The sequence below is a fragment of the Heloderma suspectum genome, chromosome 4 (assembly GCF_057233095.1).
Source record: "Heloderma suspectum isolate Gila_16-S chromosome 4, 16-S_ref, whole genome shotgun sequence".
In the NCBI taxonomy this organism is placed as follows: Eukaryota; Metazoa; Chordata; class Lepidosauria; order Squamata; family Helodermatidae; genus Heloderma; species Heloderma suspectum.
The window spans coordinates 278,570,897-278,715,075 of NC_139461.1; positions in this window are offsets into that span (position 1 = coordinate 278,570,897).

The window sequence follows — 144,179 nt, forward strand, 5'->3', positions numbered from 1 at the left end:
GCCGCGGAGCACAGCCGGCCATCGAGGATTTCGTGGGGGGAGGAACGGATCACCTCCCCCCCACCGAGGATTCCGGGGGGAGGGACGGAATGCCTCCCCCCCACCATCAACATTATCCGCAAAAGGTAAGTCACTTTCGTACATCCCTAGTCTACCTACCTACCATCTATCTATGTATAATGAAAGTATCCAATTGATTTCTTTCCTTATTTGCTCTTTATTCGAAAGGAATTATTTTGGCTAGTCTGGGTAAGGTTTCATCTAAAAGAGTGGTTTATGGAAAAATCCCTCATCTCTCACAGTGCAAACTTTACATGAGAGGAAGCATCTTTTCTTGACTGGTTTTTTTATGTTGAATTGTCGCTCTTGGCCTGCCTGCAGCAACACTTGTATCCCTAGAGCTCTATAGCCTGTTTAGTTTCCATCCATTGCCTGCCCTCTGGCACTGTTGCTAATGTGCCCCAGAAGGATTTGCTCCTGTCATTCCTAGCATGTAGAGTTGTGCAAGCAGAGCTGCAGGATAGCAAAATATGGGAAGCAGATGACATTGGGAGTTTTATAGACAGAATACTGAATGGAATGAATGGAAGGGACATCATCAGTATCCCCAGGCAGTACCCTGACTCTCAATAGGTAGGGTAGGGATATATGAGAAATTTGTTTCACTTCATTTTTGACCAGAATTTGCCCAGTTTGCACCTTCCAGATCAAACATTGACTCATACATAACCTGCTGTCGAAGTCCATACATTTCCAAGCTTGCAATGTGATTTGCACATCCCAAATATTGCATTCGGCAGCATGTGTACATTTGAAAAATGTGCATGAAATAAGGTGTCCTTTTGAAAAATGCACACAAATACACTTTAATCAATGGGAGGAGAATGAGCACATCTCAAAGATGCACACAATTGATGTGCACATTTGGAAAAATATGCACCAAAATATGTATAGATTTTCATGCAAAAAGAAAAAAAAAGAATGCTCTCAATCTGACATGGACTTCCGTTGGACTGAGCTTCAAAATGGAATTTGGAGAACTCTTGCAAGCTTGAGATTTGATGATGCACACATCCCTAGTTAGGGAACATACAAGTAATAATTTTGTGGGGAAAATGTAATGTGAACTGGACCATACCTATGGTGAGCCAGCAGCCTTCACTCCACTTATTCTATTGGCTTAAAGTTAAAACAGACTGGTAACATGTTCTAGCAAATAATTTCACAGAACATGTCACATATTGATTACTGCAATAAATATCTGCATGTAAGCCATTATATGCCATTAAATTCCATAGGGATGGATGAGGAATTCATTCAGTCTGAATTTGTATATGAACTTACCCAATTTGCACCTCCCGATTCTATAAATGAACTGGAATACACCTGAATGCAGAAATCCACATTTTTCAGAATGTTTGTGATAAAATTTGTAACTCAAAAATGCATCGATTCAAGTAAAGTGCACACAAAAATTCATATATTAGGGGAAAGTACACACGAATATATATTATATTAGGGAACAGTCAATTGAAAAAAAGTATTCACAATAGGAAAAGTGCATACAAAAAATGTGCATATTAGTAATACATACTGATTGTCATGCATTCTTCTTCCTCACCCAAACTGATGCAGAAATGGGCCCAAAACTAGGGATATATGATCATTTTATTTTTGCTTGCAAAATATGTGAGCATTCCCCATTCAAAGGTCTGAATGCAAGTGTGAGCATATGTCAGCCAGATATATTTGTAAATTGCTGAACATGTGCTCATGTTCATCTCATTCCTGATTCCCAGTTTGATTTGCACCAATGTCCTAATTTGAGCAACTTTCCTCCATAGACTGGATCAGCTCAGCTTGAGCCTATGGGGAAAAGTTGCACATAGGAAATCTGTGCAAATTTGGGGAAACTTGCACACATCACCTAATTGATCTCTGTTGCACAAGTTTCCCATTTGTGCAGAGCAAGCACCGATCTCAATTGCGAATGAGAATCGGGCACTAGATGAGCAGCGAGACAATGTTCAGACAAACCTGGCAATCTTGAACATCGCTTGTTGGCCTATCCCTAGCCCAAACAAACTTACAGCGGGGAAACTGAGAAATTGAATGAAGCCAACATTGACAGATTTGTCCATCCCTGCCTTCAAATCAGTGATGAAAAAGGTCCTCAGCAGCATGTTGAACTGCATTCAACAAATGCAGACAGGGCTTCCTTAAAGTCATGAGAATTGGCTTCCTGATAGGTCATATGAGACCAAGGTCTGTTTAACTGAGCCTTCTTTGTCCAGCCAAGTGGAAACGATGGCCTTCCTAAGTTGTTTGCCTCTAGGCACAGCTCCAGATTTTAGGACCTCAGTGGCCCCCAGCAGCTCCTCGGGCCTGCTGCCTCTTGATCCACCTAGTAGTGGCAGTGCCAACACATGCCAAGTTTGTCCTTCCCCTCCCTCTTATGTGGGATTACGGAATGCTGCTGCCAGGTAAAGCTGCTTGGACATGGAAGGGGAGGGGCAGCTACCAGTAGGTATGTACGGACTGTGTAAAATCCACTCCATCTGTGTTTCACATATTGTCAGGTGCCTTTTGTTCCATCATCCACCCACAGACAGGTGCAAATAATTTTCTCTGTCATGTGGAAAAACATTCAAATAATTACATATAGAAACAAAATTCAAAGTGATCTTGATAGACTGGAGCGCTGAGGAGAAAACAACAGAATGACATTTAATAGGGATAAATGCCACGTTCTGCACCAAGGAAAAAGAAACCAAATGCACAGTTACAAGATGGGGGATACGTGGCTCAACAACACTACAAGCGAGAAGGATCTTGGAATTGTTGTTGATCACAAGCCCAATATGAGCCAACAATGTGATGCGGCTGCAAAAAGGGCCAATGCTATTTTGGGCTGCATTAATAGAAGCATAGCTTCCAAATCCCGGGAAGTACTAGTTCCCCTCTACTCAGCACTTGTTAGGCCTCATCTGGAGTACTCTGTCCAGTTCTGGGCACCACACTTTAAGAAGGATGCAGACAAACTGGAGAGGGTTCAGAGGAAGGCAACAAAGACGATCAGGGGACTGGAAACAAAGCCCTATGAAGAAGAGAGACTGAAAGAACTGGGCATGTTTAGCCTTGAGAAGAGAAGACTGAGGGGAGATATGATAATGCTCTTCAAGTACTTGAAAGGTTGTCACAGAGGGGAAGGCCAGGATCTCTTCTTGATCATCCCAGAGTGCAGGACACATGGGCTCAAGTTACAGGAAGCCAGATTCCAGCTGAACAGCAGGAAAAACTTCCTGACTGTTAGAGCAATACGACAATGGAACCAATGACCTAGGGAGGTGGTGGGCTCTCCCACACTGGAAGCATTCAAGACGAGGCTGGACAGCCATCTGTCAGGGATGCTCTGACTTGGATTCCTGCACTGAGCAGGGGGTTGGACTCGATGGCCTTGTAGGCCCCTTCCAACCCTACTATTCTATGATTCTATGATTCATATATATTTACATAAGAATTTACATAATTCTTATGTTTTTATTGATTTTTATTGCACCCACTTCATAGGGTTTTTAATCTTCTATGGACTCTGAGAAGGCTCCACCCTTAAAGATGGCCTAACAATAGCTTTAAATTAAATAGATAAGAGAGCCCGATTGCACCATGGCCTGGCTTGCAGTGCATAGTGTTGTCAATAAATTGTCATTTACTGGCCTTTCCACCATCCCCTAAAAAGCTTGATTGACATATGCATGTCCAGCCTCTATGCAGTTTATCACCCAAGGCCAAATCCCTATTCCTCTTCTGTGCCTTCTGTTTTGTCACCAGGCAATTCCTCTGAAAGTAAGGGGAATGCTTCCAAAGGAATGTGTAAGCTGAAATAGAAACAGCTAGATTCCACCTCAATTAACTGATAATAAATTTACATTAGAAATGATGACTTACAAATTTACAGCTTGAGCATCCAATAAAAAAAGGTCATGCCAACCTCTGATGTTCCACTTTTCCTTGAAATACCTGGGTCTCCCATTCAAGCTAAGGTCAATCTTTTGCTTCTTAAAAATGAGAGTATGGATGTATCCTTCACAATCCACTCCCCTTAGTAAATCTTCTTCTTGCTAAACCCTATGGTAAGCAGTTTCCTCCAATTAATCAAAGACTATTCTCTTTTATTAACCAATCCTCATGCCACTGAATGCTGTGAACAAGCCTGGAAGCCTTCTGAGGTAGGTAGGTAGGCCCCAATAAGGAGAACAGCAAGACTACCAAAGACCTTACCGTCTTCACAATATTGATTGCCTAGCTTTGCAGAGGGAATGTTTCCAATTTTTTTCCCCCTGCCAAATAATTAAAGTATAATATTTTACAGCCTGATAAAATTTACAGGGACCCTTGGCATGTAATTATAGTGCTTCTTTAAAAGAGACCCCATAAAAGATACATGATTAGAAAGTTAAGGATCTGGATAGAATTACAACAATGTGACAAATAATTTACAAGTGATAAACCATCCATGGGTACAGGGAGAAAGCAGGACCACTTAAAATAACTGGTAACAAAGCCCTTTAGTTAAGAGAGCAATCATATGTCCCCTAGACAGTGTCTGGGGGAGATAGAATTTTTCAGTTTCCCAGCCCCGAGCTCATGGATAGTGCTACAAGCTCGCAGCTGGGAAACTGTGCTCCCCCACTCCCTCTCATAGCTGGGGCGGAGAAAACCACAATGGCTACCCCTCCATGCCTGTCCGTGCTCATAACATGGAGCATGGACAGGGTGAAAAGGGGGTGTTCCTGGGGTGGAGAGGGGAGGAGAATGTGGAAGCTGTTTTAGACAGCTTCCTATGCAGCTTCCAGCCCCATTCCTGCATCCTTCCTGAAGCCATGCTTAGACGCCCGAAATTGAGCATCTAAGGCAAACTGCAGGAAATCCTCTCCTCTGTACTTCAGCCACCCTGCATTGTATAGGTAGTCGCCTCCGATTTCAGAGGAGGTTGGAGGTGACCGTCTGTCTCGATAGGATTGCACCCTAAATAAATTATCCCTCCTGGTGTTGGTACAAGACACAGTGCTTTTGCAACTTTCTACCTCCAAGGGATACTTTCAGCTAGGGATGTCAGAGAATTCCATGACGGATCTCAGTGAGGCCGAATGCCAGTGCATTCAGCCCCCCGAAATCCATCGCAGAATGAAGCCCCCACCCCCCAACCCATGAAAGGCACGTGAAACAGAGCACTTACCTGCTTCCGTCTGCGCTGCTTTGCGAATGGCGGCCATCCTGCGGCCGCCATTCACTTCCTCCTCTTCAAGCCGTGATAGGCTACGTAAATACTTACATAGCCTATCATGGCTAACGCAGGGACGCCATTTGCATCCCTGCAGAGGCCGTGATAGGCTACCTAAGTATTTACATAGCCTATCATGGCGGGGGGGGGGGAACCCCAGCATACGCAAATGGTGGCAGCTACCGCCATTTGCGTACGCTGGGTTTTATTTCCCCCTGCCATGATCGGCTACATAAGTATTTACGTACTTACTTACATACTTACTTACTTACTTACGTACTTACGGTAGCTGCCGCCATTTGCGTACGCTGGGTTTCCCCCCCTCCCGCCATGATAGGCTACGTAAATACTTAGGTAGCCTATCACGGCCTCTGCAGGGATGCAAATGGCGTCCCTGCGTTAGCCATGATAGGCTATGTAAGTATTTACATAGCCTATCATGGCTTGAAGAGGAGGAAACGAATGGTGGCCGCAGGATGGCCATCATTCGCAAAGCAGCGTGGACAGGAGCAGCTAAGCAGCGCGGACAGGAGCAGATTAAAAAAACTGAGCATATGCAAATGGCAGTAGCCGCCGCCATTTGCGTACGCTGGGGTTTTTCCCCCTGCCATGATAGGCTACGTAAATATTTACGTAGCCTATCATGGCTCAATACAGGGACACAAATGGCAGCAGCTATGACAGCCGCCATTTGCATCCCTGCAGGGCTGCCCAGCGGCCAGATGTCTGGCTGCAGGCAGCCGAAGCCTGCCGGTGGCTCCGCGGCTTGGCCGTGGAGTGGAGCCGGCCAGGCAGAATTCCAGGGGGAGAGATGGAGCACCTCCCCCCCACCATGGATGCCCCTCAGCGGAGCAAGGTAAGGGATTCGTACGTGCATCCCTACTTTCACAGAACAGCTGGCTATTGCAGAAGATTTAGGCATATTCTACAACCAACAGTCGGTTTGAGTACTGGCTGGACATGAACTGAGAGAACAGTTTCCTGTGACTGCATAAATGATTGCAGATGAAGACCAGTAGTGGTGAGCAAGCTGCCTTTTGGGGAATTTTGACTGCCCTTCTGAACTTCTCACTGAGGAGAAGCTTCCAAGAACCTCCAGGATTCCCCTGGAACACAATTTAAAAAACACCACTGTAAGCTGTTGTTGCTAAATGACCTTCCAAGTGATTATGAAGAAACTCATTTTTATTAGGAAACCCTTTTGATTGGTACAGCTGCTTAGTACATAGTGTTTAAAAAAAATAAAGGGGCCATCCTAAAAAAAGAAGAAGCAAAAACATTGTTTCTCCTTTTCTTTTAATGCATGCCTAGTCTAGATGTTTGATATCACCAATTTGATGTACAAATGACAGCTGATGTTAAAACAATTTAATATGTCCCAAAATGTTATCACGCACTGTCTTTATTGAGCGCATTGACTGGGACATCAATAGGGATGGGCAAACTCACTGCAGTCCAGGTCACGCACCGCTCACCGGACCCCCACCAGTCACTGGCCCTGCTCGCAGCACCCAGCGAGTCTCTGGCTGGTCTGTGAACACCCAGCACTCTGTACTCCCTGTCCAAGCCCATGTTTATTTGACAAAGTCACAGAACCATTTCACCATCAGGTAAGTCACTCCTGGTTGTGTGATACTCTGACAGCTGACCTGCACATTATGTTAATTGTGTAGCATGTAGCTGAGCCTCATCTTTTCTTTCTTTCTTTTCTACTTTAGAGTAACTGTGCACAGCTGTGATTCAGATCAGGACCATCATGTACCATTAGGGGAGGATTAAACCTCCCACCTGCCTGTTTGCTTCATAAAGTTACACACACACATCAATTTTTTTTAAAGGTCTCAACTGGAGTCAGCACACAACAGTGCATTCACCACATTCTTACAAAACCTTCTTTTGTAGCTTTCTTGAGGCTGTGTATAGTAGACATTTTGTAAAAAATGTGTGATGTCCCCATGCTAGGAAGAGCTGATAATCATATCAGTTGGTCTTAATGAGGGTTTTAATAAGGGAGGAATACCAAGAATTTCTATCTATCACAATGGATAGTGGTTCATTTAGTCCAGTACAGTCTACTTTGGAAGAGCTGCACAGAAATCATGTCTGTCACTATTCCAGAAAGAGGATAAAGATATGTACATGTGGTCTTTAGGATCCAAAGCATACATTACCATCAAAAGAAAAATGACACCGAACACACACACACACACACACACACACAACACCTGCTATGTGCGCTCCATATAAACAATAAGATGAACCACATAGATTGTCCAGATTATGATGTTAGTGGGGATGGAGGGACTCACCTGTACCTGCTGAGCACAGGCACTGACCAAGTCGCTGCTCCTGCCCTCCCTGCTCGCTGGGCTGTGCGAGCCCTGGAGGACTCAGCAGGAGGTCTGGGAGCATCCCATAGCCTCCCACTCCTCACTGCAAGCCACTACTTTTATGCAGGATGGGGCCTCCATCATTTCCATATATTTAAAGTTGTGCACAATGGCAGCCATACAGAGGTGCTTTCAGACTGCATGGTGCTTGATGAGCATGCATGTGAGTGCCCTGTGGTGCAGCGAGCAGGGGCCAGGGACTGGGCATAGGGGAGTCCACCAGATTCCCAGACCCAGTAGGGTGCTCACAACATCCCTAGTTGTTAGTTCCTGCATCAGCCTGGCACCTCCATCTGGGACTGTCAACTCTGACACAGGAAACAACCCCACAAGCCACACAATTGCTATATGTGTATGTTAGCATTGTAACATAAACCCTCAGTTACATGGAATTGGATTTTTGGTGGCATCTGATCCACCTTGCAATGGTGATGTCAGGATCAGGCTAAACTCAGAAGAGTCATGCTGGACCAGACCAAGGGTCTATCTAGTCCAGCATTCTGTTTACACAGTGGCCAAACAGCTGCTCACAGGAAACCCACAAGTAGGACATGAGCGCAACAGCACCCTCCCACCCATGTTCCCCAGCAACTGTTGTGCAAAGGCATACTGCCTCTGATACTGGAGGTAGCATAGAGCCATCAGGAGTAGTAGCCACTGATAGCCTTATCTTCCATTAATGTATCTGATCTCTTTTTAAAGGCATCCAAATTGTTGGCCATCACTATATCTTATAGTAGTGAATTCCAAAGTTTGATTAGGTGTCATGTGGAGAAGCACTTCCTTTTTTCTGTCCTGAGTCTCTCACCAATCAGCTTCATGGGATGGCTGCAGGTTCTAGTCTTATGAGAGAGGGAGAAAAATGTCTCCCTATCCATTTTCTCTATACCACGCATAATTCTGTTGACCTTCTATCATGTCTCTCCCTCCTTGACTTGTTTCTAAGCTAAATGGTCCCAGACACTGTAAACTTCCCTCATAGGGGAGTTGCTTCAGTCTCTTGATATATGTGCATTTCCCAGACCTGATATCCAGGGCGGGCGGGGGGGGGGGAGGAAACAAAGGGAAACTATGCTTCTCCATTTGTATTTTAATACAGGGCTAACTATTAAAACTCTGTACTGATTTCTAAAATTATCATAAGAAAGAAAAGTAGCAAAGGCTAAAATTTATAGCCCCTCGACATTTCATCATTAAATCTGAATCTACTAGTCCTGTACCATTTGTAGCAGTCAAAGTTTTTTGGCCCATTATATTTATTAACTTTTAGTTATTATTTATTTATTTGCAATATCTGTATACTGCTCCATATCTAAAATTTCAGATTTCAGATTTCAGAGCAGTGAACATAAAAGGTAAAATAGTAAAAGGATAAAAAGATTATAACTCCATATTAGAATTATACTTTTAAAGAACAGAATGCCAATAAAACTGTGGCTGGTCAGTTAAATCATAACTGTGGCTGGTCAGCTGTTTTCAGGAGGCACCGGAAGCAACACAGTGTTGGTGTCTGCCTGACCTCCGGGACAGGGAGTTCCAAAGAAAGGGGGCCACCACACTAAAGGCTCTTCTCCTGGTGGACTCCAATCAGGCCAAGAGTCCATGTGGAACCACCAGGAACATGCTCACTGATGACCTTAGTGACTGGGTAAGTTAGTAAGGGAGAAGGCACTCTCTCAGGTATCCTGGTTCCACGTTGTTTAGGGCTTTGTACGCTAGTACTAAAATCTTAAACCTGGCCCGGTAGCAAATAGGCAGCCAGTGCAGTTCCCTCAGCAAAGGAGCTGCATGCTGAAAAGTGGCAGTTCCCAACAACAGCCAAGCTGCTGTGTTCTGCACTATCCCCAGCTTCCAGAGCAGGCACATTGCACATAGAGCACATTGCAGTAATCCAGACTTGAGGTTACCAGCACTTGTACCGCTGCGGCCAAGGTATCCCTGTCCAGGAGAGGCTGTAGTTGGCGAACCAGCCAAAGCTGGTAAAAGGCACTCTGAGCCATCATGGCCACTTAAGCCTCCAGCAACAGTGATGGATCTAGAAGCTCCCCCAAACCACAGACCTGATCTTTCAGAGGGAGTGCAACCCCATCCAGAACAGGCATTTTATTTTCAATAAAATGACAGTGCTTATCAATGAGTTGGACACTTTCCTCTTCAGTTCACAAACACTCCCTCCATACGTACTTAAAAATAATACTAATAATAACATAAGATTGGTATTACTCTTCCTGCCTTTCTTCCACCCATATCTTGATACTTCCAAATAAGACTACTGTGGGCAGAGTACCTTGTGAAGATGAAATGTAAGAATGAGTCAAAGGATTTAGTTGTCACTTATAATATTAATCAGAACTACCTTCCCTGTTGCCTGTGTATAGTGGGGGATACCATTCAGAGTATCTAGACAGATCCTACTGGAAAGAGCAAAGATGTCCCACAGAAACAATTCTCCTGCTTCCCACACTGTAGCCCTAGGATTCTGATGCTGTAACCTTCTGCTGTATTCTTATGGTTTGTTAAGTGGAAAATGCACATGTGTTGAAACAGCTGTATTGTTCAGAACTCAGTCCTAAATACAGTGCAGCATCTGCAGGGCATAACACACAGGTGTCAACTGAAGTGCATAAACTTATGACAGTGATATGGTGTTGTGTGCTGCCAAAGACGTCTGTTAGAATAAAAGTGACTTGCTGCAGATCTGTGGTGTACACAGTTTGACATTCTGCAGCTGTATACTTAGATATGCTTCCAATCTCATTTTCATTCAAATCCCTCAGCTGACAAAAACAGCATTGCCACAGTCTGGAACATTCTGTTTTTGTTTTGTTGTTGTTCGGTCTTTGTATATGAGAAGTCAAGCCATAAAAACAACTTGTATTTACAGTCATTATTCTGAGGTGTCTAATGATCAGCCTGTTTCCTGCTCTGATGACATCACAGGTGAGAGAGTTGGACCAGAGATTGACCACTGAGTTTCTTCAAGCAACATCATTTTAGGTTTAAATTAGGGGAACTCAGTTTGTGGAGGGTCCACAACCTGATAGAAGGATTGTAAGATAGCTCACTCTTCTGTTCTGCCCTTCAAAAGTTGCAAGCTTGGATTAGGGATATTCCAGTTTGCAAATCATCAGAACTTGCCTTGTTTGCAACCCCAAATGGGAGCTTGAGATTGCATTCAAATATGCATCTAGAAAAGCTGCAGACATTAAAATGTGATTTTTAGAAAGTATTTTCCTGCATTAGTCAATGGATGTAAAGTGTGCATTAAAAAAAAAGCACATCGAAATGCACACTTTTCCTGTTTGAATTTCACACTTTGAAATGCACGCTTTTCCCATTTGAACAACAACAGCAGCAACAACAAAAAACAGGTTGCAAACAAAAATGGCAGTGAGGTGAAGTGTAGTTCAGAGAATCTCAGCAAGCTCTAGCCTCCCCAGCTCTACCATACCTAGCTTGGATAAGAGTCTGGAGAGCAGATAAGGGAGTACAATGGACTACACAAACCCAAATTTCTCTGGTTGGTGTACAATTAAGAAACATAATATACAAAATAGCAATAAAACAATAATAATAAGTCAGATAAAAAGATAAGATAAAATGAGCAACAGTACATAAGAAAATGAAGAGTTAAACCAGTGGCAGGAATAAAACAGTATGAAGACCTAAAAGCACAAAAAAAAATCTTAAAATGCCTGGGAAAATAAGATGATCTTCACTTGGTGCACAAATAGCATAATGTAGGTGCCAGGTGAGTCTCTCTGGAGAAGGAATTCCACAGAAGGGGTGCTATTCCTGTAAAAGCAATTTCTTAGAGTGAATTCAGCAAATCTGAAAACTTTATAGTAGACAACAGCATGGGATTAGCTTCCTAGGATCACCTCTTTTGGCACACCCAAGAGGATTCTGGGCTTTGGTGTCAGTGTCCCAGCTTGGACCTCCCACACTTCCTTCTTCCAATCATTGGTGCAGAGAGCAGGAGTAGGGATGGACAGACACCCCCCAAGGGGCCATTTACACCTGTAGTATTGCATAGATGTGGCCTGTACGGCCGCTATGTACCCAGTATTAGACTTACAGAAGTCCCAGAGGAGCCATTTTTTTCCCACAGAATGGTGACCATGGGAATGACGGGAGCTCGAGAACAGCTCAGGGTAGGCCACTGCAGTGGGGGGGGGTGCAAGTGGGGGCAGTAGCTGGGTGGGCACAGCCCAGGGGTGCAAGCATGTGGGGGGGGAGTCCTTCAGACTCCCAGACTGAGTGGGGCACCCACACCATCTGTAAGTAGGAAAGGAGTGTTAGATCCATAGGACTCCTTCTTCAAGTCCTGCAGTATCTGAGACAGGGGATCAGTTAGAACAATGATGTTTTAATGTTTGTTTACTACCATATGTTCACACAACATGGCATGTGCAGGGAATGTACGGGGGGGGGCAGGACTGTACCCACTGGTTCCCTCATTTGCCTGTGCACATCCAATACAGTTTAAGAACAGAGTATATGAACAGAATATGTTAATGTACAAATGGCACTCAGACAGTTTTGCCTGAACAATTTGGATTTTGGCTTTTGGCAAGGCCCTAGAGCTCACATAGAATGTCTGTGGGCATACAAGTGGTACACATGTATGGACTGTTCACAAGCTGTGTTGAATATGTGTAGAGGAGAGGCATAGGGCGTGCTCCCAATCCCCTCTCCAAATGCTTCCTGTTCAGATAATGTCATATGAACATAGCTTCAGTTTTGAAGTAGTTGCAGGCACCAGAAACAAAGATCAGCTGTTCCATGAGGACTTAGTTCCAAGAGCATATTTCACACTGTTCAAAAAATATAATAAACATGAACTAAGTTGAAACTTGCATTTTAGCATTTCTAAGAAAGTTAAGATCCAGGATTTGCCTTAATCCCATCTCTAATTCAGATTAAACCCTTATTTAGACTTCAAGGGGAAGTTAAACAAAAGGTATTGTCATGGAATGTGGTGAGATAATATTCCCAACAGTAGAACCATTACATAGTAGAGGTATGCACTGACCCTTGCTTCAAATCAGACCATGATTTGGCACTTTGGAAAACAGCCCACTTCTGCTTGGAATAATTCCAAGTCGGTCTGCTTCAACTTGGTAGGAAACCCCAGTTAAGCTTGGAAAAACTAAGGCTTTGTGCTTCCCATTCATGGGTATTATTTGGAGACATATGTGGCCACGTGTTGTATCTGAAACACAAGTCAGTAACAGCCTTGTTCTGGAGCAGCTTCAATTCTGTTGACTTTGGAGGGACACCCACTTTGCCTCGGGACCCAACAGGGACTCAGGACTGCTTGGGCTTCGTACTTTGTCCAAAATCTATGAAAATCCCTATTACATATGTACCATTTTTTAGTATAGTCCACCCCTCACCAACCTGATGCTCTCCAGATGTGTTTGACTACAAATCCCTTCATCCCCAGCCAGTATGGCTATAATTGCTGGTGATGATGGGCTATGATGACTAGAGGGTGATGCAAGTTGTAGTCTAACACATCTGGAGGGCACCAGTTTGGGGAAAGATGGTAAGCCAGGAGCATAATGGAATGGGGAGAAGCAAGTTGCAAATTCTGGTATGATTTGCAAGTACTGATATGAACTGACCTGATTCTCACCTCCCCAATCTAATGTGCAGACTGGAACTTAGTTTTCTGCCACACTTCCCAAACATTAAAACAAAGTTCTTGGCACAAGACACATAACAAAATACATTCAGAAATGTGTATTTTGAAATAATATACATTTTTAAATATTTATATATATATATGTATTTAAATGCAATTTTTCATGCACATTTTGTTTTTGTTTTTAAAAAGGGTTTGCAGATTGCTGTGGGATGAACCTAAAGGTGACTTGGGCCAGAAATTGACTGATTCACACCCATCACTAAAGTTTGGTGATAAAAGAGATTTATGGTATTTGTTCTAGTCTGTGATCCCAGTTTATGTCAAGCATTTCCCTTGACCTATTCCATGTGGATCTCATTGTGAAAGTTAAACTAAAGGAGGATAAGAGTTTTACTAAAACCCTTAGCTGAACTTGTTTAGGTGAGTACATTCATATAGAGGTTCTACCCTTAAAGGCGGCCTAGAAATAATTCTAGATAGATAGGCTATTATTAATGTAGCAACATTACATTATTAATGTAATTAATAATTACATTATAGTTGTAATTAATAATTACTACAATATTAATGTAGCAACATGTAGCAACATAGTGCACACATAATGCTACAAAATGACATAAACAAAAAGAAGAGGTCCCTAACCTGATGAACTTTTAACATGCTTGTTGTTGTTCAGTCATGTCCAACTCTTCATGACCCCATGGACCATAGCATGCCAGGCCAGGCCTTCCTGTCCTGTGCTCGCTCCTGGAGTGTGCTGAAGTCCATATTCATTGCATCCGTGATGCTATCTAGCATCTCATCCTCTGCTGTCCCCTTCTCCTTTTGCTTTCAATCTTTCCCAGCATCAGGGTCTTTTCCAGGGAGTTTTCTCTTCGCATTAGGTGGCCAAAATATTTGAGCTTCAGCTTCAGTATCAGTCGTTCCAATGAGCAGAGCAGTCAGGATTGATTTCCTTTAGGACTGACTGATTTGACCTCCTTGCAGTCCAGGGGACTCGTAAGAGTCCTCTCCAGCACCACAGTTAGAAAGCATCAATTCTTCAGCACTCAGCCTTCCTTATAGTCCAGCTCTCACAGCCATATTGCTACTGGGAAAACCATAGCTTTGATTATACAAACCTTTGTCGGCAAGGTGATGTCTCTGCTTCTTACTATGCTGTCTAGGTTTGCCATAGCTTTCCTCCCAAGGAGCAAGCGTCTTTTAATTCCATGGCTACAGTCACTGTCTGCAGTGACCTTGGAGCCCAAGAAAATAAAATCTGTCACTGCTTCCATTTCTTTCCCTTCTATATGCCAGGAAGTGATGGGGCCAGATGCCAAGATTTTAGTTTTTTGAATGTTGCGTTTCAAACCAGCTTTTGCACTCTCCACTTTCACCCTCAACAAGAGGCTCTTTAGATCCTCTTCGCTTTCTGCCATTAGGGTGGTATCGTCTGCGTATCTGAGGTTGTTGATAATTCTCCCGGCAATCTTAATTCCGACCTGTGATTCATCCAACCCGGCGTTTCTCATGATGTACTCTGCATATAAATTAAATAAGCAGGGCGACAATATACAGCCTTGTCATACTCCTTTCCCAATTTTGAACCAATCGGTTGTTCCATGTCTGGTTCTTACTGTTGCTTCTTGACCCTCGTACAGGTTTCTCAGGAGACAGGTAAGGTGGTCTGGTACTCCCATCTCTTTCAGAATTTGCCACAGTTTGTTGTGATCCACACAATCAAAGGCTTTAGCATAGTCAATGAAGCAGAAATAGACTTTTTTTCTGGAATTCTCTTGCTTTCTCCATGATCCAGCAAATGTTGGCGAATTGATCTATAGTTCCTCTGCCTCTTCCAAACTGAGCTTGTACTTCTGGTAGTTCTCGGTTCATATACTGCTGAAGCCTAGCTTGTAGGATTTTGAGCATCACCTTGCTGCCATGTGAAATGAGCGCAACTGTACGGTAGTATGAACACTCTTTGGCATTGCCCTTCTTGGGAATTGGAATGTAAACTGACCTTTTCCAGTCTTGTGGCCATTGTTGAGTGTTCCAAATTTGTTGGCATATTGAGTGCAGCACTTTAACAGCATCATCTTTGAGGATCTTAAATAGCTCAGCTGGAATACTGTCATCTCCGCTACCTTTGTTGTTACTAATGCTTCCTAAGGCCAACTTGATTTCACTCTCGAGGATGTCCAGCTCAAGTTCAGTGACCACACTATCATGGCTATCAGGGACATTCAGATCTTTCCTGTATAGTTCTTCTGTGTATTCTTTCCACCTCTTCTTGAGTGTCCTTTCGGCTTTGGCCCAGCCACTTCACTCTTTCTGGCGCTACTTGGAATTCCCTCTGCTCTTCCCCAGTAGTATATTGGACACCTTCCGACCTGAGGGGCTCATCTTCTGGCGTTGTATCTTTTAGCCTTGTGATATGTTCCATGGGGTTTTCTTGGCAAGAATACTGGAGTGGGTTGCCATTTCCTTCTCCAGTGGACCACATTTTGTCAGAACTCTCCACCATGACCTGTCCATCTTGGGTGGCCCTGCACAGCATAGCTTATGGCTTCACTGAGTTAGCAAGCCCCACTGCCACAACAAGGCAGTGATCCATGAAGGGGTTTAACATGCTTAGAAAGCCCTTTTTAAAACAGACATACCCACTGCACTTCGGCTTGCTATTCCCTATGTCAGTTCAATCAATCTAGGATGCAGCTGCCTAGATACTTGAGGGATGAAGTGATTTTTTTACAAGACATGTGTGGTGGATAACTATGATTGATCTAGGGAAGTATGATAGTTTTGTTCCGGTTTACAATCCAAAACATGAACGCCATCGGGAGCACATTTTCTCCAGAAATATTCGCAAATTCCTGAACTTGTCTTCATGCCCACAAAATGTATACTTGTAAAATGCAGAAGTTTCTCAAACTGCACAACTTTCTCAAAATACACAACTTTCTCAAAATGCACAAGCTTCTCAAAATGCACAACTTTCTAAAAAATAAAATTTCTCAAACTGCACAAAATTCTCAAAATACACATAAAATACACTTTCTCAAAATGCTCAGCTTTTTCAGAAAGCACAGCTTTCTCAAAATGCACAAGTTTATCAAAACACACAAGTTTCTCAAAATGCATAGCTTTCTCAAAATGCACAAGCTTCTCAAAATGCACAACTTTCTAAAAAATGAAAATTTCTCAAACTGCACAATTTTCTCAAAATATACATAAAATACACTTTCTCAAAATGCTCAGCTTTTTTTTAGAAAGCATAGCTTTCTCAAAATGTACAACTTTCTCAAAATGCACAACTTTCTCAAAATATGCAGATATCTTAAAATACACAACTTTCTTAAAATGCATACATTTAAGTCAAAAAATTTCAGTCTATGGGAGAAATTTGCACAGTTTTGGAAATTTGTGCAGATTTGGGAATTGCTTGCTCAACTTTCACATTTGATAGCTGTTTTTGTGCACTTTTCCCATTTACACAAAACAAACAGTGAACACAAACATGAGCACAAATCAAGGAGAGATGAGCATCGAGCTGATGTTGGGAGAATCTTGGCACACTTGAACATCACTTGTTTGCCCATGACTAGATTGATCAAAATATGCTCAGACAGCATAGAACAGGGGTAGACAACATGGTATCATCCAGATGTTTTGGACTACAATTCCCATCAGTCCCAGCAACATGTCCAATGGGAAGGGATCATGGGAGTTGTTGTTCAAAACATCTGGAAAGCACCAGGTTCCCTACCCTTGGTATGGAATAATGTTTGAAGACATTTACATGATGGCATGTTTCAATATCTTATGGCTAGGGATGTGTGAACCTACCCATGTCTGGGTTCTCTGGGCACCTGCTCAGCCCTTGCCCCTGCTCATCGATCCCCAGAATGCACTCCCATGCTTGACGAGCAACCTGCACTCACCCCAGCGGCCTCATCAAGCTCTGCTGGAACAAGGTAAGGGATTCGTACATCCCTAGTCCCTGCTCTTTTTGTGATTGGCTATGTAAATATTTACATAGCCAATCACGGCAAAGGGCAGGGACACAAATGGCGTCCGCTACACTCGATACCATTTGTGGCTGCAGCCCAGCAGTGGCCGGCTGTGGAATCAAGAGGACCGGCCAGCACCAGGTAGGGTTCATCCCGACCGGGCTTCATAGGGTGGCAGGGGGGAGCAGTCCGTTCCACCATGGACTCCGAGGGGCTGGATTCTTTAGAATCTGGCCTCATTGGAATCCATGGCAGACTTTTCTGCCATCCCTATATATAGCCATAGAAACATATGAAGCTGCCTTATACTCAGTCAGATCATCTAGCTCAGTACTGACTACAGTGACTGGCTGCTGTTCCTCAGGATTAAGACAGAGATCCTTTCCAGCCCTACCTGGAGATACCAGGGATTAAATGTGGGACCTTCTACATGAGAAACATGTGCTCTGCCACAGATCTATGTCTTTTCCCCTAATGCCCCATTGCCCCTTAATGATTTCTCCCTCTCCATTAATTCAGGATTGCACTTTTCTTTTCTCCTTGGGGGCCAAGATGGTTCACAACCAGAGGTACTGGAAGTATCTTGGCCAGAGGCAGAAACCTTTTCTTCAGAACTACCTTCTTCTCACTATAGGAAGCCCATTACATAGTTTCACAACTTATACTGATCCTGCACTCTTCTCAGTCAGCTGTGTAGATTAGGCAGGGATGAGCTCAACTCAGATAGTTTATGCAATACAGAAAAGAAATTAAGATTTCAGTTTCATTCACAGGGAAGAGAAGGGAAGGGAAGGGATAAAGAACAGCCTCACTCTTTCCATTTAAAAGTGTTAATTTTCCTGGGAGAATTAATGAAGATATAAGGTGGTGCAGCATCTCATGCTACTTCCAAAAAAGAAGCTGAGGTCATCCAACCACAAATATTTGATGCAACAGGTAGAGGGATGTTCTCATTCATATGAATGTTTGTCAGGAAAGCTCCACTGGTCTTGATAACATCCAAAGAAAGTTAAAAGAGAAGATGCTGCTCTTTGATGAAGAATCTTTTCCTTGCACTCTTTCCAGTGTTGCAAATATTCCTGTCTGCTGTGGTTTTTGTTTCACATGACTCCTTCAAGAGGAAACCGAGGGCATTACTTAGAAGAAACAAAACAGCCATGTCCCCTCTGGGTGAATCATGTAACTTGGAAATGACCTTGTTCACAAGATTTTCCATTCACTGCAGTTGATGTGAGCATAAAGAGAAGAAAAGAAGCAGAATGGTGAAAGGGAAGGAAAGAAAAGCTGTGAGCTTTCATCTTGAGATTTAGTCTTCAGGATGGATGAACTGGTGTACAGTTTTCCACTTTTCAGACAGCTCAGATAGTGCATCCAGGACACCATCTCTGCAAAATGTTGATCTGTATCCCATAAAATGGTGAAGTCCTGAACACTTCAGTGGGGTGGAATGAGACACTACAAGAGCCATGTGAAAATAGGGATGGGTGAGCATTTCCTTTCCTTTTAGTTTTGATAAGGATTTACCAAAATTTGCGAAGTTAGGGACTTTCTAGACAAAAAGAACTTGAGATTTAAAAAAAATAAAAATGAATGTGGTAGAAACCAAAACTGACAGATTTATCCATTCAGGCCTAGGGCTTCAAGTGCTTAGCACTTAAAGTCTGGCTTTGAATCCCTGTGTATTCAACCATGTTTGTGCTACTGAATTAGGGTATCCACATCTTTCTTTCTTTTTTTCTGACAGGCTCTTCATCTTCAAGAGCTATATGTCAACCAGATACAACATGGTCCTCTCCATGCTGGGAATAACTGTAACTACTGAATTTGGCCGGTGCTGATGGGTGAGAATTTTATTTAAGCTTATCTAATAAGAACTTACCAAAACCCCAGTGGCCCCATCTCTCCCTCCCCCATAACATTAGAGCCCTATTTAGGCATTAGGCATCCTGAATAGGGAACAGGAACACATTTAAGGGACACAGGACTGAGCACATTACTCCCACTCCCAACATCCCCATCTCCACCCTCTAAGTCCCTGACCTCCATATGTTGAGTGGGGATGGCTTTTCTATATGCTCACTTGAAGATGAGTCAAAGCATGTGAATAGATAGGGTGCAACTAGATGTTATAAGAGGCATGAGACAATAGGGAAGGGTGAGAATTTGTAGGATAGAGCTCCATCCCAGTTTCTGACTTCAGTCTGAAGCATCAGTGTCAAAGAGAAGAAACAGGAGGTTTGAGGTCCAGTTCTCATGTTATGTGGTTCAACGCAAATCGATATTCAGTAAAAGAATGTATAGTGTATGACAACAAGTGCATATTCAGTTCATGATACTATACTATACTCCATAGAGATATACTAAGTTGGGGGGGGTGAATAAAAATATATAGCACAACTTTAATTTGACTTATTTCAAGGGTTCAGGGTGGAATGAAGCCATTATTCATAATTTAGATGGGTACCTATCCTACAACCATCTAACTGCAGGGAGAGGTGACCCAGAAAGAGCCCAGCATGCAAGGTTAGCATGTGACAATGTGCATTGGTGGTGTGAGGTGGAGCCTGGACAGACTATATTATACTGGCCCTTCCCATCCATCATCGCACTGCTAGTTCATCGGCACCCACCATCCCACCCTGATTAGAGCTTTGTTCAGGTGAGGGTGTTTACTTCTAGGGCCAGAGAGGAATTTTTGCCACCCTGCCAGATTGGCTTAGGCAAGGGGTGGTTTTTGTTTTTTTCACCTACTCTGTACTGAGCCATGGAGGGGGGAATGATAGGCTGTTAGTGGTGATGGTGCAATGGCAAATAGGTCAATTGAACACAACAAGGTGGGCAGTGTGGGTAGAGACACATGAATTATGGGATCTCTGAGCACTCAGTGGCTCCTTTAAGGTGAAAAGGGGTTCCTGGGACCTACTACTTAGGGTCTTGGGATTTGGGGTAAGGTGAGAATCCCTTTTGGGACCAAAAAGGGTCACACATCTAGAGTTTTGGGACTTGGGGCAGTGGGGACAGGACCCATGAAGGTACAACTCAACACTTAAACATGGCCAGGTCAGGCTCACCCTTACTGGTTGCATGGAATAGTGCCCACACTGGTTATCACCATCCTACATTTTGTTGTTAACTCAATGAAGTTGTAGGCCTTTGTTACCCAACCTCTGTGTGTTGCCTCATTATTTCTGGGTACAGACACAATAGATACAATAGATCAGGCCAGTACAGCTTTGACCTACCAACATGAACACAACCCACCAGTCATGTTTTGTAGCTATCCAGGTTCTTGGTAACATCCTATTATTGCAGTCCAAGTCAGGTACCAAAATCAGTAGGTGCATCATCTCCTAGATGTGCAGCCAAACATGTCTGGTGGGACACATTCATATAACAAAAAACCAACTTTTTTATGTTAAAAATTTGCTAGCAGATATCGTCCTTCCCCCCTCCCCCCTCCCTTCTTTCCTTCCTTTGCTCCTTCCTTTTAAATTGTTGGAAAGTCTGTTTTTTATTGGGATCCCTCTATATAGGAAGAGGACGTTTAATATTTCCTCCCCATCTGCAATTTTACTGATAATCACCCCACTAGGGACATTGGAGAAATCCACAGAGGATTCAAATCAGTTCCAATTTCTATGAATCCAACCTGCAGATTCCTCAGTGGACCAGATTTTTCCAAGTCACACAGATTTCACAGAATAGCAGAACAGTTTTTCACTTTGGGGTGGTATTTGTGCTAATTCTTATTAATGCTAGGGTCAAGGGCTCCTTGGCAGCCTCTTTCAGTCTAATCCAGTAGCCAAGTCCAGACACAAAGGGATTCTTTTCAAAGCTTTATTCCTCTTTTACAACTTAACAACTCAACTGTTAGCAACTAGCTATGAGCAGCAGAGTACCAATGCCCTAAGTTGGAACAGTTGGTCCCCATTTGAAGAAGAATCACTGGCTAGGGAGAGTCCCTCCCCTTTTCCCTTGTTCCTCTGGGCGCAACTGTTGTTTGCCCGCCAACCGGGCACTACGCCTCCTTTCCGCGCCCTCCATTTGGCGCTGCTCCCTGTGTCGGCGTCGTGCGACCAGCAAGTCTTCTTCCCTCGCCCTCTCACTCCCGGGACTGCTATCTATGCCAGGAATGCCAGGGGGAGGAATCTCTGCCAGCTGTTGGCCCTGGGAAGGATGAGCGCGCTCCTCTCCCAGGAGCGGCTGCTAGGGATGTACGAAAGTGACTTAACTTTAACAAAATTTTATTTGAGATGGGGGGGAGGCGCTCCGTCCCTCCCCCCAAAATTCTGGCAGGGAGGAGGTGCTCCGTCCCTCCCCAAAAAAAATTCTGGTGGGGGGGAGGCGCTCCGTCCCTCCCCCCCCCGAATCCTGACCAGCCGGGTGTGCAAATGGTGGCGTCCATAGCCGCCGCCGTTTGCATCCCTGCAGTCAGCCGTGATAGGCTACGTAAATGTTTACATAGCCTATCATGGATGATTTAAACAAAAAACAAAAACGCGCATACGCAAATGGCGGCGCCCATGGGTGCCGCCATTTGCATTCCTTATTTTGACACGTCTTAGTCTATGTAAACATTTATGTAGACTACGGCAAAAATAAGGGGAACCCAAATAGCGTAGCATCTACGCTATTTGCGTTCCCCTTATTTTTGCCGTCTTAGTCTACGTAAATGTTTATGTAGACTAAGACGTGTCAAAATAAGGAACACAAATGGCGGCGCCTATGGGCGCCGCCATTTGCATACGCACGTTTTTTTCCCTTTAAATCAGCCCTGATAGGCTACGTAAATATTTATGTAGCCTATCACGGTATTTTTTAAAAATCTAGCCGTGATAGGCTACGTAATTCTTTATGTAACCTATCACTTTTTTTGTGTTTTTTTACTGGAAATGGTGGCGGTGGCAGCCGGTCGGAAGACCGGCCGCCGCAGCCGCCGCTGCCAAACTGCCGCCGAGCTGCCGCCGGAGCCGCCGCCGCCGGAGCCGCCGCCGCCGCCGCCAGGAGGATTCGCCCAAGGTAAGTCCTATCCCGGGGGGGCGGGGGGCAGACCGTTTCGCCACCAATTTCTGGGGGCCGAATGCGCTGACATTCGGCCTCCTTGAGATTTGTGGCAAAATTCTCTGACATCCCTAGCAGCTGCTCTACCTCAGAATCAGAGCTACTCTGGGATTCTATGGGCTCAGTGTCCACCCTGACAGCTAGTTTGCACTTGTGCACTTCCACAAATGTGCATCACCGTTAATTCACATTAACTAATTTGCATTAGCGCATTTGCAAAAGTGTGCATTAGTGCTAATGTGAATTGGTGCCAATGCAAATTAGCACTAATGCAAATTAACATAAGTAGAATGAAATTCTGTTTTGTTTTGTTTTTAAATCTGATCATGTCAATGAGTGGACAACAGAACAAAAGATGCTTGGCAATCCACAAAAGACAGAAGGAACGGATGAACAAAATCCGTACAGCCCTACACTACACCCCATCCCTGCCCATGAGTACAGTTTTGGGACTTAGGAAGAAAAAACAACAACAATATTGGTGATGGCTAAACCCTGTAGTTCATAGTGGAGTGGTTATTCATAAAATCATACTCTGGAGGGAAATATGAAATCTTCCTGTGTGGGGAAGGTGTGTCCAATAAAAAGCAGCCCCCCCCCCAACTGTGAAAAGAAATGAAACAAACATAGCTACTAGCTATGTCTTTAATATAATGAATGTGTAATTTGGCTCATACGTATTTCATGTTTCTTTTTCTCCTTCTACCTGCTACATGAAGAGGGGATGACCTACACCCTGTTTTGTAAACCTCATTCTTCCCCTTCTCTCAAGGCAAAATAAGGGCAGAAGTGACAACAGATGACACTCCTCCCTGAGGTGGCAGAGGAGGGAGGCGTGCCAAGAGGATTTCTTCATGCTACAAAGCAGTGGAGGCTGGTGGCTCCAATGTCAGTGGGGCTGTGAAGCCACTCTGGATTCAGTCAAAACCAGTCAGAACTCTAAAGGTTCACAAGGTGCTGAACCCATTTTGGATAGCTCCTTTAGAGTTCTGACTAGTTCTGACTAAGGCCCAGAGTGGAATAGCAGCCCCAATGACATTGGAGCCACCAGCCTCCACTGCTACGAAGTCCTTCTGGATGTTTCTGGAGAAAAAGAGGTGTCAAGGATGCCAGGCTTCAGCCAATAATCAAAGCCCAGCAACATCTGCCACCCATCTCCCAGGAGTACAGACTGTTATGTCAATAAGGCTGAGGCTGGGACCAACACAAACAATATAGAAGTTATACAAGTGTTTTCAGGCCTAAAATCCAGTTGCTAAAGAACAACCCTCATACATTCCAGTTCCTGCCTTTGTTTAGCTTGGTTTCAGTGGTTCACTCAGCTGCTGTAACTTAATTTATATATGAAACGCCCCCAGTAATTTCCAAGAACAGTGGGAGTCCCATAGCTGGCATCAAATCAGGTCTAAAGTGCCAGCCACTGCCAAGTCACTCTCTTTATGGCTTATTACATTCAGTTAAACATGGGTGGGCCAGACAGGGGCAGGTTTCCCCCCCCCATTATTATTATATAACTTTGGGATTTCCAACATCGTTGGCATTCACCTAAGTAGCAGGAGTCCATCGACAGGCAAAAAAGTGCATTATTGTGGTGGTGGGGGGGGAGTGTTTTACTTGTCCTTCTCATAAGAGCTCTACTGTGTGTGTTTTAAGTAGGGTTGTTAGAGATGGGACTGAACCAAATATCCATCAGCCTTACCTCTGGAGGAAAAAGAAATTCTCATTCAGATTTGTATAATGATAATCTAGGCAAGATTCTTATGCTTAACTGACTTTGAAGAAAGGTGAGTTCTTTTACAAAGAACAGAAAACACACCAGAAATAGATGCAGCAATATGAGAACAGGACTGAAGTATACCATTCTAACAGAAAACATCTTGAGCTTAGTCTGTGTCCCCTGCCACATATGCACATGGGGCCACCAACAAGAGTAGGCATAATTGGGCAACTGCCAAGGGCCCATACCCCTGCAGGGGCCCACTGACAAGAGCCCCTGCACTTGAGCCTCCTCTTATTTATTTATTTATTTATTTATTAAATTTCTTAATTACCCATCTGGCTGGTCACCCGGCCACTCTGGGCGATGTACAATGGTACAATTTAAAACAGTAAAATTATACATTAAAACATTATTTAAAAATACCCTAATTACCCTAATACACCCAAAATGCCTGCCTGAATAACCAAGTTTTCAGTGTGTGGCAGAAGCTCATTAAAGAGCTTCTGCCACCTGTCTGGTGTTGCTGGAGGCACTCCTTGTGATTGGCTGGGCTGGAACCTCATAGGGTTTTAAAGGTCAAAACCAACACCTTGAATTTGGCCCGGAAAACAACTGGTAACCAGAGCAACTCCTTCAGCACTGGAATGATGTGATCATGCTGGCAGCTGCCTTTAATCAGGCGAGCCGCTGCGTTCTGCACCAGCTGCAGCCTCTGAACTATCTTCAAGGGTAAACCCATGTAGAGCGCATTACAGTAGCCTAGATTAGAGGAGACCAGGGCTAGGGATGGGGGAAAATTTCTCCCCGAAACTTCAGGGGGCCGAGTGCCAACGTATTCGGCCCCCCGAAGTAGTTTCGGGGAGAAATTCTCCACACACACACACACCTCCCACCTCCCCCCCCCCCGGGATGGGACTTACCTTTCCCGAATGTCGCTCCCGGTGGCGGGTCGCAGCGACGGTTCGGCAGGGCTTCGACAGGGGCAGGGGCAGCAGCCGGTCTTTTGACCGGCTGCCGCCGCCGCCATTCCAAGAAAAGTAAAAAAAAACAAAAAACGCCCCCGTGATAGGCTACGTGACAATTAACGTAGCCTATCACGGCTAGATTTGCAAAGTCAGCCATGATAGGCTACGTAAATCCTCACGTAGCCTATCACGGGGGCGTTTTTTTTTACTTTTTATTTCGCGGCCGGGCGAGGAGAGGCGCCTCCTCCCCGGCCTGAATTTCGGCCGGGCGAGGCAGAAAGCCTCCCCCCCGGCCTGAATTTCGGCCAGGCGAGGAGGGAAGCCTCCCCCCCCCGGCCTGAACTTCGGGGGGAGCAGTGAAGCACCTCCCCCCCACCGCAAAGCAAGCTGCGAGACCAGGTAAGTGACTTTCGTGCACCCCTAACCAGGGCATGTACTACCGATGGGAGCAGATGGTCGGGAAGGTAGGGGCGCAGCCGCTGTATCAGATGGAGTTCATACAGCGCTGTCTGGCTCACAGCTGACACCTGAGCCTCCATGGACAGCTGGGAGTCTAAAATGACCCCCAGGCTGCGGACCTGGTCTTTCAAGGGTAGCTGTACCCCATTCAACACCAGGTCAATGTCCCCCAACCTCCTCTTGTCTCCCACCAAAAGTACCTCAGTCTTGTCATGGTTCAGCTTCAGCTTATTTCTCCCCATCCAGCCACTCACCGTCTCCAGACATTTGGACAGGGATTCTACGGCCAACCTTGGTGAAGATTTGAATGAGAGGTAGAGCTCTCTCTCATTCAATGACAGCCTGCTTGTTCATCTGCTTCTCACCATGGCCCAGATAATGACAGTGGTGAGAAGGAGGAGCAGTAGATGCCACTGCCTACTTGCCTGCTGGCTCTCTGCCTGCCAACAAAGAAAGTTGCAGCCATGATGAGAAAGAGGACGAGGAGCAATAGCAACTCATGAGAAAAGCAGGGAGAAGGAGGCCCATTGAGGGTGTCTTGCCCAATTGTCCTCAAAAACCTGGAGCCAGCACTGCATGCATAAACAGAGCCCTACAGTACGATATTCTGTTGATATACTGCTTTCCAGGAAGAGTTCAATGATACAGCAGAAGTAATACAGCTTCTCATTTTCATCCTGCCATCAATTTATGTCAGCAGAGTGTTAGCTCCTTCAATTTAATACCATTCAGATGATCTGGAACTCTTCTATATATCCAGCCCTGTGATTTTGTGGGCTCTGAGTGATGAACATGTGTGTGTGTGTGTGTGTGTGTGTGAGTGGTCCCCATAATTACCATGCTACAATTAGGGGGCAAACTCTGGCTAGGATAGTGTGGCACCAAAGACTCAAGGACTGGCGATATAATGGCAGGGCCCTGCTCGCAAAGTTGACCCCTGAGAATTGGATTATCAGTGCTGTGGAGACTTGAAGTGACATCCTGCTCTGAAGCGGCCAGCTTCTAACTAGACTGAGCCATAGGAGTTTCTGGTCATTAACTGCTACTGATGACTTGCTGGGAATCAAAGCTTTCAGTTAGTCAGACTTAAGCTGATCAAAATCCACCTAGCATTTTGTGCTCAGGCTTTCTTCCTGGACTATCTCCAGCTGTAACAGGTTCCTTGCTCTCCTATTCCTATCTTCAGCTTCCTAGATGGTCCAGCAAAATGGCTATTCTGGCTCCTTTTTCTGCTTCTCCTTTTGTGTCAGCGGCTGTGTCTCCTTAGGCAAGCCTGGACTCTGGATTCTTCTGTATTCAACGCTCAGTAACCTTTCTGCTTGTTGCCTTGTTCACACTGCTCCCATGGTTCCTGACCCTGACTCTCATTGAGCACACTTTTGCCTCCGTCCACTGGCTCTTATCTTGTGGCTTAGGAAAATACTCTAGTTTGAGTTTCCTGCTTGCCCTTGTGGAATTATAATCCTGCAAGGACTTTTGTGGGGCTTGCTCATAACACTAGTCCATGTAGCATAGGGGAATTTGTGTGTCATGTTTTCATTTCATGGTAAAACCATGGTCAAAGTGGCTTACAGGAACATCTGAGAAATTTAAATAAAAACTTAAAGCATTTCCAGGTACTTATCTAACAGTTAACAAGTCATAACAACATTCAAATAGTCAGACACATAGGCTAATCAAAATATCCCACATTAATAAATATATACCAAGCTTAAACAATCCAATGATTAATACTGAGACCAATTTAAACATCCAAACAGCAGGAAAAAAAAATAATAATAGTAGGAGCAGCAGCCTTTGTAACTGGAGCCAGCCAGGGCCCCAACCTTCCAAGCCAGGTGGAAATGAGCGAGGAACCAGGGACCACATTCTGCAGGATTCACAGCTGGATGGTCTCTTGGCAAATTCCATTTGGAAGAAAGATTGACTTAAGTCACTGAAACAAGAATGAGAGAAGACTGTATTAAGATGTGGCCTAAGGCCCGAGATATGCAACAAATCATGGCAAAGAATGATAAGTGTCTTGACGGGAAATATGGGCGTCTATAGGGATAATAATGACAATCCTTACCAACATCGGCTTTTTAAAAAAATATACATAAAAATAGAAGGGTGAGACATTTTAAATTATTGTTTATCACGAGAAGAAGCCAGTTTGACATCCGCTACGGACTTAAGTGATTTGCACTGTGTAACAGTTGCAACTCTTTGCTTTGAATGTGAGCAATTTTCAGGTTCATATGGTTCAATACATTAAGGGGGGAAGGTGTGTTGGCCCTTTGAGATCCACAGATGATAATTATATCTTTGTGTGGTAGGCATCTACAGACCACTTCATGCATGATGAATACCCTACAAAGTTATGTTTCCATGTAGGAAACTGGATGTTCAGTGCCCATGTGTCTATTTCATGTTACGCACACTTGATAAAAAGCCACCATTAGCATCAGATTTCCAAGGTATGTATATATGAAAAAACAAAAACAACATTTATCACTCAGGATGGGTGTACATGTGATGTATGCACAGCTTCCTACATGGAAACGATATCCATGTAAATCAAATCATGGCATATAATATAGCATCAACTTCAACTACATGCTTTCAATCATTCATAGCACCAGGAGTATTCTGTGCGTGGGAATTTGTGCAAAAGCCACTTATAACACCTCATACCTACCACTTATGGATAGCTGTTACATACAATGATCTGAGCTATCTGTGCATGATATCAAGAGGTCACTGTGGTCAAAAGCGCAGCCATAACCACACCCAGTTATCATGTTCCTCCTTCTCAATATATATTTTGCTGACAGCCAAAGCTGACTCCCTGCACATGACTCTCTTCCCCCCATTATTGGTTTCTGCTATTGCACAATTGAAACCCTTGGCATGTCCCAAACCTGTCTCTTTGTGGTCACGGAGAACAGAAACAAGCATGTATTTCCCCTTTTCCTCTTATCTCTTCCCTTACTTCCTTCATCACTGCTGGAAAGTCTGAAAAGACAGCCAGCCCTCACACACAGTGTTTTCCTCCCACAAGCTGCAAGCCAAACATGTACATTTTAAGATCATTTGTTAAAATTAGACAGCTTGGAGTGGGGTTGATTTCGTATCATGTATGTGAGCAGCAATGCAAAATATTGTGCTAAATATATTGGTGAGGAAAGGCAATGTCTTTTGAGGGGGATCATCATATTGCAAAGCATACCAGCAGCCTCATTTCTGGAGAAGAAGAAATGCCAGCCCACATCTCTCTGTGTGCTAACTCTGAATGGGTTCATTAACTACTACTAAATAATGATGTAAAACATATGGGTGCACAGGTGGCCATTCAATAAATACCAAATGAATTCAACATGATCACCATTAACACAATTAATACCCAGCCAGTCTACAATGATGGAACTATTAAAATTAAGCGCCACTTTAGTTCCTTCAGTCCCATGGCAATTTTACAATGGAAACTAACAAAAGGCTAGAATTAACTTTTTTATTACAGTTATTTTATTTACTTACAGGCAGTTATTCTGTCTTTCATATGGTTCTCTCTCCCACAAGTCTGTCATGAAGCCTTGATGCACAGTAGAATGAGGAGGAACTGAAACTACGTCCACCAAAGAAATCAACTGAGGAAGAGCAATAAACAATGATTTTAAAAAAACACACAAATGGGTTTGAAGTTGATGTTCATTTTCACAGAAAAATTACAGTTCTGGAAAATTTGGGTGTTGATTTGGAGAGCTTCCTTATTTCCACATAAGGCTATAAAGAGCAATGAATATATATGATTGTCACAGCTGCTCATTTTATCATCTTCTCCATGAGTTGATCATGCATTCTACATAGTGCCATAAAGAAAATGGGGGGGGGGGTATACTTCATTAGGATTGTGTTCCAATTTACTCATGGCATTGTTCAATGGACAAATAACTTTGATAGCATAACTTCTGCTACGGGCATTGAATTCTGGGGATGGTCGGTGGGGTCAGGACCCTCAGTGCAGCTAACATTTGCTATGATGAAGGCTGCACCAAATTCTCAGAGGTAAACATGTTGGGAGGAAAAAAGGGGGGATAGAAGGCTAAATATGTTTCCTGAAAGACCACCCCACTGCTTGCTACCCTTTTTGGCATCTGCTTCAGCATCATTTTTGGTCCTCCAGAACTTCATTCTCACAACATAATCCAAGCCAATCAGGGATGACATTCTGAATGAGATGATATAATGTGTCTAATCAGATTTGGCTACAAGGCAATATCTTGGGGGACAACCCTTGCATTGCCTCACTCTAAATGGATAGTGGGGAGATGGCCTGATTACCCGCTGTTGGGGCGACCACGCCAGTGCTTTCTGTCTTGCTGCATGTGCTGATAGTTTTGCAGTCTATCAGCGCAGTAGGAAGTAACAGTTCTATTAACTGGCAATGGAGATTTGTTCCTATTTCCCCCCAACAACACTAGCTCCCCTACAGTAGGCAAATATTTTCACTGCCTTTTGCAGCAGCCTGCCAAGGATTTTCACAACAATGAGGCACATTTCATGAGGCAGAATAGAGTTCACAAAAGCCCCCCCCCCCATTTTGGCTCTGCCATAATTGGGACTATACCACATTGGAAGAAGTTAGTCACTATGTCATCGTAGTCGTCGTCATCATCATCATCCCAACTTTTTCATGAAAAAAGAGCTTAGATGTCTCACAAATTAGAATCCAAATACCTATTTCAACAAGATATAAAACAAAATCACCACAACCAAAAAATCAGCAAGACTTCATCGTCCATTTGTTAAGTGGCAGAAAGAAAACCAGTAGAGCAGAGGCAGAGCATTTGTTCAAACTCAAGAGGGTTCCAAAGGGTGTCTGGAAAAGTGCAGTCTTCGCTTGCCACCTCAGTGCCTTCAGAGGAGTTGAGTGAACTTTCAAAGGGAGGGACTTCCATGATTTTGTCACTCACTTAAATCCCATTGCTTAAATCCCATTAGCTGCAACCCTATGCACACCTGGGAGTAAGCCCCATTCAACTAATTGAGAGATTCTTCTTAGTGAAGGGCATAGGGCAATATCCAGCTGTGTCATTCTCTAGCACGAATGATGTTACACTAGCAGAAAAAATGTTCTGAACTATGCACAAGAGGAGAATCCAACTAAAGTTACATTTGTGCAAGCGTGGTTGTGCAAGCGATTGCACAACCTGTTGCGCAAGCAGTTATGCATTATGCTGGTGCAATCCATTGTGCAACGGGTTGCATATTACACTTACACAATCCATTGTCCAGCCAGTTGTACATTACACTTGCGTAACCCATTGTGCAACTGGTTGTGCATTACACTTGCACAACTAGTTGTGCAAACGGTTGTGCAAGAAGTTGCTCAACAGGTTGCACAGGCATAATGGGCAACTGCTTATGCAATGCAATGGAAAGATTCAGCAAAGCTCCACTAGCACTATATGAGTTTTCGGAATGACACCATTGGATATTGCCCATAGCTTGCAATGTTGGTCACAACAACATTCAATACAGTACAAAATGTTGCCAACATTCCAGTAAATAACTTATTTTGCAGAGCAATCCTACGGTCCCTGGGAGGGTGTTCTGGATGCCATAAGATGATGTAGACTTCCCCACAGCTATGAACTCGGGGGGTGGGGGAGATCTGAGTGTGGATTTTTCCCAACCCCATCCCTCCTGCCTCCCAACTGTCACAGAAAACTCTATGGTGAATCCCCTTCCAAGGTTTCAAGAGCAACCTCAGAAGAGAGTTGCAGAAAAGAAACAGAAAAGGGGGTGGGATGGTGGGTGGGGAAAGGAGGGAGGGAGGAGAAATGTGGATCTCCTAGATCCATGAACCTCTCTGTCACCCATCCTGACCAACAAGAGTAAAATAATAAAATGTTTTTTGAGGTGGAACAGGAGGTGTTTGTGCCCCCATTCTACATAAGAACATAAGAAGAGCCATGCTGGATCAGACCAAGGGTCCATCTAGTCCAGCATTCTGTTCACACAGTGGCCAGCTAAGTGTGAACTGGGAACCCACAAGCATGGCATGAGCATAACAGCACCCTCCCACCCATGTTCTCCAGCAACTGGTGTACACACAGGCTCACTGCCTCTGGTACTGGAGGTAGCACATAGCCAGCAGGACCAGTAGCCATTGATAGCCTTTTCCTCCAGGAATTTGTCCAACCCCCTTTTAAAGCCATCCAAATTGGTGGCCATCACTACATCCTGTGGTAACGAATTCCATAGTTTAACTATGTTCTGTGTGAAGAAGTACTTCCTTTTATCTGTCCTGGATCTCCCATCAATCAGCTTCATAGAATGACCCTGGGTTCTAGTATTTTGAGAGGGGGAGAAAAATGTCTCCCTATCCACATTCTCCATACCACGCATAATTTTGTAGAACTCTATCATATCTCCCCTTACCTTCCTTTTTTCCAAGCTAAACAATCCCAGCTACGGTAACTTTCTCTTATAGGGTATGCTTCAGCCCCTTGATCATTTTAGCTGCCCTTTTCTGCACTTTTTCCAGCTCTACAATATCTTTTTTAGGTCTGGTGACCAGAACTGGACACAGGATTCCAAGTATGACAGCACCATAGGGGCAGTATGATCTTGGCCATTTTATCCTCAATTCCTTTCCTAATTATGCCGAACATGGAGTTTACTTTTTTTTTTACAGTGGCCACAAACTGGGTTGACATCTTCACTGAGCTGTCCTCTGCAACCCCAAGATCTCTTTCCTGGTTGGTCACCGCTAGCTCAGATCCCCGATCTCAGGGATTCCTGAGCTCAGATTCCTTCCACCTGCCCTGCCTGCAGGGTTTGGATGGATGGAGGGCCCCAACCTTGGAGCCCTCTGTCTAAATAGCAGCAATCCTTTTGAATTGCACTCTTAAACAACATTAAAAATACACTAACTTTCATTAAGCCAAGCCCAATAAATGGAAACAGATGACCATGCGATAACTGCTTAGAAGCTTATGGAATAGCAGCCAATAGCATGGATAGATAGTCATCTGTAGTCTCTAACCAGATTCCTCATTTACTTTAATGAGCTTCCACCATGCACTAAAAACGTGTTTTTTCAGGCAGGCATTTGGGGTTGCTTAGGGTAATTTTAGAAATGTGATGTTTTTAATGTTGAATTTTATTGTTTTGAACTGTTTTTAATGTTGTACATCGCCCAGAGTGGCTGGGTGACCAGCCAGATGGACGATTAATAAATTTAATAAATAAATAAATAAAATCGGCACAAATAAATAATTAAATAATAAATAAATAAACAACAAACAACAAACAAAATCTAACACTAATAGATAAAGAGAAATCATAATACAAATGCAAATGAAAAGGAATAGGTGACATGAAAGGACATCCATTCACCTGGTCCAGTTTCTCCAGTATATTTCAAATGAAATGTCATGGAATTGGACATCATTTTCCACATCAGTCTCATTTCAACCCAGATTTTTGATTGTAGATGGACTCTTGTTTGCTTGCTTGCTTGCTTTATCATCACAAGTATTTCTACTCAGTCCTTCAATATGTTCCCAAGGCAGCTTATAAAAAGAATAAAACAATTAAAATGATGTTTTTACAAAGCCACTTCTCAATCACTTCTTCTCACTTCTTACATTTCTCAATCTCTAACCATATCTCTGTGTTACTTATAGTTAACTCATAAATTACTTCCTTCCTTCCGTCACATATTACGTAAGGAGGAAAGCTCGGGGGCATAGCCACACAAGACCTCAAACAATTCCCCATCTGTACAAAACTTGCACGATGCTTTTCATGCCTTTAGGTAGAAGTGGCAGTTTTTCTTTACAGGCTCCACCCTTTCTGATGCTTTTCCCAAGTAAAATGTGTGTGGCATCACCATGTGGCATAGCAATGAAAATGATAGCAATGAAACTGACTTGGATTCCTGCATTGAGCAGGGGGTTGGACTTGATGACCTTGTAGGCCCCTTCCAACCCTACTATTCTATGATTCTATGGAAGTAGAAAACTTATCAAAATGCATCTGTAGGTGTTTAATTCAGGCAGGCCTGTGTGAGCACACAAGTATACAGATAATGTAAGAATTAAAGTATCGTAGAACTGAGCATGGACTAAGAACTTTGGTCTCCAAGAAAGAAGAATGTCAGCAATGAGACAGGAAGTGGAATATTAGGTAGGGACACATTAAGAGAATACAAGCCTGACACGAGCTGAGCCCAGATAACACTGGTATAATTTGAAATAGTTTGTTAATCAAGGCATTAGTAAAGCAAACTGCGTGAAGAGCCAGGACAAAATATGAGTGGAGTCCAGAAATAAGGCAAAGAACATGAATAGAAAAGAGAAATTTGAGGAGCAATCCTATGGCTGTTAGTCAGCAGCTAGATGGCCATAGAATAGGTTGGTCCCCGAAGAACTGACCCCCACCCCCTCCTGCGCCACCTCGTAGGCAGCGTGGATCAGCCCCATGCTCCATGCTTGGAAGAGCAGCACAGAGCAGCAGAAAGGGGGCATTTCCGGGGGCAGGCTGGGGCTCAGAGGTTGGAAATGCTACGACACATCTTCTGTGTCATCCAGCTGCTACTTCCCGTGCTTCAAGGTCCCACGGCTAGACAGCTGAAATCTGCTGTCTAGCCGTGAAAGCAGGGTGGGGGGAGCGAGGAGGAGATCCACTCCTCACTACTCTTCCCTCCCTGCACTGGATCAGCAGTCGCCCCCAGGCTCAGAGGCAACCGTCGATCCAGATAGGATTACTCCCTTAAATATTTTAACTGTGGACATTTTGTATTTTAAGCTTTGATGTTGTATTCCTTCCAGTGCCAGGTTAAGACCTTTTTATTCTTCCAGGCATTTTAGCATTTTAGCTTTCTAGTCTAGCTTTGTTCTAGTTTTGATGTTTTAAATCTGTATTTTAAATCTCTGCATTGCTGCTAGGTTTTATTCTAGTTTTATTCTGGTTGTATTGTTATATTGTGGTTTTATTTAATGCTTTTATATTTGATATTGGGGTTTTGTGGTTTTAATTTTTGTGAACCGCCCAGAGAGCTTCGGCTATGGGGTGGTATAGAAATGAAATAAATAAATAAAATAATAAAACAATTTGAGATGTATTTTTAACTTATAGAGAAGCAGTCTATAAATTGATTAAATAAATATATAAATCGAGAGCAACCACATTCCAGGCACCATGTTGTACTTCCTGGTTTCTTTAATATGATATCAACTGTTCTTCATGGATCACTGCCTTGTTGTGGTGAAGGGGCTTGTGTAACTCAGTGAAGCCATAAGCTATGCCGTGCAGGGCCACCCAAGGACAGGTCATGACAGAGAGTTCTGACAAAATGTGGTCCACTGGAGAAGGAAATGGCAACCCACTCCAGTATTCTTGCCAAGAAAACCCCATGGAACGTAACACAAGGCTAAAAGCGATGGCGCCGAAAGATGAGCCCCTCAGGTCGGAAGGTGTCCAATATACTACTGGGGAAGAGCAGAGGGTATTTCCAAGTAGTGCCAGAAAGAGTGAAGCGGCTGGGCCAAAGCCGAAAGGACACTCAGCTGTGGATGTGTCTGGTGGTGAAAAGAAAATCCGATGCTGTAAAGAACAATATTGTTTAGGAACCTGGAATGTCAGATCAATGAATCAGGGTAAGCTGGAGGTGGTCAAACATGAGATGGCAAGATTGAACATCGACATCTTTGGAATCAGTGAACTAAAATGGACAGGCATGGGCGAATTTAATTCAGGTGACCATCATATCTACTATTGTGGGCAAGAATCCCTTAGAAGAAATGGAGTAGCACTCATAGTCAACAAAAGGGTGGGAAAAGCAGTACTGGGGTACAATCTTAAAAATGATAGAATGATCTCAGTACGAATCCAAGGCAAACCATTCAACATCACAGTAATTCAAGTCTATGCCCCAACCACTGATGCCGAAGAAGCTGAGGTTGATCGGTTCTATGAAGACCTACAACACCTTCTAGAACTAACACCAAAAAAAGAAGTCCTCTTCATCATAGGGGATTAGAATGCTAAAGTAGGAAGTCAAGAAATCACCGGGATAACAGGCAAGCATGGCCTTGGTGTACAAAATGAAGCAGGACAAAGACTAATAGAGTTTTGCCAAGAGAACACGCTGATCATAGCAAACACTCTTTTCCAACAGCACAAGAGGTGACTCTACACATGGACATCACCAGATGGTCAATATCGAAATCAGATTGATTATGCCCTTTGCAGCCAAAGATGGAGAAGCTCTATACAGTCAGTCAAAACAAGACCTGGAGCTGACTGTGGCTCAGATCATGAGCTTCTTGTTGCAAAATTCTGGCTTAAATTGAAGAACGTAGGGAAAACCACTAAACCATTCAGGTATGACCTAAATCATATCCCTTATGAATATACAGTGGAGGTGAGGAATAAATTTCAGGAATTAGACCTGATAGACAGAGTGCCTGAGGAACTATGGACGGAGGTCCGTAACATTGTTCAGGAGGCATCAACTCAATCCATCCCAAAGAAAAAGAAATGCAAGAAAGCCAAGTGGCTGTCTGATGAGGCTTTACAAGTAGCTGAGGAAAGAAGGGAAGTGAAAAGCAAGGGAGAAAGGGGAAGATATATCCAACTGAATGCAGAGTTCCAGAGAATAGCAAGGAGAGACAAGAAGGCCTTCTTAAATGAACAATGCAAAGAAATTGAGGAAAACAACAGAATGGGAAAGACTAGAGATCTCTTCAAGAAAATTGGAGATCTCAAGGGAACATTTTGTGCAAAGACGGGCATGATAAAGGACAAAGAAGGCAGGGACCTCACAGATGCAGATGAGATTAAGAAGAGGTGGAAAGAATACACATAAGAATTATACAGGAAAGATCTGAATGTCCCTGATAGCCATGATAGTGCGGTCACTGAACTTGAGCCGGACATCCTCGAGAGTGAAGTCAAGTGGGCCTTAGGAAGCATTAGTAACAACAAAGCTAGCGGAGATGACAGTATTCCAGCTGAGCTATTTAAAATCCTAAAAGATGATGCTGTTAAAGTGCTGCATTCAATATGCCAACAAATTTGGAACACTCAATAATGGCCACAAGCCTGGAAACGGTCAGTTTACATTCCAATTCCAAAGAAGGGCAACGCCAAAGAGTGTTCAAACTACCACACAATTGCACTCATTTCACATGCCAGCAAGGTGATGCTCAAAATCCTACAAGCTAGGCTTCAGCAGTATGCGAATCGAGAACTACTGGAAGTACAAGCTGGGTTTCGAAGAGGCAGAGGAACTAGAGATCAAATCGCCAACATTCGCTGCATCATGGAGAAAGCAAGAGAATTCCAGAAAAATGTCTATTTCTGCTTCATTGACTACGCTAAAGCCTTTGATTGTGTGGATCACAACAAACTGTGGCAAATTCTTAAAGTGATGGGAGTACCAGACCATCTTACCTGTCTCCTGAGAAACCTGTACGAGGGTCAAGAAGCAACAGTAAGAACCAGACATGGAACAACCGATTGGTTCAAAATTGGGAAAGGAGTACGACAAGGCTGCATATTGTCACCCTGCTTATTTAACTTATATGTGGCGTACATCATGAGAAATGCCGGGTTGGATGAATCACAGGTCGGAATTAAGATTGCTGGGAGAATTATCAACAACCTCCGATATGCAGACGATACCACCCTAATGGCAGAAAGCAAAGAGGATCTAAAGAGCCTCTTGTTGAGGGTGAAAGAGGAGAGTGCAAAAGCTGGTTTGAAACTCAACATTAAAAAAACTAAGATCATGGCATCCGGCCCTATCACTTCCTGCCATACAGAAGGGGAAGAAATGGAAGCAGTGACAGATTTTACTTTCTTGGGCTCCAAGATCACCGCAGAGGGTGACTGTAGCCATGAAATTAAAAGACGCTTGCTCCTTGGGAGGAAAGCTATGGCCAACCTAGACAGCATAGTAAGAAGCAGAGACATCACCTTGCCGACAAAGGTCCGTCTAATCAAAGCTATGGTTTTCCCAGTAGTAATGTATGGCTGTGAGAGCTGGACTATAAGGAAGGCTGAGCGCCGAAGAATTGATGCTTTCGAACTGTGGTGCTGGAGAAGACTCTTACAAGTCCCCTGGACTGCAAGGAGGTCAAATCAGTCCATCCTAAAGGAAATCAACCCTGAGTGCTCATTGGAAGGACTGATACTGAAGCTGAAACTCAAATATTTTGGCCACCTAATGCGAAGAGAAAACTCTCTGGAAAAGACCCTGATGCTGGGAAAGACTGAAGGCAAAAGGAGAAGGGGACGGCAGAGGATGAGATGGCTAGATAGCATCACCGATGCAATGAATGTGAACTTGAGCTCAATCCGTGAGAGAGCGGAGGACAGAAAGGCCTGGCGTGCTATGGTCCATGGGGTCACGAAGAGTCAGACACGACTGAACGACTGAACAACAACAACAACAAACTGTTCTTGCTGGACTGTAATATTTCATCTGTGTTTGAATGAACACACACACACACACACACACACAGCTTTCTAACTAGTGCATCAGAACTAGGTATTTTGGCCTAGCTTTTTCTGTGGCATACTTATACGTGTCTGTGTCCACGTTCATGTCCATGTCAATTTGTATTTGGAAGAACTTCCAGGTCTGACAGGCCATGGATGGTGTGATGCCCTGCTATAGTAGATGCATGAATAATATAACCATATGGTCTGGGATGATCATAAAATCTTTTCCTCCTTTCCAGAGGGGTGCCAATTCACATGAGAATACTCACACATTTAGCCCCTTTCATGTAAGTGTGTTACGTACATCCATGTCTGTGCTAAGGATGTACGAAAGTGACTCACTGTTTCGTCCAGGGTCATTCGCAGTGGGAGGAGGCGCTCTGTCCCTCCCCCCGGAATCCTCCCTGGCCGGCTCCGCTCTGTGGTGGCTTCATGAAGCCACCGGCCAGGGCCGTCCACAGCCGGAGTTCTGGCCATGGCCGGGCTGCTGCGGCCACAAATGGCAGCCGTCGTAGCAGCCGCCATTTGCGTCCTTCCAGGCTGCCGTGATAGGCTACGTAAGTATTTATGTAGCCTATCATGGAAAGAGCAGGGGTGCAAACGGCATAGTGGCCGCCATTTGCGTCCCTGCTCTTTGCTGTGATAGGCTACGTAAATACTTACGTAGCCTATCACGGCAGCCTGGAATTTCGCAAATGGCGGCCGCTAAAACGGCCGCCATTTGCTGCCGCAGCAGCTGGCCAACAGACCAGCTGCCACCACTGGAGCCACCACCACAGCCTCCGCATCCGCCCCAGGTAAGCTTTGTCCCGGGGGGATTCCACGTGTGGCAAGGGGTGGGAGACCGTTCCACCACAGGTTTTGGGGGGCTGAATGCCAGTGCATTCGGCCTCACTGAAATCTGTGGCAGAATTCTCCGCCATCCCTAGCCTGTGCAGCAAGATATTACACTATGCAAAACCTGTTGTCCTGCTCTTGTCTGTGAACATGAAGGGGTGGGGGTTAATGAATGTGGTCTGGGAAGCATGCTGGGCCTATGCTGAATCAATTATATGAGCACTCCGCCAACAGTAATGGACAAATATACCACTTTCATTTTCTCCCATATTCAAACTGTTTAAATCTCAAGTTTGTTCCATCCAGTTTGTGATTAAAGTTTGCAAATTTTGGTAAATTCTTATCAAGCTGAACAAACAAAATCCTCACCCAATCTGCACAAATTGCCCAACTTCAATAAGTACAGCTACTCCTACCATGGAGAGGACTACGTTGCACCTGCCATCCATGTAGCTGTCAAGGTGAGGAACCTGACAGAAAAAGAAGTGGCAACCCTCATTCAGCACTAACATAGTTGAATATATAGGGGTTCAACCCCAGACTTTTAAGAGCTAAATGCTCAAAGCCTTGGGTCTGGTCTGGATGGTTGAATCTGTTGGTTTTGGTTTCTCCCACATTCAATTAAAATTAACAAACAAACCTAAGTTCTTTCTGTTCCATTTATGATGGAATTTGTAAAGCTGCCCAGGTACACTCAACCACCTGCTTTCTCAGTGTGATCATGTTAATTGGCCCATCATATTATTGACTCCAGTGTGGCTAAGGCTGCAGTCCTGTGAACACGTACTTGGTGCCAGTCACTCCTGAAATTATCGGTTCAGAGGATGGATAAATTTTGCAAGAACCTCTGATGCAATAAGGGTCTTTAAGAGAATCATCACTTTGCTGAGAAGAGGGAAGTGAGGCTACTTGATACTGGATAAAAATAATTGACTTGAGCAAGCATACGGCACCATCCTGTTGTGGTTTGCTCACGTGTTCGCTTGAAGAAGGAACAGAGGATATTACTTAGAAGAGGTAAAGAATTGCAGTATCCATGTAGAGTGAATCATGAAACTTCAGAATGACCTACTTGGGGGGGGGGGGGCGAAGAGAAGAAAAAAGAAATCCATCCATCCAGTCAAATGGATAATAAAAAGCGGCTGTTATCAGTGCTGGCTTCAGGTTTTTGAGGACCCTCAGGCAAGACACCCTCAATGGGTGCCCTCCCTCCATAAATCTTTCTTCTCACTATCATTGTCACCAGCTGCTATTCCCCCTCATCGTTTTTCTTATCACTGCTACTAGTTGCTTGCTTTACGGGCAAAGAACCAGTCAGCATGTAGGCAGTGGCATCTACTCCTCCTCCTTTTCACCACCACTGTTGTTTGGGTCAGAGTTAAAGGCAGATGAACAAGTAGATTGCAATGGTGAAGAGGAGGAGAAAGTCCAGGGGGATCTTGTCAGTGTGCTCCTGCTGGAGTGTGGGCCTTCAGCAAGTACCTACTCATGCCTACCCTTGACACCATCCCTAGCTCTTCTGCTTAGCTTTTCCACTGCACAGCCTGACAGGGCCAGTTCTTTCCTTTCTGTGATGGCAACGTGTACAGAGGTAGATGACTGTGTAGAGTATAGTAAGTGCAAACCACATTGTAAATGTGGAGAGCCAGCAGCCATTTTTGTAGTCATGCTTCCTACAAAAAATGCTGCCATGATCACATACAGCTAGGGATGGAAGATCCCATCTCCATCTGGGGCGGGGGGAGCTCAACCAGCTGCCCCCCACAGCTCACACAGCCTGGGCCTGCTTGGTGAGCTTTCTTGCTTGCCCTGCCTGCCCGTGAGCTGCGCGAGCCGCCCCTCTCCCTTGTGCTGGCTGTCAAGGGCTGGCGCGAGGAAGGAGGGCAATGGTGGCCAGCCCCCAGCTTCTCACCCTGGCCTTCTCTAGAGGAGGCCAGGGCAAGAGCACTGGGATGCCGCCATCACCCTTCTTCCTTGTGCCAGCTGTCAAGGGCCAGCATGGGGAAAAGGGGCCTCGGCGGCCAGCTCCCATCCTCTTGCCCTGGCCTTCTCTAGAGGAGACCTGGGCAAGAGCGCTGGAGTGCTGTCCTCACCCTTCTTCCTTGAACCAGCTGTCAAGGGCCGGCATGGGGGAAAAGGGCCTGGGCAGACAGCCTCTTGCCCTGGCCTACTGCAGGTGGTGGTGGGGAAGAGGATAGGCGCCTCTTTCTTCCCTCTGTCCCTACCTGCGACAGTGGCAGCAGCAAGGGACAAGCTGGTAATTTTCTGTAAGGCCATGAAAACTTTCGGAAAATTACCTGCCTTTCCCATGCCAGTGCCACTGTAGCAAGGATGGGGGAAGGAGGAGAGGCATTGCCTTCTTCCCCTCTCCTTGCTGAGGGAGCAGGTGCCCGAGCTCTTGCCCCATTCAGCACGCCGCGAGTTGGGCAAGAGCTCAGGTCCATGAGCTGGTGTCCAGGGGCCGAACCGGCAACTTCTCACCAGGCTTCGAGCCCCAACTAGGTGCTCATGCCATCCCTACATACAGCTTCTCCTTACATTCAGCCTGGTACACATTAGTTTTTCTGTTTTATCTTCCTACACTTTTCAGCAGTACTTTATGGCAAAATAAATACATGCATGAGCTGAAATAAGTGTTTGTTGTCTACATTTAACCTGGACATTCCAGCTCAGCTATTGTTGTTCTCTAACAAATCAATGCTACCTAATTCAGAACAGTATTTTCCATGCCTGCCCCAGTGGATGATTGCATGGGTGAATTTGGCAGGGTGAACCAGCCCTCATTGGGGGGGATGTGACCGTGCTAAACCAGTTCACATAATAACATAGATTTATTTATTACATATGAAATTTGATTATCAGACAGCCTTAAGATGACTCCATGCATTCAAGGAAGTACAAGTAAGATAATACTGACTTCTTTACTAAATAAATAAATAAATAAATAAATATCCCAGTTAGCCTAAAGACCTGACCTACTTTATCTTTAATTTCTTAGCCAATTTTGATAATTATGTGAACTTTTTAGATGTGTTGAGGGCAGAGCTGGATTAACTGTGTGCTCTGTAGGGATGGGCGAATGAGTGATGTTCAAGTTTGTCAATATTCTCTGAACATCAGCTTGCTGCTCATCTCTCCTCAATTTGTGCTCTGTTCGCAATTGCTGTTTGTTTTGTGAGAATGGGAAATTTTGCAAAATGAACAGCTATCAGACATGAAAGTTGTGCAAAACATCCCCAAATTTGCACAAATTTTCCCCATAGACTAAAGTGTGGGTGATTTAAAAGTTGCACATTTTGAGAAAGTTGCACATTTCATGAAAATTGTGCATTTCGTGAAAGTTGTGCATTTTGTGAAAGTTGTGCATTTTGTGAAAGTTGAGCATTTTTCAAGTAGACATTTTGCAAATACACATGCAAGTTCAGGAATTTGCAAACATTTGGGGGGGGGAATGACCTCCTTTATGCATTCGGGATTGCAAACTGGGCATTTTCAAGTGTTTTGCGAACTGAAATGAATTTATCATACCTCTCTAGTCCTATATATACACTGAAATAAGGCAGCTATTACTTTGGGGCTGCTTTAAAATTAGGATTTAATTGATACCAGGGTTCATAAGGACTTCGCAATTTTGATTTTAGGCAAGGGCTAAGCTCTAGAATCAGTACAGCAATAGTAAACTAGTGCCGGTGAGCAGCTGCAGAGTGCATCTTCTGTGAGCATGGGCAGAATGCTTGCCTCACTCCATGATGGTTAAGAATAAGGCCACTGGGTCAATGAATGTAGTAACCAGGTCTGTAAACAATTTTAAGGGCAGGACAGGATGAAGCATGGTCAAATCCCCACCCTCCTACACCCCTCTCATATAGCTGTTTGCCTTTGTCTCTGTATTTGTTTCATCATCACTGATTATGGTAAATGGGGAGAAATGGCTTTTGGGATGACATAGAGCTGCCAAATAGCTGAAGTAGCCATACCTTTAACAGCAGTTTGATCTCTAGGAGTTAGCAGATGATAATATTTATCTCCATTTTGTAAAAAGCTCCACCTGCTAATTCCTGCAGCTCAAGCTGCTTTTAAAGGCACAGCTCTGTGGGCCAGAAGAAGAAAATTTGGCAGCCTTACATATGAGCTTTGAGGCTCTGAAACATCGTTCATCATTGTGTCCCCATGTCCTTTCATCTTGTTCTGGTTCAGGGTTTATCAATCTCAGATATTTTGTTCTTTTTTAAAGCTCCTTTTTGTTACATGCATTGTAAAGGCATTTCCTCTTAAGGGAGATGAAGCTCTTCACCCTTTTTCCTCTTTTTTTCTAAAGTTTTCCCCACAAAGAAAACTTGCGAGGTCTGCATCTTTCCCCCATCCCCAAACAACTTCCTTTTTTAGAATTCAAAAAACATATGTTGGACAGCTTTGTTTCATGCCAAGATGTAAAGTTAACTCATTTTTCTCTCTCTCTTTTTCTCAATTATTGTTTTCTAGGCAGCTATCTAAAATGATGGTGGCCAGAAAGAACTGATTGTGACATGAGTCTGAGCTGGTTTTTCTTTTGTTCCCAGGGAAATGGCAGGCACCTACTTAAGAGGTAAAAGTCGGTGCAGTTCATATCCCTGCATAGCCTGATGTAAACCCAGCCACACAGGGAAAAGGAACTATAGGAACTTACACTTTCATTCATTCTCCCTTCATTAAGTCTGTCTAGTCTACAGCAAATGTTTCCATTCTGAAAAGATGATTTGGTGGACATGCAACTACTGCCTTAGCAACTAGAGTTTATTTGAAATGGAACAACATGTTCCACTGGTTAAAAAAAGAAGAAAGAAAAGCTATTGAAGTGGACTAAACAAGAGTGTAGAAGGAAGTTGCTGGCCTCAAGGCCAGCCCAATCCAATGAACAGTACAAGCCGGGTGAAGCGAGCTATGGAACTCAAGGAAAAAAATTCCACTAGAAAGATACCCACCAAACCGCAACAGATGTGCATACAGAAACACAACCATCATGGGGGGCTGTAGTTATGGTGCTTGTTGTCAGTTGGCTTTGCCCCATCCATTACCCCCTGAAGCTGCTTCCGTTTGATTCGTGCAGGCCACAGCCTTATCCGGGGATGCCAGGGATCGAAGCTGGGGCCTACTGTAATCAAAGCGTGTGCTGTACTATTGAACTACAGCTATCCCCCTTAAACCTCTCGTCTACATCTGTCTGATGCAGCAAATATCAATATTTATCACACATGCTTTCAGATAAACCTTCAAAGTACCTTTTCGTGTCAGGTAAATACATGCAGGCAGACACCCTTGCATGAGACATTACCCAGTTCCCATGCAGTTTATCCCTCCACAGAACTAGACGGTATTGGCACATTAAAAGGAAGATGAGGAAAAAGGCTTTTGAGACATGCAACAAAATCCTTCCATAACCCCAGATATACTGAGAGAGGAAGTACAGAAACATCTGATCACATTTCCAGCTTTCTCAAGTATGGAAGTAGCAGAACCAGCTTTAATTTTACTCATGTTCTCCCATCGTTCATCATCTCAAAGTACTTTTCAAAACTACATGAATTAAGTAATGCAATTATTCTGGGTGGCTTGTTATTCTTATGTCACAGATACCTAAATGGAGGCAGATAGACTTTCTAGTCTTTGAACAGGCTATGGAGTAAATATACAGAAAGGAGTGGGACAGAAGAAGGAGCATCAGGTAGATAAGTTTACTAGATGGAGTTCTGGACTACTGCTAGGGTTGGCGGAGAATTTCTCCCCGAAACTTCGGGGGGCCGAGCGCCAACGTGTTCGGCCCCCCGAAGAAGTTTCGGGGAGAAATTCTCCGCACCCCCCACCCCCCGCACCCTCCCCCCAGGACGGGACTTACCTTTCCCGAATGTCCCTCCCGGCGGCGGGTGCCGGCGGCGGTTCGTCGGGTCTTTGTCAGGGGCGGGGGCGGCAGCCAATCTTTCGACCAGCTGCTGCTGCCGCCATTCCAATAAAAATAAAATTAAAAAAAAAACACCCACGTGATAGGCTACGTGACAATTAATGTAGCCTATCATGGCTAGATTTGCAAAGTCAGCCGTGATAGGCTACGCCAATCGTCACGTAGCCTATCACGGGTGACTTAAAAAAAAAAAAAAAGCGCGTACAGCTAATGGCGGCCCCCATAGGGAGCCGCCATTCACGTTCCTTATTTGGTTGCTGTAGTCTACGTAAAGATTACGTAGACTATGGCAAAAATAAGGGCAATGCTATTTGCGTTGCCCTTATTTTCGCCGTAGTCTACGTAAAGATTTACGTAGACTACAGCGACCAAATAAGGAACGCGAATGGCGGCTCCCTATGGGGGCCGTCATTTGCGTACACGCTTTGTTTTTGTTTTTTTAAGTCACCCGTGATAGGCTACGTGACGATTTACGTAGCCTATCATGGCTGACTTTGCAGATCTAGCCGTGATAGGCTACGTTAATCATCACGTAGCCTATCACGGGGGCGTTTTTTTAAAAAAAAAAATTTATTTCGCGGCCGGGCGAGGCGAGGCGCCTCCTCCCCGGCCTGAATTTCGGCCAGGCGAGGTGGGAAGCCTCCCCCCTGGCCTGAATTTCGGCCGGGCGAGGCGGGAAGCCTCCCCCCCCAGCCTGAACTTCGGGGGGAGAGCAGCGAAGCGCCTCCTCCCCACCGCGAAAAGCTGCGAGACCAGGTAAGTGGCTTTTGTGCACTCCTAACTACTGCACCTTTAATTGCTGTACAGTTCCATACTATTAAAGATACAGAAGGTAAAACATCTATCTAGGAATCTTATGCATCTGTTGTTCCATCTTCTGTCCCCCTTCAGTTGTGTGTCATAGTGAAGTTAAGAAAATTCTCCTCCACAGATATCTCACAGAAATGCCTTCAAAGCAAATAGTTCCAGATAACTCAGACAAGAGAGCTACCTGAAACCCTGGAGAGGCACTGCCAGTCAGTGGAAACCATCCTGCTCCAATCTGGTGCCCTCCAGATATTTTGGACCTGAACTCCCATCAGCCTCAGCCAGCATGGCCAATGGTCAGGAATGCTGGGAGATGTAGTCCAAACATGAAAGCTACCTTACTGTACTACCAGGATAGTGTGAGAAACCTTGGGCCATGTGATGGGTTGGGACCATAATGTGAGTTTAAGGGAAGGGGTTAACCATTCCCATCTGCAATATGTCTTGTCAAATCATGATCCATTTACTTTAGTCAAATGTTGCACCTCATGGAACCTGGGGCAATGCTGGAATGGGATAAAATGTACAGATTCCTCCCATGTGGCCTAAGGTTTCTTTCATTAACCACATGGTTCACATTTCAGTAAATCTCATGCTGCTGGTATAAATGAAGGGGGCCTTTGTTCCATTGGTTTCAATAGGACTTAGTGTTAGCCTTGAAGGCTATGGCCACAATCTAAGACAGCCATAACATGGGCAAGGAGAAACCATTCATGAGGCTTCAGGGGTTTGCATTTCTTCTCTTTTCTTAGTGCAGCCAATCACCCAGCTTAACATAACAAGAAAAGTGTCTTGCCCATTCCTCTGGGTGATCAGCTGCACTTAAAAGTTTTCGGAACATCTCTGTCTGTATGGCATGCGTCTCCTCTGCCCATGCAAGTGTTGCACAGGAACTGGGGAAGAGCATATGGGGAAGGGTTTTAGGTTACTGGTAGAGCACATGTTTTGCATGTGCAAGGTCCCAAACTCATTCCCTGGCATCTCCAGGTAGTGCTGGGAAAGATGGCCTATCTGGATCCCTGGAAAGCCAGTGTAGGCAATACAATACAAGCTAGAAAGACCAATGGCCAATTTATATGCTTCTGTGTCTAGGATTGAAGCTACCTATATGTCTATGTGGCACTGAGGGCCAAAGTAGTTTTGATGGGACAGCCTTGCACCACAGTTCTGCCCTGCACATATACAGCAGGAGTGAGGGGTCTACTCATTATAGAAAAAGGAGCATGCAGGGATGGGGAGCAAAACCTGCCACGTCCCTGGCTTACTTTGCTGCAGTCCACTGCTTTAAACCGTTTTCTCCTGGCCTGGCTCTGATAACAGAAGTGAGCCAATCCTGGGGAAAAAGTGAGCCAGTCCTGCTTTGTTTTTGTTGTGTAATTGAGCCGAGTGATGTGGGGAAGCAGGACATGTTCCCCTCCCCTGCCTATGACTCTCTTCCATGTAAAGAATAGACCCCTTCCTCAACCCTGCTTTATATGTGGAAGACATGTGGATAAAATAAAAATACATGGGGCTAGGATGGCTGAGTTTACAAAGGACTTTATCCTCTCTTTGAAGAACTGTCCAGTCCAAGTCTTTAAAGATAAAGAACCATAAGAAGGGAAAGCAACAGGGGCCTTAAAACTGCCCATCAACAGTTAGACCTGGATAGCCCATGGGGGATGGTCATCTCTACTATTTCTACTTAAAATGTAGTACTTCTTTCTGAACTTTCAGTCTATGCATATGAATTAGCATATGCAAGTTTTATGCAAATATGTGACCTCTCTTTTGGTGATGTATTTCCTCTTTTAGGGGTAATCCAAAGCTGGTCGCCCCAAACATGGCCACCCTGTCTTATACAGGTTGTCCCTGAAGAGCCATGGCCTCTGCAAAGGAATAAAGAATAAATGGTAGCTTAATTTAAACCGCAGAATCTACACCAGAAACAAATATGGCTGATGATTTCCAAATGAGTTGAGAGACACCCTCAATCCTTGAAGGCTGGTTAAAAAGTCCAGTGGCAAATGTTTGTTCTTCTGAAATGATGTATTTTAAATCAGTGTTACTTTCTGCTTTTGTAACACACACACACAGAACACCCTAATATTGAGCAAGAAAAGTAGATGCTGTTTCGCCATTGCCACATGCCTGATGAGCTAATGGTGTTTCTCATTCTGCATCATTGTGGCTTCAGTCAACTCATAGTGGCGGCAAGCAGATCTAAGGCAGTGGAAATCAGGCCTGTAATTTGCATGTGTTCTTGCTGTGATTACTCTCATCACAGTGCTTGGTTATGAAAATAAGGAGAAAGATTACAGGTCTTTTGCATCAAGATTATCCTAGGGTATGGCTGAAAGGCATCCCTCATCAGCTGTTAGCAGAGATGAGGTTACAGCACCAGCAAAAAATAAATAAATGAACAAAACAGTTTCAAATAACTTTCAAATCAAATAAATTTGTGTGTAGTTTCCTGGATTTCATGGCTTTAAATGATGTGGCATCCAAACAATCCAGCTCCAGTAACTCAAATAGATATTTGTTGAATGCAGCCATGAAAACTCACCCCACCCCACCCCCGATAGGAAGAACTCACATAAAGGTCAGCCATCATTAACAAAAGCATGCACATGCTGAAATGCAGCATGACTGTTGAGTTATCACAGCTTCAGAATGAGGAGTCAGGTTCTAAGGAAAGTTCCTGCAAATAGCTGCAATAAAATAACACAACACCTTACTGGGTGGTTAACAAACAGCATTTGCTGGTCAACAAATAAACAAGTAAAAAATGTTTCCTTTAGCAGAATTAGACTTGACTGTCAGGACAAATTCATATGTCCATGGATTGGTGATAGCTTCAAAAAGTAGGCTGAGTTTTGTAATGTGGACATGGCAGAACAGTCAAACAATTATTTGTCTACATGGGGAGTCCAAAATACACTCCTTTTCTTTTCTATAGGAAGGATGATGGTTAATATCTCCCACACCATCCCAGAATACATTATACAATAAATGCCACAGAATGCCAGTGTGGCAAGTTAAGCATGCCAAAACATGAGCAAAGGTTCACTGTTCCAATGTGGTTTGGTAGTCACTTCCTGTTTCCAAATGAATGAAAACACTTGGGTGCAGACCGGTGCCAGAAAATAGGCCATAGAAATGCTGTGGGGAGGGAAAGCTCACCTTATCTGTTTTATTAATTAATTAAATATATCTTTCTCCTTCCTTGCTGTCTTAAGATATCCTAACTTCGTGGAATATTCAGGGATTCAGACCCAGACTTTTAAGAGTTAAGCACTCAAAGCCCTTGAATCTGTTATTATTAAAAATAATTTAAAAAAACCCTTATGTTCATTTATACTGAATATAGAGAATTTAGTGAATTTTGGTAAATTCAAAACTGAATGGAACTGAAATTCTCACCCATCCCTAGAAACAACGGTGGCTCTTCTATGACCAGACACTTGAGTGGGGCCATAGCTGAGTGGCATGTGTTGCACACAGAAGGTCCTAAATTCACTCCCTGAGATTTCCAGTCAAAATGGTGAGGGGGAGAGCTGCTGCCTGTCAGAACAGACAATACTGGGCTAGCTGGATATGTAGTCTGACCTAGCAGAAGACAGTTTCTTTGGGAATTGTCTGAATTGTCTGCTACAGTTACCCCACAAGTAAAGAATGTTTGCACTGGATAACATGCAGGGCTTTGGTGCCCCATTGTCTAACCTTCTGTTAAAAGACTCAGACTTAGAGATACCAATAAATCCTAACTGGTTAGCCCTCCAGCTGAAGAACTAAGAGATGCTTACAGTAATCAAACCTGTTAGAAGATGGAATAAGAATATTATTCTATATAGATGGTTGTCTTTTTTTCCATTAGGCATTCACTGAGTCATTTCTGTGATGTGGCAATAAAATGACATGGGGATGGTTATTTTAGTTCCTCATTAATGAATGGGTGAATGGGCACCAAGCAAACCTTGGCTAAGACAGATTAAATGAGACTGTGCTGAATGTTCAACCATGAAAAAGTTTATGGTATACAGTGAAAGTGCAAGGGAGGGGGGAGGTTTCATGAACCACCTCGCGCCCCCTCGCTTGTCTTTTTCACATCATGTTTGCTGCCTGTTCACATATGCTTATTTCACTAATCTGTACCTTTTTTAAAAAAAGAAAGAAGAATCTTCTTCTATAGATGATTCCAGCTCATAATTGCTATGTAATGTGCTGACATCATGTCAGTATGCAGGCCATCAGATGTAGCTATGAGATAATGCTGCAAAGCACAAAAGCTTTACCATCACTCTGTACAGGCTTCTTGACAATGCCATGTAGCCAATCAAATTAGGCTAATCAAAAGCCAAATCAGGCTGAAGAAAATACTTTCTGTCAATCTGTCTTCAATCTGAATAGGTTTTTATGCTATCTTGTATTTTGAGATTTTAATTCACTCGTACACTGCACAGAGAATTACAATTACTGGGCAGTTTTAAAATGTAAGGATAGATGACGAGAGAGAGAGAGAGAGATACATACACACAGAAACACACACACACACACAGAGGGGGGAAGGGAGGGAGGGAGGGAGGGAGGGAGGGAGAGAGAGAGAGAGAGAGGTGTACATTTTTGCCCTATTTTGCAAGCCACAAAATTTCTCAGGGGCTGAAGATTTACAATGTAGGGTCCCCTGCTCAGTTTGGGTCAGTGCTAGAGTGAAATGAATTGTTCACATTTTCTTCGCATAATACTGTGCTCTGATGCTCAAAAGAATGATGCGTATGGAAAATTTTGAAGAGAAGGTGTTCATGGGAAAGTAGGATCTGTCTCCCACCCCATCCCCAGTATATTCAGTATACACTGCATTGAAACCCAGGCCAACGGACTTCTCTGTCACTCCTTTATTGTTTATAGAACCTTGATGGCAGTGTTTATGTTGCCTGGCTTCAATTATCGGTTCTAAACATTGCCTTTGGAAGACAGACTTTGGTGATGACTACATTTGGGTTGTGTTGCTGAGTCACTCCGCTGGTTTGTATTTTCCTAAGCATCTGTTTCTTTGGTGACATTGCCAGCAGTTGTTGTTATTAAGCAGTTCTGTTGCTAAAAGAACCCAACAGCACACTTGTTGTTGCTTGTTCAGTCGTTCAGTCATGTCCGACTCTTCGTGACCCCATGGACCATAGCACGCCAGGCCTTCCTGTCCTGCACTCTCTCCCGGAGTGTGCTCAAGTTCATATTCATTGTATCGGTGATGCTATCTAGCCATCTCATCCTCTGCTGTCCCCTACTTCTTTTGCCTTCAGTCTTTCCCAGCATCAGGGTCTTTTCCAGAGAGTTTTCTCTTCGCATTAGGAGGCCAAAATATTTGAGCTTCAGCTTCAGTATCAGTCCTTCCAATGAGCACTCAGGGTTGATTTCCTTTAGGATGGACTGATTTGACCTCCTTGCAGTCCAGGGCACTCGTAAGAGTCTTCTCAAGCACCACAGTTCGAAAACATCAATTCTTCGGCGCTCAGCCTTCCTTATAGTCCAGCTCTCACAGCCATACATTACTACTGGGAAAACCATAGCTTTGATTAGACGGACCTTTGTCGGCAAGGTGATGTCTCTGCTTCTTACTATGCTGTCTAGGTTGGCCATAGCTTTCCTCCCAAGGAGTAAGCGTCTTTTAATTTCATGGCTACAGTCACCGTCTGCGGTGATCTTGGAGCCCAAGAAAATAAAATCTGTCACAGCTTCCATTTCTTCCCCTTCTATACACCAGGAAGTGATGGGGCCAGATGCCATGATCTTAGTTTTTTTAATGTTGAATTTCAAACCAGCTTTTGCACTCTCCAATTTCACCCTCAACAAGAGGCTCTTTAGATCCTCTTTGCTTTCTGCCATTAGGGTGGTATAATCTGTGTATCGGAGGTTGTTGATAATTCTCCCGGCAATCTTAATTCCGACCTGTGATTCATCCAACATGGCGTTTCTCATGATGTACTCTGCATATAAGTTAAATAAGACGGGCGACAATATGCAGCCTTGTCTTACTCCTTTCCCAATTTTGAACCACTCGGTTGTTCCATGTCTGGTTCTTACTGTTGCTTCTTGACCCTCGTACAGGTTTCTCAGGAGACAGGTAAGGTGGTCTGGTATTCCCATCACTTTAAGAATTTGCCACAGTTTGTTGTGATCCACACAATCAAAGACTTTAGCGTAGTCAATGAAGCAGAAATAGACGTTTTTCTGGAATTCTCTTGCTTTCTCCATGATCCAGCAAACGTTGGCGATTTGATCTCTAGTTCCTCTGCCTCTTCGAAACCCAGCTTGTACTTCCGGTAGTTCTCGGTTCACATACTGCTGAAGCCTAGCTTGTAGGATTTTGAGCATGTCCTTGCTGGCATGTGAAATGAACGCAATTGTGCGGTAGTTTGAACACTCTTTGGCGTTGCCCTTCTTTGGAATTGGAATGTAAACTGACCTTTTCCAGTCTTGCAGCCACTGTTGAGTGTTCCAAATTTGTTGGCATATTGAGTGCAGGACATTAACAGCATCATCTTTTAGGATTTTAAATAGCTCAGCTGGAATACTGTCATCTCCGCTAGCTTTGTTGTTACTAATGCTTCCTAAGGCCCACTTGACTTCACTTTCGAGGATGTCCGGCTCAAGTTCAGTGACCGCACTATCATGGCTATCAGGGACATTCAGATCTTTCCTGTATAGTTCTTCTGTGTATTCTTGCCACCTCTTCTTAATCTCGTCTGCTTCTGTTAGGTCCCTGCCTTCTTTGTCCTTTAGCATGCCCTTCTTTGCACAAAACGTTCCCTTGAGATCTCCGATTTTCTTGAAGAGATCTCTAGTCTTTCCCATTCTGTTGTTTTCCTCAATTTCTTTGCATTGTTCATTTAAGAAGGCCTTCTTGTCTCTCCTTGCTATTCTCTGGAACTCTGCATTCAGTTGGATATATCTTCCCCTTTCTCCCTTGCTTTTCACTTCCATTTCTTTCCTCAGCTACTTGTAAAGCCTCCTCTGACAGCCACTTGGCTTTCTTGCATTTCTTTTTCTTTGGGATGGATTGAGTTGCTGCCTCCTGAACAATGTTACGGACCTCCGTCCATAGTTCCTCAGGCACTCTGTCTATCAGGTCTAATCCCTGAAATCTATTCCTCACCTCCACTGTATATTCATCAGGGATATGATTTAGGTCATACCTGAATGGTTTAGTGGTTTTCCCTACGTTCTTCAATTTAAGCCAGAATTTTGCAACAAGCAGCTCATGATCTGAGCCACAGTCAGCTCCAGGTCTTGTTTTGACTGAGTGTATAGAGCTTCTCCATCTTTGGCTGCAAAGGGCATAATCAATCTGATTTCAATATTGACCATCTGGTGACGTCCATGTGTAGAGTCGCCTCTTGTGCTGTTGGAAAAGAGTGTTTGCTATGATCAGCGTGTTCTCTTGGTAAAACTCTATTAGCCTTTGTCCTGCTTCATTTTGTACACCAAGGCCATGCTTGTCTGTTATCCCAGTGATTTCTTGACTTCCTACTTTAGCATTCCAATCCCCTATGATGAAGAGGACATCTTTTTTTGGTGTTAGTTCTAGAAGGTGTTGGAGGTCTTCATAGAACCGATCAACCTCAGCTTCTTTGGCATCAATGGTTGGGGCATAGACTTGAATTACTGTGATGTTGAATGGTTTGCCTTGGATTCGTACTGAGATCATTCTATTGTTTTTGAGATTGTACCCCAGTACTGCTTTTCCCACCCTTTTGTTGACTATGAGTGCTACTCCATTTCTTCTAAGGGATTCTTGCCCACAGTAGTAGATATGATGGTCACCTGAATTAAATTCGCCCATGCCTGTCCATTTTAGTTCACTGATTCCCAAGATGTCGATGTTCAATCTTGCCATCTCATGTTTGACCACCTCCAGCTTACCCTGTTTCATCGATCTGACATTCCAGGTTCCTAAACAATATTGTTCTTTACAGCATCGGATTTTCTTTTCACCACCAGACACATCCACAGCTGAGTGTCCTTTCGGCTTTGGCCCAGCCGCTTCACTCTTTCTGGCGCTACTTGGAAATACCCTCTGCTCTTCCCCAGTAGTATATTGGACACCTTCCGACCTGAGGGGCTCATCTTCCGGCATCATCTCTTTTAGCCTTGTGCTACGTTCCATGGGGTTTTCTTGGCAAGAATACTGGAGTGGGTTGCCATTTCCTTCTCCAGTGGACCACATTTTGTCAGAACTCTCCGCCATGACCTGTCCATCTTGGGTGGCCCTGCACGGCATAGCTTATGGCTTCACTGAGTTACTCAAGCCCCTTCGCCACAACAAGGCAGTGATCCATGAAGGGGCAACAGCACACAGACATTGGCAATATGTCATGCGACATCCACCACCACCAATCCAACACACAGGTAGGGTGTTGGGGGAAGAAAAACCAGTTCAAATACTACCACTCCGGGCAGAATATAAGATAAATTCAAAGCAATGGATATTTTCTTTTTGAGCTATTTCTGGTAGCATCAGGCTGGGGAGTGGGGGAGGTGAACAGATGATGGGATGTTTTTGCATAAGGAGAATCCATGACATTCCTCCCGCTTTCAATGGAGATTACATTTTCCCTACCCTTGAAGTTACTGGTAAAATGTAATGTTATCTCTGTGCAACCACAACTATCATCATGTTGAATGTATTTTACATCAGTTGTACTGGTATGAGGGGCACCGATCAGATAATGCCTATGACATCACTGCAGTAAGAGACAAAAGTTTCTTCTCTTTCTCCTTCTTAAGCCATACCAGTAATATTTTATCCCTTTGTATTTTTATCCCCTTTCCCATCAGTTCTGCACTGCTCCAGTGAAATAATATACAAGTAAGGACGCATGAATCAGCTAAACCTGTGCTCGCCAAAGTCCTCCAAATTCCCTCTCAAAGCTTGTTCTGTCTCAAGTCTGGATGGTGGTTCTGGGTAGGGATGTACGAAAGTGACTTACCTTTAACGAAATTTGATTCGAGGTGGGGGGGAGGTGCTCTGTCCCTCCCCCCCGAAATTCTGGTGGGGGGGAGGTGCTCCGTCCCTCCCCCCCTGAAATTCTGGCCAGGGGGAGAGGTGCTCCATCCCTCCCCCCCCCCGAATCCTGGCCGTTTGCGTCCCTGCAGTCAGCCGTGATAGGCTACGTAAATGTTTACGTAGCCTATCACGGCTGATTTAAAAGAAAGAAAAAAACACGCATACGCAAATGGCGGCACCCATGGGCACCACCATTTGCGTTCCTTATTTTGACACGTCTTAGTCTACATCAAGATTTATGTAGACTAAGACGGCGAAAATAAGGGGAACGCAAATAGCGTAGCATCTACGCTATTTGCGTTCCCTTTATTTTCGCCATCTTAGTCTACATAAATGTCTATGTAGACTAAGATGTGTCAAAACAAGGAACGCAAATGGCGGCGCCCATGGGCGCCGCCATTTGCGTACGCACGTGTGTGTTTTTTCCTTTACATCAGCCATGATAGGCTACGTAAACATTTACGTAGCCTATCACGGTATTTTTTAAAAATCTAGCTGGGATAGGCTACGTAAATCTTTACGTAGCCTATCATGTTTGTTTGTTTGTTTGTTTGTTTGTTTTTACTGGAAATGGCGGTGGTGGCAACCGGTCGGAAGACCGGCCGCCGCAGCCGCCACTGCTGAACCACCGCCGAACCGCTGCTGCCACCAGGAGGATTCGCCCAAGGTAAATCCCATCCCGGGGGGGGCGGGGGGGGCAGACCATTTCGCCACCAATTTCGGGGGGCCGAATGCACTGGCATTCAGCCTTCCTGTGATTCGTGGCAAAATTCTCTGACATCCCTAGTTCTGGGTGACTTCAACTTCCATGCTGAGGCTGTCTCCGGAGCTCCAGCTCAGGACTTCATGGCCTCCAAGACAACCATGGGACTGTCTCAGTATGTCATCACCCCAACACATGAAGCAGGGCACACCCTTGATTTGGTTTTTGCTCCAAGTTGTGAGATGGGTAGTCTGAAGATTGGGGGGCTCCAAGTAACCCCATTGTCATGGTCAGACCATTTCCTGGTGAGATTTGAACTTATGGCATTACTCTAACTCTCCTCCCGCAGGGGTGGGGGGCCTATTCGGATGGTCCGCCCTAGGAGACTGATGGAATGCAATGGATTTCTGAATGCTCTTAGGGATTTTCCTGTGGAGAGAGCTGGTGATCCAGCTGAGACCCTAGCCTCACTGTAGAACAGTGAGATGCGGAGGGCCATCAACATGATCGTACCTGAGTGCCCTCTCCGGCACTGTGGAGCCCGTTCTGCTCCCTGGTACACTGGGGAGCTGCAGTCAATGAAACAGGCTGGACGTCGGCTAGAGCGCAAATGGCACATGACTCGAAGTGAAGATGACCGAGCATGCTCTAGAGCGCGGGCAGCAAAGAAGGTTTATTTTGCTGCCTCCATTGCATCCTCAAGTAGCCGTCCAGCAGAGCTCTTCCAGGTGGTCCGGCGGTTATTAACATCTTCCCCAGTAAATGGGGCCCTGGCCCCATCAAGGACCCACTGTGACCTTTTTGCATCGCACTTTGAGGACAAAATCGCTTGTCTCCGCAGTGACCTTGATGCTGTTGTTAGTGCAGTACCAGTCGAGGTGTCTGATGCCACCATCTGCTTGATTTTGTGGGATCAGTTCCAGTTGTTACAGCCTGATGATGTGGACAGGATGCTTGCAATAATGCGACCGACTACGTGCCCTCTTGATCCCTGTCCCTCCTGGCTAATAAAAGCTAGCTGAAGGGGTATGACTGGGTGGGTCCATGGAGTGATAAATGCTTCCCTACTGGAAGGGGTAGTCCCTGCTGTCCTTAAGGAGGCAGTAGTGCGGCCACTCCTGAAGAAGCCCACCCTAGACCCAACGGTATTAGACAACTATCGCCCAGTCGCAAATACCCCTTTTCTAGGGAAGGTACTTGAGATGGTTGTGGCGAACCAATTGCAGGCACTCTTGGGGGATACTGATTATCTAGACACATTTCAGTCTGGGTTTCGTTCTGGTTATGGGGCTGAATCAGCCTTGGTCACCCTGGTGGATGACCTTCATCAAGAGAGGGACAGGGGGAGTGCAACCCTGTTAATTCTGCTCGATCTCTCACTGGCTTTTGATACCATTGACCATGATATCCTCCTGGATTGACTCCGTGGGATGGGTATTGGAGGCACTGTGCTACAGCGGTTCCGGTCCTACCTACGGGGCCAATTTCAGAGAGTAACATTTGGTGACTATTCCTCGGCCCCTTGGCAATTGAGCTATGGGGTGCCGCAGGGTACCATCCTGTCCCCAATGTTGTTTAGCATCTATATGAAGCTGCTGGGAGTGGTCATTAGGGGATTTGGAGCTAAATGCCATCAGTATGCTGATGACATGCAGCTCTATCTCCCTGTGACATCTGAATCAAGAGAGGCTGTGCAAGTCCTGAATCAGTGCCTAGACTCAGTGATGGGCTGGATGAGGGCCAATAAACTGAAGCTGAATCCTGGCAAGACAGAAGCCCTGTGGGTGAGTGGTTCCCAGGTCTGGGAGATAGGCTCATTGCCTGTTCTGGATGGGGTTACACTTCCTCTGAAAGATCAGGTCCGTAGTCTGGGGGTACTCTTAGATCCATCATTGTCGCTGGAGGCCCAAGTGGTCACGGCAGCTCGGACTGCCTTTTACCAGCTTTGGCTCGTTCGCCAGCTACAGCCTCTCCTGGACAGGGATAGGTTGACCACTGTGGTACAGGCATTAGTAACCTCAAGACTGGATTACTGCAATGCGTTCTATGTGGGGCTGCCCTTAAGGCTGGTCCGGAAGCTGGAGCTAGTGCAGAATGCAGCAGTTCGGCTGTTGTTGGGAGCTGCCCCTTTTCAGCGTGTAACTCCTTTGCTGAGGGAACTGCACTGGCTGCCTATTCGCTACCAGGCCAGGTTTAAGGTATTAGTACTAGTGTACAAAGCCATAAACAACTTGGGACCCGGATACCTGAGAGAGTGCCTCCTTTCCTACCAACCTGCCCAGTCACTGAGGTCATCAGAGGGCATGTTCCTGGTGGTTCCACATGGACCTATGGCCCGGTTGGAGTCCACCAGCAGAAGAGCCTTCAGTGTGGTGGCCCCCTTCCTATGGAATTCCCTGCCTTTAGAGGTCAGGCAGGCACCAACATTGTGTTCTTTCCGGCGCCTCCTGAAGACGTTGTTCTTTCAAGAGGCCTTCCTTGCATGACCAGCCATGGGTTGTTGAATTCCTCTTCGTTGGGATTTGTCTTTTTAAAAATGTTTTAACTTTTTAAACTTTTTTAACCATTGCTTTATTCTTATGTTGTTCACCGCTCCGAAATCTTCTGATGAGGAGCGGTATATAAATATTGTAAATAAATAAATAAATAAAAATAAATAAATAAGTCTGTATCAGATTGCAAGCTTTGTTTTGTTTTGTTTTGTTTTTCTTTTTGCATGAAAATCCACGTGTATTTTTGTGCGTATTTTTCCAATTCTATGTATCAATTGTGCACATCTTTGGAATGTATGCATTCTTCTACCATTAATTAAAGCATATCCGTATGCATTTTCAAAAGTATGCATTTTTTCATGAGAATTTTTCAAATGTACACATGCTGCCGAATGCATTTGGGGGGCGGGGTCTGCATATCACTTTGCAAGCTCAAAAATGTATGAACTCCAACTGCAGAAGTTGCATCCAAGTCCATGTTCAGTACAGAATGTGTGAACTGTGTACAACCCTGCTCAAAAATAAATCGAAATGAAATTTTCATACCTCCCTAACTGGAGCAAAATAGTGGAATAAGCTGTCTACTTCCTTGGTTTTCTTCCTTGGAAGTTATTAAGAAAAGTCTGGATAGACATTTGTCTGTGATAGTAAGGTACAGATTTTCCTGATGTTATGGCAGGAGTTAGATTGAGTTGTTTCCTAGACCTCTTCTAACTCTCATTTACAGTTCTGTGATTCCAGGCTCAGGGGTCTTTTAGCAGAAATAAAATTAAATTTAGCACCAAATGTCAACTGATGTTGGAGTGATCATAAATTTCTGGTCCTTCACAGCTCCTAATCTGTAAACCATGGTAGCGAGTCTTCAGGTGGTAACTCCAGCAGTAAACTGATGGTAAAGTCAAGAAAAATATATCTCAGGGCTGAGCCAATAGCTAATGAAGTATAATGGCTAAGGTTGCAATCCTGTACAGACTTACCTGTGAGAAATTTCCATTCAGCTCAGTTGGTCAAATATAGTAGTGCTGGGCAACATGAGGCCTGTCAGCAACATGCACCACCCCAGAGTTTTCAGCCCCCACCAGGTCCCCTGCCTCCAAGGCATGATACCCACCAGGGCCACACTGCCAGATTCCAGTGAGTCTGCTGGGACCCAGGGCATACAACAGTTTCACACCCTGTTTCTCTGCAGAATTGCACTCCTTCTAGCCCTCCCCCAAGCTGTTTGGCAGGCTGGGGTGGAGCGTGGGGCACCACCTGAGCACTTCCAGTTGAGGCAGCAGCTGCAGCAGGGGAGGGGTGAGGTCCTCAGAGGGTTCCAAGGGGCCCAATACAGCCTCTCAATACATCCTCTGCAGTTGCCCACCCCTGAAGAATAGGATTGAGCGGTAAGACCATATACTATGGGACACATTTTCTTGGTTTATGTAGCAGCTGAGCTGTGAGCTGACTGGATAGCCTTAGATTTGCCAAGGTCTCTCAGCCCCTAATTTATAATATGGGATAATAAAACAACCTTGCCTCCATCACGATTGAGAGAATGTATGAGAAGTACATTAGGGGAAGTGCCACAGGAAGATGTAGTTGTAGCAAGAGTTGTTACTCTCTGACTGCCTATGTGCCATGGTGTAATGGTGCAAGGTTGTAATCAGGACAGGCATCAAGGGTAGGCATAGTTGGGAACCTGGCAAGGCCCCACACTGATAAAAGCTTCCTGGGGTTGCTCCTCCCCCTCACCATTGCAACCTGCTTGTTTATCCGCCTTTCACTCTGGCCCAGACAATGGTGGTGTAGAGAAATAGGAGTGGAAGATGCCACTCCCCCCTTGCTCACTGGCTCTCTGCTTACCAAGCAAGCAAGTTTTATCAGCGATGAGTAAAAGAGGAGGAGGGAGAGGAGCAACAGCAGTTTGTTACAATGAGGGTGAGAAGATAGACTTGCTGTGGGAGGGGGTCCATTGAGGGTGTCTTGCCCAAGGGCCCTTCAAAAAGTGGAGCTGGCACTGGCTGCAATAATTATATCAGTGGTGACAATAATTATACTGGTTATACCGGCCCACAGTTCAATGCTAGAGAAAATGCTTTCTATGCATAGGTCTCAAAGATCACTCCTTGCCAGCACTACCCAAAAGGCTCTAGAGAAGTCCTCAAAGGAAACTATAGAGAATCTACTGCCAGTCAGAGTAGAACAATGACCTAATTTGCTGTAGCTTGTTTCATATGTTCATAAAGCAGGTCATTGAGCTGAAGCAGCATTTGCAGAGCTTTTCGCCTCCAAAAATGAATCAGGATACTTGTTACCAGTTTCTGATTTATGTTTCTCTTTTCCTTTATTCCAAGGGCCAAGAGGATTTTCCACCTTTTTGGCTCAGATACAAATGCTTGCTTTATTTTTCATGTGGTTCGGTGGTAGGAATGGTTTTGATCATTATACGAAAAGCAACATTAAAACATTCAAAATCAAACAAAACTTCAGTGCCTGCTCTACATTTATCTTTGTCCTGGTTCTTTAAAGAACTGCCTGTTTATTTGCCAAGAGTGCATGCTGTGCTTCTCCATGTGTACAGAAGCAATAACAACAAAACAGTCGGGCCTAAACGCTTACCTTGGAGGCACACAGCCTGTTCATACGAAGGGAAGAATGAAGTCGTCCATGTATCACAGAAGTTACAGTTGGGTATGTTGACATTGGAGTTGGGTGCTAAGCAATGGAGAGTAATGAGACAATGTTTAATGGCTTCTTCTGGCCATTGCCATTGCCTTTATGGAAGGCGAAAGTTCATATAACTTGGAGTGGTGTCATGGACTGAAGTAGGGTCTAGGCCAGGGATTGAGAATCTCTGGCCCTTAGGACTGTCAGAGAAATCTGCAATGGAATTAAATTAATGTGGATTTCTATGAATCTGACCCACAGATGTTACAGTGGACTGGTTTTTCCTGAGTCTCATTGATACCATGGATGTGTGGACCATTTTTTTTTTAACTTTCTGGAATTATATGCAAATTTAGTCATAGAAAAATGTGTAAAAAAAGTTTTTAAAATGGCCAGAAATGTGCATTTCCTGCACAGGATAGTTTGAAAATGTGCATTGGGGCATTTCAGCATTGGGGGGGGGGGGATCTGCACATTTTTCCAAGTGCAAATGTATACAAATGAGAATTTGCACCAATGCAAATTTGAACAAATGTGTGTGTGTGGGGGGAGCTATTCCACCAATGACTGGATGACAGAATGAAAGGTACCCTGACAATTCAGATAGCACAGATTTTTACAAAAAATATCAGATTTTTTGATATGGAGTACAAAATCCATACATCCCTAGTGGCCCTCCAGATGTTGTTGGACTTCAGCTCCCATTGGCCATGCTGACAAGGGCTGATAGATATTGTACTCTGACAGCATCTGGAGGGCCACACATTCTCCACCACTGATCTGGGCCAACTTAGATAATACAGCCTGCAATCTTGGGCTTGTTTTTGTAAGTCTATAAGGTTAGTAGCAAGAAAACTGCCTCTGGGCCTTGCTCTCAGAATTGAGTGGAATACAGCTGGAAAAGCACTGGTCTGTGAGAGCAAAGGGAAGAAACTGAGAGCATGGCAGAAAAAACAGAGCAAGGAAGGAGAGAGTAGGGATGTCAGAGCAAAAACACACAACCATGATTGCTGATCACATCATTAGTGTCATTTGTAGATCAGTGTCCGGTAGGGATAGCATAGATGTCTGGTTTGGGCTCGAAGCCTGGCAAGAAATCACCAGCTCGGCCTCCTTGGATGGCATTCCATGGACCCCACTGTTTGGCGCGTGCTGATTCGGGCAAGTGTGTGGGTGCCCACTCATGCAGTGCGCTTCCTGATGCCACTGCTGCCATCACCATGGTAACGGGCCATGAGAGGGAGAATGGAGCTCCTCTCCTCTCCTCTTCCCACCCCAGCTACAGTGGCGGTGGTGGCAGGGACAGGCCGGTCATTTTACATAATTGTAAGAGACTTACATAAAATGACCAGCCTGTCCTTGTCACCACCGCTGCTGAGGTAGTAGGGACTGAGTGGAAGAAGGGAGCCCTTCTCATCTCCTCCCCCCACCTCTGCTACAGTGGCAGTGGCAGCAGTGGGGACACCCCAATAGCTGTTCACTCCTCAATGCGAGCTACCATCTTTTGTGAAAATGGTGGCTTGCATCAAGGAGTGGGAGCTGTGGGGCACTCCTGGATTGCTTGCTGAGCCCTCCAGAGCTCACGCAGCCCAGCTTGTGGGGGCGTGCAGCAGCAGTGACTCAGCAAGTGCCCATGCTCAGTGGGCGCAAGTGCATCTGTCCATCACTAGTCCTCAGAGGCTTAGTGTGGGCAGCAGGGCAGGCAGATTAGGACCATTGCAGCTGCTATTCATGTGTTTGCATCTGCAGTCCAACACAATACATCACACTCAGCCACTGAATATTGCTGATGGAGGGAGGGACAATCGGAGATATGTGACATTGAACAGCAGCAGACAGGCAGCAGTTATTTGCTCAACAACTTATGAGCTGGAGAAGAGCAGTTTATCTTAGTGAGAACTTCTGTACCAGTACCCTTCAAAGTCCACCATCATTCTTAGCTCATTTTGATGCTGCTTTGTACAGAGGAGCTCTCCCCAGGCATAGAAATGACCGATTACACTAGTAACAAGAGGACAAGAAAGAAAGAGAAGGAAAGGGATTTGAGTTTTACTGGAAACTAGCATGGCTGTTTCTACTAAACTGAAGGCTAAGCTACATACTATGTTAAATGTATATCATGTAGCTGATCCTTTTTTCTCTCCTTTTTTGCTTTAGTGTAAGTGCATGGGTGGGAGGGAGCTAAACTTTCCCACCCAGCTGCTATCCCTTAAATTTGCCTCCATGCAGGGGCTCAAGAAAGAAAACCCCATTAGTGCCAGGCCTGCCTGAGTTGTTTTCTTCCTTTAGTCCCTGTACTGGAGGGAATCAGGCAGGAGTGGGGGTGGGGAAGCTAGGTGGAAAAATTTAAACTTTGCTGCCAATGCCCAGTGGCCCCAACCCAGAACAAGGGCCCATGTACACTAAAGGGGGGGGGGGAGTGGAGGGGAATGAAGTTTAGGGTCAGTTGCATGCCACACATCTAACTTAGTGTGTAGTTTACACTAAGTAACATTTTTTGTGAGATCACATCTGGAATTGCAGAAGGATCGACACTGTTTCATGAGTTCACATCTCCTTAAAAAAATAATGAAGGCACTGGTCATGTCCTTGAAAACTACTGCATTCTTAATAACATATAAAGTAACTTCATGCCGGTTGCCAGCTGTGTGATACATTCCCGTAGTATAACACATGCCTTTTCCATAACATGTTAACATTCCTAGCAGCAATAAACAGCCTTCTAGAGAAGGAACCATGAGGTTTGGATGTAAAAAGGCATATGGATATCACTTAGTTTATTTAATATACAGCCATTTTATAAGAGTGCTTTTAAGTTTGCCTCGTTCTTTGATCTACGCTTTGGGAGGAAAAAAAAAACCATTTCTTTTCATTGAGTTTGTTTTAAAGTGCAGTAATTGCTTACCACAAATAAGGACCAGCAAATGGGTCTGGAAAAGAAAGAAAACCGAGAGGAGGGGAGATGGGCAATGCAAGACCTTTGCAGACATTTTCACAAGGATATAAGAACAGCTCTTGTGTGGGTCAAAACAATGGTCTCTCTGTCTCAGGAATCCATCTGCAACACTGCCAGGGCCCATCACTTCACTGAATGTGTTCCCAAAAAGAGGCAGAAAGTTATCAAGCAGCTCTTCTTTTGGTTGCTCAGCTTGAGTTGAAAGTTTACGGCCCACTTGAGCAAAGCCAAATTAAAAGACACAGAACTGGGGCAGGACAGCTATGCACGTTGACCCACATATCCCGGGAAGTACTAGTTCCCCTCTACTCAGCATTGGTTAGGCCTCATCTGGAGTACTGTGTCCAGTTCTGGGTGCCACACTTTAAGAAGGATGCAGACAAACTGGAGAGGGTTCAGAGGAGGGCAACAAGGATGATCAGGGGACTGGAAACAAAGCCCTATGAGGAGAGACTGAAAGAACTGGGCATGTTTAGCCTTGAGAAGACTGAGTGGAGATATGATAGCGCTGCTCAAGTACTTGAAAGGTTGTCACAGACAGGAAGGCTAGGATCTCTTCTCGATCAACCCAGAGTGCAGGACACAGAATAATGGGCTCAAGTGCCAGGAAGCCAGATTCTAGCTAAACATAGGGATGTCAGAGAAATCAATAGAATCCAGCCTCTGGAGTCTGTGGCGGAATGTAAGGATGGACGAAAGTCCCTTACCTGATCCCGCAGATTGCTTCGTGGTGGGGGGGAAGCGCTTCGGTTCTCCCCCCGAAGTTCTTGGCGGGGGGGAGGCGCCCCACCCCGCCCGGCCAAAATTCAGGCTGGGGGGGAGGCGCCCCATCCCTCGCCACCAAAATTCAGGCCGGGGGGGAGCGCCCCATCTCCCCGGCCGCGAAATAAAAAAAGTAAAGTAAAAAAAAAAAACATGTGATAGGCTACGTAACGATTTACGTAGCCTATCACGGCTAGATTTTCAAAGTCAGCCATGATAGGCTATGTAAATCTTTACGTAGCCTATCACGGGTGACTTTGAAAAAAAAAAGTGCATACGCAAATGGCGGCGCCCATGGGCGCCGCCATTTGCGTTCCTTATTTGGGCATGGGTAGTCTACGTAAAGATTTACGTAGACTATGGTGAAAATAAGGGCAACGCTATTTAGCTTAATCTAAGAGCTTTACAGCTGCAAATGGCATAGCGGATGCCATTTGCGTATGGAATGGGCCCTCAGCCAGCGATATGGCATGGCAATGGTGACTGTATCACTGGCACTATGGAGCTGGCCGGCAGCTCTGTGCAATTGCCATCGAGCGGAGCTGGCCAAAGAGGATTCCAGGGGAAGGACCAGATAGCCTCCCCCCTGTGGGCAGATCCCCCCAACCCTGGAGCAGCAGGTAGGGAATCCGCCGATCCCTAGCTGAACATCAGGAAAAACTTCCTGACTGTTAGAGCAATATGGCAATGGAACCAATTACCCAGGGAGGTGGTGGGCTCTCCCACACTGCAGGCATTGAAGACGAGGCTGGACAGCCATCTGTCAGGGATGCTCTGACTTGGATTCCTGCACTGAGCAGGGGGTTGGACTTGATGGCCTTGTAGGCCCCTTCCAACCCTACTGTTCTATGATCCTATGATTCTGCTTTGCAAGCCTCCTTTTCTTGTTGAGATAGGAATCACTCTTCATTACAGGTTACTACAGAAAACTCTTCCTTCAACGGTGGGTTTGCCACTGTCCCCATCTTCTGTCACTCTCTGGGCAGTCCCTTGGGCCACCCTGGGCTGTGGGCCCCCGAGGGCCAGCCCTAGCAGCACCACTGCCTCCTACTGCCAGTATCAGCCATTCCGATGCCCTAAGCTCTCAGGCTTCTGCATGAGATCCTTTAACTGGAGACTAGGGATTTACGAAAGTCACTTACCTTTTCGCAGGGGTGATTTGCGGTGGGGGGAGGCGCTTTGCTTCTCCCCCCGAAGTTCAGGCGAGGGGGGGGAGGCGTCCCACCTCGCCTGGCCGAAATTCAGGCCAGGCGGGGAGGCGCCCCACCTCGCCCGGCCGAAATTCAGGCCGGTGAGAAGCGCCCCATCTCCCTGGCCACGAAAGAAAAAGTAAAAAAAAAAAAAACCTGTGATAGGCTACGTAACGATTAATGTAGCCTATCACGGCTAGATTTCCAAAGTCAGCCATGATAGGCTACGTTAATCGTCATGTAGCCTACCACGGGTGACTTTGGAAGAAAAAAAAAAGCGTGTACGCAAATGGCGACGGCCTATTTGCGTTGCCCTTATTTTCGCTGTAGTCTACATAAATCTTTACATAGACTAGACGTGCCAAAATAAGGAACTCAAATGGCGGCGCCCATGGGCCGCCGCCATTTGCGTATGCGCTTTTTTTTTCCCCCCAAAGTCACCCATGATAGGCTATGTGACGATTTACGTAGCCTATCACGACTGACTTTGGAAATCTAGCCGTGATAGGCTACGTAAATCGTCACGTAGCTTATCACGGGTGTGTGTTTGTTTGTTTTTACTTACTTTTTTATTTTGTAATGGCGGCAGCGGCAGCCGGTCGGGAGACCGGCCGCCGCCCCCGCCTCCAATGGAACGCCACTGAAACGCCGCCGGGACCCACCGCCGAGAGGGACATTTGCTGAAGGTAAGTCCCATCCCGGGGGGGGGGGCGGGGGGCCGGCAGAGAATTTCCCCAACACTTTCGGGGGGCAAAATGCCTCGGCGCTCGGCCTCCTGAAGATTAGGGGAGAAATTCTCCGCCATCCCTACTGGAAATGGAACCTGTGAACATCTGCATTTAAGCACGTGCTCTGCACCAAAGCTAGCAATGTATGAGAAATTCATTTCAGTACATTTTTGACCAGTTCACGCCTTCTGTACTGAACACAAACCCAGAGGCAATCTGCAGTTGACGTCCCTATATTTTCAAGTTTGCAATGTGATTTGCGTCTAATCAAAGCTATGGTTTTCCCAGTAGTAATGTACGGCTGTGAGAGCTGGACTATAAGGAAGGCTGAGCACTGAAGAATTGATGCTTTTGAACTGTGGTGCTGGAGAAGACTCTTATGAGTCCCCAGGACTACAAGGAGGTCAGATCAGCAGGGATGTCAGAGAATTCCGCCACGGTTCTCGGTGAGGCTGAATGCCAGTGCATTTGGCCCCTTGAAATCCGTGGTGGAATGAAGCCCCCCACCCCCCCACCCCGTGAAATGGGCCCGGAACAGAGCACCTACCTGCTGCCATCTGTACTGCATTGCGAATGGCGGCCACGTCTGCAGCAGACATTCGCTTCATCCATATAGCCATGATAGGCTACGTAAATACTTACGTAGCCTATCACGGCTAACGCAGGGACACCATTTGCATCCCTGCAGAAGCCATGATAGGCTTCATAAGTATTTACATAGCCTATCATGGCAAAACTAAGGGAACGCAAATGGCAGTGGCTACAGCGGCCGCCATTTGCATTCCCCTTTTTTTGCCTTGTGATAGGCTACATAAATATTTACATAGCCTATCTTGGCAAAAAAAAAAGGGAACGCAAATGGCGGCCGCCGTACTATTACGACAAAAGAGAGAGGCGCAAATGGCGTAGTGGCCACCATTTGCGTTCTCTGTTTTGTTTTGTTTTTTGCCGTAATAGGCTACGTAAATATTTATGTAGCCTATCACGGCAAAATACAGGGACGCAAATGGCAGCGGCTACGGCAGCCGTCATTTGCGTCCCTGCAGTCTGCCCAGTGGCCAGATGTCCAGCTGCGGGCAGCCCCGGCCAGCGGCTTTGCAGAATCTCCATGGAGCGGAGCCAGCTGGAGAGAACTTCAGGGGGAGGGACGGAGCACCTCCCCCCCACCACGAATGTCACCCTTCAAAAAGGTAAGTGACTTGCATACATCCCTACAGATCAGTCCATCCTAAAGGAAATCAACCCTGACTGCTCATTGGAAGGACAGATACTGATGCTGAAGCTCAAATATTTTGGCCACCTAATGTGAAGAGAAAACTCACTGGAAAAGGCCCTGAAGCTGGGAAAGATGGAAGGCAAAAGGAGAAGGGGACGGCAGAGGATGAGATGGCTGGATAGCATCACCAGTGCAATGAATATGAACTTGAGCACACTCCGGGAGAGAGCGCAGGACAGGAAGGCCTGGCGTGCTCTGGTCCATGGGATCACGAAGAGTCGGACATAGGGATGTACGAAAGTCACTTACCTTTTTGCAGCTTTGATCCGCGGTGGGGGGGAGGCGCTCCATCCCTCCCCCCGGAATCCTGTCTGGCCGGCTCTGCTCTGCGGTGGTCTGCGGAGCCGCCAGCCAGGGCCTTCCGCAGCCAGACTTCTGGCCATGGCTGGCTGCTGCGGCCACAAATGGCAGCCACCGTAGCGGCCACCATTTGTGTCTTCCCAGACTGCCATGATAGGCTACGTAAGTATTTACATAGCCTATCACAGCAAAGAGCAAGGGCGCAAACGGCAGCTGCTACGCTGTTTGCGCCGCTGCTCTTTCCATGATAGGCTACGTAAGTATTTACATAGCCTATCACAGCAGCCTGGCAGGATGCAAATGGCGGCTGCTATGGCGGCCGCCATTTGCAGCTGCAGCAGCCGGCTGAGAGACCAGCTGCTGCTGCAACTGCCGCCGCTGGAGCCGCCACCGGAGCCGCCGCCAATGGAACATCTGCCCCAGGTAACCTTCGTCCCCGGGGGGATTCCGTGGGGTGGGGGGGTGGGAGGCCATTCTGCCATGGGTTTCGGGGGCCAAATGCCAGTGCATTTGGCCTCACTGAAAACCGTGGCGGAATTCTCTAGCATCCCTAGTCAGACACAACTTGACGACTGAACAACAACAACAACCCCAGTGTTTGACAGCATGCATACATTTGAAAAATTCACAAATTGGAGATATCAAGGGAACATTTTGTGCAAAGACGGGCGTGATAAAGGATAAAGAAGGCAGGGACCTAACAGAAGCAGATGAGATTAAGAAGAGGTGGAAAGAATACACAGAAGAACTATACAGCAAAGATCTTAATGTCCCTGATAGGGATGGCAGAGAAGTTCTCCACGAATCTCCGGGAGGCCGAATGCCAACGCATTTGGCCCCCCAAAATCGGTGGGGAAATTCTCCGCCAACCCCCCGCCACCCTCCCGGGATGGGACTTACCTCTGTCGAATGTCCTTCTCGGCGGCAGGTCCCGGCGGCGTTTCGGCGGGGGCGGTGGCCGGTCTTCCAACCGGCTGCCGCCACCGCCATTTCCCAGTAAAATAAAATAAAAAAAACATGATAGGCTACGTAATGATTTACGTAGCCAATCACAGCTAGATTTTCAAATTCAGCCGTGATAGGCTACGTAAATCATTACGTAGCCTATCACGGCTGACTTTGGGGGGGGGAAGCGCATACACAAATGGCGGCGCCCATGGGCGCCACCATTTGCGTTCCTTATTTGGTCACGGGTAGTCTACGTAAAGATTTACGTAGACTACGGTGAAAATAAGGCCAATGAAAATAGCCTAAATCGTAAATCGTTACGTAGCCTACAACGTGTGTTTTTTTTTCCCCATAACTTTTTTATTTTGCGGCCGGGGAGACGGGGCGCTTCCCCCTGGCCAGAATTTCGGCGGCGAGGGATGGGGCGCCCCCCCGGCCTGTATTTCAGCCGGGAGGGGCAGGGCGCCTCCCCCCCGCCAAGAATTTCGGGGGGGAAACCGAAGCGCCTTCCCCCACCACGAAGCAAGCTGCAGAACCAGGTAAGGGACTTTCGTCCATCCTTAGTCCCTGATAGCCATGATAGTGCGGTCACTGAACTTGAGCTGGACATCCTAGAGAGTGAAGTCAAGTGGGCCTTAGGAAGCATTGCTAACAACAAAGCTAGGAGAGATGACAGTATTCCAGCTGAGCTATTTAAAATCCTAAAAGATGATGCTGTTAAAGTGCTGCACTCAATATGCCAACAAATTTGGAACACTCAGCAATAGGGATGTACGAAAGTCACTTACCTTGTCTCGCAGCTTGCTTTGCGGTGGGGGGGAGGTGCTTTGCTGCTCCCCCCGAAGTTCAGGCCGGGGGGGAGGCTTCCTGCCTCACCCGGCCGAAATTCAGGCCAGGGGGGAGGCTTCCCGCCTCGCCTGGCCGAAATTCAGGCCGGGGAGAAGCGCCCCGTCTCCCTGGCCGCGAACTTCAAAAGAAAAAAAAAAACACCCCTGTGATAGGCTACGTAACGATTTACATAGCCTATCACGGCTAGATCTGCAAAGTCAGCCGTGATAGGCTCCGTTAATCGTCACGTAGCCTATCACGGGTGACTTTGAAAAAAAAAAAAGCGCGTACGCATATGGCGGCCCCCATAGTGAGCCGCCATTCGCATTCCTTATTTGGTCCCTGTAGTCTACGTAAAGATTTACGTAGACTATGGCAAAAATAAGGGCAACGCAAATAGCGTTGCCCTTATTTTCGCCGTAGTCTACGTAAATCTTTACGTAGACTACAGGGACCAAATAAGGAACGCGAATGGCGGCTCCCTATTGGGGCCACCATTTGCGTACGCGCTTTTTTTTTTTTTTAAGTCACCCGTGATAGGCTACGTGACGATTAATGTAGCCTATCACGGCTGACTTTGCAGATCTAGCCGTGATAGGCTACGTTAATTATTAATTAACGTAGTTAATCGTTAACGGATGAAACGCCACCGAAACGGCGCCGGGACCCGCCGCCGAGAGGGACATTCGCCAAAGGTAAGTCACGTCCCGGGGGGGGCGGGGGGCCGGCAGAGAATTTCCCAAACAACTTCGGGGGGCTGAATGCGTCGGCGCTTGGCCTCCCGAAGATTCGGGGAGAAATTCTCCGCCATCCCTAGGTCCCAGTTAGTTTGCAGTAAAGCCAGGTGCTTTATCTATCAAGTCATGGGGGGCGGGGGCAACAATACGTGGCTGTTGTTTGCCTTGGTGGGTAACAATTTGTGTAGGCCTGCTTAGTAGAGATCTTACAAGAATGTGATCTTTGCACATTCCTCTTAGAATAATGTGGGCACCAGAACTTAGCTATGCACTGCACTTCTTTGAGTATTGTGATGTAGTTCTCCGTAGTTCCAACCTATCAATATGTATATAAATACATATTTAAATAAGTGTATTGATTTATATTTTAAAATATTAGGGCACTATCCAACTGTGTCATTCCATTAGCACAAATGATGTAGGGATGTACGAAACTCTTACCTGGCTCCGCACCGGGCAATCCGTGGGGGGGAGAGGTGCTCCATCCATCCCCTGCCGGCTCCGCTCCACAGTCAGTGACATCCAGCTGCTGGGCTGCACAGGGACGCAAATGGTGGCCGCCGTAGCCACCTCCATTTGCATCCATGTCTTTAGCTGTCATAGGCTACATAAATATATAAGTAGCCTATCACAGCTAAAGACACAGACACAAATGGCGGCTGCTACGGCGGCCGACATTTGCATTCCTTCCTATTGCTGTGATAGGCTACGTATATATTTACGTAGCCTATCATGGCAAAAGTCAGGGGCGCAAATGGCAGCCGCTATGCCATTTGCGCCCCTGTCTTTTGCCGTGATAGGCTACGTAAATATATACGTAGCCTATCACGGCTAAAGACGTGGATTCAAATGGCGGTGGCTACGCCATTTGCGTCCCTGCTCTGAGCCGTGATAGGCTATGTAGATACTTACGTAGCCTATCACAGCTTGCCAGGGGCACAAATGGCGGCTGCCGTAGCCGCCACCATTTGCGGCTGCACCCCAGCAGTGGCTGGAGCTGACGCCGCCACCGCTGGAGCCGCAGTCAGGTAGGCTCCGTTTCACGGGGCTTTCGTGGGGTGGTGGGGCAGGTTGCTCTGTTCCACCATGGATTCCGGGGAGGACAAATTCACTGGAATTCGGCCTCCCTGGGATCTGTGGCAGAATTCTCCAACATCCCTAAAATGATGTTAAGATAGCAAAAACTAGGTTCTGGACTATGCACAAGAGAAGAATCCAACTATATTTACATATGCGCAAGCATGGTTGTGCAAGTGGCTGTGCATTATGCTTGTGCACCTGTTGTGCTACCCATTCTGCAACCAGTTGTACACAACGCCTGTGAAACCCATTGTGCAACCTGTTGTGCAACTGCTTGCACAACTGCTTGCACAACCAGTTGTGCAAGCGAAATGAGCAAACGTTTCTGCCACAGAAACATTCAGCAGAGCTCCGCTAGCACTATTTCAGTTTGTGGAGTGACACCATTGGATATTTCCCTTATAAGAAGAGCCAGGGTGGACCAGGCCAAAGGCCTATGTAGTCCAGCATTCTCTTAACACAATGGACCATCTGATGCCTACTGAATGCAATAGGATCCTCCCACTTGTGTTTCCAAGGAAGAGAGAAGTTGCCTCTGATACTGGAGGTACTACATAGCCATCATGACTAGTAGCCATTGAGGTCTTATCCTCCATGAATTTGCCTCATCCCCTTTTAAAGCCCTCTAAGTTGGTGACCATTACTACACCTTCTGGAAGCAAATTCCATAGTTTAACACTGCACTGTTTGAAAAAGTACCTCCTTTTGTCTGTCCTGAATCCCCCACCATTTAGCCCCATTTCTAGTATTATCAGAAAGTGAGAAAAAAAAGTATCCGAAACCACTTTCTCCACACCATGCATAATTTAAATGCCTTTATTATGTCCCCCTTACTTCTTTTTTAAGCTAGAAAGTCTCAAACATTGTAAACTTTCCTCATATTGGAGTTGCTCCAGCACCTTGATCATTTTAGTTTCTTTTTTTCCTGCTCTACAATACTTTTTTTAAGGTGCAGTGACCATAAATATTTACGTAGGCTAAAACGGGGAAGCAAAAAGGGACGCAAATAGCACCAGCTACGATATTTGCGTTCCCCTTGATTGTCACTGTCAAAATCTACGTAAATATTTACGTAGATTAAGAGGGCAAAAATAAGGAATGCAAATGGTGGCGGCCATAGCCACCGCCATTTGCATACATGGTTTGGTCTTGTTTTTTAACCCACCCAGCCATGATAGGCTACGTAAAGATTTACGTAGCCTATCACGTCATTTTTTTAAAAAAAAACCTAGTCATGATAGGCTACGTAAATCTTTACATAGCCTATCACATCTTTCTTTTTCTTTTTTTTTTACCAGAGTGGAAATGGCGGTGGCGGCAGCCAGTCGGAAGACCAGCCGCCACCACTGCCAGAGCCACCGCTGGAGCTGCCGCCGGAGAAGCCGCCACCCGGAAGATCCACCCCAAGTGAGTCTCATCACGGGGGGGATGCGCAGGGGGGTGGCAGGCCATTCCGCCATGGAGTTCAGGGGGCTGAATGCACTGGCATTCGGCCTCACCATCATCCGTGGTGGAATTCTCTGACATCCCTAATTGGCCATGCTGGCTGGTGCTGCTGGGAACTGAAGTTAGGGATGGCAGAGAATTCCACCACGGATTCCAGTTAGGCTGAAATCTGTAGAATCCGGCCCCCCAGAATCCATGGCAGAATGGCCTCCTGCCCCCGCCCCCCCGTGGAATCCCCCGGGACGGCACTTACCTGGGGTGGAGGCGGAGGCGGGTGTGGCAGCAGCGGCGGGTTCGGCGGCATGTGGGGCGGCGGCAGGTGTGGTGGGGGCGGCGGGGGCGGCGGGGGTGGTGGGGGCAGGGGTGGTGGGGCGGGGGCGGCATATGCGGCGGCAGGGCGGCAGTGGCGGGTGCGGCCGTGGGTGCGGCCGCGGCAGGGTGGAGGGGTGGCAGCGGCAGGGTGGTGGCGGCAGCTGGTGCAGTGATGGCAGGTGCAGCAGCAGTGGGTGCGGTGGAGGGTGCGGCAGCGGTGGCTGGTCTCCTGGTCGGCCGTGGCCGGGCGCAGCGTACGCAAACATTTGCGTTAGCTATTTTTCGCCATTCTAGCCTACGTAAATATTTACATAGGCTAGAACAGCAAAAAATAGAGAACGCAAAAGGCAGCCGCCGTAGCCACCGCCATTTGCGTACATGTTTTTTTTTACTTTGCCGAGATAGGCTACGTAAATATTTACGTAGCCTATCATGGTTAAGTACAGGGATGCGAACGGCAGCGGCTCCGGCCACTGCCATTTGCGTCCCTGCTGCCTAGCAGCTGGATGTCCGGCTGCGGGCGGAGCTGGCCGGCGGCTCTGCGGAATCCCCGCGGAGTGGAGCTGGCCAGGCAGGACTCCAGGGGGAAGGACAGAGTGCCTCCAACCTGTCAAGGATTTTTGGGGGGGGAGCGCGTGCCTCCCCCCCACCACGAAGCAGATCCCCGAAATGGTAAGTGACTTTCATACATCCCTAACTAAAGTCCAAAGCATTGGGAGCCTGTGAAAGTCTGATCTATATCAATTCTCAAAATTAGACCAAGGTGAGCTGGGGTTTCTTGGCTATCTCATAGGGGGATGTGGTAAAGAGCAGGAGAATTTTACCAAATATCTGTTGCACATTTGAGGTAAAAATGTATGGTAAATGATCATCTGTAACTACTTTTGTTTCACCTAGAGCCGGGGTGCAGACTTTGTGGACCTACATATGGTGTTGGACTTCAACTCCTATCAGACCAGTGAGCATGGCCAATGATCAGGGATGATGAAAGTTGTAATCCAACAATATATGGCAGCCACAGGGTTCCCATCCCTGATCACCCAAGACTTTTCATTTCACAAAAACAAACAAGCAAAAAACCCTGAATAGCACAAGACCAATTATATTGAAGCGGGGTCTTCATAACCATGTGCTGTGACACCTTAAAAGACACACCGTACCAAGCGGTGCAAGGAAGTATCAAAGATTTTTTGTGTTTAAAAAATATCCCCCCCACCACCAGCACCACAGGATATTCTCAGCAGACTGCCTTTCAGTCTCAATGTCATCCTGGTAAAGGGAAACAGGAATCGAGCACATTTTCAGAATGTTAAAAGTCCATTTTTTCCCGTCACTAACATTAAACTATCACAATGTAGAGTGGTTAATGACGGTGCTTCATGAGATAAGACATTAATCTCCACTTGTAATGCAAGAGCCATACTACCTGCTTCAACCTTAATCTCTCTTGAGTTATGGGCTCTTCTCTGATTCATAAAACAAATAAATCACACCTCCAAAAGTATCAGCTATTTATTATTGTTGTTGTTTAATGCTAAGACTAACATGAAAGGGTTCCTTCCACCACCATTGCCTTGTAAAAAAAAGAAAGGGGGGGAAGTAATACAACTCTGCTCCAGGGAAGCCTTAATTTAAGTCAGTTCTCAGTAGGGATGGCAGAGAATTCCGCCACGGATCTCGGTGAGGCCAAATGCCAGTGCATTCAGCCCCCGGAAATCTGTGGCAGAACGGCCTGCCACCCCCCCGCCCCCACACGGATCCCCCCCGGGACAAGACTTACCTGGAGTGGATCTTCCGGGTGGCGGTGGCTCTGGCGGTGGTGGCAGCTGGTCTTCCGACCAGCTGCCACCGCCGCCATTTGCAGTTTTTTTTTTTTACAGAGACGTGATAGGCTACGTAAGTTTTTACAGAGCCTAAAACGTCTGGGTAAAAAAAAAAAAAAGCATACGCAAATGGCGGCTACAGCCGCCGCCATTTTCGTTCCTTATTTTGGGCTGTCTTAGTCTACGTAAATATTTACATAGACTAAGACGGTGAAAATAAGGGGAATGCAAATAGTGTCCACTATGCTATTTGCATTCCCCTTATTTTCACCGTCTTAGTCTACGTAAATATTTACGTAGACTAAGACGGCAAAAATAAGGAACGAAAATGGCGGCGGCCGTAGCCACCGCCATTTGCATACGCGGGTTTGTTTGTTTTTTCCCAGAGCCCTCGACGGCCGGAAATCCGTAAATCTACGTAAATATTTACGTAGACTAAGACGGCAAAAATAAGGGGAACGCAAATAGTGTAGCGTAGTCTAAATATTCTGGAGGGTGGGGTAAGTAGGGGAAGCAGTTTATCTGGTCTGAAGGCTTTTTAAGACAAAACTGTAAAGTGTTTTTATTTAACCCTTATTTTTGCACCCATACTGTAATTTACGTACATCTAAAAATGTTCACTATGCAGCTCCAACAATTGTAAAAGTTCTTGCTAGGGATGTTTCAGAAGTCTCATACAGGGGTGGAGTCCAATGGACTGGGGTCTGTGAACTGCCACCACCTGCCCCGCTCACTGCACAAGCCGCTGGACAGCCTGGTGAGTGTCCAGTGAGCACCACAGGACCGCCCAACCCATTAGCAAGTTACCATTTTACATAAAAATGGTGGCTCAGTCATTACTCTGCATGAAAAGTCTTTTACATAAATAGTGGCCATAAGGCAAGATTAGAGGCATGAACATTAGCCATCTGCTGATGAAGATGGCTGAGACACTGCATTAAACTGCATTAAAATCGCAGCTTCTCAGCCAACTGTCACAGACCCTGAGTGGTGGGATGGAGAGTAGGCCGAAAGCAAGAAATAGCACCAATGGGACCCATTGGAGCAATGACCCCAGTAGCTGCCCAACAGTGCCAGGAGCTGACAGCAGGCCTAGAATCTGGGATCCTATGCATGCAAAGTATTTGACCTACTCCTCCCCAAAGTTCTAAGGTTCTAGGGATGGCAGAGAATTCCGCCATGGATCTCGGTGAGGCCAAATGCCAGTGCATTCGGCCCCTCGAACTCCGTGTCGGAACGGCCTGCCACCCCCCGCCCCCCCGCGGATCCCCCCCGGGATGAGACTGAACTGGGGCGGATCTTCTGGGTGGCGGCGGCTCCGGTGGTGGCTCTGCTGGTGGCTTCGGCAGTGGCAGCTGTGACAGCCAGTCTTCAAACCGGCTGCCGCCGCTGCCATTTCCAGTGTTTTTTAAAAAAAGAAACGATAGGCTACGTAAAGATTTACGTAGCCTATCATGGCTAGGTTAAAAAAAAAAACAACGACGTGATAGGCTACATATATCTTTACATAGCCTATCATGTCTGACTTTAAAAAAAAAACGCGCGTACGCAAATGGCGGCGGCTACAGCTGCCGCCATTTGCATTCCTTATTTTGGCCCGTCTTAGTCTACGTAAATATTTACGTAGACTAAGATGGTGAAAATAAGGGGGAACGCAAATAGCGTCCGCTACGCTATTAGCGTTCCCCTTATTTTCGCCGTCTTAGTCTACGTAAATATTTACGTAGACTAAGACAGGCCAAAATAAGGAACGCAAATGGCAGCGGCCGTAGCCGCTGCCATTTGAGTACACGCGTGTTTGTTTTTTTTAAAAGTCAGTCGTGATAGGCTACGTAAAGATTTACGTAGCCTATCACGGCTGACTACAGGGCTGCAAACGGCGGTGGCTACGGCCGCCGCCATTTGCATCCCTGCTAGCCAGCGGCCAGATGTCCGGCTGCTGGCAGAGCTGGCCAGCGGCTCTGCGGAATCCCTGCGGAGTGGAGCCAGCCGGCGAGGATTCCGGGGGGAGGGACGGAGCACCTCCCCCCCCCAGCGGAACCCGGTGGAGACAGGGAAGGGCAATTTTGTACATCCCTATAAGGTTCAAGCCAATGCTCACCACTCATCTTCTGCTGAAGATGTGCAGAATTCAAACCCACTCCACAAGCACAAACTAGGGATGCTGGAGAAATCTGAGATGGACTAGAATAAGTTTGGATTTCTAGGAATCCTGCCTGAAGAATCCACTGTGGAGTCCATGGATTTTTTGGAACTATTTTTTTTTTTTACTTCCCTGAAATGTGCAAATTTACTCATAGGAAAATGCACATGTTTCTGCTGAAATATATGCCATTCTGGAAAATATACATGGAGAAAAATGGAATGGAAGGTGGACAATAAACTAAAAGTTACGTACTATCATAAATTACGTAAATTGCCACAAACTGTCTTATGGAATTATTTGCATATTTTTCCCCATACTGGGAAAAAAATCGAATCTGTCTTTGAATAGATGTCAGAGCAAATGACACTGCACAATCCACAAAACACACATGGGAAGGATTTCATGAAATCCAGACTTCACTAACACAATCTTAGCAAAACTGTATTGTCTGAAGCCTAAACCACTCCACCACAAATATTAAAGGAAATGAGCTTCTCTTTACAGCATACAGAAGCAAATTGCCAAGGAAGTAGTATTAAAGGAATTGTATCAAGTCCAGTTGTGGCTGTCTTATGGTAGTTTAGTAAAAAAAAAAAAAACTTTTCTCAGAAGTGACTTGAACAACCTGTCTGGCTGTGTTGTGTCAGATTCATCTGAATAGCTGCAGAATACAACCTGGTTGAATAAGTAGTTCAAGGAGCACTTTATTTCCATACCTTACTTTTCTCTCCCCTCCCCATCCCAAAATACCCCCATCAATCCATCCTTGATGACCAAGATGGTTCCATTTATCCTGCAAATATTAATTCAAAATGCAAACAGAATGAGGCAGCTACAGGAGGATATAAATGGAAAATTAATTGAGAAGAGATGTGTAGACGTGCATTATATGGTTTTGATGGCATGCATATTCAAGGGGAAATTAAACAGCTAATCACTGACTTGATGCCACCCACGAAAAAAAAAAAAAAAAGTACTGTGCACAGAGGTAGCAGCAATGCCCATCAGCTGGAATGAAAAAGACATGTGTACCATTCATCTTAGGGCCAATGATTCTGAAAAAAAGGAGGCTATGAAGCCTGTCCAGGCTGAGGCTTATCATAGCAGCACTTTCAAAGGAATCCTTTTTTCCAAGTAACCTTGGAAGTTGTTTTCAGCTATTGCCCAACTCATCTTTTATTCTTCATTTTTTTAGCATCTGCGCCTGAAAATCCAAATGGATTTTTTACCCCTTCCATAAACCCTAACCCTAATTTTAATTTTGCTGCCTCTTTAACTCGGGGTGGTGGTGGTGGTGGTGGTGGAGGGGAGATGGTGTTAGCCATGCTACTTATTTATCTATTTATTTATTTCCTTTTCTATACTGAATATATATATATATATTTAAAAAACATAATCCAAAACAGTGAACAAATGGATAATACCCAAAAATCACAATGGTTAAAATTAAAATAAGGTAAAAACCTGGAGAATGTTTTGCCTGGAGAAGAGATGATCCAGAGGAGGTATGATAGCCATCTTTAAATATTTAAAGCATTACCAGATGGAGCAAATTAGCTTTCTGATGGTCCAAGGGGTAGGGCCCAAATCAACAGGTTCACATTACAAGGAAGGGGAAGAACATTGTGATATCATTTCATGAGCTGTTTGACAGTGGAACAGACTGCCTCAGCAGGTGGTACACTCTCCTTCACTCAAGCTTTTTTAAACTGAAGCTGGATGGCCTCCTATTAGAGATGCTGAAGCATTAGAGCATCACATTTGGTGCATTGACAGGAGGTTGGACTAGATGACTTTGTGGGTCCTTCCAATTCTATGATTCTCTCTCTCTATTTATTTATTTATTCATTTCATTTCTATACCGCCCAATAGCCGAAGCTCTCTGGGCGGTTCACAAAAATTAAAACCAAACAACACACAATAAAACAATTTAAAATATATAGAACATTAAAACCACAATATAACAATACAACCACAATAAAACCTAGCAGCAGTGCAGGAGTTTATTAAAATACAGATTTAAAACAGCAAAGCTAAAAATTTGGAAAGCTAAAATGCTAAAATGCCTGGGAAAATAAAAAGGTCTTCACCTGGAGCCGAAAGGAATACAATGTAGGCGCCAAGCGAACCTCACTAGGGAGCTCATTCCAGAGCCGGGGTGCCACAGCAGAAAAAGCCCTCCTCCTAGTAGCCACCCGCCTCACTTCCTTTGGCAGGGGCTCACGGAGAAGGGCCGCTGATGATGATCTTAATGTCCAGGCAGGCACATATGGGAGGAGGCAATCCTTCAGGTAACCTGGCCCCAAGCCGTTAAGGGCTCTGAATGTTAACACCAGCACCTTGAATCAGGCCCGGAAATGGACTGACAGCCAGTGCAGCTGGAAAAGTACTGGCGTAATATGAGCTCGCAGGCCAGTCCCTGTTAACAATCTTGCTGCCCTATTTTGGACCAGCTGAAGTTTCCGGACTGTTTTCAAAGGCAGCCCCACGTATAGCGCATTGCAGTAATCCAGACGAGAAGTTATCAGAGCATGGATATATATAAACCCAGAGGTGTGAGTTGTATTTTTTCTTATCACGAATCTTAACCTGCCAGGATTCCAACCTGCCACAATTGGTATCCATTTAAAATCTCAGCTACTGATGAGGACAGAAGCTAAAATGTTTAGCACTAAATATATTTTGGAATTATGCTGTTGTTAGTCTCCCTATCTTTCTTACATATTATTACCTAGGACTATGGATGTTGGAGAAATCTGCAGTGGGATCAAATGAGTTCAAATTTGGATGAATCCAACCCACAGATTCCACACCAGACCTGATTTTCCCCAGTCAGGCAGATTCCATGGACTTATGGACCATTCTTTTAATTTTCCAGAACTTTGCACAAATTTAGTCATAGAAAAGTACGCAAAATAAAAACAATACCTGCCAAAATGCACATTTCCCACATAAGCTCAAGCATGAAAATGTGCATTTTGGGGGGATTTACGCCTTTTTTACAAGCACAAATTTGCACAAGTGTGAATTTCTGCAATTTCAGAAACCCCCCTAAAATCCAGCCCCATCAATAAGAACATAAGAAGAGCCATGCTGGATCAGACCAAGGGTCCATCTAGTCCAGTGTTCTGTTCACACAATGGCCAACCAGCTGTCAACCAGGAACCCACAAGCACAGCATGAGCGCAACAGCACCCTCCCACCCATGTTCCCCAGCAACTCGTGTAGATAGGTTCACTGCCTCTGGTCCTGGAGGTAGCACATAGCCATCATGACTAGTAGCCATTGATAGCCTTTTCCTCCAAGAATTTGTCCAACCCCCTTTTAAAGCCATCCAAATTGGTGGCCATCACTATATCCTGTGGTAGTGAGTTCCATAATTTAACTATGCATGTGTGAAGAAATACTTCCTTTTATCTCTCCTACCAATCAGCTTCATGGGATGACTTTGGGCTCTTGTATTTTGAGAGAGGGAGAAAAATGTCTCCTTATCCACATTCTCCACACCTTGCATAATTTTGTACACCTCTATCATGTCTCCCCTTAACTTCCTCTTTTCCAAGCTAAATAATCCCAGCTGTTATAACTTTCTGTCATAGGGGAGATGCTTCAGCCCCTTGATCATTTTAGTTGCCCTTCTCTGCACTTTTTGCAGCTCTACAATATTCAGTAGTGACCTGAACTGTATACAGTATTCTAAGTGTTGTCGCACCATAGAGGCAGTATGATATTGTCAGTTTTATTCCCAATTCCTTTTCTAATTACGCCAAATATGGAGTTTGCCTTTTTTAGGGATGTACAAAACTGCCGTTACCTGTCTCCGCCAGGTTCCGCCGGGGGGGGGAGGCGCTCCATCCCTCCCCCGGAATCCTCGCCGGCCGGCTCCGCTCCGCGGGCATTCCGCAGAGCCGCCGGCCGATTCCGCCAGCAGCCGGACATCCAGCAGCTGGCTAGCAGGGACGCAAATGGCGGTGGCCGTAGCCGCCGCCGTTTGCGTCCCTGTAGCCAGCCGTGATAAGCTACGTAAATCTTTACGTAGCCTATCACGTCTGACTTTAAAAAAAAACAACGCACGTACGCAAATGGCGGCGGCTACAGCCGCCGCCATTTACGTTCCTTATTTTGGCCCGTCTTAGTCTACGTAAATATTTACGTAGACTAAGACAGCGAAAATAAGGGGAACGCAAATAGTGTAGTGGACGCTATTTGCTTTCCCCCTTATTTTCGCCATCTTAGTCTACATAAATATTTACGTAGACTAAGACCGGCCAAAATAAGGAACGCAAATGGCGGCGGCCGTAGGCGCCACCATTTGCGTATGCACATGTTTTTTTTATCTTTACGCAGCCTATCATGGAAATCTTTACATAGCCTATCACATCTTTTTTATTTTTTTTTAACAATGGAAATGACGGCGGCGGCAGCCGGTCAGAAGACCGGCCGCCGCTGAAGCTGCTGCTGGAGCCGCCGCCACCCGGAAGATCCACTCCAGGTAAGTCTCGTCCTGGGGGGGATCTGTGGGGGGGGTGGCAGGCCGTTCCGACTAGGGATGTACGAAAGTTCCTTACCTTCGACGAAAGTTGATTCGCGGTGGGGGGGAGGCGCTCCATCCCTCCCCCTGAAATTCTGGCTGGGGGGGAGGCGCCCCGACCCTCCCCCCCAAAATTCTGGCCGGGGGGGAGGCGCCCCGTCCCTCCCGCCATGAATCCTGTTCTGCCAGGACGGCAAATGGCGGCAGCCGTAGCTGCTGCCATTTGCGTCCCTGCAGTCAGCTGTGATAGGCTACATAAATGTTTACATAGCCTATCACAGCTGAGTGAGAAAAAAAAACTGTGTGTATGCAAATGGCGGCACCCATGGGCACCGCCATTTGCGTTCCTTATTTTGGCACATGTAGTCTATGTAAACATTTACGTAGACTACAGCAAAAATAAGGGGAACGCTAATAAAAGGAACGCCATTTGCGTATGCGCGGTTTTTGTTTTTTGTTTTTCACTCAGCCGTGATAGGCTACGTAAACATTTACGTAGCCTATCACGATATTTTTTTTAAATCTAGCTGTGATAGGTTACGTAAATGTTTACGTAGCCTATCACGTTTTTTGGTTTGTTTTTTTTTAACTGGAAATGGCGGCGGCGGCAGCCAGTCGGAAGACCAGCCACCGCAGCCGCCGCCGCCAAACCGCCGCCAAACCGCCGCCAGACCTGCCATTGCCAGGGACATTCGCACAAGGTAAGTCCCGTCCCAGAGGGGGTAGGGGGGCAGACCGTTTCGCCACGAATTTCAGGGGGCCGAATGCGCTGGCATTCGGCCTCCCCGAGATTCGTAGTGAAATTCTCTGACATCCCTAGTTCCGACACAGAGTTCGGGGGGCCGAATGCACTGGCATTCAGCCTCACTGAGATCCGTGGCAGAATTAGGGATGCACGAAAGTCACTTACCTGGTCTCGCAGCTTGCTTCGCGGTGGGGTGGAGGCGCTTCGCTGCTCCCCCCGAAGTTCAGGCCAGGGGGGAGGCTTCCCTCCCCATCCGGCGAAAATTCAGGCCGGGGGGGAGGCTTCCCGCCTCGCCCAGCCGAAATTCAGGCTGGGGAGAAGCGCCCCGTCTCCCCGGCCGCGAACTTCAAAAGAAAAGAAAAAAACGCCCCTGTGATAGGCTTCGTAACGATTAACTTAGCCTATCACGGCTAGATCTGCAAAGTCAGCCGTGATAGGCTACGTTAATCATCACGTAACCTATCACGGGTGACTTTGAAAAAAAAAAAGCACGTACGCAAATGGCGGCCCCCATAGGGAGCCGCCATTCGCGTTCCTTATTTGGTCCCTGTAGTCTACGTAAATCTTTATGTAGACTACAGGGACCAAATAAGGAACGCGAATGGCGGCTCCCTATGGGGCCGCCATTAGCTGTACGCGCTTTTTTTTTTTTAATTTACCCTTGATAGGCTACGTGACGATTAACGTAGCCTATCATGGCTGACTTTGCAAATCTAGCCGTGATAGGCTACGTTAATCGTTACGTAGCCTATCACAGGGGCGTGGTTGTTTTTTTTTACTTTTCTTGTAATGGCGGCGGCGGCAGCCGGTCAAAAGACCGGCTGCCGTCCCCGCCCCTGACGAAGACCTGCCGAACCACCACTGGGACCCGCCGCCGGGAGGGACATTTGTGAAAGGTAAGTCCCATCCCGTGGGGGGCGGGGGGCGGGGGGGCGGAGAATTTCTCCGTGAACAACCTTCGGAGGACCGAATGCATTGGCACTTGGCCCCCCGAAGTTTCGGGGATAAATTCTCCCCCATCCCTAGGAAGAATTCTCTGCCATCCCTAGCCTTTTTTACAGCAGCTGCACACATTTTCATTGAGATGTCCACCAAAACCCCATGATCTCCTTCTTGGTTGGTCACCGGTAACTCAGATCCCATCAGGTTATATGTGAAGTTGGGATTTTTTGCCCCAACATGCATCACTTTACACACCTGCTTACATTGAACTGCATTTGCCTTTTAGATGCCCATTCTCCCAGGTTGGAGAGATCTTTTGTGGCTCTTTACAATCCCCCCCCCCCGTTTTAACCACCCTAAATAGTTTAGTGTCATGGGCAAACTTGGCCACTTCTCTGCTCACTCCTAATTCCAGATCATTTCTGAATAGGTTAAAAAGCATTGGTCCTAATAAAGATCCCTGTGGGACCCCACTGTTTACTTCCCTCCATTGGGATAATTTACCATGTATTCCTACTGTCAGCAGGGCTTGTCCTTCTTTATGCTTACTAATTTTATCTTTAATAATGCCTTCAACCAATTACCTGGCACAGATGTTAAGCTAACTGTCCTGTAATTTCCCAGATCCCCAGGAAACGAGTGGACAATGGAACAAAAGGCACCTGACAATCCACGAAATGCAGTAGGAACAGATTTTACACACTCCGTGCATCCCTACTTAAAACTGACTGTACCCATAGTTGATCCAAAGCCTCCTTGTTGCTTTGCTGTTGTGCCACTTTACACCCCTCTCTCTCTCTGTACACACACACACACAAACACACACCGAATGTGTGTGTTCACACATTAGAAAAATGGTGAGCTAAGCAAAACACTATCGATGATGCTAAGCACTTATAGAGATCTGATCTTTCAGAATACATTATTCTTCAAGGATTGGTGATGAAGTAGAGAACCCATTACATCTAGGTCACTGATTTGAGCCTGCCCTGGTCAGGAGTGATCAAAAATCATTCCTGGCAGCAGTTTGCTGGCTTGTAAGGAATACAGGCTGGCTCTTCTCTCTGTTGCACATGCTTGCAGACTCGGACTATGCCGCTCTGGGATTTCTTTCCTGTTTTATACTCAGTTTGGAATCAGAATCATTTTTGGGGGATACTGAGTAAAGGCACATCAAAACCCAGTAGCACTACTGTGTACCATAACCAAACTCATAGCAGTTTGGGCCTATGTTTTGGGCCTGTGGGCACATTTGACATTTTGAAAAAGTGTCCCAGGTGCCACCAGAAATTGCCGTGAGATCACCCCTTTTTTCTGGATTCTCTCTTTTCTTGCCCTCCCCCATTTTCTGGAGTCTCTCTTTTCTCCCCACCTTCTACACACACTTTCTGCATTTTATCTTTTCTTTCCCCCTCCCCCTGGATTCTTTCTTTCCTTGCCTCCTTGCTCCAGCCACTGTTATAGTGGGGCACTATTGTTCCATTGACTTTAACAGAGCTGGGGGGAAGGATCCCCCACTGAAACATGGAGCAGAGAGTCCATCCCCCTCCTGTTTCCCCGTAGGGAGGGCCCTTTCCCCTACCTCTATTGAAGTCAACGCAGTGAGCGGTAGAGAAAAGCTGGTTGCAGACACATTCCAGGGTCTTGGCAGGCACCAATGTGCCTGGGGGTGCTGCATTGCTGAACCCTGACTCATAAAGTAATATCTGTATTAAGACCAGTGTTCTAAAACTTTGTACAAGCTTTTGTTTTATGCATAAATAAAAATAAACTATAAATACATAAAAACAAGTGGAAACTTTTAGGTTCCAGCTACTCTACTCCATTGCCCCTCCCCCCTGGTTTTCTTTTCCACCACCACCACCACCATGCAACAGTAAGACAGCACTCTGTGACCACTGAGCATGCTCAGTCCATTGAGCTGGGGAAGGGTCCTAAAGATTTGTCCTAATTCTGCAAACGATCAGTGCCCAGGCCTGCTTGTACCTCCCTCTTGTGCCTGGGTGGTGCCATTTTTTGGTTTACTGCTTTCTTAGCCATTTTGAATCTCTCTCAGGTAAGGATACGGATGTCAGAGAAATCTGCAATGGAATCAAATGAGTTCATATTTCTATGAATCCAACCTGCAGGTACCACAGCAGAACAACTTTTCTCACATTGCATGGATTCTGCATGTTTGCAGACCTTTAAAAAAAAACCTTCCAGAATTTTACACAAATTTAATTGTAGAAAAATACATACAATTAAAAAACACCAGCCCAAAAAATGCATATTCCCCCTATTGGCTAAACTATGAAAATGCATGTTTGGGGGGAATTTGTGCATTTTGGGGGAGACTTGCAAATTTGCACAAGTTCAGGGATTTGGAAAAATCCGATTCCGCCAATGACAGACAATGGAAGGAAAGGCACCTGACAATCTGCAGAACACAGTTGGAACAGAATTTTAAAAATCCATACATCCTTAAGGATATGAGGCCCTCTTCGCCTCAATTTCTTTTCAGCATTGGCAGGCAAGCACTACCTCGGGCACCATGTCTTAGCAGCTTTACAGGGAAAAATAGGGTTAAAACTAGGGATGGCAAAGGTGCCTGATTCCATCCAGGAATCTGATGGAAACCCTCCTGCCCACATACCCTAGCGCTGCTCGCCGTGCCCCTGTCCCTCCTCGCCCCCTGCCCGTGCTCAGTGAGTGGCCTGCACTCACCCCAACGGCCTCTTCGAGCTCCATGGTCACCTCTTTCTGAAAAATAAAATGGTGGTCTCAAAAATGTGCATCTTTGCATATGCACGGAAATGCTCATGTTGTGAATGTGCATATTTCCGCATGTTCGAAAATGCACATTTTTGTGAAAATGTGCATTTTGCAGTTATGCAAATATGCACATTTTTGCGGTCGCCATTTTATTTTTCAAAGAATAGTGACTCTGGAACTCAATGAGGTTGCCAGGGTGAGCATGGGCTGCTTTCCATGTATGGGAGGGGTTCGGGTGAGCTCTGGGGACCGGCGAGTGGGGGCAGGGGCTGGATGGGCACCCAGAGAACCCTAATGGTGGTGGGTTTGCACTTCTCTAGTTAAATCCAATATGCAGAGTGACATGGACTACCGTAAAGAAAGGGCCATGTGTGTGACAGTGAACAGGCATTGAGCATTTTTCTGAACTGTACAGGTTTGCTCTTTTTCATCTAACTTAAATACCAATGCCCAGAATACTGGAAAAAAAATTCAGTGAGGTGGCATCTGTGAAAGGTAAGAAGGAGATTAAAGATAGTCATTTTGCTAATAATGATCCTTTATTTGATGGAGCAGGTTTAGGCATGGACTAACGAGCAATGTTCAACCTCACCAAGATTATCCAAACATCAGCTCACTGTTCATCTCTCCTCAATTTTTGCCTGTGTTTGCAATTACTGTTCATTTTGTGCAAATGGCTAATCCAGGGATGTACAGACTGTGTTAAAATCCGTTCTGTGTTTTGTGGATTGTCAGGTGACTTTCATTCCATCATCCACCCATCAACAGAATTGATATTTTGTTTTTGAATGTGTGCAAATGTGCACTTGTGCAAATGCACACATTCTTCTAAATGCACATTTTCCCACTTTAGCATATGGGGAAAATGCACATTTTTGGCTGGTTTGTGTGTGTGTGTGTATTTTTCAATGACAACATTTGCACAAAATTTGGGAAAGTTAGAAAACCAGTCTGCAAGTCTGTGGAATCTGCCTGGTTTGGTTCCATTGCAGATCTCTCTGACATCCGTACAGCTGTCAAACATGAAAGTTCCACAGCAAATCACCAAATTTGCACAAATATCCAAAATTGCACAAATTTCCCCCAGAGACAAAAACATTGGGGATTTTAAAAATGTGTGCATTTTTGAGGAAGTTGTGCATTTTGAGAAAGTTATGCATTTTTCAAGTACACAGTTTGCAGACAGGAAGGCAAGTTCAGAAATTTGCAAAGATTTTAGGAGAAAATGTGCTCCTGTTCGTGTTCACATTCGGGATTGGAATGGGGCATTTCTGAGTGATTTGTGAACTGAGACAAAATTCTCATACTTCCCTAAGTTGGTTAGGATTTTTACCTGGAAATCATATCACTTGAAAGTTTCTAATGAACAGGGGGATGGAATTCAATGACCCAACCCCCCCCCCCCCCAGCACCACGGCCTTCCACATCATTTAAAATTAAGGCTTCCCAAGTCTACAGTCCTTTTTTTTAAATCTCAAGCGTTTCTCTCTTCCTTGACGTCTATGCACTTAGTAACCTACTAGCATTACTGCAAAGCCTTCCAGTAAATGTCTAGTTTAGCGTATGAAGAAGCTTGAATTAAAGAGAACAGAGGATCTCACTGCTCTGAGTTAATGGAGATGTCTTTTTGCTAAATGTCAGCTCTGGACAGTTGCAGCCTTTGCCAGAGACATGAGCCTCCCAGACAACTACTTAACCGTGCAGGACCAATTATGGAGGTATGTGATGGCCTTTTGTATTGGCCTGTTTGTGGTTCACTGTAACACATTATCTTTCACTGCTCTAGTTCAACTCCTGAGCCTGTCTCAGTGAGATGGGAGACAGTAAGAAAAGAAGCTCTGTGAGAGGGGAAAAAAATCAAGGCAGAAAAAGTAATGCTCTCAATAATGTTCAGTTAAAGTATGGGGCAAGCCACCTCATACTTAAGCTTGCTGTCTAATATTTCATACACACACACAAAACAAGATAATTCAAATTCAAGGTGTCAATAACAGAAACACTGTTAAGTTTACATTATTCATCTTTAAAGTTGATATGACTTCTATCTTAAAGTCAAAAATCATATTTAAATTAACATCATATCAGAATTACTACTGCTTCATTAAGGGTAGGGATGCATGGATTTTGTTTAAGCCATTCCATATGTCTTTTGGGGGACTGTCAGGCATCTTTCATTCCATCATCTGCTCATTGATGGAACTGCATTTTTGCCCCCTTTGGAAAAGTACACAAAAAAGTTCACGGCAATTTATGTAACTTTCACTGGTATGCAATATTTTGCATATTTTTCTTAGTGTTGCACAGCAGAGGCTGAAGAGAGATCAGAGATAAAACATGGTATTCTTTCTTTTTTTTAAAAGGCATATATAGTCTCATATTTTCCACTAACTTTCATACTTTTGTACTACTAAATTTGCAAACAGTACTGGAATTTAAAAAAAAAAAATGGTCCTCAAGTCTGCAGAATCTGTGCAACTCGGAAAGTGCTGGCTGGATACAGAATCCACAAAATAAATTATAGAAATCCAGAAGTATTTGAATCCATTTTGGATTTCCCTGACATCACGCATTAAGAGTGCGGTCCTAAGGGATTCCTGCTCAATAGACAGAGGGTACCTAGAATGGAATTCTCTGTCTATCCTATGCTCTGGTGGTAGGAGCCAAGCAGGGCAAGAGGAGGACATGGGCAGAAATGCCTCCTGTTCTTCCTTTTCTTTCCCTTTTCTTTCCTTGTTGAGTTCTGGTGATACAGAGGCTTTAGGATCCTGCAGATCCTGGCCTCTCCTTCCCCATCCCTTCCTTGCACACCACACCACCCTTTTCCCTCTTCCTGAGCTCTTCCATCATCACTGTTCCAGCCTTGGAAGAGAAGCTGCCATGGTGCTTACTGCAGCAGCTGTAAAGAGGAACAATCTGAACAAGGTCATAGAGATGTCTATAGCCCTAGGAAGAGGGGAATCCACCATATCCTATTGTCCCCCTCCCAGGGACATAGGATAACTATGTAAATTATCTTTCCATCTTGGATATATATTAAATACACACACACACATACACACACACACACATCCATCTTGGATGTATAATATATAATTATATAATTTGCATGTATGTTTAAAGTCTGCACAGTCCTGACTACATATAGACTGGAATGCTGGGCAGAAATTGACAGAATGAAATTTAATAGGATAAATGCCAAATTCTGCACCTCAGAAAAAGAAACCAAATGCATAGTTACAAGATGGGGGATACGTGGCTCAACAACACTACAAGCGAGAAGGATCTTGGGATTGTTGTCAATCACAAGTTGAACGATGTGATGTGGCTGCAAAAAAGGCAAATGTTCTTTTGGGCTGCATTAATAGAAGCATAGCTTCCAAATCCCGGGAAGTACTAGTTCCCCTCTACTCAGCACTGGTTAGGCCTCATCTGGAGTACTATGTCCAGTTCTGGGCACTGCACTTTAAGAAGGATGCAGACAAACTGGAGAGGGTTCAGAGGAGGGCAACAAGGATGATCAGGGGACTGGAAAAAAGCCCTATGAAGAGAGACTGAAAGAACTGGGCATGTTTAGCCTTGAGAAGAGAAGACTGAGGGGAGATACGATAGCACTCTTGAAGTGCTTGAAAGGTTGTCCCAGAGAGGAAGTTCAGGATCTCTTCTCGATCATCCCAGAGTGCAGGACACAGAATAATGGGCTCAAGTTACAAGAAGCCAGATTCCAGCTGAATGACATCAGGAAAAACTTCCTGACTGTCAGAGCAATAGGACAATGGGACCAATGACCTAGGGAGGTGGTGGGCTCTCCCACGCTGGAGGCATTCAAGACGAGCCTGAACAGCCATCTGTCAGGGATGCTCTGGCTTGGATTCCTGCCCTGAGCAGGGGGTTGGACTCAATGGTCTTGTGGGCCCCTTCCAACCCTTCTATTCTATGATTCTATAACGCACGAGACAATTTAGTGCATTGTTTCTGCAGTCAAGATTGTATGCACCTCTTGATTGCAGACTGTTGCTGCTGACTCTCCAATGCTGACTGCCATGTATCCTTACGTGTACATTACCATGAAGAAACAGGATGATCATGACTGAAGTACCAGTATATAGTGAAAGCAGCGAGGACACTTGTGAAGGCATTCATAACAGGAATGTCACAAATTCCTTGGGCCACTTATAGAGGTTCTGCTGTCCTGAAAAAATATTTGTTTTGTTCCACAATGTAAATACACAATGTATTTCAAATGTGCAGAGCTAAATTAACATTGCGAGTGGAGATACGTAATAAAGAGAAAGACACATCTGCTTGGATACAACTCGGGCCACATTTATTGGAATATCTGCAAAGGGGAAACCCAGGACAGGCACTAAACTGTGCCAGCCGCTAGCGACAGTGCAATGGACGAAAAAACATTCACAGCCTGTGGAGTGGAGTGTAAACATCACCACCACACAGGGCTACCCTTTAGGGGGAGGTAGACCTCCCCCTATCACAACCCCCCAGGCCACAAAACACCAGGTGGGTGAGGTGAGTCAGCCTCACAAGTAACCCTTATCCCTCGATGGGCCGCAAAACCCAGAGCAGAGGCCTCAGGCGTCACCTGTCACCAGAAAAGTGCCTCTGAATGCTCACCACCCCTATTCTCATCCCCATTGCCCATTGTAGCAGCCACTGGGAGTGACAAGCTATTGCTTAGTCAAACTCCCCCCACCCATGCTGAAGAATTTCTCACAGGCCCCTTTGCAGATTCAGTAGAAATAGGTAGGGGTGGACGAAAGTCACTTACCTGTCGTCGAAGCTTGTTCGCGGTGGGGGGGAGGCACTTCGCTGCTCCCCCCGCGAAGTTCAGGCTGGGGGGGGAGGCTTCCCGCCTCGCCCCGGCCGAAATTCAGGCCGGAGGGAGGCTTCCCGCCTTGCCCCGGCCGAAATTCAGGCCGGGGAGGAGGCTTCCCGCCTCGCCCGGCCGCGAACACTAAAGTTTTTTGGTTTTTTTTTTAACGCCCCCGTGATAGGCTACGTGACGATTAACGTAGCCTATCATGGCTAGATCTGCAAAGTCAGCCGTGATAGGCTACGTTAATCGTCACGTAGCCTATCACGGGTGACTTAAAAAAAAAAAAGCGCGTACGCTAATGGCGGCCCCCATAAGGAGCCGCCATTCGCGTTCCTTATTTGGTCGCTGTAGTCTACGTAAATCTTTACGTAGACTACGGTGAAAATAAGGGCAACGCAAATAGCGTTGCCCTTATTTTCGCTGTAGTCTACGTAAATCTTTACGTAGACTACAGCGACCAAATAAGGAATGGGAATGGTGGCTGCCTATGGGGGCTGCCATTATCCGTACGTGCTTTTTTTTTTTTTTAAGTCACCCGTGATAGGCTACGTGACGATTAACGTAGCCTATCACAGCTGACTTTGCAGATCTAGCTGTGACTACTGTAAAGTCACCCATGACTACTGTAATGCGCTCTACGTGGGGTTACCCTTGAAGATGGTTCGGAAACTGCAGCTGGTACAGAACGCGGCGGCTCGCCTGATTAAAGGCAGCTGCCGGCGAGATCACATCACTCCAGTGCTGAAGGAGTTGCACTGGTTACCAGTTGTTTTCCGGGCCAAATTCAAGGTGTTGGTTTTGACCTTTAAAACCCTATATGGTTCCAGCCCAGCCTATCTTAAGGAGCGCCTCCAGCAGCACCAGACAGGCCGCTTAACAAGATCAGCCTCGGATGGCCTTCTCTCTGTCCCATCAGCCAGGACAGCTAGACTGGTGGGGATGAGGGAGAGGGCCTTTTCTGTGGTGGCCCCCACGCTGTGGAACTCCCTCCCTAGAGAACTCCGTCATGCCCCCTCTTTAATGAGCTTCCGTCATGCATTAAAAACGTTGTTGTTCAGGCAGGCATTTGGGGTGGGTTAGGGTATTTTAGAAAATGTTTTTATTGTAGAATTTTATTGTTTTAAACTGTTTTTATTGTATGTTGTACATCGCCCAGAGTGGCTGGGTGACCAGCCAGATGGGCAATTAATAAATTTAATAATAAATAAAATAAAATAAAAAATACCATGCCAAAGAATGAGAATGAAGATGCCTCCACCAAAATGTGTATATATATATATGGGATTCTCCCGTGGTCAGCTCACTGAATACTGACCAGACCAGGCCCTGCTTAGCTTCAGGAAGGCATCAGCCTCATGTTCCTTCAGACCATGCCCTTCAGCAGCTGCAAATAAGGCCAACCCGGGGGGGGGGGTGCCGAAAGAGAGACTGTCACACTACCAGGCTGCCATTTCCACCCAACCACCCCAGGGAAAAAAGGCCCCCAGAGCCCACTCTCAGCACCGTTGGGCCACCACCACCAGGCCCCAGAACACCCAACAAAAGCTGGGACATGCCATCTTCCATGGGGGGGGGGATTTGAAAGCAGGGGGAGCCGAAATGGCAGCTGTGGCTCACATCCCATACACCAGCACAAGCACAAAAACCCAAGCAGGAGTGAAGCGCCCATTAACGCTCCACCACACCGGTCCTATAACATGCTGGGAGCCACTGCACCCACCTCAGCTGTGGCAAGATCCTGGCCAAAAAGTGGACGCCCAGCAAAGGGCAGCTCATCACAGGCAGAATGCTTCTCCTGCTCAAGAGGCCAGGACACAGACTGCCTCCACGCCCAGGTGCCAAAGCCACCCTCCAAAGCCAGCAAACGGGCCGCCGCCACTCTCTCACCCACAAGAGCACGTGCCACTGTGTTGATCCTTCCTCTGCCGGAGGGGCTGGCCCCAAACTCTGAGCAGGAACAGAGCTTGAAGACATGCGCTGCAAGAGAGAGTAACAATAAGCTGAGTCTGCCTCCCAGTTTATTTAGGCAATGAGCCAGCACCCAACTTGTTCCAGCAGTTGTGGGAGGGGGGATCCCTTTGTCTTTCTCAACTGCCTCCAGGTATGCAAGGATTGTAGCCAATTCAGGACCTATCTCCTCTTCAGTAGAGGAGTTTTGCCTCCCTGAGGCCTCTTGACTGGAAGGCGAGGGGCCTTAGCCTTTTCTTTCTTACCCCCGCTTGCCCTTTTTGGGGAGACATATTGCCTAATAGTATTGTGGGCCCAGAACAAACGATTCAAAGAGGGAGCTCCACGAAGCCGACCAGAAAAAGGCCAAACAGGCTGTCGCTATACCACTTATTACCAAATAAGAAATCCTGACTGTAGTTTAACCCCCCCACCCCCCAGATATTAGCTAAACTGCCTGGGATACCTTCTCTAGAATTTCAAGCAGGGGACCTGCTAGCAAGCTGACCAGGATAGAGCACAGCTCAGTCACTGCGCAATGCCCAATAAAGCTGAGATGCAGCCAAAAAGCTGGCAGGGGGAGACAAGAGCCCCTTAGTCAGAAAGCCATCCCTGCTAGGGGGGAGATCTGACTGTTCTAGCAATAGAACAATGGAACCAATGCCCTAGGGAGGCAGTGGGCTCCACACTGGAGGCATTCAAGATGAAGCTGGGATGCTCTGACTTGGATTCTTGCATTGAGCAGGGGGTTGGACTCGATCTCAATGGTCTTACAGGCCCCTTCCAACCCTTCTATTCTATGATTCTTTGACCCCACCAGTAAGTAAGTCCTGAAGGGGAACCTGGTACGGGGAGAAAAAAAAAGTGGGCAGAACCCTTCACGAACTGCCCCCCTCATCATCTCCTTGAAACCCCCCACCAAACCTCAGGCCTGCCAGCCCTAGAAGACAAGGCATTCATGCTCGGTGCGCTTCAGTGGGAGGCTGCTGATCACGTGGCCTCTCCATGCTGCAAATGGCAAGGGGGAGCTACTAAAGAAGCTCAAAGGAAGTGCAGCTTCCCAAGCCAACTGGCCCTTCCTCGGCCGGCAGCACGCAGGGAAGCTGTCACCACTCAGGTTGGAGAATGCCTCTGCTGGCTCTTGGATGCTGCCACCGCCATGGCAAGCACTTCAGCCGATCCTCAGCCTGGAGAGGAGATGCGCTGCTGGAAGGCCTCGCCGCCCCCAGATGGGCCGCTGCCGCTGCTGCACTGCTCCTCCTTTGGCTGCCGAGCACGTGCCACACACTTAGAGGCTGCGACTCCAAGAGGTGTTCGGGAGGGGCACAGAGGGCTAAAAGAGGCCTCTCTGCCCCCCCCACCTCTGGTGGTCCCACCACCAAGCAGCCAATGGCTGCCAGGTGCAGCTCCTCTCCCCACCTGCCTGCAATGCCCCCCCCCCCCCGTGGACAGGCTCGCCAGACACGGGATAGAGCACTTGCTGAGAAGTTCACAAAGTATCATCTGGTTTTTGAGAATAGAAAGTGAAGCTACTGAAAACCATAAGGAATAGAGAAGTCTGGGCTATTGCAAACTATGATGGGTTAATTTCGTTTCTATAGATTGCCTAATTAATTCTCAAAACAGATAATGAAACTTATACTTCTATATGAAATGTTCATTTAGAAAACAAAAGACATCAAATAAGTAGAGTGTATGGAACTCATCTTTCTGAGTCCGCCGGGGGGGTTCACGGTGGGGGAGGCAATCCATTCCTTCCCCTGGAATCCTCCCCAGCTGGCTCTGCTTTGGAGAGCTTCCAGCCGGGTCCGTCCGCTGCCAGACTGCCGATCTTCACAGGGAAATGACATCCAGGGTAGCAGACGCCATTTGCATCCCTGCCTTTTGCCGGGATAGGCTACATAAAGATTTACGTAGCCTATGACAGCAAAGAGCAGGGACGCAAGTGGCGTAGCGGACACTATTTGCTATTTGCATCCCTGCTCTTTGCCGTGATAGGCTACGTAAATCTTTATGTAGCTTATCATAGCAAAAGGCAGGGACGCTACACCGGATGCCATTTGCATCCGAAGACAGGCAGCAACAGATGGGACAGGCAGCAGCGGACAGCAGCAGATTGATAAGCAGATAACCCGGCGCGGATTCCCCAGGTGGCAGAGGTGAGTCATTCGTTCCACCGCGGACTCCGTAGGGCTGGATTCTTAGGACCAGATCGCCTCCCCCCCCCCGTCAAGGATTCCGGGGGGAGGGACGGAGCGCCTCCCCCCCACTGCGAATCATATCCGCGAACAGGTAAGTCACTTTCGTACATCCCTAGTACAGGATGCTAACAATTTGTTCTGTGTGACTGGGGGAGGGAGAGACCCAATATCAAAGTTTATGCATGAACAGTAACATTACATGTGGAAGACAACAAAGATGTATGGAACTCCTTAGATTTTAGGGAAATCTAGTGCATGTTATGCTTCGGGATCTATGATTATTAGGGTTGGGAGAGCTTTTCCTCACCGTTCAGTTTTGATAAGAATTTACCAACATACACAAAATTCTCTATATCAGGGACAAAAAAGTAAATGTGAGAGAAACCAAGTGTGAGGCGGATTGGGGGGAGATTCCAGGCCCCCCTCCCTTGTGCTTGTGAGTGGCCTTACTCCTCAGCACTGGTGCTCAGCTCCCAAACCATTACAGTGCCGCAGCTGGTGGCATCACAACCTCCTAAGCCCACTTGCAAGCAAGCGAGCGAGTGAGCAAAGGAAGGGGGAGCCTGGCAGCTTTTGGAGCACTGTTGCTGGGGACCCATACCTCCACACACGGAAGGTGGAAAAAAGAGGAGGGAGAGATTGTCACTGACAACACGGTTAACACATTTGGTGTGTCTGAGAATCTTTCCTGGACTCATCCCAGTCACTGTTCATATTCAGAAGCTACCTGCTGTTTGGAAATCCTGATATCACAGTTAATGTCACAAGGTGATCATACTTACCTACAATGGATCCCTAGATGTGGATGCTATTCATTTTCCCCAGGTATTTGTCTGTTTCTCCTTGCTTGCTCTCCTAATGATTTTAGAATATTCCCTCTTGAAAGACCCCCCTCCATCGGATGCCCATCCCAGGTGTGTGGAGGGGACAGTATGTCTGTACAATGGCAGTTGCAAAAGGATTCTAGTTTAGGGGACAGACAGCTCCTCGCCCACCGATGCCCATGCTCACTTTGCAAGAGCCCTCCCATAAAACTAGTCCCTGATCAAGGGTACAAATTTTCCTCTTCCGAACATTCTCCCCCATTTCCCAAAAAAGGTTTTGAAAAAGGATTTCAATGAAAATTTATTTTCCTGTGTGTTCATTTTATATAAGCCATAAGTACCCAGTAGAGGGACGGGGGCAGGCAGGGAGAATGAGCGACTTGCGCACAGGCAGCGGCTGGCAGCCAATTGTGGGGCCAGCCATTGTGCGCAGCAACCGCAGCAGGGGCAGCAAGACACTTGCCATGGCAGCAGTGACCCACGAGTTCCAGTGGGGAACCCATGGTTCCACTTGTGAACACAAGCCGAACTAGGGGCTCTGGGGAAATCTGTCGATCCCCAAGAGGGCCGGATTTCCCCATGCTGGACTTGCTTACTTAACAGTGGATCCCCCCTCCTTCTTTTCCAAAATGGCAGGGTTTCAGGAGTGTGAAGACGTCTGCCCTGTCCATGGGCACATGCCCTAATTAAATGAAAGATGTCAAAGTTATCAAATTCCCATTGAGCCAGATATTCCACTCACCAGCATTTGCTCTTACACCTGAAGTCTCCATATCAACATGTTCATCAGGTAAGCTAGATTCCTATCATGAAGTGGATGAGTTGTGCAGTGGCTGAGGCAGAACCTGGGAGCATACTGCGAAAGAGGGACAGGCCTAGAGTTGCAGCCTGGATAAGGCAGTAACCACAAACTATTCTGTTAGCCAGACAAGGCCCAAGTGCATCTTAATAAAAACAAATTTAAAAACCTTCCAGAAAGCAGAGTTAGATTGTTTCCTATAAACAGGCATTACATTTTGTGGTGTCAAAACACACTTGGTTCTTGATAAATCCAACCAGGTCTTCTTTTCTAGTAAATAATAAATATGGGAAGCAGTGGTAAGACGACAAAGCCTCTTCCATCAGCTCAGTTGGAACAAATTGCCACCTGGTTCCTCCTCCCCCAGAACTGTCACTATCAGCAGCAGCCATTCAACCTGGTAACATCAGAGGGAGAGGTGGGACAGCAAGACCCTCTCCATTGGTTTGGTTGGGACCAACTCCCATTGTGCTCTTCACTCCCAGAACTATTGCCTAGGGTTGTACGACTGTGTAAAATCTGCTCTGTCTGTGTTCCGCAGATTGTCAGGTGCCTTTCATTCCATCATCCGCCCACAGACAGATGCAAATATTTTTCTTCATGCAGAAAAATATGGAAATAATTATGTAAATATTTCCATAAGTATTTACATAATTTACCTCAGTATGTAACATTTAGTGTATTGTCCCCCATTCCATTCAATGTTTCCTCAGCAGAAACGTACGTATTTTTCTATGGATTTATATGCGTAAATTTCGAGAAAGTAAAAAAATCATCTGAAAGTCCACGGACTCCACATGGCCTGAGGGTGGCATGCCTCTGTAGATTCTGCAGGTCGGATTCTTAGAAATCCTAGCTCATTTCAATCCATCTTGAATTTCTCCAGCATCCCTTTTATTGCCTGAAGATCCAGACGTAATTTAATTACATGACATTATAAAAGACTTGGTACCTTGAATTTACATATTCTGCTGTCCCTTTCTCTACTTGTATCATGTCTCTAAGCCATTATTTTAAAATGCCAACTGCCCTGGATGTTTGGGCAGGAAGATTTTGGACAAATGCACAGTTACAAGATGGGCGATACTTGGCTCAACAATACTACAAGCAAGAAGGATCTTGAAATTGTGGTAGATCACAAGCTGCATATGAGCCAACAATGTGATATGGCTTCAAAAAAAGGCAAATGTTATTTTGGGCTGCAGTAATAGAAGTATACAGTCAGGGCCAGAAAATATTGGAACAAGGATAACTGTTTTGGCAGTTGGCCTCTGCACACCACCACACTGAAGTTGAAAGGAAACACACCCAGATGGGAGTGAAGTCAGGACTTTCAGCTGTAATTCAAGGGGTTTGACAAAAGTGAGGCACTAACCATTCAGGAAGTACAGCCAGTAGCATACACACACACCCATCGTTGGTGGCCCATAAGTAATGGAACAAACCAACATCATTTCAAACTTAAGGATCGCCTTTAATACCTGGATGAAAATCCTTTGCAGTCAATGACTGCCTGAAGTCTGGCACTCATGGACATGACCCAATGCTTGAGTTTCCTCCCTCGAGATGCTTTGCCAGGCCTTTACTGCAGCTGCCTTCAGCTGCTGCTTGTTTGTGGGTCTTTCTGCCTTCAGTCTTGTCTTCAGTAAGTGAAAAGCATGCTCTATTGGATTGAGATCAGGTGACTGACTTGGCCATTGAAGAACATCCCACTTCTTTGCCTTGAGAAACTCTTGGGTAGCTTTTGCTGTATGTTTTGGGTCATTATCCATCTGCAATATGAAGTGGCGCCCTATCAGTTTGGCAGCATTCGGCTGAATCTGAGCAGAAAGTATAGCCTGATACACTTCAGAATTCATCCTGCTGCTTTTCTCAGCAGTCAGGTCATCAATAAACACCAGTGACCCTGCTCCATTGGCAGCCATACATGCCCATGCCATAACACTGTCTCCACCATGTTTGACAGATGATGTGGTATGCTTTGGATCATGAGCTATTCCTTTCTTTCTCCATACTTTTCTCTTCCTGTCATTCTGGTACAAGTTAATCCTGGTTTCATCAGTCCAAAGAATCTTATTCCAGAACTGGGCAAGCTTTTTTTAGGTGTTTGCTAGCAAAAGCTAATCTGGCCTGTCTGTTCTTGAGCGTTACCAGTTGTTTGCACTTTGTTGTGAAGCCTCTGTCTTTACATTCATAAAGCCGTCTCTTGACTGTAGATGTTGACAATGACATGCCTACCTCCTCAAGAGTGTTCTTGACCTGGCTACATGGTGTGAAAGGGGTCCATTTCACCATGAGCAGAATTCTGCGGTCATCCACTTTAGTTGTCTTCTGTGGTCTTCCAGGCCTTTTGCTGTTGCTGAGCTTGCCGGTTAATTCCTTCTTTTTCAGGATGTTCACAACAGAAACTGTTGTGTTGGCCACTCCCACTGTTTTTGCTATCTCTCTGATGGGTTTATTTTGTTTCCTCAGCCTAATGATGGCCTCCTTCACTCATATGGACACCTCTGTGGACCTCATGTTGGGGGTTCCAGTGAACAACTACCAAATGCAAATGTAACAGTCAGAACCACTTCCAGGCTTTTTACCTGCTTGATTGGTCATGGGGTACCCAGGAAACAGGCCATACCTGGCCATGCAGCTGCTTGCCAGCCATTCGTTCCATTACTTATGAGCCACCAATGATGGGGGGGTGCATGCCACTGGCTGTACTTCCTGAATGGTTAGTGCCCCACTTTTGTCAAGCCCCTTGAATTACAGCTGAAAGTCCAGACTTCGCTCCCATCTGGGTGTGTTTCCTCTCAACTTCAATGTGGTGGTGTACAGAGGCGAACTGCCAAAACAGTTATCCTTTTTCCAATATTTCTGGCCCTGACTGTAACTTCCAAATCATGTGAAGCACTAGTTCCCCTCTACTCAGCACTGGTTAGGCCTCATCTGGAGTACTGTGTCCAGTTCTGGGTGCCACACTTTAAGAAGGATGCAGACAAGCTGGTGAGGGTTCAGAGGCGGGCAACAAAGATGATCAGGGGACTGGAAACAAAGCCCTATGAGGAGAGATTGAAAGAACTGGCATATTTAGCCTTGAGAAGAAAAGACTGGGGAGAGATATGATAGTGCTCTTCAAGTGCTTGAAAGGTTGTCACAGAGAGGAAGGACAGCATCTCTTCTCGATCATCCCAGAGTGCAGGACACGGAATAATGGGCTCAAGTTTCAGGAAGCCAGATTCCAGCTGAACATCAGGAAAAACGTCCTGACTGTCCGAGCAATAGGACAATGGAACCAATTACCTAGGGAGGTGGTGGGCTCTCCCACACTGGAGGCATTCAAGACGAGGCTGGACAGCCATCTGTCAGGGATGCTCTGACTTGGTTTCCTGCATTGAGCAGGATGTTGGACTCGATGGTCTTATAGGCCCCTTCCAACCCTACTATTCTATGATTCTATGTTGTAGCAATAAATAAAATCAAACCCTGTTTTCTAAAACAAATACTGCTGGACCTCTGGACTTCCTGAAAGTCATCTCCTCTATTCCCCCTTTTCCCCTAATGTAACTCCAATTCCAGAAGTGTATCAGCTTATTATTCAGTGGTAGGTGAAAGAGACTCTGCACATGTTCAAAATTTTGATGTTACACATTCCATGGGAAAGCCTAGGCACTTAAAACATGTTCAAGCCCTGATAAGCCCTCACTCAAAATAACTCTTAAATGTAGCTAAGCCAGCAGAATTTCTTCAAAACTTTGTGGTGGTTTTTAAGTAGACCTTCTTGTATTTGTCAAAGAGCAAGTGTATTCAAACATTATGAAATCAATCCAGGGGAAAAAATGACTTGCATAGTTAGAGTGTGGCTAACCTGAGATTAAAATATTCAGGCACCAAATTAAATTACTTTCATTTCATTCTTCTGAAGAATGGTGTGAAACTTTTTTCCCCTAGACGCATAGCCACAAAAAGCTCAGGTATTTGGACATGTTATTACCCAAATGGAGAACAACACTCCCAAATATCTGGAGAACAGAGAAGTCCAGGAGAGGGTATCTTGCTAGGGATGTATGGATTTTGTTAAATCTGTCGGTGTTTAACAGATTGTCTGGTAACTTTCATTTAATTGTCCACTCATTGACAGCATTGGATTTTTCTCAGTTTCCTGAACTTGCATATGCATTAGAAATTGCACACTTGTGTAAATGTGCACTTGCACAAATATGCACTTCTGAAAATACAAATCTCCTCCAAAATGCACAAATCCTCCCAAAATGTGGAATTTCATGCTTCCGCCTTAATACACATTATCTATCAATGTATTTTTCCCTTTTTTCATATTTGTGTATGACTAAATTTGCATACAATTCTGCAAAGTAAAAAAAAAAAAATAGTCCAGAAGTCCACAGACTCCACGCCTTTCAGAAAAAGGTGATCCACTGTAGAATCTGCAGGTTGAATTCATAGACATCCAAACTCATTTAAATCTGCTGCAGTTTTCTCAGAGATCCCTGTATCTTGTGACTGTCCCATTCTGATCTGTTTTATTTCAAATTTGATTGACATGAAGGGCTGTTAAACTGAGATCTGGCTTGAGTTCAGTGTATTTGAAAGCCTAGTCACAAAAGCATTAAAATGGCTTTAACAGAGATTTTGTCAACCTATCAAAGGCAAATCAAGAGTGATTTCCCCAATGCCTCTGCTGAATTGGGTAGATCTCATTTATTGACTTTAAGAGCTGTGTGCCAGTAATTTTGCTCTCTGTCTTTCCCTCCAGCGGGTGACATGATCAGATTTATTCTGACACTTCATAATCATACCTCCCCCTGCCACCGCCATGCATGTGCGTGCACACACACGTAGACTTTACCTGTTGCCTGTTTCTTAAACATGCAGAGTACCACTTGGAATTTGCCAATGGCTATGATGTATGGGTCCACAAAGTTCAAGGTCTGCTGAAAGTGTGATGCATGTATGTGACACATCCAAAGTCATCTAAATTTAACTGCAGAACAACCAAGGCAATGTCCATCCTGAACCCTGCTCCAAAAGACTGGGATTGTCCCAGCATTATCTACTTGACTATCTTGCCCCAAAAATGCCGATTTGAAAATAATCAATTACAATTATTCAGATCAGCCACATCCAAAAAGGGTTCCCCCCACCCTAAGAACCACTATCTCCCTTACAGTACAGAAGTAGAGTCCACATTATTTGATTCAAAAATCCTTGCAATAGGATATGTTTCATTTTTCATTCTGCATCTGTGTAAAATATTGCAAAAAGTGGGATTATAATTAGGGATGTCAGAGAAATCTAAAGAAGGAAAGCAAAAGGCAACAGTGATAGGGGGGGATATGCCCAATAAAATGCAGAATTCCAGAGGATAGCCAGAAGAGATAAGAAATTATTTTTAAACAAGCAATGCATGGAAGCTGAAGAAGATAATAGAATAGGAAGGACAAGAGACCTCTTCCAGAAAATTAGAAACATTGGAGGTAAATTCCAGGCAAAAATGGGTATGATCAAAAGCAAAGATGGCAAGGACCTAACAGAAGCAGAAGAGATCAAGAAAAGGTGGCAAGAATATACGGAAGATCTGTATAGGAAGGATAATAATATCGGGGATAGATCTGACAGTGTGGTCAGTGAGCTAGAGCCAGACATCCTGAAGAGTGAGGTTGAATGGGCCTTAAGAAGCATTGCTAATAACAAGGCAGCAGGAGATGACAGTATCCCAGCTGAACTGTTTAAAATCTTGCAAGATGATGCTGTCAAGGTGATGCATGCCATATGCCAGCAAATTTGGAAAACACAAGAATGGCCAACAGATACAGATTGGAAAAGATCAACTTATATCCATACCAAAAAAAGGAAGCACCAAAGAATGTCCAAACTATCAAACAGTGGCACTTCTTTCACATGCCAGTAAGGTAATGCTCAAGATCTTGCAAAGTAGACTCCAGCAATTCATGGAATGAGAATTGCCAGATGTACAAGCTGGGTTTAGAAAAGGCAGAGGAACTAGAGACCAAATTGCCAATATCCGCTGGATAATGGAGAAAGCCAGGGAGTTTCAAAAAAACATCTATTTCTGTTTTATTGACTATTCCAAAGCCTTTGACTGTGTGGATCATCACAAATTGTGGCAAGTCCTTGGTGGTATGGGGATACCAAGTCATCTTGTCTGCCTCCTGAGGAATCTGTATTACGACCAAGTAGCAATGGTAAGAACAGACCACGGAACAACGGACTGGTTTAAGATTGGGAAAGGAGTACGGCAGGGTTGTATACTCTCACCCTACCTATTCAACATGTACGCAGAACACATCATGCGATGTCCTGGGCTTGATGAATCCAAGGCAGGAGTTAAAATCACTGGAAGAAACATTAACAATCTCCGATATGCAGATGATACCACTTTGATGGCTGAAAAGCGAGGAGGAGCTGAGGAACCTCATGACGAAGGTGAAAGAAGAAAGTGCAAAAGCTGGGTTGCAGTTAAACTTCAAAAAAAACAAGATTATGGCAACCAGCTTGATTGATAACTGGCAAATAGAGGGAGAAAACGTGGAGGCAGTGACAGACTTTGTCTTTCTAGGTGCAAAGATTACTGCAGATGCTGACTGCAGCCAGGAAATCAGAAGACGTTTACGTCTTGGGAGGAGAGCAATGACAAATCTTGATAAAATAGTGAAGAGCAGAGACATCACACTGACAACAAAGGTCTGCATAGTTAAAGCAACGGTATTCCCCGTAGTAACCTATGGCTGCGAGAGCTGGACCATAAGAAAGGCTGAGCGAAAGAAGATAGATGCTTTTGTTAGATGCTTTTGCTGGATAAAAATTCTGAGAGTGCCTTGGACTGCAAGAAGATCAAACCAGTCCATACTCCAGGAAGTAAAGCCAGACTGCTCATTTGAGGGAATGATATTAAAGGCAAAACTGAAGTACTTTGGCCACATCATTGGCCACATCATGAGAAGACAGGATACCCTGGAGAAGATGCTGATGCTCGAGAAAGTGGAAGACAAAAGGAAGAGGGGCCGATCAAGGGCAAGATGGATGGATGATATTCTGGAGGTGATGGACTGGACCTTGGGGGAGCTAGGGGTGACGACAGCCGACAGGAAGCTCTGGCGTGGGCTGGTCCATGAAGTCACGAAGAGTCAGAAGCGACTGACCGAATAAACAACAAAAGAGAAATCTGCAATGGAATCAAATGAGTTTGAATTTCTATGAATCCAGCCCACAGATTCTCCAGCAGACTGGCTTTTCCTAAGTCACACAGATTCTGAGGACTTGTAGACCATTTTCTTTCTTTCTTTCTTTCTTTCTTTCTTTTTACTTTCCAGAATTTTACGCAAATCTAGTCATATAAAACATGTAAAAAAAAACCTGCCAAACAAAAATGTTCATCTTCCCCATGGGCTAAAGTGTGGAAATGCACATTTTTGGGAGATTTGCACAAGTGTGCATGAACACAAGGTCAGGAAATTGAAAAAAATCCAATTGCACCAATGAGCAGATGATGGAATGAAAGGCACCTGACAGTCCGCAAAACACAGACAGAACGGATTTTACAACATCCTTAAACCCCTAATCATCATCATCACCACCACCACCACCACCATCATCAATCTGCCAATCATTTTAGAGAAGAGAATGGCATTCATACAATTCAGCAAACTGTGTCAGTAAGATTTCATCTTACATCAAAACTGGAAGGAACTCGGGTATTTCACAATGTTTTGGTGTGAAAACCAAGTGAACCTTCATGCTATCCAGTATGCACTGCGGTTGATGTCAGACAGAAACTCAAAGTGAAACTTACAGTTGAATTTAAAAGAAAGCAAATGCTCCCGCAGACTGAGATTCCCATAAATGAAATTGCCCAGTAGGGAAAGAAACACAAGAAGACAACGGTGATGATAATGGTTCAGACTTTGCACTAAAAGAGGCCTTATTATTCCTATCCATGTCTTATAGAAGGGGACACTAGTTCTTTCTGCATTAGGACTTTCACTGCCACTGCACAATGGATCCCCTCTGACAATGGCCATCTCAATTAGTGCATAGTCTGTGGAGCTGCTCCACCGTTGACCAGCTCCACAAATGATTGCTAGCCGAAAGCGTGGATGCTACAGACTTAAAAGTCATTGGGCAATCAGCTAAAAAACATATGGCTTAAATCAGCCTTCCACAACTGGATGCCCTCCAGATATTTTGGACTGCAATTCGCAGGGATCCTGACGATTGGCCATGATGGCCATGATGGGAATTGAAGTCTAAAACATCTGGAGGGCACCAGGCTGGGGAAAGTTGGCTTAAATCATACTTCTGCACAGCATAAGACCAATGATCCAGCTGTAGCTCCTTCCCTTGTGAAACATGCCGCTGTGGGATAATTCCAGCAACTCATTGGCTTTAGTTCCTTTGACAAGTTCATTTAAGGAAGGTAACTAATGGTGCAATCCTATATAGTTAAGACAGAAAAAAAGTTCCTACAGCTCCCAGCATTCCCCAGCCAACATGGCTGGCTGGGGCATGCTGGGAGTTGTAGGGTTTTTTTCTGTCTAAACATGCATAGGATTGTGCCCTGAGTTTTGCATCTCCTTCTTCCCTCTGCAGCCACCTGGCTTTCTTGAAAAGCCTCTCTGGAGGACTGGGGTGGAGTGGGTCTTGTATACTGTGGGATGGGATGCAGAGGGATTCTGGAAGGGGACAATCATCCAAAATCAGACCTAGAAGCTATGATAGGAAATTTTCCCATCCCTCCCTGCCCCCCCCACACACACTGTGTTCCCTAGCAGTCCCCTCTGCCCCATGCCTCATTTTTCAGGACACCCCCCATCAACCTCCAGAGACATGTTTGGGAGGTGCAGACCACTGCAGGGGGGAGAAGGGGATGTGAACATTTCCTTCCATGAACTTCCTTAAGTTAACTTAGCTTAAGATCCAAGCCATTTTTCTAAGGCATTATGGGCTAGTGATATTGCACCCACCTGACATGTTATCCATGCCACCAAGCAGGTTGGTAGACATATAAGGCCCCTTTTTCACATATGCTGAAGATGTGGTTTCCAAGTGTGTCAGTGGCAAAGGCAGAGCTAGCTAGCTCACCTGGCCCTTCAACTCCCACACACTTCTTTTTAACATGGGTTGGGGGGCGTTTGACCTCCCCTTTTGTTTCCCTGTCTCTTGGAGCAACTAAGCCCATCAAAAGTGTGGGTGGGAGAATTCCTGCATCTCTGCTTATACATTCCTCCTAGCCTAGGGCTGGATGAAGCTGTCAGTTTCAGATTCTCCAGTTACTCCTTTTTCCAGTTGTAAAGTTCAGTTCATCTCAAACTTTGGGAATTTTTCCAGGCTTAACTTTGGTTCATTCCAAACTTTGAGATTTTCTGTTTAAGCTCACAAGACCATCATAGGGATTTTTGTGTACACTTCTCTGGATACATGTATTTTTGTATGCCTAATGTACACCTTTTTTCAAGCAATTTTCCTAATATAATGCATTTTGGACCATTGTTTTCCCTAATATAGACATTTTTATGCATTTTTTAATTGAAGAACTCCATAGCAAAATTTGAGGAAGTGAAGGATAGCTGACTGACTTTCAGTTCACATAGTGGCTCAAAAGTGCGAAATTAAACTGTGAACTGAACACATTTCTCCCCCATTCCTATCCCACCCTTCCTGGACAGAAGCCCATGATGACGTTGGTACCACGTTTTGTTTTTGCCAGCCTGTTGCATCCAGTCAGCAATCATTCTGCATGAGCCACCTGGGCTTCACATTCCCACAGTGCATGGATTTTCAGGGAGAGGGCAAGCTTTGTTGCTTGCTACCAACCTCAGGGTAGAGGCAAAGAGATAATGAAGAGAAAGATAGAAACAGAGGGAAAAAAGAGGCCAAAGTGAGAAGAGAGCCAGTGTAGTGTAGTGGTGAGAGTGACGGACGGGGAGCCGGGAGATCTGGGTTCTAGTCCCCACTTGGCCATGGAAGCTCACTGGGTGACTTTGGGCCAGTCACAGACTCTCAGCCCAACCTACCTCACAGGGCTGTTGTTGTGAGGATACAACGGTGAGGAGGAGGATAATGTAAGCCGCCTTGAGTTCCTTGCGAGAGGGAGAAAGGCGGGGTATAAATGCAATAAATAAATAAATAAGGGGGTGATGGGGGTGTAGAGAAACCTGTAAGGTGAGTAATGTGGGGGTTAATCAATGAGAATGGAACACACGGACATAGGAAGCTGCCTTATACTGAGTCAGACCCTGGGTCCATCTAGCCCAGTATTGTCGACACTGACTGGCAGCAGCTCTCCAGGGTTTCAGGCAGGATCCTTTCCTAGCCCTAACTGGAGATGCTGGGGATCGAAACTGGGACCTTCGGCATCCAAACAGGTGCTATATTACTGAGCTATGCTTCCTTCCTAGAGATATGAGAGATCTAGAGAGAAAAGCGAGAGTTTTATGGAGTGCAGAGAAAATAAGAGGGTGTAACTGAGATTAAGATGTCAAAGGGACTTGTGTATGGGGAAACAGAGCAAAATGATGGTTAGTGTAAGATGAGCAAGCATGCAGCCCCGGGGTACTGCAGAAAAAAGGAGAAATAGCTGATCGAGATGGGTGAGCTCTCTGAAACTCTTCTCAGGTTGGCTTGGGCATTTTCTGATTTTTCCGCAGGGAAATGGGGAAAATTGGAAAAACATTCCTGAACCAATCTGAAGGTTCAGAGAAGTCTTGCCGAGCCTGCCAGCTTCCCACCCCTGATTAATGGGTGGTACAGTCAACCAAGAAGCATTGTTCTTTTCATACCCATTGTAGACTTCCCAGAAACATCTGGCTAGCCACTGTTGGAAACATGATGCTGGAATAAATGGACCATTGGTCTGTTTCAGGATGGTTCTTCTTATGTTCTTTCATGTTTTTGTGGCAGTGATAAATGTTCTTAATGGAGCATACAAGAACTATCTGTGATCCACTATATGAAATTAGGGATGCTGGAGAATTTTGCCATGGATTCAAATGAGGCCAGATTCTAAAGAATCTGACCTCCAGAGTCCACAGCAGAGAGGCTGCACTTACCCCCAAATTCAGAGAAGTTCATGCAGGCAGCTCTCCAGCTCCCTGTAAGACACGATACATTTATGGCAGCTGCCATTAGCTTATCACAGGAAAGTTACGGCTTTAAAAGCCATATTGTACACCATTTACGGCTATAAAGCACTGACTTTGACCTAAATAAAGCTGTAAACAGCTGCAATTTCGGTCAAAGTCAGTGCTTTATGGCCACAGATGGCATACAATACACCATGTACAGCTGTATGTTTCCTGTGATAGGCTAATGGCAGCCGCCATTAGCATATTGTGTCCTATAGGGAGCCGGAGGGCCACTCCGTCAACTCCAGTGGACGCGGCTGGGTTCTGGAGGATTCCACAGGGCCCTGAGCATCCCAAATTGCCCCTCCACAGACCCCCCCCAGACCGGACAGTGGGGGTTCATGCATCATCCCTATATGACATAGGGATGGATGGCTCAGTCAATTTCTGGTGCATGTCATATTTGCATGTGTTCATTCATAGGTCTGTTCCATCCTGTTTCTGCATTAATTTGTTGTTTGTTTTTAACTTGCATTTAAATATGCACTTAAAGTGTATTTGTAAACAGATTTATTCTATAAAAATACATTTCTAAGCACATTTTATCTCAAGGTATGCATTTTAAAACACATTTGGATACAGTTGTTTGAGCCAAGAACTGCATTGCAACAGCTGGAGGAGTGTGAAATCTGAAGGAAGCTGCCTTATACAGAATCGGACCATTGGTCCATCTAGTCCAGGATGGTCAACACTGACTGGCAGCAGTTCTCTAGAGTTTCAGGTAGGGATGCCTAGGGTTGGCGGAGAATTTCTCCCCGAAACTTCAGGGGGCCGAGCACCAACATGTTCGGCCCCCCGAAGAAATTTCGGGGAGAAATTCTCCGCACCCCCCCGCACCCCGCACCCCCCCCCCGGGACGGGACTTACCTTTCCCGAATGTACCTCCCGGCGGCGGGTCCTGGCAGCGGTTCGTCGGGTCTTCATCAGGGGCAGGGGCGGCAGCCGATCTTTCGACCGGCTGCCACCGCCGCCATTCCAATAAAAGTAAAAAAAAAAAAAAACGCCCCCGTGATAGGCTACGTGACGATTAACGTAGCCTATCACGGCTAGATTTGCAAAGTCAGCCATGATAGGCTATGTAAATCGTCATGTAGCCTATCACGGGTGACTTAAAAAAAAAAACGTGTACGGCTAATGGCGGCCCCCATAGGGAGCCGCCATTCACGTTCCTTATTTGGTCGCTGTAGTCTACATAAAGATTTACGTAGACTACAGAGACCAAATAAGGAACGCGAATGGCGGCTCCCTATGGGGGCCGCCATTTGCGTACGCTTTTTTTTTTTTTTGTCACCCGTGATAGGCTACGTGACGATTAACGTAGCCTATCATGGCTGACTTTGCAGATCTAGCCATGATAGGCTACGTTAATCGTCACATAGCCTATCACGGGGGCGTTTTTTGTTTTTTGTTTTACTTTTTATTTACGTAGCCTATCATGGCTGACTTTGCAGATCTAGCCGTGATAGGCTACATTAATCATCACGTAGCCTATCACGGGGGTGTTTTTTGTTTTTTGTTTTACTTTTTATTTCGCGGCCAGGCAAGGCAGGAAGCCTCCTCCCCAGCCTGAATTTCAGCCGGGCGAGGTGGGAAGCCTCCTCCCCGGCCTGAATTTCAGCCGGGCGAGGTGGGAAGCCTCCTCCCCAGCCTGAATTTCAGCCGGGCAAGGCGGGAAGCCTCCTCCCCGGCCTGAATTTCGGCCGGGCGAGGTGGGAAGCCTCCTCCCCAGCCTGAATTTCAGCCGGGCGAGGTGGGAAGCCTCCTCCCCAGCCTGAATTTCAGCCGGGCGAGGTGGGAAGCCTCCTCCCCAGCCTGAATTTCAGCCGGGCAAGGCGGGAAGCCTCCTCCCCGGCCTGAATTTCGGCCGGGCGAGGTGGGAAGCCTCCTTCAGGGGGAGAGCAGTGAAGCACCTCCCCCCCACCACGAAAAGCTGCGAGACCAGGTAAGTGGCTTTCGTGCACTCCTAGGGATGTCAGAGAATTCCGCCACGGACTCCAGTGAGGCCGGATTCTTTAGAATCCGCCCTCTGGAGTCTGTGGTGGAATGGCCTCCCCCCACCACCCCACGGAATCCCCCCGGGACAGAGCCTACCTGGCAGTGGATGTGGCTCCGGCGGTGGCTCCGGCAGTGGCGGTGGTGGATGCAGTGGCAGATGTGGCGGTGACAGCGGCAGCTCCGGCTCCTCTTCTGGCCACTGCCAGGCTGCTGTAGCCGCAAATGGTGGCCATCGTAGTGGCCGCCATTTGCGTGGCTGCCTTTTGCCATGATAGGCTACATAAATACTTATGTAGCCTATCATGGAAAAGAGCAGGGGCACAAATGGCAGCCGCTACGCCATTTGCGCCCCTGCTCTTTGCCGTAATAGACTACGTAAGTATTTACGTAGCCTGTCATGGCAAAAGGCAGCCAAGCAAATGGCATAGCAGCCACCATTTGCGTCCCTGCCTTTTGTCATGATAGGCTACATAAATACTTATGTAACCTATCATGGCTTGGCCACAGCAGCAGCAGCCCGGCAGCGGCCAGAATTCTGGCTGTGGCTAGCCCTGGCTGGGGGCTCTGCAGAGTCACCACGGAGCAGAGCTGGCTGGGGAGGATTCTGGGGGGAGGGACAGAGCACCTCCCCCCCACCGCGGATGCCCCGGAATGGAGCCAGGTAAGGGATTTGTACATCCCTAGTTTCAGGCAGCATTCTTTCTAGCTCTACCTGGATTGAACCTGGGACCTTCACCTGGGAATTATAGGATTTGTAGGACTTTGTTCTGTCTATACATTCATAGGATTGAGTTCTAACTGACCCAGTCTGCACCAGGAAGTAGGGATGGCAGAGAATTCCGCCACGGATCTCGATGAGGCCGAATGCCAGTGCATTCAGCCCCCCGAAATCTGTGGCGGAATGGCCTGCCTCCCCCACCCCCCCTACGGATCCCCCCTGGGACGAGACTTACCTGGGGCAGATGTTCCGGGTGGCGGTTGTCTTCCAACCAGCTGCCGCCGCCGCCATTTGCAGTCTTGTCAGGTTTTGTTTTTTGTGGGTTTTTGTACAAGACATGATAGGCTATGTAAAGATTTACGTAGCCTATCATGGCTGGGTAAAAAAAAAAAACGCGTACACAAATGGCGGCGGCTACGGCCGCCGCCATTTGCTTACGCATTTGTTTGTTTTTTTACCCAGAGCCCTCTGTGGCTGGAAATCTGGCTGCGGACAGCTCTGGCCTAGGCCTGGCCGGCTGCTCTGCGGAGCTGCCGTGGAGCACAGACGGCCATGGAGGATTCTGGGGGGAGGAACGGATCGCCTCCCCCCCATCGAGGATTCCGGGGGGAAGGACGAAACGCCTCCCCCCCACCACCATCAACATAATCTGTGGAAAGGTAAGTGACTTTCGTACATCCCTACCAGGAAGTGTGGATTGGGTCAGTTTGTATTGGAATTCACAAATATTGAATTCTTCAAACATTCCTGTTTAGACTGTTGGGTCCTTAAAACTAATTAAACAATCGCTAATAGGCACTATTAACTAAGGGGTTGTAACAAACACAGTCACAATCTTCCTCTGGATGATACATCCCAACAATCTCCTAGGATGCATTTGCCTGGAGGACATAATTTGCAATCAGGGCCCTTCATGTACAGAAAAATTCCTTCTACAATTTCAGTGCTTGTAGAAATGCATTGTTCAGCCTCTGAGAACATAAGGCCAATTCACATTACCATCTCCTTTATTGTTACTGGAAGTTGAGATTTTTGTCAGTTTGACATACTAAACAACAAGTCGTGACTCTTGTGAATGCTATACATTTTCAAATCACTGATCCTGAGAAAAAGCTGTGACAAATGGTTCAAACCAAGACATGGTGAATCACAATCTATTTACCTGTTGGAGTGTTTGAATGACTGATTCAGCATATCATAATTACTGAAAAACTCAATTTACAATTTCACCTTGTCTAAGAAAGTTTTACAGATCAGCCCTGAATTTTCACGAGAAACTTATTTCCTGTCTGCATGATGATGATGATGAGAACGACAACGACAATGATGATGGCTTGATATCACTTCTAATACCACCAAAATCTCAAACAAGGGAAGAATTCCAGGATGGAAAGAAACAAGCCAGGGGAAGGGAAAGTAATAATAACGTACAAAACTCTAAATATTCAACTGATCTGTCTCTTACTCGCATTTTTTGCTCATGCTGTTTAAAACATTATCCATGATCTGAGCTGAAAAGGCAGCCTACAGAGATCACCACAATGTAAAATGTAACACATTGGCCTGGAGCAACTCTTCAATTTTTCACATTTATGTGACATAAAGAGAGTAAGTAAGAGCCATGATTTTATCTTGTGGCCTAGCAGCTGGAATTTACATAAGCTTATAGGAGTCTTGAAATCACAAAATGCAAAGTGAGGCACTGCATATCATTAAAATAAATCACAGTATGTCACAAGAGCCTACAACTTAAATAAAGACAGGGGAATTTTGAGGGATAATGTGTTGGCCATGCAGCTCAGCTAGTGAAGAGCTGCCCTTTAAATATACTATAGATCACATGAATTATAGCAATTTCAATTTTTATGCTATCACATAATGCATAATATTGCAGAGTTACCTCCAAGAACTATTTAAGTTGTCTTTCTATTAATTACTTCTAACATTTATCTCTCTTTACAGTGCATTGCACGGATATAACACTAAACAAGTTTTAATTTTGCACCATGCAGAAGGTTGCTGTGAGCAGGAACCTCTCATTCTTTGACCAAAGTATATTAGGAAAATGATGGGAAATATGTGGGCATTTCAGCTCAACCATGGATTTGCTTTTGGCCTTGGCAGATCACTGTCTCTCAGGCTCAGTTCCTACATCTGAAAAATGGGCATAAAGGCAATGAGCCCCCTGTACTTACTTGCCCTGAGCCTAAGGCTATTTCTACTTAGTGTTCTTTTCCTGGGGCAGCTGTGGATCAACAGTGCAGCTGCTCTAGGGCCTCCACATGACATCATAGGATGGTAGAGAAGAGCAATACAGTTTGTGTCATGGCATTTCTATTTATTCCACAGAGGGAAAATAGTACTAGTGCAGATAGGGATGTCACAGGCATGCAGAGTTGGGTAGTCATGGGTATCCCTGATTCCTTGCTGAGCCACAAAATGGTGGCTCAGCCTTTTTCGTAAAGGCTGAATTTATGCAAATGGCAGCCATAAAGTGAACATTTATGCAAGATTACAGGTGTAAATGACCATTTATGCCTGTAATCTTGCATAAATGGCTGCTTTACAGCCACCATTTTCATAAAATTGGCCTTTATGAAAAAAGCCAAGCTGTCATTTTTATGCAAAATGGCAGCTTGGTAAGTGATCAGGCAGACATGCACCACTTTCCGGGCATTTACAACCACCTGGCAACTCACCACCTGTGGCGAGCAGGGACAGGTGGACAGTGGGGGTCTGGTGAGCAGTGTGCAAACCTGAAGCATGGTTGGTTCACCCATCCCTAGGAGCAGATCCATGCCTTTTTCAGTGTTTCATTTTGGTTTCATCCCCAAACTGCCATCCATTTTCCAATAGCAACTAGTCTTTTGTGTCTCTTATAGTAGTTCCAACTCAAAACATGTCACACCAGCCTTTATATAATGAAGTCACCATGATGAGCGTTCTGTGCCATGGTATGTGTTGGACATTAAATATGCCTGACATCACATCTGATGTTGTATGCATATGAAATAAGCATTAATAAAAATGGAACTGGCAGCTGTTGTAGAAACACCAGTGATGGAAGAAGCAATACAATAAATAGCTGATGTCTAACAGTAAGATGTCATGAAAAATATAAGGATGTACGAAAGGCACTTACCTTTCACGGATTATGTTGATGGTGGGGGGGGAGGCGCGCTGTCCCTCCCCCCAGAATCCTGGATGGGGGGGAGGTGCTCCGTTCCTCCCCCCTGGAATCCTGGCCAGCCAGCTGTGCTCCGCAGGGCTTCTGTGGAACCACCGGCCGGCTCCGCCAGCAGCCGGACATCTGGCTGCTGGCTAGCAGGGACGCAACTGGCGGCAGCCGTAGCCACCGCCGTTTGCGTCCCTGCAGTCAGCCGTGATAGGCTATGTAAATGTTTACGTAGCCTATCACGGCTGACTTAAAAAAAAAAAACGCGCATACGCAAATGGCGGCGGCCACAGCCACCACCATTTGCGTTCCTTATTTTGGCACATCTTAGTCTACGTCAAGATTTACGTAGACTAAGACGGCAAAAATAAGGGGAACGCAAATAGCGTAGCGGACGCGCATTTTTTTTTTTTAAATCAGCCATGATAGGCTATGTAAAGATTTACGTAGCCTATCACGGGGTTTTTTTAAAACTTAGTCATGATAGGCTACATAAATCTTTATGTAGCCTATCACGTGTTTGTTTTTTTAACTGGAAATGGCAGCGGTGGCAGCCGGTCGGAAGACCGGCCGCCGCAGCCACCGCCGCCGGACCACCACCAGAGCCGCCGCCGGAGCCGCCGCCGCCAGGAAGATCCACCCAAGGTAAGTCTCATCCCGGGGTGGGGGGGGCAGACCATTCCGCCACCGATTTCGGGGGGCCAAATGCACTGGCATTAGGGATGAATGAAAGTCCCTTACCTGTTCTCGAAGCTTGCTTCGCGGTGGGGGGGAGGCGCTTCGGTTCTCCCCCCGAAGTTCAGGCAACGGGAGGGAGGCACCCCGCCTCGCCCAGATGAAATTCAGGCCGGGGGGGAGGCGCCCCATCCCTCACTGGCGAAATTCAGGCTGGGTAGGAGCGCCCCGTCTACCCAGCCGCGAAAAAAAAGTAAAAACACACACACACATACCCGTGATAGGCTACATAACGATTTACGTAGCCTATCACGGCTAGATTTCCAAAGTCAGCCGTGATAGGCTACGTGACGATTTACGTAGCCTATCACGGCTGACTTTGGAAATCTAGCCGTAATAGGCTACATAAATCGTTACGTAGCCTATCACGGGTGTTTTTTTGTGTTTTTTTACTTTACTTTTTTTTTTTTTTGCAATGGCGGTGGCGGCAGCCGGTCGGGAGACCGGCCGCCGCCCCTGCCCCCAATGAAACGCCACCGAAACGCCGCCGGGACCCGCCGCAGAGAGGGACATTCGGCCACGGTAAGTCCCATCCCGGGGGCGGCGGGGGGCCGGCGGAGAATTTCCCCACCAATTTCGGGGGGGCCGAATGCGTTGGCATTCGGCCTCCCAAAGATTCATGGAGAAATTATCCGCCATCCCTAACTGGCATTCGGCCTCCCCGAGATCCATGGCGGAATTCTCTGACATCCCTAGAAAAATAGGATGCTAATGAATGAGAGGGAACGTGCAGCTAGGGATGGCTGAGAATGTTGATCCATCTACATTTTTATGCAGATTTACCAGATTTGTGCCTGCTGAACCAGTGAGTGAACCAGAACCGAATTGTGCACCCAAAGTTGTGATTTCCAAAATTTAACACTATAGTTCTCCACTCAAAAAATGCACACAAAAATGATTTTGGGAACAGTGCACATAAAAATCCATAAGCTATGGGAAAATGTGCACAAAATGTACATAATAATGAAAATTACATGCAGAAACACATAATTATAGGGAAAATAGCTTGCGAAAATGTGTACATTAGCAAAAGGTGGACACAAAAATGTAAAATTTGGAAAAGGAGTGTACAATAATGCATATTTTAGAAGTACACACAAAAATGCATACAAATTTCCATGCAGGCTTAAAATAAAATTGAGAATCATAGAATCATAGAACTGTAGGGCTGGAAGGGGCCCACAAGGCCATTGAGTCCAACCCCCTGCTCAATGCAGGAATCCAAGTCAGAGCATCCCTGACCAATGGCTGTCCAGCCTTGTCTTGAAGGCCTCCAGTGTGGGAGAGCCCATCACCTCCCCAGGTAATTGGTTCCATTGCCGTATTGCTCTTACAGTCAGGACGTTTTTCCTGATGTTCAGCCGGAATCTGGCTTCCTGTAACTTGAGCCCATTATTCCGTGTCCTGCACTCTGGGATGATCAAGAAGAGATCCTGGCCTTCTTCTCTGTGACAACCTTTCAAGTACTTGAAGAGTGCTATCATATGTCCCCTCAGTCTTCTCTTCTCAAGGCTAAACATGCCCAGTTCTTTCATCTCTCCTCATGGGGCTTTGTTTCCAGTCCCCTGACCATCTTTGTTGCCTTCCTCTGAACCCTCTCCAGTTTGTCTGCATCCTTCTTAAAGTGTGGTGCCCAGAAATGGACACATTACTCCAGATGAGGCCTAACCAGTGCTGAGTAGAGGGGAACTAGTACTTCATGGGATTTGGAAGCTATGCTTCTATTAATGCAGCCCAAAATAGCATTTGCCTTTTTTGCAGCCACATCACATTGTAGGCTCATATTCAGCTGAACAAAGCCAAAACTGACAGATTGACCCACCTCTATTTGCAGCTGAAGCTGTCAGAAATTATACTTCTGATGGCGAGCACTGATATGCCAAAAATGGTGCCATACCACTTGTGTTAGGCCTATGGAAATTCCAGTAAGAATTCTATTTGGAAACAGTTAGGAAGGAACATCAGGAGCTGCTTGTACTGAATCAGACCATTGGTCTGTCTAACTCAGTACCTCTCCGGCTTTCTGACAGGGTTCTTGCCAAGCCCAGCCTCCAGCACTCTAAATATCAGCTTAAAATAGAAATCTAACAAGATTTCAATGCAGAAATCTCACAGTGCATAGTTAAACACCAACATATATGGTTTTAAAATGGGATTAGGCAAATTCATGGAGGATAAAGCTATCAATGACTACTAATCATGATGGCTATATCCTACCTTCACGACAGAAGCAATATGCCTCTGAATATCAATTCCTGGAAGAAAAGCATCAGAAGAGAGCTATTTCCCTCATGTCCTGCTTCTGGGCTTTGCAGAGATATCTAGTTGGCCACTGTGGAGAACAGGATGGAAGGCTAGATAGACAGTTGTTCTGATCCAGCTGAGCTCTTGTTATGCTCTTATAACAAGATTCCAATGCACTGCAACTGTAAGTTTTAGCCCCAGTTTTTTGTTAAAGATATAGTTTAAATTTCATGGACTGAAAGACTGTCACAATGGATTCCTCATTTCTTTTGGACTTATGATTGCCATGTTCACCGTACTGCATAATTCATTATGATGTCTCTAGGTAACCTCATTTGGCGTTTCAGCTATGGATCAGAGAAGTCAGTGCGTTCTGATCTTCCTCTTAGTATGTCATAGGAAAATCTTGAAATAGCCCAGTAGTGTCTGATATGTCAAAGGTTTTGCTCCGCACAGATAATGGAATCAGCTTACATTTCTACTAAATGCTATAGTAATGTCTTCCCTATTAGAGTCGGCTCTCATTACATTTTATGCTGTCCAAGTCCACTTTAAATGAGTTCCCACGATAGGAACAGAGCTGTTAAAATAATTCAATTTTGGTATGATTGGTTTTTCCATTAATAAAGAGCTTTTTCCTCTTCTGTATTTTTAGTAGTATAGCAGGTGTCTGCCATCCATTTCATGATACGTTAATGATTTTAGAGAGCATTCGAGTATATTGAGTAACATAGTTTTACATTGATATTTCAATAAAGGGGAAAACAGCATGGATAATTAAAAGCAATTAAAATGGCAGGGAAATGGGGAATCCTTTTGTCTCTTGATTACATGATTACATTGCATGGCCAGCCAAGGATAAATGTGCTGTGCTCTCATAGTTCCAAGTTTCAACTTGTCCTTATTTCTCTTTCATGCATATTGCATTGTTGTTGTTCAGTCATTAAGTCATGTCCGACTCTTCGTGACCCCATGGACCATAGCATGCCAGGCCTTCCTGTCCTCCGCTCTCTCCCGGAGTGTGCTCAAGTTCATATTCATTGCATCGGTGATGCTATAATCTAGCCATCTCATCCTCTGCAGTCCCCTTCTCCTTTTGCCTTCAATCTTTCCCAGCATCAGGGTCTTTTCCATACACACAAATATTCTCTCTCTCGCACACACACACATGCCACAGTTGTATATGTGTACCTACCGTATGTGTATATGATTCATTTTTTGCTTCTGAAACTCTACCCCATCGTTTGATGAGATGCAACCATCTTTTGAAACTGTGGCCAACTTAAAATGCAGTTTGGAAACTACTTTTTGTTTTAATTCTCTCCTTTGCACTTGATGCACTTTCCTCAATGCCCCTCAGCATTTTCCCCTCTTTCACTCTCATGCTCTTCTGTACTGCTCACCTCATCCTTCCCAGTGGAGGCACTCCATATTAATTCTACCTTTTTTTCTCTTGTGTTTTACAGGGTGTGTGGACATGAGACAATTTTCTCATGCTGCATATGTGTGCTTCTTCCCCCACAGTTATTTATATGTGTCTGAGACTGTGACCTCTACAGCTTCTTCACAGGTGCATCCTTGAACTAACCTAAGAATCAAGCAGTGTTGTGGCAATCGTATTCTGTAACCTGACAAGAGAGTTTGCAGTTGCAATTCTATCTTTCAATCTGTACAGGGAGTCCTTGAGCTGGTGCCAAGCTTGGATTCTCTGTGTCACCCAATGTCTCAATGTTATCTGGCTACCAACTCCATCCATCCCTGTTGTTTGGGATTCCAGTTTGCTTTTTCTGAATAGTCACTGCAATATTTTGCAATAGCCAAAAGACGAGCCAAGATAAGCCCAGGTCTCTTCAGAACCCATCAAGGTTGCTGTGTGTAGAATGAGGAGTTGAGGATTGTGAGTTGTTGAGGCTGTGTATGTTGGCTTTGTTGATACAGGAGTGTTTCAGAGGTTGTTGACTTAATGAGATTCATTCATTTTATTCATTAATAAAATGTTTTGTTTTTTTAACTTTCCCAAAATTTATGCATATTTAATTTATTTGTAGGAAAATGTGCAAGTTTCTGCTGAAGAAAAGTTGAATGGAACAGGGGACAATATGCCAAATGTTACGTACTAAGGTAAATTATGCAAATGGTTACAAAACTTCTTACAGAATTATTTGTGTATTTTCCTGCATGATGGGAAAAAAATCACATCCATCTGTGAGGGGATGACAGAACAAAGGTGCCTGACAATTCACACAACAGAGATAGAGTGGATTTTACACAGTCCATACATCCCTATGTTGAAGTCTTTAGGGAAATCTAACTCAGCCATCTGATAGAATATTTGAATAATTTGACCCTCAAGTGACCCATGTTCTGACCCGAAGCCTATGTATCCACCTCCCACTGAAGACTACAGCTGGTGTGTGTGTGTGTGTTTGATATGTTATAGGTAATTAGAGGTCAGAGAAATTTTTGTCTTATGAATAAAGGTATACACAAAATAAAACCCTACAGGTGACTTGGAAAGACTACAATAACACAAGTTCTGTATGAGATATCAGCTGTCCTGATTTATGTGAATGACTGATTCCAAGGAAAGATCCCAAAATCTCTAGCTATAGTATCACTAAGGGAACAATCCTATGGGGATAGACGGCCGCCTCCAAACTCGGAGGTGACCACCTATCTAATGCATGGCGGGAGGATAGCACAAAGGATCATCTCCTCCACATTCCAGCCACCCTGCATTCTCAGCTAGATGTAGAATTTCAGCTGTCTAGCCACAGGATGTCAGTGTGTGTGTGTGTGGGGGGGAGGCCAGATGACACATAAGAAGTGTCATGCTGGCACTTCTGAACTCCCCACCCCACCCCCGGGAATGCCCCCTTTCCCCCCGCTCCATGCACCTCTTATGAGTGAGGAGTGCAGGGATGATCCGCGCTGCCTATGAGGCGGCAGGGGAGGGGGAGGGGAGGCAGTTGTCCGGGAACTGACCTCAGAGCGCAGGTGCCGAGGTCGGTTCCTGGGAACCCACCAATCCTATGGCCATCTCGCCACTGTCTAGTGGCCATAGGATTGTGCCGTAAGACACCTATCTATCTTAGGATGTCCTGCAGACAGGCTGTATTTTGAAATAAGGGACATCCTATATAGAGATAGCATGTTACTGCACATAGTCCACAGCTCGAAGAAAGCTTTGCAGTATATTCTCATCTTGAGGATGCACTTGAACCAGGGAAACCAAAGGAGAAAAGGCGTAGTTTCCCAGGTGAAAATGGCTAATGACCCTGTTGCTTAAGGTTGATTTATTGCATTAGACTGTAAGCAGCATGTGTCTTGACTCATTTGCTTGAGTCATCTGGAATGATTTGCTTTGATGACACCTTCCTTCAGTGAATGTACCTCCACACAGTGTTAATGGTACAATGTGGTCTAGACAGCATAGATTCTATGGCAGATTAAAGGCAGCACAGGCATCCTCCCTTCTGGCTTCTTTCCCAGTGTTCAAAAATTAGAAGATGCCCCCAAAGGCTTCAGAATGGGCACAGAGCCTTCTCAGGCTTCTGGTCTCATCACACAGTATACCTACCAGGTTGAAAGGAGCACCACAGATGTTGATGGACAGCCTGTGAGGCACTACCTCTGATTTCATAGGCAGCTCACACAAAAAGAAAATGTCCTCCGGGACATCTTCTCATTTAGCTCTGGGAGAAGGTGCTGCTCTCAGGACCAGTGCCACCTCATCAAGACCAAGCTAGACATGGCATAAATTGCACAAATTCAATCAACATGATTAGTTTTAAAATAACATCTATGGAGGAAGGTAGCAGGACTGACACCAGAGTGTGCTTGGTGTGGGCATGCGTGTGGGCAAGCCTTATCACCGTGGTTCAAATAACCCTGCTCCCAGCTGGTATTAGAGATGTCAGAGGAATCCGTCAGGGGGTGGCATGCAATGAGCTTTTATTGGCTCGGCCTTCTGGACTCCGTTCCGCCTTCTGCTAGCTGGCCTGTCTTGGCTTGCAGTGAGTTGGGCCAGCTAACAGATTTTTGGTGTTTCTGAATCTCCACAAATTATGTCCACGATGTATGCAAATTGTGCAAATTTGTGTAATTTGTACAAATTATCTCCACAATTTGCACAAATTACACAAATGTGCACCATTTGTGGCAGCATTTGCACAGCTCTCTATTTGCACAAATTACATTAAAAGGCCCTGGAATTTGGGGAAACCAGATGTCTTGGCCCACAAAAGCAAGCCAAGTCAGGCATGCCATGGAAGTAGGGATGTCGGAGAATTTCTCCACGAATCTCCGGGAGGCCGAATGCCAACGCATTCGGCCCCCCGAAATTGGTGGAGAAATGGTCCTACACCCCCCCGGGATGGGACTTACCTTTGTCAAAGGTCCCTGGCGGCAGCAGCTCCCGGCGGTGGTTCGGCGGCGGCAGCGGCCGGTCTTCCGACCGGCTGCCGCCGCCACCATTTCCAAGTTAAAAAAAAAAAAAGTTTATCTAAATCTTTACGTAGCCTATCACGGCTAGATTTTCAAAGAACACCATGATAGGCTACGTAAATGTTTACGTAGCCTATCACGGCTGACTTTGGGAAAGAAAAAAAAAGCGCATACGCAAATGGTGGCACCCATGGGCACCGCCATTTGCGTTCCTTATTTGGGCACGTGTAGTCTACATAAACATTTACGTAGTCTACGGCAAAAATAAGGGGAATGCAAATAGCGTTGCCCTTATTTTCGCCATAGTCTACGTAAATGTTTACGTAGACTAAAAAGGTAAAGGTAAAGGTGTCCCCAACCAGTCGTGTCCGACTCTAGGGTGCGGTGCTCATCCCTGTTTCTAAGCCAAAGAGCCAGCACTGTCCGAAGACACTTCCGTGGTCATGTGGCCGGCATGACTGAACACTGAGGTGCATGGAACGCTGTTACCTTTCCCGCTGAGGCGGTACCTATTTATCTACTTGCAATTTCTTAGGGGTGGACGAAAGTGACTTACCTGTCCTCGAAGCTTGTTCGCGGTGGGGGGAAGGCGCTTCGCTGCTCCCCCCGCGAAGTTCAGGCCGGGGGGGGAGGCTTCCCGCCTCGCCCAGCCAAATTCAGGCCGGGGGGGAGGCTTCCCGCCTCGCCCGGCCGAAATTCAGGCCGGGGAGGAGGCTTCCCGCCTTGCCCGGCCGTGAACTCGAAAGTTTAAAAAAAAAAATGCCCCCGTGATAGGCTACGTGACGATTAACGTAGCCTATCATGGCTAGATCTGCAAAGTCAGCCGTGATAGGCTACGTCAATCGTCACGTAGCCTATCACGGGTGACTTTAAAAAAAAAAAAAGCGCGTACGCTAATGGCGGCCCCCATAGGGAGCCGCCATTCGCGTTCCTTATTTGGTTGCTGTAGTCTACGTAAATCTTTACGTAGACTACGGCGAAAATAAGGGCAATGCAAATAGCCCCTATGGGGGCCGCCATTATCCGTACGCGCTTTTTTTTTTTTTAAGTCACCCGTGATAGGCTACGTGATGATTGACGTAGCCTATCACGGCTGACATTGCAAATCTAGCCGTGATAGGCTACGTTAATCGTCACGTAGCCTATCACGGGGGCATTTTTTTTTTTTTTTTATTGCAATGGCGGCGGCGGCAGCCGGTCGAAAGATCGGCTGCCACCCCCGCCCAGGACGAACACCCGCCGAACCGCCGGCAGGACCCGCCGCCGGGAGGGACATTCGGCTAAGGTAAGTCCCGTCCTGGGGGGGTGGGGGGGTGCAGAGAATTTCTCCCCGAAACTTGTTCGGGGGGCCGAACACGTTGGCGCTCGGCCCCCCGAAGTTTCGGGGAGAAATTCTCCGCCATCTCTACAATTTCTTGCTTTCGAACTGCTATGTTGGCAGAAGCTGGGACTGAAGACTGGAGCTCACTCCGTCACGCAGCACTCGGGTCTCGAACTGCTGACCTGCTGACCTTCCAGTCTGCAGTTCAACATCTTAACTATTAAGCCACCGCGAATGGCGGTGCCCATGGGCGCCGCCATTTGCGTACACGCTTTTTTTTCCCCAAAGTCAGCCGTGATAGGCTACGTAAACATTTACGTAGCCTATCATGGCTGACTGCATGGACGCAAACGGCAGCGGCTATGGCCATTTGCGTCCCGGCAGGAGACGAGATTCAGGGCCGGAGGGACAGGGCGCCTCCCCCCTGGCCAGAATTTCGGCCGGAGGGACGGGGCGCCTCCCCCTCAGACAGAATTTCGGTGAGGAGGGATGAGGCGCCTCCCATCCTGCCCAGAATTTCGGGGGGAGGGACGGAGCGCCTCCCCCCCACCGGGAAGCAAGCTGCGGGACCAGGTAAGGGACTTTCGTCCATCCCTACATGGAAGTCTGGTGAGCTGAAAAGAGGGCAGTTTTTCCAGCAGATGGGTGTCCCTAGCTGCTATTCAGCCCACAGGGAAGCTCCCATTGGCATATAATGCCACTTGAGGAGTGACTGCGGCCAAACTGGCCACTTCCAACCAAGGCAGGCAGGGGAGGAGGGAATAGGAGAGAGTGGAGATAAAAAGTGGGGCAAAACCAGATGTATTCTGTGGACAGCCACTTGTCCAATACTGGCATAGACTTAGCTCTGTAGATCTGGTGGGTGGATGGTTCTGACATCCAGAAAGGTATTGGGCTGGAGGGCCTTTGAAAATCTACGATTGTATGCTCTCCTGAACTGTGTCATTCCATTAACATCAGGCAAACCTAAATGCACTATTTATTGTCACTATGTACTCTGGGTTAGTCCTGAATAGACCTAGTTAACTTGGCTATAGAGGAAATGTCAGAATGACCTACTAGTTGAACTCTGTGTACACAGCCCACTTGACCATGTTGGATTATAGCCTGTGTCAATTTGATTTGGGCTGTAGCCACCTTCTAAGGTGGTACGTATAATACTCAATCACATTTGATGTATTTTCCATCAGTAAAGATAGGAGGTATAAATAAGCTTTTAATTTTATACTTCATGTCTGTTTAAAATATATTGCATAACTTTGTGAGCCGCTATTCATTTATTCACTTATGTATTGTTTACATTTCTATTCCCCCTTTCTCCCTATCATGCACCCATGGATGCGACCAACAATAAAACATAAAATTCAATATAATAGAAAAAAATCTTAAAAATATAAGGGCAGAGTAAAAATATCGGCCAATTAAAACTAAACCCACCAGCCAATAACAGGCAATCACAAATCTATGTTGTGAACCAACTTGGAATAGTGTATACAGTTCAGGTTGCCACTTCTGAAAAAAGGATATTGTAGAACTGAAAAAGGCAGCCGTCGGTGAGACCACATCACTCCAGTGCTGAAGGAGTGGCACTGGTTACCAGTTGTTTTCTGCGCCCAGTTGAAGGTGTTGGGATTGAGCTTTAAAACCCTATACAGTTCTGTCCTAGTCTATTTTAAGGATCGCCTCCAGCAACACCAGGGATGCTGCTCAACAAGATCATCCTCAGAAAGCTTTCTGTCTGTCCAATCAGCCAGGACAGCTAGGCTGGTGAGAACTTGGGAGAGGGCCTTTCCTGTGGTAGCCCCCACTCTGTGGAATTCCCCCCCTAGTGAACTCCTCCATGCCCTCTCTTTGATGAGCATCCCCTGGACTTTGAAAATCCGGCTGTTCAGGAGGGCATTTGGGTTGGGTTAGGGGGTTTTAGAGCAATGTTGTTTTGTTCAGTTGATTATGTAAATTTGTTGTATTTTGCATTGTTATTTGTATTGTATGCCACCGAGAGTAGTCAGGTAGCCATCCAGACAGGCGGGTAATAAATCTAATGAATAAAAAAAAAGGAGCAGAACAGGGCAACCAAAGTGATCCAGGATCTGGACCACCTTTCGTAAAAGGAGAAGCTACTTGATTTAGGACTGGCCAGGGTGGGAAAAAAACCTTTTTCAGCCCATCGGCCAAATCCAATCTGGGAAAAGTCTTGGGGGCACATTCCACCTGGTATGGCCAAAAGTAGGCAGGGGAAAATGTGATTATCAGCCATGTAAGTCTACTCAGAAGTAAGCATTACATTTCTGCATAAGCAGGATAAGCCTCTGCATGTCTACTCACAAGTGTGCAGGACTGAAACACTCAGCATTATTTCTAAGTAGCATCCAAATAACAAACATCTACATGTCTACTCACAAGTAAACATGACCAGCATGTCTACTCACAAGTAAGCAGGGGAAAACTCTGCCTGTCTACTCAAAGGTATGGATGCTGCCAAAACTCAAAGATACACAGTTTGTTGGTATGGTCTATTATGTTTATAGTATGTGTACCAAGCTATCTAACAATCTTTAGTATTTTTGTTATTCAAACTGAGATTGATTATGAGCACCTGCATAAGTCTGAGTGACTAAAGCATCTAAACTTTCTGTTCATGTCCTGATCTTAGTGAGTTTCATAGAATCACAGAACAGTAAGGTTGGATGGGGCCTATAAGACCATCAAGTCCAACCCCCTGCTCAATACAGGAATCCAAGTCAAAACATCCCTGACAGATGGCTGTCCAGCTTCATCTTACATGCGTCCAGTGAGGGAGAGCCCACTAGCTCCCTAGGTAATGGGTTCCATTGACGTATTGCTCTAACAGTCTGGAAGTTTTTCCTGATCTTCAGCCTGAATCTGGCTTCCTGTAACTTGAACCTATTATTCCGTGTCCCGCACTCTGGGATGATTGAGAAGAGATGCTGTCCTTCCTCTCTGTGACAACCTTTCAAGTACTTGAAGAGCACTACCATATCTGCCCTCAGTCTTCTCTTCTCAAGGCTAAACATGCCCAGTTCTTTCAGTCTCTCCTCATAGGGCTTTGTTTCCAGTCCCCTGGTCATCTTCATTGCCCTCTTCTGAACCCCCTCCAGTTTGTCTGCGTCCTTCTTAAAGTGTGGTGTCCAGAACTGGACACAATACTCCAGATGAGGCCTAACCAGTGCTGAGTAGAGGGGAACTAGTACTTCCCGGGATTTGGAAGCTATACTTCTATTAATGCAGCCCAAAATTGTATTTGCCTTTTTAATGAAACCACGTCACATTGTTGGCTCATATTCAGCTTGTGACACACAACAACTCCAAGATCCCTCTCGCTTGTAGTATTGTTGATCTAAGTATTGTTGAGTCAAGTATCCTTCAGAAAGTAAAGGGTTTAACCCTTTACTTTCTGAAGGAAATGTAAACATCCTGCTTGCAATGCTCCTGCTCATGAAATGATGTCACTTAACCATTTAGTTACTGTTTTCTATATGAGTCAATGTAAACATATCGATATGAAATCCTTCATCAAACCAATCACCAGGCTAGGGCTTTGAGTGCTGTTAAAAGTCTGAGTTTGAATCCATGTATATTCAACTGTGTTTGCAGCGTTGATTAAGGTTGCCACCTCTCTTTTTTTCTCTTTTTTTTTAGCAGACTCCTCATCTTTAGCAGACACATGGCATGCACTTACAGCATGATCCTGGGAATAGCTGTTCTATTGAATTTGGCTGATGCAGATTTCCGGTGTTTAGCAAGAATTTACCAAAAATTGCAAAATGTCTTCATATATGGAATGGAAAGAACTTGAGATTATTATTTTTTTAAAGAAACAATGCATGTGGGAGAAAGTAAAACTGACAAATTTGTTGTCCATCCTTTCTTCCAGGGATGGGTAGGGATGGGTGAACAAGCAATTTTCATGATCATCCAGATTAACCAAACACCACCTTGAAGCATGGCTCACCTCATTTTCCACCTTCATTTCTGCTCTTTTTTTCATTTCATTCAAATGGGAGAGTGTGTATTTTGAATGGGATAAAACCACATTTTTAAAAAAGTGCACTGAAATGCACACTTTTCCCCCATGAAGTGTGAAAATGTCAAGATTTTCAGAGAACGTGCCCTCCTGATTGCATTTGGGACTGTGAGCAGGACATGTTCACATGATTTGTGAACATAAACAACATTTTGGTAGATTGCCAACCAAGGCAGCATGCCTCGGAATACCAGTTGCTGGGAACAACAGTGGAAGAGGGCTATTGCCCATATATCCTTCTTGTGGGCTTCCCATAGACAGCTGGTTGGGCACTGTGGGAAACAGGATGCTGGAATAGATAGGCCTTTGGTCTGATCCACCAAGGTGCTTTTTAATGTTCTTATCAGTGCGTCAGGCCAAAAGTCTTCCTATACAGGAAGCTCTTAACCAGCCAGTGAAAGGCCACCAGACACAAGTTAGATGGGCTTCCTCTGGAAGGGTCCTTCAGGGACCAGAGCTTGTACCCTAGCCTGCAGTTTATGCAGATGTCAACAACCTACTTTTACATTGGCATAGGTCCTAGGGAAATGAGCTGTCTGTTCATGGAAACACATTCGCCTTCACCTGAAAAGGTAGACCAAATATTTGCTATCTATTTGTGAATATTGACACACAAAAATGATTTAACCAATGAAACTCAGCTTTGGAAACAACACAGATCGGCTTTGAATGCCAGATCTGAAGAAGGCAGAGCTGGTATGAAAATATTGCAGAAAACCACTGTGGAAAATTTAACTTTGTGGGGAGAAAAACATTTTTCCCCTAAACAGGTTGTTTTCAATTTTTAAAAAAAAAAATCCATTGGAAAAACAGTTATGCTTTGACAGACAAAAATGCTTTGTTTGTCACATTTTTGTTTTGTTTTCTTTTTTTTAGTGTTGGCATGTTAACTGGATTTTTGCACTTCTTTGTGGAAAACATAATTTCACTTTCTTCATGGCACTTGAAGATATTTGTGCTTAAATGTCAAAGATAGAATGCTCGGTTATAGGGATGTGCAGATTGTATTTAATCTGGTCTGTCTGTGTTTTGAGATCATCAGGTGTTTTCTGCTCATTGACGGATTTGGATTCCCCACCCCCACTTTGGAAAAATACACCTGCAAAATTTGCCACAATTTACAGAACTGTTGGTGGTACATACCATTTTGTACATTTTTCTTAGCTCGCCCTAAAAATAATGAGCAGAGCACACAAAAAATGATTGCTTCACAGCAGAATCTGAAGATAGAACAGAGATGTATAAAACATTGTACTTTTTTACCTTGAAACTGCTATATACATTAGTGTATTTTTCAGCAACTTCCATAATTTTGTATGACCAAATCTGTGTAAAATTCTGGAAAAGTTTTTTTTAAAATGTTCACAAGTCAGTGGAATTCTGCGCATCTTGGAAAAGCTGGTCCACTGTTCATTCTATGGGCTGGATTCATAGACATCCAATGTCATTTTGATCCACTGCAGATTTCTGCAACATCCCTATACATTTCATTTCACCTCACTTGCCTTCACCATCTGTAAATGAGATCCTGATCTTTACATTGGGGAACCCATAGGCTAGCTTTTCCCAACCTGGTTCCCCTCAGCTGTGTTGGACTGCAACTCCCAGTATGCCCCAGCCAGCCAGTCCAACACATCTGGAGGACACCAGGTTGGGAAAGGCTGGTCTATGAGCATGAGATTGGGAAAGACTGTCATAAAGTTCAACAATCTGGCAAACCTATTCAGGCACCAAGTGGCATCCACTAACAGCTGCCGGGAGCTCAACACTCTGGCATGGCTCATTACTGACACAGCTCCTCATTCAATTTTTTCTGGCACAATGCTTGCTGAGTGGCTGGGTCTGGCCGGAAGTCACTGTCATTTTAATTTCCCACAATATCCCTAAAACAGCATCACTCTGGGGCATGATGGGTAATGAAAATGGTAGTGGCTCCCAGACCCAGCTGCCCAGTGATCTTTGGAATGGAGCAACTGCTGCTCCCTGCTGCTGATGTTGGATAAAGCTACCAGAGAATCCCTTAGACATAAGAAGGCCCTTTTCCATGGCTCCCCTTGTTCCCATACATATAGGGGGTCATAAAAATGTCCATGTATAGTTCGCGATGGACTATAATTTTTCTTCCAAGCACAAATATGAGCCAACAATGTGATGTGGCTGCAAAAAAGGCAAATGCCATTTTGGGCTGCATTAATAGAAGTGTAGCTTCCAAATCATGTGAAGTACTAGTTCCCCTCTACTTAGCACTGGTTAGGCCTCATCAGAAGTACTGTGTTCAGTTCTGGGCACCACACTTTAAGAAGGATGCAGACAAACTGGAGAGGGTTTAGAGGAAGGCAACAAAGATGGTCAGGGGATGAAAGAACTGGGCATGTTCAGCCTTGAGAGAAGAGAAGACTGAGGGGAGATATGATAGCACTCTTCAAGTACTTGAAAGGTTGTCCCAGAGAGGAGGGCCAGGATCTCTTCTTGATCATCATCCCAGAGTGCAGGACATGGAATAATGTGCCCGATCTTGTCTGTCTCGGAAGCTCAGCATGGTCAGCCCTGGTGGTTAGTACTTGGATGGGAGACCGCCTGGGAATCAGGCTTCCTGCACTGAGCAGGGGGTTGGACTCGATGGTCTTGGAGCCCCTTCCAACCCTATGATTCCATGATTCTACAAAGCCAGATTCCAGCTGAACATCAGGAAAAACTTCCTGACTGTTAGAGCGATACGACAGTGGAACCAATTACCTGGGGAGGTGGTGGGCTCTCCCACACTGGAGGCAGTCAAGACGAGGCTGGACAGCCATCTGACAGGGATGCTCTGACTTGGATTCCTGCATTGAGCAGGGGGTTGGACTTGATCATCTTATAGGCCCCTTCCAACCCTACTATTCTATGATTCTATGACTTCACTACATCTACCATTATGCACTGCAGGAGACTAGTAGCACCTCTGCCATTTCAGTATGGACCTATACAAAATGGGAGACAGTCTTAATATTGGTCCATCTTTTAAAAAACCTAAGCACACACACACACCCTAAGCACACACACACACAACCCTTCCACAAGAAATGCTGACTATGACTGATTTGTCATAATTAAAGATGAAAAAGAGAAATACTGGTGTTTCCATCAGAATGAAGTTGCTAGCGCTGCTGCTAGCGCCCCTATTTAATGTTTTATACAGATGTGGTGCTCCCTGTACAGGGGACTTACAGCATTAGTTAGGGCTGGTGGTTAGTACATGAATGATCATCACTAGATGACTGCAGCATCAAGTAGTGACTTCCAAAAGTCATCACAGTCCTGGCATACCGTCACTGCAGCTTTAGTTTATCACATCGAAAGCTTTTCAGTGGAGTCCATTCACACATTCAGCTAAGGGTTGAATAATCAAGTGATGAGAAATGAAGCAAAGTGCATGTGTTTGTGAATCAGACCACTAGACACTTAGGAGGAAGGAAAAACTCAGGGATTTTTAGAGATGAACAATGGAGGGACTGAGTATTGAGTGTCAGGCAGCAGTGGCAATGGCAGCAGAGGTGCAGGTAAGAGTACTTCGGGTGGTTTCGGAACAGTTTCGGAGAAGTGAATCTTGAAAACAGACTAATGGTGCAACTGCTTGCATGTTTACTCATTGTGTTCAGTAAAACTTGCTTCCAGGTAAATACATATAGGACTGCAGTATTAAAGGAGGAGAGAAGAGGGTCATGAGTAATTGAGAGGGGGACAATGTGAGGAGACCATTAGTACTTGTGACTGAATGTTTGTTTTCTTAAGGAATTCTGTTATTTTGAGCTTTTAAATCAGAATAATTGACAGACTGGGTAAATATAGAATGACGGTTCCAGATGGCATCAGCAACAAGGGGGAAAAATCCTCTTTGCATTGCATCAACAGTTGTGAATAAATGTGTTGTGGATGCTCAAGCAAATGAAAAGAAGAAATGCATTAGGAGACAAAACAAAATTTAAACAACCCCTCAATTAGCCTCAGAGGCTACTGAACTTGTCCACTGCAGTTGAAAATTTGGCAAAGCCAAGAGTTTCTCTTCCAAAGCTCATAAATTGTTACAACAAAAACGGCCTGGAAGAGCTCTGTAAATCAATGAAAAACATTAGCTGAGAAACATGTTTAGCAAGTGAGAACTGGCAAGGAGGAAATTTTCTGCTTTGCTTTAATCGCTGCTCTGGAAGACCTTTCACATGTGCCAGGAATTCCCCAGGAAGCTAGAATTTTGTTTTGTTTGGGGCTTAAAAAGAAGAAGGGAGAGAGGGAGGGAGGGAGGGAGTCTCTTTTCTGATATATTTAGCTTTGCTGCTCTCCGAAACAGCTGACACTGCTCTGTTTACTCTGTAGGTTCTCTTGCATATTGACAAAGTTAAGCAATTTTCTGTGGTTTCTGCCATGGAACAGTCTCCAGTGTCTCTTTCGTTAAGGGAATAAGATGTGAATAGCCACGGAGGGTGCCAGTTACATACTCAGCATGGATGGTGTCTTTGCATGAAAGCAGATGTCGTGGATGCTACCCAAATCAAATAAGCAAAGCAAGATTGTATCTGTAACAAGAAGCAAAACTATGATGTGTCCTACACTAAATAGATTACAAATGTGCTTGTACTGTCTAAGTAAGGGAAAGCCCTAGCCGTGCAAAATGATCCATCATCACCATGATTGGCAGGTGTCAATATGGTTTTAGTCAATGGCTCTTATATAAATATTATTAGGGGGCATATTCAGGAGTAAAGCTACGTGAATCATTCTAAAATCATAAAATGACATAAGTTATGCCTCCTTCTAGCACATCAATCACACTGATTTAATGATCAGCAGTGTTTTAAACAGATAGTTACCTCTAGCTTAGGCACGTACAATATGACTCCTAAAAGAAGAGTTACCAGTGGGATTTCTACTATAGTATTTCAACATGGGGTGGGTGAGAATTTCATTCAGTTCATTTTTTTATATGAGGTTGCCAAAATGTGCAAATGTCTTCATAATGGGACAGAATGAACTTGAGATTTAAAAAAAAAAAATGAATCCAGGAGAGATTGAAATAGCTCAGGCAGAGGGCACTGAGTGTTTAGCTCTTAAAAGTCTGGGTTTGATTCCTATGTATTCAACCATGTTTATGCCACCTCTTTTTTCCCACAGGCTCCTCATCATTAACATCTATATGGCAGGTAAGCACAACATGGTTCTCTCCATTCTGGGAATAGCTGTACCTATTGACTTTGGACATTGCAGATGAGTGAAAATTTAATTGCGATTCTTTTCTTTTTTTACTAAGAATGCACCAACATTCACAAATGTCTTCATATATAGGAGAGAGCAAAACTTGACATTTAAAACATCTGAATGCAAGAGAAAAATGTCCATCCCTAATTTCTGATAGGTAAGTTCTATGGATTTTGCAATTGCTAGGAAGCGTATATTGGCTTCAGTGAGATTGTCAACAGTGTTGTCGCTAAAACAACTTCAGGAGAAGAATCTTTTATTAGCATCCTCTTAGAGCATTGTGATCATGAAAATAAGCCATTTCATCACGTCACACACCTAGCAATCCATAGTAATGCATGTGGTGCAAGACACTCACTTTTCTTCCTCTCAGTGAAGCAACTGCCCTAGGAACAAAGCAGCTGCTGAAGGTGGCACTACCAGCTGAAACACTTTGCCACAAAAACAAAGGGGCAATGCTACTGGGTTTGGTTTCCTTTGGATAAAAGAACACTGAAGACTTATGGCATCTTTGTAATGGTTGCTTTGTTTACAAATATGCGAACAGAGCCAGAGCCCTGCACCCAAAGGTGCTTCTTCATCTCCATCTTGGCCTATACTTGGGCACTTGGTCAATTAAGTTTTCCTGATCCAGCATGGCAATTCTGCAGTTTCCCTTTCGCTATGGGGATGGTGAGAAGGGATAAACCAAAATCAAGCAGAGCATGTACTATAATATCTCATTTTCTGTAAAGAAAGCCAAATAATAGAGCTTTAGAAAATAATTGTGGTGAGTTGTGTTTTTGTTTTTTAAATACATATCTAGATCTGACGAGGTTTAGATAAAGCCTGGTGTGTGTGTGTGTGTGTTTATGTATGGAGAGAGAGAGAGACAGACAGACAGAGAGAGAGAGAGAGAGAGAGAGAGATGAAATCCTCAACGTATTAGGGACAACTATTTACTATAAACCTTGTACTAGCATTGTCTCATCTGGCTGTGCTGTAAGCAGGCAGTGAAATCACTCTCTTGGTAATACCTTTAAATGATTTAGAATACTGTGGCAATAACAGTAGAACATGTGCAGCCTTTTGAAAATCCTAAATCAATTCTTTTTTACATCAAAAACTCACAATCCATTGATCTCTCATTGAAAAAAACAACTGGGAAAACCTTAGAACGTTCTGATATGTCAGACACATGAGCATTCTGGGACCCAGAGCCAAAATGACTTGAGTTAAAAACACTAGGACAAATAAGTTGAAATAATGGAATTACTTCAGGGATGTATTTCCTTGCCTGGGCCTGAAAAAGAACTATATGCTTCCAAGCTCAATTCAAGGTGCTGATTAACCTATAAAGCTCAGGACCACCATAGCTGACAGAGTGCCTCTACCTCTATGCTCTACACTCAGCATGATCTAAGGTCCTCCTTTGGGTGGTTACTCTGACAGAGGCTTGGAAGGCATCAACAGAGGAGAGGGCCCCCGAACTGTGGAATAATCTCCCCAACGAGGCCTGCCTGGCACCAACATTGGTAGCTTTTCGGCACCAGGTTAAGACCTGTCTCTTTTCTCAAGCATTTGGCAGGATATGATGAATTTTTCATCAGTCCTGGATTTGTCTTATGGTTATGGCTGATTAAAAACAACTGTGAGCAGTTATACGTTGTCTTCATGTATATTGTTGGTTTGTGTGTTTTACATTAAAAAAAATTAAAAAAATTAAAAATTGTGTACTGTATTTTAATGGGTTTTTTTTTTTTACTGTAATTTAATGTTTAATGTTTTTAATCTTTGTAAACCATCCAGAGAGCCTCGGCTATGGGGTGGCATGGAAATAACAACAACAACAACTCCACTCTTTTACCAAATATTCCAAGTGACAGTCCAGTAACAATGCCTCTGAAATGCACAGTCTACTGATAACACTTGAGAATTCCTGCATGGTGGGCAAAATGGGGAATTATGGGTAAAACTGGGCAACAAATACCTTGCATGTCATCCAGTTCAGTGAACTGTGTAGGGTGGAGGAGCTTCAATACATACACAAGCTTGACAGCTCATAGCAACGTTCCTGTTACAGACAACAGAGGAAGTCAATTCTTTATTTTCACGTTACAAATGCAGAACTGGTGCTGAAAGACACTGGCTCACCAAAGACTATCTGATGATCATTGGGCCTCTTTGTTAAAATGTTTTTGTGCCCATGGATCCACTTTTAAAAACAATACCAAGCAAATAAACATGGGAATGTTCAATGGGTATAGATTAAGGTCCACATACGTATCTTTCTCCAGATGGATTGAGAAGGACCTTAGATTTTCTTCCAAATCCTGTGAAGATAGATGGAGAAATATTTCTTACATAACTTGTAAGGGAACCCATGACTTCCAAACATTGCAACAGAGAGTCAGTGTGCTGGAGTGCTGAACTTGAACCAGAGACTGGAGTTCAAATTCCTTCTCAACCATGAATCTTGTGAGGTCACTTTGGAACAGTCACTATATCACAACCTAACTACTTTACAGTTTTCCATAAAGTGAGAACAAAAAACACAACCACCAGTGTAATCCCATGCAGGCTGCCCTATGTTTATTGGAAGTAAGGCAGGAACCAAAGAGAAAGGAAAGGTGGTGATGAAAGAAGGATTACAGCCCAGGTTTCATTAGGTAAAGTCCAGGACTAAATATATTGGTGCATATACCAGTTGTTCCTAGATTAATTTTAAGAATGCCATCATAGCAAGGGAAGCTCCTGATCTTGCTGGCCTAATGAAATTAGGACAATTTAAAAACAGTTGCAGACCAGTGCTCCGCTCTAACAAAGGAAACACTTTTCCCTGCTCTGAAAAGCTACAGACATGCTACACCAGATTATCATCAATAGTATCCGTCACCATCTGTTCATGGGAAGGAGCAGGGAGAAGGTGGCTTGATTCAGATCACATGATGTGGTCTTCCATTTCTATGCCTCTATCCAAAACTTTGTCATGAAAAAAACATTCACCTCTCCTGTTGCTTCGATCACATAATGCCCTTCCTTAAATCCTTAACAGTGGTTCCCTGTTCACTCCTAGATCCAGTGCAAGCTCTTTGTTTTTCATTGCCATCCATGGCTTTGTCCCCATGCCTCATTGCTCCCATATTGCTCCCACTGCTACATGTGGCCTGGATTTTCCCTCCTCTAGGGTGGCCACATATGAATCCCCCCCCCCCAGGAGAAAATGCATCACCAAAAAAGAGGACAAAAACGGACACCAGTTTGCATAATGTTCAGTTATGCTAAGGTATATGTATAGATGCAAATTTAGAAATAATTACTATAATTGAAATAGAAATACAGTACATCTGACCATAGCACAGAAGGCTGTGATTAACTGACCTTTGTGCTTGCCTGTTCAATCCGCTGTTCAGGTGTTAACTGTTGATGGGCAACAGTTCTCATAGTTCTTTATCTTTAAACCAGAATTGGACTGAGCAGTCCTTCAAACAGACAACTCCTTCAAATAGAGTAGTCCTTTGGCAGCCCTTCAAACAGAGGATTGTCCTCTGTAAAAGAGGACACATAGCTGCCCTAGGTTGACAGCCTGACTGTGATTAACCCAGAGCATTCTGAAATCCTGGCCTGGATCCAAGAATGGATCTGCCACAAACATCAGAAGTAAAAGAGGACATATAGCCACCCTAGGTGGACAGCTAGACTGTGATTGACCCAGAGCATTCTGAAATCCTGGCCTGGATCCAAGAATGGATCTGCCACAAACTTCAGAAGTAAAAGAGGACATATAGCCACCCTAGGTGGACAGCTAGACTGTGATTGACCCAGAGCATTCTGAAATCCTGGCCTGGATCCAAGAATGGATCTGCCACAAACATTAGAAGTAAAAGAGGACATATAGCCACCCTAGGTGGACAGCTAGACTGTGATTGACCCAGAGCATTCTGAAATCCTGGCCTGGATCCAAGAATGGATCTGCCACAAACAATAGAAGTAAAAAAGGACATATAGCCATCCTAGGTGGACAGCTAAACTGTGATTAACCCAGAGCATTCTGAAATCCTGGCCTGGATCCAAGAATGGATCTGCCACAAACATTATACTTCCTGCTCTTTCAAATCCCTTCTCATAACCCACCTTTTCTGTGAAGGCGTTGGCACAACCCCTGGCACACTTCCTTAATTGCATTGTTCTATATACAGTTTCAGAAAAGTACAAATAGCTTGCTTTATGATAAAATTATGCATGCACTTGTGTATCTGTGCAGTATTGTGCTCATATAATTTTGGTTTCCTTTTTCCCCAGCCGGTTTTGTACTGATATAGTTTGAGATTGAAATGCATGGTTGGTGTTGCCAGGAAGCACTCTTCTTGCTTTGTTGCAATATGTGTTGCATTATGATGAAGAATATATGTGAGTAATACACTCACACTTACTTCCCCCCTTTGAAATACCTGGATTCTGCAAAGGATCTGAGAAGAGCCTCATGCTTACTTTAGGAAGCCTTTAATGAGTTTTTGGCAGAATTGTCCCCAATGGTACAAAATGTACAAAGCTCGTGTCATCATGGAAGCAGTCTCCACTCACCTATATCTTGAACTGACTCTCTGGGTATACAAGTATATGCATGTAGGAACCTCTTTACACTCTCATGAATCCTGCATTCACAGAGTGTGGAGATGTCCCTATGCATGTACAAGGGTAATGGGGGGCTATTTAAAATGTTGATGTAATAAACAAAGTTCAGGAGAGATCCCACCCCCATCCCCTGATTATGCAGATTCTTTCTGTGCATAATTAATAAATGAAAAGGCTGATAACTTACCAAGAAGAACCAGGGGTCCATAGGTCATTTGAGAATGACCTACTGATGATGCTACCACAGGCTTTGGTTTGAGGAAAGATTTGGTTTGGTATGACACCTCATGTCATATTGATACGATCCCATCACAGACTGATGCTATAACCTTCTTGTGCATTTATACCTCATAGGACACACAATGACATTTCTTGTGGTATTTTGGATAATACGGAATTAAAACAGGATATAATGCAAGAAAAGTGGTATTCAGAATGCCTAATGTGTCCCAGTTATCAGTGCACTTCAATACTGATGAAAAGTCCTAGTGTAGAACTACCCCCCAAGATTCAGGCACAAAAACCCTAGGCTAGGAGGCATTTTTCAAGGAAGGAGGCAAGCCAAACGGTTCTGACCTGCCCACCAGGAAATTTATTAGTCCTCCGTAGGTCCCTCAACTCAGATCAAGGCTTGCACCACGTTTGATCTTTCTGCTCTTCAAACTGGTGGAGTAGTATAAGCAAGCATTATGTTTAAATAGCAGTGGGTTATCTATGCCCAAAAGATTTTGCTGGAAAAAATGTTATCTCCCTGTTTTTCTCTCTTCCCCGCACCCACCACCACCCACTTTGGCTGGGTTTTGTTTTTCTGCCATTTTACGGATTGTCCCCAAATTATTTTTATTTGTAGAATTTCTCACACACACAAAACTCCTGCAGTGCACAAAAAAGTCCACCCCCTCCTCAAAATGGGGGGGGGGGATAATCACAAGAAACAGGTAGAAAATATGGTTATCTGTATATCAGACTGAATGGAGCACAGAACAAGGAGGAAAGTCAAGAAGGGCCATCTTCTCTAGGTAATACACAGTGGTTTTGACGTACATTTTGAAGTACAAGCCCTCATCTTGCCTGTACCCATAGCCACACCCCCAAGGGGAGTCCACACATTCAGGGAGCTGTGTTGATCCATATCAACAAACCAGTTTTTCGTAAAGCTAATGGCTCTTAATTGCCCATTCAAGACCAAGCCAATAGTTTTCATTACAACAGGGAACAATATATTGTTGTTGGGAAAATTAATTTTCCCCCAGCTACTGTGAAGACTGCAGCTAAGCGCCAAGGAAACAGAGAAGTCTGAGTGAGTGACATCAGCACCTCTGTTAATAAAAAAAAGAAAAGTCCCAGTGCTGCACCCCTGTGAGCCCCACCTCCACTACATCACTGGCAATACATGAGCAGGGTCAGCCTCAGCTCAGCTGTGCCTCTGTGTCAATTTGAACACAGAGAAGCTCATAAGTGCAGCAGGCCCTCCATGTTAGAGAAACATGGTTAGGAGTCTCATATGACTGTTGGGGTTCATGGATTAGGACTTCGGAGTTTTAGAGATCAGCTTTACAAATGTGGGAAGCAATATTTGTAAGAAGAGGTTTAACATTTTGCAAGAGTTCTACACATCAGCAGCTCAACTTCCCTAGCACTTGCCTAGTGGAACGGATAGGGTTAAGCTTCAATTCCCAGCTCAGCGATGAAGGTGGCTAGCCTGGGTCCCAATCATGGCCAAATTAAACAACAAATTTGTGGGCCAAATTAAACAACAAATTTAAATTGCATCACCTCCCCTCTATTTCTGTAGCATCCAGGACAACTGAGCCACTCCTGGTGTCATAATATTCCACATGGCTGTGCCCTTGCCAGTAGCAGTGGGCTAGGGAAATGCAGGACACCGTTCACTTCTTTCAAGTGATACAAAGGAGGACAGCGGGGGGTGGGGACGGCCTAGGCGAGGGCCTGCCATTTCAGGCAGCCTAAATTAACTCACAGAGTTTTTACGAGGCTAAAATTTCCTAGGCACTACTGGAGGCTGGGTGGCACGTTGGGGTGGGGTGGGGGGAGGAGAAGTGGGATTCAGATGTCCGAATCCCACTTCAGCTCTGTAGGCCAAAGTGGGTGGGTGGGGGGCAAATCAGCCCAGAGCAAATTGTGCCCACCTTGGAAGCCCTGAAGCGACCTCTGAGGCAGATCAGGGGGACCATGCACAGCCCTACATAATTCTCTCTCCCTCTCTCTCTCTCTCTCTCTCTCACACACACACACACACACGCGCGCGCGCGAAGATTCCCTGCACATACTGCAATTAATCTTGAAAAAAGAAGTGGAGGCTGGTGGCTCCAATGTCAGTGGGGCTGTAATTCCATTCTGGGTTTCAGTCAGAACCAGCCAGAACTCTACAGAAGCTACACAAGGTGCTGAACCCATTTTGGGAATTGGGTTCAGACCCCTGGATAGCTCCTTTAGAGTTCTGGCTGGTTCTGACTGAAACCCAGAATGGATTCACAATCCCACCGAAATCAGAGCCACCAGCCTCCGTTGGAAAAAAAGCCTTCCAATGGTTCACAGGAAGAGGAGGTTTAATCCTTTCCTCCCTGGCTGCAACACACTCCAAATCCCTCCTACCTTGACACTGCTTCAATGGAAGACTTTTCCAAGCCTAATTGCAGTACAGGATGTGATTTTGTTCAGCAGGGAGGGTTCACAGAGTGTGAGGAAGGGAGGTTCAATCCTTCCTTCCCAGCTCCCACATAACCCCTCCTCTCACATCGAAATTTATGCATGAAAAAAGCCTTCCACTGGTACCAATGAAAGTAGATTTTTCCCGAAGCTTAACTGCAGCAAGAGGACGGGTCAAAAGGGGCAGGCCACAGGCCCAATGGATCCGGTCCACAAGATGGAGGTTTCCCATACAAGTCCCGAGAGGAATGGCAAAAATACTCATTAATTCCCAGACCCCAATGAATGTTGACATTTACCACTTGTTCTTGAGGCTTTATTATAAACGTTGAGATTTTCTGATAATCCCCACCTGCCTGATAAATATCTACAATTTACTGGTTAATGTCAACATTTTGCAAATTTTTGAGATTTACCACAAAGTACCTAAACTCCCAGACTTGGTTTCTTTCCCCTCCCCACTTTCTACTGTCTTGCCTTTATTTTATTAATACAATCTGATGCATTCATTCTAATAGGCCTCTGCCTAGCACAGAGTTAGAGGTACTTGCCTTAAACCCATTTTATTTCAGTGGATTTATGTAAGTACACCTACCTCTGTGCTGGAAAGTGGCCATCACCTATCGTGAACATTTTTCTTTGTGATAGATGCCAATTTCACATCCACATTTCGTTTTTACTTAAATATTTACAGATTGTTCTATAGTAAAGCTATCTCTTAACACTTTTTTAAAAAAATCTTTTTTAAAAAACCATTAAAATATGTTTATTTCATTCTGTTCTGTGGTGCATGGAAAATCCCATCGTTTAAAATAAAGCAAAATGGCTGTGTTAGATAGCATTTCAAGCACTGTATTCCAATACAGAACTCTGCCCATATCTTAGCACTCCAATTGATTTTCTTTTGTAATTTCCATAATTATCTGACTCTTCAGGTGCAGTGTGTGAGATCACACCCTGTAATCACGCCGATGATCCTTAAACAATTATTCATCCTGTTCCTTCTTAAGCTTTCTGGGGCTATATTTGCCAGGGTGACAGACTTGTATCAATTTAATCCTTCTGTCTTTTACTTTCATGCTTTGGTGCATTCAGTACGTTTGTCAGGTGTAATTATATCCGGTTAATGAGGAGATGAATTCTGAGCCCTGGCTAAACAGTTAAGAGGTGTGCATGCATATCCCACACACAAAGACAGAACTTTCTCACCAGCCGATGAATAAAATACTCTCATGTCTTGTGTCAGCCACGATGTGTCAACAAGATTAATAGCTGTCAAAAATAAAACAGTGTAGGGCCTGATGCTACTAGTTTCTCTTATGGAAAGGGCTCAGAGGATCAGAGCTTTAATTCTTGTTTAGATTACTTAGAATAAGATGAGATGGCCATGAATGGAGAAGTGGGATGCATTTGGGCAAATATGGATTTAAAGTTGATTATGAATGTTCCCGAAAGCACCATGGTAACCTGGGTCTGGTTGACTTGAGTTCATCCTGAGTGGAAATTCTAATCTAACACTACCCTAAGTAGATTACAACCTAGCTAGAACTGTCATCTTTATCATCATCACCATAATCAGATTGTACCAATATACACTGGACACTAATCAGATACGTCAGATATACATTTCTCAAAACACACTGTAGCTTTTGTTGTTTTCTATTTTGTGATATGATCAGCAGATAAACATTTAGCTAAATTTAGTCATTCAAGAGTGGATCCTACAATGGCAAGAAAGTAACTTTCTACCAAGTAAGGATGGGATTTTTACCGGGGGGGGGGGGTGTTACATGCCCTCTAACTGCTAGACAACACTACTCAATTTGGCTTCTGCTGACCGTTCACCTAGTGACTCGCCTAACATTATTAATCTTCAACTTTGCTAATATAATGACTATAATATAATGAGACAGGAACGTAAGATGTTGCCTTATACTGAGTCAGACCGTTGGTCCAGCTAGGTGAGTAATGTCAACAATGACTGGCAGCGGCTCTCCAAATTTCAGACAGGATTCTTTCCCAGCCCTATCTGGAGATGCTGGGGATTAAACCTGGGACATTCTGTGTGCAAAATATGCGCTCTACTACTGAGCAAACAAACAGAACAAACTTAAACTCCTTAATACAGGAGGGAAAATACGACTTGATGGGTGTAACTCAAACTTGGTGGGATGACTCCCATGACTAGAATGCAGCAATTGAAGGATATAACTTGTTCAAAAAGCACAGAAGGAACAGAAAGGGAGGGGGAGTTGCACTATATGTTAAAAATACATATCTCTGCACAGAAATACAGGAGGATGAGCTTGGTAACCCCAATGAGAGCATCTGGGTTAAAATAAATGGAGCAAAGAATCAAAGGAAAGTAACAGTCAGAGTCTACCACTGACCACCCAATCAAGGAGATGATGAAGATGAAACTTTCGAAAAGCAAATTGCCAGTGTTTCAAGGAAGCACGATGTAGTAGTAATGGGGGACTTCAATTTCTCTGATATCTGTTGGGAGACAAATTCTGCAAAACATGGCCCCTCCAACTCCTGACTTGTGTTGCTGATAACTTCCTCCTACAGAAATTGGAGGAAGGAACTAGAGGATCGGCTATCCTTGACATGATCCTAACCAACAGAGATGACTTGGTGGATAAAGTAGCCATTATGGGAACTGAGGATGAAAGTGACCATGTTATACTGGAGTTCTTTGTTCTAAATGAAGCAAAAGCTGAGTATAGCCATATGCGTACCCTGGATTTTAGGAAAGTCAGTTATAATAAACTCAGAAGAATGATAAGTAAGGTCCCATGGCAAGTGGCTCTAATGAGAAAAGGGGTCCAAGATGGGTGGGAGCTTTTAAAAAAGGAAATTCTCAAGGCTCAATTACAAACAATTCCAACAAGAAAAAAAGGTGGAAGACAACAGAAGAAGCCAATGTGGCTTCACAAAAAGCATAGAGATGACCTGAAAACAAAAAAGGACACATATAGGAAGAGGAAGGAATGCCTACAAAGCAAGAGTAGACGCAGGCAGCACAGAATTGCAGGGATGGCGTCAGGAAGGCTAAAGCTGAGAACGAGCTGAGGTTAGCGAGGGATGCTAAAAGCAACAAGAAGGCTATCTTCAGCTACATGCATAGTAAAAGGCAAAGGAAATAAATGGTGGTTCAGCTATTAAATAAGGATGGCAACATGATAACAGATGACAAAGAAAAGGCAGAACTGTTCAATTTCTACTTTGGCTCAGTCTTCTCCCAAAAGAGGGTCTATGAGCCCCCTGGCAAAGGCAAAGTACAGGCTGAAGGGGCAGGATTGCAGTTTGAGACTGATAGGCATACGGTCAAGGAACACCTAATTACTTTGAATGAGTTCAGATCTCCAGGGCCAGATGAACTGCATCCTAGAGTAATAAGGGAACTGGCAGAAGAACTCTCAGAACCATTGTCTATTCTCTTTGAAAAATCATGGAGGACGGGAGAAGTGCCAGATGACTGAAGGAGGGCTAATGTTGTCCCTATCTTCAAAAAGGGCTAAAAGGAGGAACCTGGGAACTACAGACCAGTCAGTCTGACATCAATCCCTGGAAAATTCTGGAGCAGATGATAAAGCAATCCATCTGTAAGCACCTTGAAAACAATGCAGGTATAACTTGAAGCCAACATGGGTTTGTCAAGATCAAATCCTGCCAGACGAATCTGATCTCATTTTTTTATCAAGTAACCTCCCTTGTGGACTGTGGGAATGCTGTGGACATCATATACCTCGATTTCAGCAAAGCTTTTGACTTTTGTACATCACTAGGAAAAACCTCCTGACTGTTAGATAGGGGTGTACGAATCCCGGCTTACCTGGCTCTGCTAGGTTCCGCTGGGGGGGGGGAGGTGCTCCGTCCCTCCCCCCGGAATCCTTGATGGGGGGGAGGTTCTCCAGTCACCCTCCCCCCAGAATCCTGCCCAGCTGGCTCTGCTCTGCGGCGATTCTGCGGAGCCACCAGCCGGCTCCGCCCACGGCCGGACATCCGGCTGCTGGGCAGCAGGGATGCAAATGGCGGTGGCCGTAGCCACGGCCACTTGCGTCCCTGTAGTGAGCCATGATAGGCTACGTAAGTATTTATGTAGCCTATCATTGCAGGCTTAAAAAAAAAAAGTGTACGCAAATGGCAGCAGCTACGGCGGCCGCCATTTGCGTTCTGTATTTTTCACCGTTTTAGCCTTCGTAAATATTTACGTAGGCTATTCTGGTGAAATAAAGGGGAATGCAAATGACGTAGTGAGCACCATTTGCGTTCCCCTTTTTTTGGCCGTAATAGCCTACGTAAATATTTACGTAGGCTAAAACGGCGAAAAATACAGAATGCAAATGGCGGCCGCCATAGCCGCCGCCATTTGCGTACACGTTTTTTTTTTAAGCCTGCCATGATAGGCTACGTAAATACTTACATAGCCTATGACGGCCTCCGCAGGGACGCAAAAGGTGTTCCTGCATTAGCAGTGATAGGCTACATATGTATTTACGTAGCCTATCATGGCCATGAAGAAGAAGTGAACGGTGGCCGCAGGGTGGCCGCCATTCGCAAGCCGGTGCCGATGGGAGCAGGTAAGTGCTCCATTTCGCGTGACTTTCATGGGTTGGGGGGGCGGGGGCTTCATTCCGCGGTGGATTTCGGGGGGCTGAATGCACTTGCACTGAGATCTGTCGCGGAATTCTCTGACATCCCCATTGTTAGAGCAATATGACAATGGAACCAATGACCTAGGGAGGTGGTGGGCTCTCCCACACTGAGGCATTCACGACGAAGCTGGACAGCCATCTGTCAGGGATGCTCTGACTTGGATTCCTGCATTGAGCAGGGGGCTGGACTCAGTGGTCTTATAGGCCCCTTCCAACCCTACTATTCTATGATTCTAAGGGACCCATATGTTCTAATTAATGCTGGAAGCATAACTTTGTTATGACTTTTTAGTTGATCCTAATAAAAATATTACTCTACTGTTACTTTGGGATCTGGTCAATAAAGGTATTGAAGATAGCAAATGTATAGAAGTAACTTCCAATGCATGAAAAATCATCAAATGATAATAATTATATTTTGCATTTGGGGTTAAAATTAGATAGGAATACAGGAAACTAGATTTATTAAACTGAATTTATTTAAAATATGTCTTCGCCACCTTTCAAGTCAGGAGCCCTCCCAAGGTGGCATATAACAATGAGACTCACCTAATAAAAACAGTAATAAAAACAATAAAA